The sequence below is a fragment of the Trichoplusia ni genome, chromosome 5 (genome assembly GCF_003590095.1).
Source record: "Trichoplusia ni isolate ovarian cell line Hi5 chromosome 5, tn1, whole genome shotgun sequence".
Classification (NCBI taxonomy): Eukaryota; Metazoa; Arthropoda; class Insecta; order Lepidoptera; family Noctuidae; genus Trichoplusia; species Trichoplusia ni.
Window position 1 is genome coordinate 16380543 of NC_039482.1, and position 144179 is coordinate 16524721.

The following is a 144179-nucleotide window of genomic DNA, read 5'->3' on the forward strand; positions in this document are numbered from 1 at the left end:
CAATTTGATCTTGGCCTTGGCCTCGGCAATGACCGACTGGTACGTAACGCCGCGCTCCGCAGCCCCGGGCTGCAGCGTCAGCGTCACGGCCTCGGAACGCGGGGCACGCACCGCCGGTCCTTTGCGACCGCCTTTGGCAGTCCGTCGCGCAGGCTGCGCAGCCGCCTTTGCCGTAGGGCCTGGGGCGCGCGCTGCTGCGGAGTCCGCCTTTGCGGCTTTGCGGGCCTTCTTGCGGCCCACGACTGTCGCCCAGCTCTCACCCTTAGAGCCGGCCGTCGTGGGCTTAGCACTTGGCGGGGCTCCCTCGCCGGGCTTTTTGACGCCCCCAGTGGGCTTCCCCTGGCGAGGCGCAGGCCTCGGCGGCTCCTCCGTCCTCCGTCTTGCGTCGGCCGCTAGGGGCGGACGGAGGGTTTCCGGGGGGAGGCGCCGAGACACCGCCTCTATGCGGGCATTGACCATGCTCCCGCACTGGAGCATGCAGAGCCGGACTATGCGCTCGACCTCGTCGTCGGAACGAGCGCTTGCCGGTCTCGGTGCGGGAGACGGGGCCACCACCGGTGCGGCGACAGTGGGCGGCGTGCGTCGCTGTTGCTGCTCGCTCAGCGCAGCGACTTGCCGCCGGAGGTCCTCCAGGTCGGCACGGAGGCGGCCGTTCTCCTCCTGCAACTTCGCGACCTCGTCTGAGGCCGTCCTGTTGAGGAGGACACCAACCGCCTCCTTAATGTCCGCGGCAGCCTCCTTCAGACCGCGGGTGAACGTGCCCTTCAGGCTGCCGGACTTCGTGGCAACCTTCAGGACCAAGTCCACCCCGTCCAAGGCCAGCTGGCTCAGGGCCGCCGCGGATGGCTCGCCCCCTTCGGCCGTGAGAGCAGCGCGTCGCTCACGCGCGCGCTCTGCCATCGCCGACACTTCGTCGGCCGCGACGGCTTTGCGCTGCTCCCTTCTGGCGGCGTTGAGCGCCGCCTTCGAGCTCCCCAGCGAAGCACCGCTCTCGCCGCCAGGGTCCTCCGTGGTGACCCCCACGTCGCTCTCCGCTTCGCTGGCCGCCTGGGCACTGGAACGCACAAACCTGCCCTGTGCGTCCCTCCGCGGCCGCGAAGCACTCGCTCCCCTCGATGTCTGCCGACCTCTCCTCCCGGTCGGCAGCTTCGGAGCTGGCAGGCCGTCCTCATCTGAGGACTGACCCGCCGAACCACCTCCCATCGAAGCACGGTCGCGCGGACGTTTCCTAACGGAAGACGATCCGCGCGGCCGCTCCTCGGCGTATTCTGTGCTGCCAGTAATATTATCAGCGACAGGGGCCTGGTCGCCTACCCCTGCGCGTCCGTCGGTAACCAATTTCACACTCGCAGGCCCGGGTACCTGCGAGCGCCGGGCGTCAGCCGGATCGCACGACACAACAAAACTTTCTGTGTCCGACATCATTATTTACGAATGGGTGGTACGCACATCGCTTCCCCAAGGCGATGCGGCCGCTCTTTTGGGAGGTTATTTGATCCTCCTGAGGCCCGCGGATGCCTCTGGTGCAGGATATACCGCCCGCTGCTCGGTGTCTACAAAATATTTTTTTTGGATTTTCTGTTTTTTTTTTTTTTTTTTTTTTTTTTTTAATTATAAATTCTAAAACTAACCTAACCTAACCTATGTACATCCGTGGCTCAATACCTCGCCACGGATGCGTCAGACCGCGGGCAGAGGAGTAGCCCACGGTCTTACCCGCCTCGGTCACCGCGATCCATACGCCGCGGCGACCCCTAGACCACGGGCCGGAGCGACGGCCCGCGGTCTACCCCACCTCACTCCCTAGTCATGCACTCTGCAGCTGCAGAGCGCAGCCAGGGAGCCTTCGGGAGCGACTCCTCCGCTCCGGCAGAAATTCGCCACGCACAACAATTGCCCCAAGTCGCGAGACGATTGTTATGCGTGCCCAGGGTGCACCGGCCCAACGACTGCTCTTCCCCCCGGACGTATCCGTAAGGGACCAGCAGCCGCCAGGCACACGAGGAGGTTTTCTGCCCTGCACCCCAACCTAACCTAACCTTTTTTTTTTTTTTTTTTTTTTTAGGCGGGGGAATCCTCATGGACACCCGCCCCCCCGGGGGGGAGGGCGGGTAGTGTCAGACTCTTACTGACTAAACCTAACCGCCGGGTGACGTCAGCCGCGTTTTATGCCGGCACGTGGAGCTGCTTTGCATTTCAACACAGTGCCGGCCGCGGGGATCCGCCGGCCGTTGAGTAGGGCCGGCGGCTCGCTTTCGCGTTTGTTTGTGGAGACCGACGTGTAAAGAGCGTCGGCCTCCTCGCCTCATACTGGGGTCGCACCCGTCACACCGAAATGCGACCCCCCGTCGCGGGTCTGTTTTGACGGGCGATATGCACCCCCGTGCCTATCGCCCAGACCCTAGTTAGGGCGGCAAGTTGCGCTCATGCGCAGCTCGTCGCCGCCCCACACGACGTCGGCGTATGGCGGGCGCGCTGGGATCTTCCTCCCGAGCGCGCTCCGCCGCCTCCTTCGCTGACATAACAGTCTCTGCGAAGGAGGCCAGTGCGTTCCACGCTGCACGACTGCTGATGGCAGATGCGACAACAGCCGGCAGCGCGGAAAGATCGTCAAGTCCAAGGGCCGTCAGGAGTTCGGAGCGTGGCTCGGCGAACGCCGGACATGCGGCCAGAGTGTGGAGTGCGGTGTCATCAACGTCACCGCACTCATGGCACGCAGTCGACTCCTCCCTCCTGACGACGCGACATAGGTAGTGGCCAAAAGACCCATGGCCTGTAAGAATCTGCGTGAGGCGGTAGGTCAACGCACCGTACCGCCTCTCCGCCCACGGTTGTAGATGTGGGCGGATTGCTTCGCATATAGCCCGCCCCGCCGTCGGCCTCGAGAGCCGGAGCTCCCAATTTCGATATGTGACGAGGCGGGCTTGTCTCAGCCATGTGAGTCTTTGCCCTGGCGAGGGGTCGACGCCCCGGGACCGGAGCTCGGTGATGCGGGTGTAAAGGTCCGCAAGCACCTTTGCTTCCAAGTCCCAAGGCGGAGTCCCCGCCAGGGCAGTCGCGGCTTCGTGCCCGACAGTGCGGTACGCACGGACGATCCTGATGGCGACAGCACGCTGCGCGCCAAGCAGGACCGCCCGACTGTCGGGCATCAGCGACTTGGCCCAAATGGGTGCGCCGTACAGGGCCATCGAACGGATGACACCTGCATAGAGTCGGCGACACCCTACGTCGGGGCCCCCGACGTTCGGCAGTAACCTTCCGAGAGCAGTGGCGGCAGCCCGGAGTCTAGGCGCCAGCCTTCTGAAGTGCTCCCGGAAGTTGAGCCGCCCGTCGAGGACCAAACCGAGGTATTTCATGGTGCCTGACAGCGGGATACGAACACCCTCCACTGTCAGGCACGCGTCAAGTCCGGTGGTTCGGCTCCGGGGGCCGTGCAGCAAAAGCGCTTCGGTCTTCCCCAGAGCCACGTCAAGTCCTAGCATCCGGATGCGACCCACGACGAGTTGTACGCCGCAGGTGGCACGCCGGATGCATTCTGCGGGGGTTGAGCCCCGCGCCAAAACCAAGGTATCGTCCGCGTAGCAAACGACCCGCGTACAGGGCAGGAGAGCGCCCCGAAGGGTCCAGTCGTACCCGATGTTCCACAAGAGGGGCCCCAAGACAGACCCCTGTGGAACACCGCGTCCCGTCTCCCACCTCTGCGGGCCGCTTGGCCCCGCGAACGATATTCCTCTCCCGGAGAGGTAGTCCGCCGCGACGTTCTGAAGATAGAGCGGCACCCCGTGGTATCGGAGCGCCGACTCTATGCACTGATGCGGCAGCGAATTGAAGGCGTTGGCGATGTCTAGCGAGACCGCTACCGCCACGCCCCCTCGCGCCACCGCATCCGTGGCGAACTCCTGAACTACCTTCAAGGCGTCCAACGTGGACCGCCTCGCCCTGAAGCCATATTGGCATTCCGACAAACTCGGCCCTGTCCTATCCAGATGCCGGACGATGCGGGCAGCGATGACGCGCTCAAAGAGCTTGCCCGCCTCGTCCAGCAGGACAATCGGTCTGTATCCAGACGCCGAGTCTGCCGGTCGTCCCTCTTTACGAAGAAGGACGAGCCGCCCAGTCTTCCATACTTCCGGGAATCTACCCTCCTCCAAACAGGAGTTGAGCAGACCCCGGAATCGACTTTCGAGGGGCCCCAGTGCCAGCGCTAGTGCGCGCGCCGGCACTCCGTCGGGGCCCGGGGCGGTCTTCTTCGGGCGAAGGCGGCTTATGGACGCCTCCAGTTCCCCCTCCGAGATCACCTCCAGTGGCTCCGGCGCCTGAGGCGGGTCCACCACTGGAGGGAGGATGTCAGTCCGGGTAGGGAACAAGGACGAAACGACGACGTGGAGCAGCTGGGCCTCCATGGTCTCCGTGATCGGGGGCCCGGCGGCGAGGAGCTTGTTCCGCGCCATGAGGTACGGGCGCCCCCACGGATCCCTATTCAGGTCTTCCAGCATCTCCTGCCTAGCTCCCTCCTTGGCCTGTAGTATAGCCAGGCGGAGATTGCTCCTCGTCGTACGGTAGGCCTCGTACAGCGAGGCCTCCCTCGTCTCGTCCCTGTCCGGTCTTCGGGCGTGCCTGGAGCGGTAGCGGGTATGGGCCCGCTTTGCCCCCAAGCACGCCTCTCGGAGAGCTGCGATCTCGGGCGACCACCAGTAAACTGACCGGCGGTTCGGCCGCCTGCGGACGCGAGGCATCGCGGTGTCGCACACTAAAGTTATGGTGCGACGGAAGCGCTCTGCCTCGTCGTCGATTGAGCGGCCTGAGACCGCCGGCGTGGACCAGTCGGCCACAATGGCCGCCTCGATCAGCAGCTCTCTGTCCATTCTTTGTAGGGCCCATCGTGGGCTTCCCGAGTCCGGTGTAAAGCGCCGGATCCCGGGTCCCCCAGGAGTGGAGACGCTGAACCGAATGTATCGGTGATCCGATAGCGTCTCCACCTCCTCGACGCGCCAATCGCGAACGCGCTCCGCAATAGACGGAGCGCAGAACGACACGTCGACGATGGACCCTCCGTTCTGCCGTACGCAGGTGTAGACCCTGCCCCTATTCAGCAGGGCAAGGTCCAATCCAAGGGCCCACTCCTCCAAAAGTTCCCCGCGCCGGTCGGTTGCCGGTTCCCCCCACGCCGTGCTCTTAGCGTTGAGGTCACCGAGCAAGATGACCGGGCGAGGCGACAGCGTCCGAACAAGGGCCTCGAGCTCGGCCAAAAACGACTCGAACTCAGCCAGACCCCTGTTCGGCGAGAAGTAGGCCCCCACGACTGCGTACGGCCCCCAAACAACGACGACATATCCCGAACCCCTGCGGATGGTGTGCAGGGGCCGGGAGTCCGCGCCCAAGGCGCTTATGATGGCGACGGAGCCGTCGAGGTCCCCCGCCCAATTGGGGCGAGAGGCAACATAATATGGCTCCGCCGCCACTGCGATATCGATGCCCCACTGCGCCAGCGACTGGAGAAACAGATCCTGTGCGCCGGCGCAGTGGTTCAGGTTTCCCTGGAGGAGGAAGTGTGGACGGACGTTATCCATTACTGGTCGTCCATCCGTTCCTCCTCACAGGGTTGCGCCCGTGATGTTGTTGTGGCCGCATTGGGCACTTTCCCCAATGCGGCCATTTGCTTCTTAATTAGTGCCGGGGGAGCACATCCCCGGCTGCCCATCTGGTGGGCGGCACCGCGACCGAGCTCGGCGCATATCGCGCACCTGGCCGGCTCTTTGCACACCGCTGCCTTGTGCCCGGGCATCGCGCAGCGGTAACATAACCCGCTGCGGTCCGCAGGGCACATGCACACCGGCCTTGTGTGGCCGAGTGCTAGGCAGCGGTAGCACTTTAGTGGTCGTGCCTCCAGCTGCACGACCGTCGCCGAGCTCCATCCCACCAGGAACTTCTGTGTCCTGGTGGTTACGAGCCGCGGTACCGCCTCCAGTGGGCATTTCAGCACCGCACTGAATTTCTGACCGGGGCTAGGCCTCAGGTCTCCCACTTTGAAACGATCAGGCGCGCACTGACTTTGACGCGCGGCGACGTCGAGGATCTCCTCTCTGGTGACGGAGTCATCCAGGTTTGACACCCGGAGCTCCGCACACCTGACGGGTCTGGTGACCCGGACGTCACCGCCGTAGATGGCCTCTAGTTTTTTGGCCATCTCGTCAGCCGCCTCCTGACCGACATTCTTCGGGAGCTGAAGCACCCGAGCCCCGGTCTGCGCCTTCCTTATGCGGATGGGGTCCACCGCCATGTCGACCCCCATTGCATTAAGGTCGACCCCAGCCCTCGCCTTGGTTAGCACCGTGGCGTAGGTGAGGCCTTCCTTTTCCGCCTCTGGCGTTATGGTTAACACCACAGCGGCAGTGCGGGCAAGGCGTCTCTGTCGCTGCGCCCGCTTGCGACGCTGCCTTCCCGAGACGGCCTTCGGTCCCCCCTTCTTCTTTTGAGGAGGGGCTCTCGCCCTCCTCTCGGGCTGTGCCTTGGGGCGCTCCGGCGCCTTCGGCTTCGGCCCTTTCTTCTTCTTCGAGACTGTGGTCCACCCGTCGACCACAGTCTCTGAAGTGCTCGCAACCGGCGCCTCTTCCGGCGCCGGTACCAGAGCTGGCGCCGGTTGCGCGACCGTCTTAGCCTTCCCCTTCGCCGTTTTTGGATCCGGCGTTGGGGTCGGCTTTGGCGCCAGTCTCGGCGCCGGTTTCGGCACCGGTGTCGGCGCCGACCTTGGTGCTGTCTTCGGCGCCGGCTTTGGGGCCGGGGCCGCCCTCAGCACCTGGCTGTAGGCGGGCTTGGGACCACGGCCCGACGCCTCCGCCTCTGCGCGTCTCCTATCCGCCGCTAGAGGCGGACGTAGGATCGGCTCTGGCGGGAGTCTGTTGTTGATTCCCGCCAGTTTGGCGTCCATCATGGTCCCTACGGACACCATGATGGCACGCTGCATCGCCTCAAAGTCGAGGGCTGCCGGGGCTGTCTGCCTCTGGACCGACTTCATTTGGTCCCGCAGCTCTTCGACTTCCTTACTGAGGCGAGCGTTCTCCGCCATCAGTTTCTGTGCGGTGGGACCTGTCAGGGCGCGAACTCCGCCCTGAATCTCCTCCACCGCATCCTTCAGCCGCTTTATCAGGCAGCCCTTTATATTCTTGGAGGTGCGCGCCACCTCCAAGATCGCCATCAGGCTGCCCTCAATTTTGGCCTTGGCAGATGAGGGGTCGAGCGGCTGCAGTCCGGAACTCATCAGGTCCCGGACCGCCGCCCTGGCATCCCTCCTCTGCCGTTCCTCCTCCGCCTTGTCTTCGAGCGTATCGGACGACTGCGCCGACTCCGCGGCGAGCCTCCGATACGCCTCTCGTTGCCTGTGCAGGCCGACATATCGCCCGTGGGTGACGTTACCGCGGGACCGTGTTGACGAGGCAATGGACGCCTCGCTCTCACAGTCTGAAGCGGCGTACGCCCCCACAGACATTCTGTCCTCCGAAGCATCCCGCCTGGGACGCTTTCGGTCGGACCTGCCCGCGGAGCTGTCGCGTGAGTTACACGACGGCTCCTTCTCCTTCTCCTGGTGCGAGGCGATGCGCTCAAGCACCACCTGAGGCGACCTCGCCACCAAATCGTCAGCAAGACTCTGTCGTACCGTCGACCGAGTCTTTCTCCCTTCTTCGACCTCCTTAACGTTCTTCGGATTTTTAAATGTAGATTCCATTGGATTCCCACGAGTATGGGGGATTGGGTCGTCGTCCCCGGCCAGTGCCCCCTGTAGCCGGGGAAGGTCTAAGAGTAACCCTCCGAGGTGCGACATGTGCCCCGTCGGGGGTCAACGCTAGGGACTGGTTTCCCACCAGCCATTCATCCCCTCGCCGCGTTGTCCAATAGCTTGGGATTGGGGGTTTTTTATAGAGGTTTTCCGTCCTCGCGGTCCAACCGGTTAAGGTAAGACCCCCGTTCCTGCGTAAGTCCACCCCTGACCTCGCTGCAGGTTTACGGTCTGGCCGACGGTGGTCTTCACAAGACCGCGTCCGGAGGCAGTGTAAGTGCACACCGGACCCGTCGCCCATCTCCGACTCCCCGCCCGTCGCCGCTACCCGGAATAAGCCCAGGACGCCGACGGGCTGCGACATCCAGCAAGCTGTGAACACTCACTGGACTCGCCCTACACCGCGCCCGCTGCCGCTACTCGGAGTACGTCCGAGACGCCAGCGAACGCCCACCACGCGAAGGCCGGGACAAAACCGACCCCCGCCAGTCTCTCCCACAGGCTGTGGGAAGACTTCCCCGCCCGCCGCCGCTACCCGGAATGAGTCCAGGACGCCGGCGGGCTGCGGAGTCCAGCAAGCAGTTGACACTCACTGGACCCGCCCTCCTTCCGAACTTCGGCCAACAAACAATGGCCGAAGTCGTCCCGCTCCAGCTCTTCAAACCACTCCTCGCTTGAGGAGGGTGAGAGCGAGCGTGTCCGGCCAGCAGTTGACACTGGCCGGACTGGCAGAAATTCGCCACGCACAACAATTGCCCCAACTCGCGAGACGATTATTGTGCGTACCCAGGGTGCACCGGCCCAACGACTGCTCTTCCCCCCGGACGTATCCGTAAGGGACCAGCAGCCGCCAGGCACACGAGGAGGTTTTCTGCCCTGCACCCCAACCTAACCTAACCTAACCTAACCTTACCTTTTTTTTTTTTTTTTTTTTTTTCGGGGGGAAATCCTCATGGACTTCCTCCGCCAGGGGAGAGGCGGAGGGGTGTGCCGGACTCTTACCGGCTAAAACCCCCCGGTGTGTCTCCTCGCACGTGGGCACGCGGGGCCGCGGGAGTCCAAATTCCTCCGCAGCCCCGCACTAGTGCTGGCCCGGTCAGTCCGGGCCTCGCCTCGTGCACGGGGTAGTGAGGTGTTTGCCTACCCCGTGCACCGCCTCAGAGGCGCGCGCCGACACTCGCTCGCGCCTCCGCCTCGGGTCCATGGAATAGGGGGCGGGGGGCTTCCCCGAGTCCCGCGCCCCTGAACCCATTCATGGGGGCTGGAAGAGGGCGTTGTCCGCCCTCCTCCTACGCCCGGTGCGCTTTCTGCGGCCGGGGAAGGGAGTCGAGATCTCCCTCTCCCGCTCCACAGCTTCCTTCTGCGACATCACGTCCTCGCAGAAGGACACCACCGCGTCCCACGACTCTGCGCTACCGACCATCTTCCGCACTACGGCCGGCAGCGACAGATCGCCTCCTACTTCGTTTGTGAGGACACGGCGCTGCTCCTCCCAAGCCGCACACTCGGCGAGAGTGTGTTGCGCCGTGTCCTCCCCGCAATGGACGCAGTGGTGGCACCGAGCGTCCGGCTCCCTGTTTATGCGAACCTAACCTTACCTAACCTAACCTAGCGTGACCTAACCTAGCGTGACCTAACCTAGCGTGACCTAACCTAGCGTGACCTAACCTAGCGTGACCTAACCTAGCGTGACCTAATCTGGTGTGACCTAAGTCGACTTTTAGAGCTTCACTGAGCTACGCAAGTTTACAATACCCTCGAGAAACGTAAATATTAAAACTCACGGATCACCTTGATATCGACTATTCTGAGCTATGCTATGCTAGAAACTACGGAAAACGTTAAAACAACGCGATTTCCGCGATATCGACTTTTGGAGTTTCGCCGAGCTACGCCGACCTAAGTCGTACTACGAAACCCCCGAGAAACGAGGAATAACAAAACTCACGGATCACCGCGATATTGACTATTCCGAGCTATGCTATGCTAAAAACTACGGAAAACGTTAAAACAACGCGATTTCCGCGATATCGACTTTTGGAGTTTCGCCGAGCTACGCCGACCTAAGTCTTGCTACGCGTTTCGAGAAACGATAAAAAACAAAACTCACGGATCACCGCGGAATCGACTATTCCGATCTATGCTATGCTAGAAACTACGGAAAACGTTAAAACAACGCGATTTCCGCGATATCGACTTTTGGAGTTTCGCCGAGCTACGCCGACCTAAGTCTTGCTACGAAACCCTCGAGAAACGAGAAATAACAAAACTCACGGATCACCGCGATATCGACTATTCCGAGCTATTCTATGCTAGAAACTACGGAAAACGTTAAAACAACGCGATTTCCGCGATATCGACTTTTGGAGTTTCGCCGAGCTACGCCGACCTAAGTCTTGCTACGAAACCCTCGAGAAACGAGAAATAACAAAACTCACGGATCACCGCGATATCGACTATTCCGAGCTATGCTATGGTAGAAACTACGGAAAACGTTAAAACAACTCGATTTCCGCGATATCGACTTTTGGAGTTTCGCCGAGCTACGCCGACCTAAGTCGTACTACGAAACCCCCGAGAAACGAGAAATAACAAAACTCACGGATCACCGCGATATCGACTATTCTGAGCTATGCTATGCTAGAAACTAAGGAAAACGTTAAACCAACGCGATTTCCGCGATATCGACTTTTGGAGTTTCGCCGAGCTACGCTGACCTAAGTCTTGCTACGAAACCCTCGAGAAACGAGAAATAACAAAACTCACGGATCACCGCGATATCGACTATTCCGAGCTATTCTATGCTAGAAACTACGGAAAACGTTACAACCACGCGATTTCCGAGATATCGACTTTTGGAGTTTCACCGAGCTACGCCGACCTAACTTTCCTACGCACCTCGAGAAACGAAAAATAACAAAACTCACGGATCACCTTGATATCGACTATTCTGAGCTATGCTATGCTAGAAACTACGGAAAACGTTAAAACAACGCGATTTCCGCGATATCGACTTTTGGAGTTTCGCCGAGCTACGCCGACCTAAGTCGTACTACGAAACCCCCGAGAAACGAGGAATAACAAAACTCACGGATCACCGCGATATTGACTATTCCGAGCTATGCTATGCTAAAAACTACGGAAAACGTTAAAACAACGCGATTTCCGCGATATCGACTTTTGGAGTTTCGCCGAGCTACGCCGACCTAAGTCTTGCTACGCGTTTCGAGAAACGATAAAAAACAAAACTCACGGATCACCGCGGAATCGACTATTCCGATCTATGCTATGCTAGAAACTACGGAAAACGTTAAAACAACGCGATTTCCGCGATATCGACTTTTGGAGTTTCACCGAGCTACGCCGACCTAAGTCTTGCTACGAAACCCTCGAGAAACGAGGAATAACAAAACTCACGGATCACCGCGATATCGACTATTCCGAGCTATACTATGGTAGAAACTACGGAAAACGTTAAAACAACGCGATTTCCGCGATATCGACTTTTGGAGTTTCGCCGAGCTACGCCGACCTGAGTCGTACTACAAAACCCCCGAGAAACGAGAAATAACAAAACTCACGGATCACCGCGATATCGACTATTCTGAGCTATGCTATGCTAGAAACTACGGAAAACGTTAAAACAACGCGATTTCCGCGATATCGACTTTTGGAGTTTCGCCGAGCTACGCCGACCTAAGTCTTGCTACGCGTTTCGAGAAACGATAAAAAACAAAACTCACGGATCACCGCGGAATCGACTATTCCGATCTATGCTATGCTAGAAACTACGGAAAACGTTAAAACAACGCGATTTCCGCGATACCGCCTTTTGGAGTTTCACCGACTAAGTCGTGCTACGCGCCTCGAGAAACGAAAAATAACAAAACTCACGGATCACCTTGATATCGACTATTCTGAGCTATGCTATGCTAGAAACTACGGAAAACGTTAAAACAACGCGATTTCCGCGATATCGACTTTTGGAGTTTCGCCGAGCTACGCCGACCTAAGTCTTGCTACGCGCCTCGAGAAACGATAAAAAACAAAACTCACGGATCACCGCGGAATCGACTATTCCGATCTATGCTATGTTAGAAACTACGGAAAACGTTAAAACAACGCGATTTCCGCGATACCGCCTTTTGGAGTTTCACCGACTAAGTCGTGCTACGCGCCTCGAGAAACGAAAAATAACAAAACTCACGGATCACCTTGATATCGACTATTCTGAGCTATGCTATGTTAGCAACTACGGAAAACGTTAAAACAACGCGATTTCCGCGATATCGACTTTTGGAGTTTCGCCGAGCTACGCCGACCTTAGTCTTGCTACGCGCCTCGAAAAACGAGAAATAACAAAACTCACGGATCACCTTGATATCGACTATTCTGAGCTATGCTATGCTAGAAACTACGGAAAACGTTAAAACAACGCGATTTCCGCGATATCGACTTTTGGACTTTCGCCGAGCTACGCCGACCAAAGTCTTGCTACGCGCCTCGAGAAATGAAAAATACTAAAACTCACGGATCACCTTGATATCGACTATTTTGAGCTATGCTATGCTAGAAATTACGGAAAACGTTAAAACAACGCGATTTCCGCGATATCGACTTTTGGAGTTTCGCCGCCCTACGCCGACCTTAGTAGTGCTACGCACCTCGAGAAACGAAAAATAACAAAACTCATGGATCACCTTGATATCGACTATTTTGAGCTATGCTATGCTAGAAACTACGGAAAACGTTAAAACAACGCGATTTCCACGATATCGACTTTTGGAGTTTCACCGAGCTACGCCGACCTTAGTCTTGCTACGCGCCTCGAAAAACAAAAAATAACGAAACTCACGGATCACCTTGATATCGACTATTTTGAGCTATGCTATGCTAGAAACTACGGAAAACGTTAAAACAACGCGATTTCCGCGATTTCGACTTCTGGAGTTTCACCGAGCTACGCCGACCTTAGTAGTGCTACGCACCTCGAGATACGAAAAATAACAAAACTCACGGATCACCTTGATATGGACTATTCTGAGCTATGCTATGCTAGAAACTACGGAAAACGTTAAAACAACGCGATTTCCGGGATATCGACTTTTGGAGTTTCGCCGAGCTACGCCGACCTAAATCGTTCTACTTGCCTAGGGAAACGAAAAATAACAAAACTCACGGATCACCTTGATATCGACTATTCCGAGCTTTGCTATGCTAGAAACTACGGAAAACGTTAAAACATCGCGATTTCCGCGATATCGACTTTTGGAGTTTCACCGACTAAGTCGTGCTACGCGCCTCGAGAAACGAAAAATAACAAAACTCACGGATCACCTTGATATCGACTATTCCAAGCTATGCTATGCTAGAAACTAATACATTTTAAAAGTTCTCGGGAATACTATTAGTGTATGACAGTTATTATTACAAGTATAATAAATACCCGTTAGATCATAATCGCAATATAATAATCTTGGTCGCTGCTCCAGCTCGTGGTGGTCGTGTGCCCGTGGTACTGTGTAATGTGCGTGCATTGGAAATCCGTTGTAATGGCTGCTTGTCCGGACCGTCGCCGTAGAGTTCAGTACGGAGTCCCGTAGAAGTTCTAAAATAGCCAATTGATTATTCAACAAACATAGACTCATTTAAAAAATGATTCTAAAAGATCTCTGAAAAAGTGTGTCTTAAGCGGGAACTTAAACGTTTAGCGTTAAATGTAGTGTTTAATCGTGTATATCTCCGGGCACGAAGCAACGGATCGTGTTTCCTTTAAGAAGCGACAAGGAATTGTGACAGGAACGGTCTTACTCTCTTAACGCAAATCTTCAATAGCCATGCCGCTATCTTCCCCGGCCATGGAGGTTGTTTTACCAATAATGAACTACTAATGTATCACCGATCTGTTTCTTTACTTTGCTCACGTTCCATAAGCAAAGTGAAGACGTGAGAGATACAAGAAAACATAATTGTGGTACTTAGAAGTAACGAGATGTTCTAGACATAGATATACAAATAATACAGATTCATTATTATTTTATTATGTTTTTTTAAGAGTTTCTTTGACTGGTCTTATCATCAAGTCAGTTACCATATCATATCATATCAATTTAGACGATTTTTGGTAGTTTCACTCCCTCTCCAAATCAAAATGTTCGTAAATTACACTCAGATGTGAATATCTAACAAAATCAAGGTAGTTTAAAAAGGGACTAGTTGTAAGAAGCTACCTACTGTTGAACACCACGTCTACGAACACGTTCGGCACTCACAGTTAATTTAACTAATTGCACAATTCATTATACCGACTGCCTATTGGAAGAATTATACTTCCTTACCTGGTGACTACCGCATACTGCCCCCGAACAAGCTTACATTTAGCTTAAGTTAACTACCCTCCTCCAGCTATCTTAAATTAATATTAATTGAGGGTAGTTAAGGAATGCCAGAATATTAATAAAATTTCCTTAATTTTAATATTATAGAATACACCTTAACGAAGGAAAACATAAACTGGAGTGCCACAATAGTATTCAAGTTATGTAGATCATTGAAAACAATATTACAGTTCGGTTCTTCAACTTCAAAATACATTTTATTTAAATAGTTTTTGTCTACGTAATTATAGGTCAACGGAATCATAGCGCGATCAAAGGGAATATAAAACGTAAAAGTTTACACGATACCTCGATAGATGGCGTTGGCATCGATTTAGATCGCGCTATGGTTTCGTTACACGGGATATTATAAATGTCGGAGAATTAATTTTTTTGTTGTGAGCAGCAAGCACTGTGGTTTACTATATTATACGCGCTTAATATTGGTGAACGAACGCGAAGGTGAACGCCGTAGCACAGAGGGCGCCACCGTATCAGTGTCAGTGAGTGTATGGTGAAAAAAAAACCGTGAGTACTTTCAAAAATAGTAATTTGGACTTGTAATAGTTTTTAAGAAAAAGTGGTTGGGACGGGGAACCTATGCCCGATTTGGTATAGAAATTGAACTCAAAAAGACTTGTAAAATTTTCGGGAATTTAAGTTTGTGTTCGGATCAAGTGCGAGAAGAATATAACTACTTAGTGGACATTAAGTTTAGCGTATTAGTTTGTGTTATTTGTGCTGTAGTATTAGATTTATTGTTGTGTTTTTTGTCTTATTTGTGTTTGTTTCTACGTCTAATATTGTATTTATAAAATGGATTCGTTAGTGGATATCCAAGAAGACGTAAAAGTCAAAATTAATAAGGCTATGATTAACTTTAAAAAATGCCCAAAAGATCTACTTACTGTATCGTACATTGAAACACGCTTAGAGAGTTTAGAACAACTATGGCAACTTTTCTATAATACACATGTTAAAATAATAAGCGAAGTAAAAAAAACGGAATTATACAGCTCCAATTATCATAAAGATTGTGTTTACGATGAAGTAGAGGAATTATATGTGCAATTCAAAAGTACTCTGAAAGAGATTCTAAGAAAAAATAAATGTGTATCTACTAATGATAGTAGCCCGGGTCTTAGTAGTAGTTGTAAAGAAGAAAATAATTTTCGGTTGCCGGAGGTTAAAATACCAATGTTTTCTGGTAAATATCAGGAGTGGTTGACCTTTAGAGATTTGTTTTTGGGGTTAATTCATAAAAATAATAAATTGAATGATGCACAGAAATTATATTATTTGAAAGGGTATTTAACTGGGGAGGCGGAACTCTTATTAAGGAATGTACAGGTGACCGCAGATAATTATAGTACTAGTTGGACAAAACTAGAGTCCATGTACAATAATAAAAGATTTTTGGCAAACGGGATAGTTAAAACTTTATTTAATCAAAAGGCCATAATTGAAGAGTCCGCAACGGATATTAAAAAGCTTCTGAGTACCACAACTGATTGTTTAGAATCCATAAAAAATTTAGATATAGATCTTGCCTCAACTTTGATTATACATATTATCACGGAGAAGCTTGATAAGGTAACTAGAAGGGCATGGGAGTTGAAGGTAGCATCTGATCCTAAGGACAACCTTCCTACTTTCGAGGAACTGAAAGAATTCCTCGTTAACCGTTTTAGGGCTTTAGAGAATTTAGGAACGAAAGAAGATAGGGTCCCAAAAACTACAGGGGTATTACACGTAGTTAACGATAAAAAGGTATCTTGTGCCTTTTGTGCAGGTGAACACAAAATAAGTTCATGTCCAAAATTTATTAAGGAAAGTACGGAATCTCGGAGGAACTTTGTTCTAAAGAACAGATTATGTTTTATCTGCCTGCTTAGCAACCACTCTGTTAGGTATTGTAAAAACACTCTCAGGTGCCAGGTGTGCAAAAGACGCCACCATTCATTGTTACACCAACAAGGTGTTGTAGGGTCGGAAATTGGTGAAGGTGGTAGTGCTGCTCGCGCGGAAACCTCATCGGGAATTTACGAGGGAAATAAGGACGCTTGTAAAGCGAAAGAATCGGGAACACAGGTAGTCTCATGTCTCGCGACAGGAAACAGTAAAACTGTCTTATTAGCAACAGCTTTAGTAAAGGCTGAGTCGAGGAATGGGACTTATTATACGGCAAGGGCGTTATTGGATCAGGGATCACAGGGTTCTTTTGTTACGGAATCTCTGGTTCAATATCTAGGTTTAAAGAAAAAGCCATCAAGGCACACTGTGTCAGGTGTAGGGGGTGAAAGCTTAACGTCTAAGTATACGGTTGATATTAATTTGAGGTCAAGAATAGACCCACATTTCCAAATAAAGGTAAATGTTTACGTCTTGAAGTCAGTCACTGCCCTTCTCCCAGGTACGAAAGTAGCTAGGATAGAGTGGGTAGACTTGACCGATAATGAATTGGCTGACCCTGAATACCACAGACCCAATAAAATTGACATTTTATTGGGTGCTGAGGTTTACAGTCAAATTATCCAGGAGGGAATTAAAAGAAATCTAAATGGAAATTTATTAGCGCAAGATACCACCTTTGGGTGGATATTATCGGGAGCTTGTGCAGTCGATCCTGAGTCTTTTTTTCATTCACACATTACCGTGATGCACTCCAGTGTCCAGGATGATGAATTGTTGAGGAAATTCTGGGAATTAGAGGAACCATCTGGAACAAAAAGGATGCTCACGGAGGAAGAAACCAAATGTGAAGAACTATTCAAGACAACGACGACAAGGAATAAGGACGGCAGATATGTCGTAAAGTTGCCGGTACGGGATACAAACCTGGTCGATCAAGGCGTTGAATCCAAGGGGATCGCTGAAAAAAGACTGAAAGGGTTAGAAGTAAGGTTAGCGAGAAATGATAAATTAAAGGTTGAGTACGCTAAGGTGATACAAGAATATTTAAGTCTCAATCACATGGTAGAAGTATCAGATAGGGATAGTATAAGGGGAGTTTACTTACCTCATCACGCTGTAGTCCGTGAGGATAGAGAAACAACAAAGGTGCGTGTTGTATTTGATGCTTCCTGTAAGTACAATAACGGGCGGTCACTGAACGATGATTTAATGGTTGGCCCAGCTTTGCAAGACGATCTTCGTCATATCATTATGCGCTGGAGAGTACATCGAATTTGTATAGTGGCTGATATAGTGAAAATGTACCGACAAGTTTTAGTTAATAGGCAAGATACTCCATTACAACGAATACTTTGGCGGGATGATCCTGAAAAGGAAATAAAGGCTTATGAATTGATAACGGTTACCTTCGGTACAGCCTCGGCACCATACTTAGCTGTGAAGGCTCTTCAACAGCTTGCAGCTGATGAATGCGGGGACAATTTAGATCTGGCCAAAATAATAGTAAGCGATTTCTATATGGATGATTTAATGTCAGGAGCTGAAACTGAAGAAGATGCATTTAAAATTTATACGGATATAACCAAAATTCTAGGTAAAGGCGGATTTGAATTACAAAAATGGAAAAGCAATTGTCAAGGATTATTAAATAAAATTAGAGATGGAAATGATGAAGCGTTACAGATTAAAACAGATGAATTAACAAAAATCTTAGGACTTACCTGGAATGCGCGCGACGATTGCTTCCAATACTCCCTGGAGCTTAAGCCAATAGCTGGACCTGCAACAAAAAGAAAAATTATTGCGGATATTACACGATTGTTTGATCCACTGGGGTGGTTAGCACCAAGCATAATAGTAGCAAAAACATTAATTCAAAAATTGTGGTTAGCAGGGCTGCAGTGGGATGAAGAAGTTCCAAAGAATTTATTAAAAGAATGGGTTACTTACCGTGAAAACTTAGCTTCTTTAGTTGATATAAAAGTGCCACGTTGGTTGAACACGAAAAAGCAAGTAAAACGAGAATTATACGGGTTTTCAGATGCTTCTAAGTTAGCATACGCGGCGGTCGTATACCTTAGAGTAGTTGATGATATGGGTTAACACGTGTGGTCACAATAAGGACAAAATTGTCCACCATAAAAAGACCTACATCAAGGGTGTGTGTATTACCTATAGCCAATTAATAGTAAGATTTATTTAAGTAGTTTTAAGGATTTTAAAATAAGGTAATAATGTAACGGTTTAGTGTGTAGTTGTATTTAGTATTAAGAAACAAAATTGTTAGTTTTATTTTTTTAAGATTGTACTATACCTGTATGAGAATGTAATAGATAAGCGAGGCAGATGAAGGACATTCGCCATAATGTCCTTGGTGGGCGGAATGTCTACGTAATTATAGGTCAACGGAATCATAGCGCGATCAAAGGGAATATAAAACGTAAAAGTTTACACGATACCTCGATAGATGGCGTTGGCATCGATTTAGATCGCGCTATGGTTTCGTTACACGGGATATTATAAATGTCGGAGAATTAATTTTTTTGTTGTGAGCAGCAAGCACTGTGGTTTCTATATTATACGCGCTTAATATTAGTTTCCAAGTGTTTTAATTATCCACCCTCTCCTAGTCGACCTTCGTTCAGTATTAGTTTTACTGTTTTGTCGTAGCAATTTGGGTATCAAGAAAAGCAAGCGATACATCTATACCTACTTATATTCAATCAGTAGAGAGGTCCATTATGTACATTGAATACATAATATATTATTCAAAATTAATATTAGGGGATGATTAGTGATCGTTACTGATGCCAAAAATGCAAACTGGTTTTTGTTCTGTCTGTATGTGTTAAAAACTGCTGAACGGATTTTAACCAAACTTGGTACTTGTAGTCCACATTCCAGGGCACGTTACAGGCTACATAGCATCACGCTAAGACACACAGGAGCTGAGCAGTGACGATAAATTTGAAGCAAGACAAATAAAAATGCGCTTTCGATTTCTTATTCTCGCATATGTTGGTCATACACTAAAAGTATGTTCTACAAAGTTGATGGTCTCCAAAAGATCTACAAACACCTCCTGATCCTCCTGATCCTCCTGATCCTCCTGATCCTCCTGATCCTCCCAGCAAACTTTGTTTTGACCTAAAATGAGTTGGATGGTTTTTTTTTATTTGCCTTTTATCGCCGACTGTTGTTATGCTGTTGCGATACGTAGTTCGCCGAGTCAGCTAGTTTTGAATAATAAGGTATAGTGATTGCCATGCAATTTAGTTTGTCCAGTTCCAACGAATTGTTTTAATAAAAATAAACAAGTATGTACACACACCGCAATTAAGAGGGTGATACCCACCAACCCACACACGCACCAACTTATTGACTTATACGGTCATTACTAATAAGATTTCGAATTCGATTTAACGGGCTAATAAGAGTATTTTAGTAGTCGAATACCCATTTAACATATTTATTTTTAATTTTTCACCATCTTAAAACAATCATTACAGGTAAGTATCACCTAAAGCGACAGCACCATTATACATAATATTATATCTTTACAACAATTTAACATATTATGAATCTATAACTTAATCTATTATTCTTTGTCATTAGTTAAAAAGTATTATTTACACAAACAATACTTTTTAAGAATAGAACAAGATGATAACAATCAATCTGAATAAAATGAAAAAAGAAACTGTAACAATACTAATCAACTTAATAAATGTTAACTAACCACTAATTGTGGTAGACCCTCTGACATTCTGAGTTAGCGCAGGCTAGTCGTACAAATCTCTTGTCCCAACACATCCAGGCTGAATCAAACTTCTTGTTAATAAAATCTTGATGTTATCCATTTAGTAAGAAAGCGTACTATAAAATTAGTGATTATATAAATGATAAGCGCGCGTGGACTTAGTATTATCTCTGTACATGTGGTCTCCCTGGCGGTCTACTAGATCATTATCTTATTTTCCTTGTTATCTACTATTAGTTTAGCCACAGCTCTATTCATAGAAGCTATGACATGCCTTGACATTCCTGTTAAGGATTTGATTAGGACTATGTACATATTTAGATTATGTAAAATTATCATTAAATTATTATTGTTTTCCTTTTTTTTGTGAAATATGCTTTGTATATGTATCAACAGTGTAAACCTCAGCAAAACTTACTTCATTGTAACATTTTTTTATTTTATTTCTTCTCTGGAGGTCAGTTTTTATAGAAAATCATTAACATTTTGCTATTTGATACTTGTTTTGCTAATTTACGCTGTTTTTGCAGACATTCATTTTTATGTAAAATGCTACTGTAAAATTTTATTTTGAAAAGAGTAACTTATGGAGTGTCTTGCCGGTTCTTCTCCATAAGAATGACACTTTGGAACCGTGCAACTAGAGTCAGTAATATAACGTTTTAAAAGTGCCTGAGGTACGGCCTATTTGAAATAAAAACTTTTTGATTTTGATTTTTGATTTTGATTTAGTAATGTATGTAGACAAGAGGAAAAACTTTGTTTTAACGATTTCTAACGATTTAGGGTCAAAGTAAGTTATGTTTTGTGAAAGGAGCTAATTAGTTGTCTAGTACTCGTAATACAAGGCTTGCGTACTTAGAGACTAGATGGCGTTGTGTGAAAGTTGTTGAATGTTAACTAGGTATATTATTAACGAGTAATTTATGTTTATGACTATACATGTTAAAGATATGCGTATAATTAGTTCCGTTGAACTATCGAGAAAGAAACGTCTCAGATCCCATTGTAGATATATTGGGAATAGATAACCTAAACCAGTACGAAAATAGTAAATTAACGCCTGATGAAGACATCATAGCAATTAATCAGTTTTCTGATACTACTTATAACTTAAATGAATAAGTGATAAGGGAAGTGAAAATATGATATGAAAGTGGAACATGGATCATCGCTCTTTTGTCTGCAAGAGTTTTTCTTGAAATGAGTTTCAGCATTAAAGGGCACCGAGACAATCAAACATAGTTTTCAGACCGAATTATCAGATTTGTAGCACAGAACGAGAAATTATTGAACCCGAATGCGGACATAATATTTTCACTTCTTTTTAGTTGTTACCTATATTGCTGGTTTAGTATATTTACATATTTTAGTATATTTATAATATATTTACAGCAAAGTAAAGTCAACCCACCTCACTCGTGTTTCGTATTAAAAAGTCATATTTTATCTTATACACACACGCTACCACAATCCTAAAAAATCAATGGCACATTAAATTTCAAGATCTTTGCAGTCGTTTGGGCGATAGGGCGTGAAAAAGTACGGACAAGTTCCTTAAACATGACCCTCCTTCTGACGCAGTTGGATACGAGAATATTAAAAGACAGAAACATAGAGAAGTTTACTTTTTGTAATATTTTACTAATGTAGTTTAATGTTGGTGTTACAAAACAATAAGACGTCTTTATATTCTCCCAGTAGCGCTCCCACCACCTCCTAACCACGTGGTTAGAAGTTATGATTTATATCTGCCCTGTTTTTCCACATTTTCCATTGTATCTTCGCTCCTATTAGTCGCAGCGTGATGGTTTATAGCCTAAAGCCTTCCTCGATGAATGGTCTATTCAACACAAAAAGAATTTTTCAATTTGGACCAGTAGTTCCTGAGATTAGCGCGTTCAAACAAACAAACAAACAAACTCTACAGCTTTATATATTAGTATAGAGTATAGATTAGTATAGAGTATAGATTTCTGGAGATTTCACGTTTTAGGGCTCCAGCAGCAGTTGCTGTTTGTTGCTGTCGACGCATGTCGCGTCCCACACCAAAGGCCGACCCAGTTTCCAAGGCAGCAATGACAATTGCTATATACTGTGTGTATGATCTATAAACTGTTTAATGGATTATCCAATGCATTGTTTCTTACTAGCTGTTGCCCTCGAGTTTGTTTGCATGGATTTAAAGATATGAAGAATGTTAAGGTTCCATAAACCCTACTCTGCAATTCAGCTTTGTTAAGCCCTGGTCTAAAATGTCTCATTTTAGACCAGGGCAATAATTCCACTATTTACAATGAAAAAATGGAAATTGGATGAAATTTTATGACGTCTGAGACGTGATCCGAGACGTCAGTGTCTTTTCAATCCAATTTCCACTCATTCGTAGGCAATTGTAAATAGTGGAATTAGGGACCTGCTAAAATGATTCTTCGTTACGGGAAGACAGAAGTTAGGAAGTCTGACCACCACACTTACTATGGGATGGGGTACTGTTATAAATTATTATACAGCAATTTATTTAATTTTACTTTGGTAAACTAAAATTATATTTTGTAGTTTTAAATGATAATCCGAGTATCCGTAGAGTACATTATATTTAATGACTGACATTGTACGATGAAGGTACAGGCATAACAACAAACAACAGTAAATTACAGTTAGACTAGCACACTAGGAGGCGGGAGGCGCGGCGGCGGCGGGCGCGCCGGCGGGCACGCGCTGCACGTCGGCGGCGCGCAGGCGCGGGTGCGACGCGCGGTTCAGCACGCCGCAGGTGTTGGTGGAGGCGCGCACGCGCGCGTAGCCCTCGTCCGCCCAGCCCGCCGTCCACGAGTTCTTCAGGATGAAGTACGTCTCGCCGCGGTGCACCGTCCACCCTACCGCCAGAACTGCGTGGTTCGCCTTATTCTTTCGACTGCAACAAGATACAACAAACATTATAAAATCTTTCCGGAATTCACTTTTATGTTTACAACTATTTTATTTTTACTGACCAGCGACCGTCGTGGTAATAACCTCCTTTTTTGATACCAATAAAGGAGTCCGTTTCACCGTCGATAAGAACGACTGTGGGTCCGTACTTCTTGATGGCGAGCTGCACAGAACAGACATGTATTAATGTGGGTGAGTGAGTCACACTTACAGTCGTATACAGCAGTCGATGGCTTCGGTACTGTACCTTTATAGCGATAATGTGTTTGGTGACGTTGACGTGTCCGCTGATGCGCGTGACGGGCGGCACGCTGTCCGCGCGACACGACAGCTCCTGCCACATGGTACACCACACAATGAGACCGGGATACGCTTTACGGTTCCTTATGTGTACTTTACTTGTTTATCCTATCCAAATTATTAGTGTAAAAATATAAGATCCTTGCCTTTTTTTAAAGAAGTTGGTAAACAAGAGGAAAATATGTACACCTTATCTCATACAACACATGTTCAAGTTCCAAAACAACATGGTGGTATGCCTATTTTCCTATTGACAATAATAAACATTTTATTTATTATACATTAAAACGACAATGGCGGACATAATGCCGAGACCTGTCTGCCTTCTCTAGCAGTCAATCAAAGCGGATGCAGAGATATCAACAAGTAGATGCATAAAATAAAATTTCCTACTATGTACCTTGGATTATAGACCCACAGGTATTAATAAAGATTACGAGCTACATACTTTTCCTTGGTACGGAGTATATTCATCGAGCGCAGGTAATCCTCTATCTTTTATGTAGTTGTAAGCGTAACTTGGCCACGTGGGCTTGCACCCGTGGCCGCCCCACCTGCAAAACAACGAGCGGGTGAGTATAGTCAGACGCGAGGGTGATCAGACGCAAGCTGCAAGGATACTGACGGCATGGAGCAGTCGACGAGTGCCTGCTCACTGAGCGGCACGAGGCGGCCCGTCTCCACGAATAGCGCGCCCTCCACCGCGCCCGTCGTAGCGAACGCCCAGCACGACGCACATAACAGCTGGTCTGTACAAATTAACATGTTAATTAGATGGAGCTACTTTAACTCACAGCATAGGTTAGGTTTGAGACTTACTGCGCACAGGTGTGACGGCTCCGCGCTCCCGCCAGTCGAACTTGCGCGGCAGGCGGCCGCGCAGTGCCTCCAGCTCGGAGGGCGGGTGCGGGAAGGGCTCGCCGGGCTCCGAGTCCGGCACCTGCTCCACGCCCAGCATCACGCGCCGCTCCGCCACCAGCCTGTCTGATAGGAAGTTGATGCCCAGTTCGAAGCTGGCACCCTGCCGGTTTGCGGCTGCCGTATATCGAGTGCTTTGCATCAATACATTTTTACGTACTGCTTCCTCTGTGTCGTCTGCGTAAACTCGCTCGAATTTCTTTTTATACCTGAAAATATTTAGAACAAGTATTAATTTAATTAATACGTACACAAATAGCAAGGATTTTTGCTTTTTGCATTTTTCGGTGGATTTCGGACTGACACTGATACTCACTGATCAATCTCAATGTCGTGGCGTGGGTCACGACTCATCATGGTGAACTCACGAAGCGGCTCTACGATATCCATGCGGTCGGTAACTTCGACATGTTCACAAGCATCAGCTAAAATAACAAAATGGTGTCAGATTCTGTGCATTATTCCAATGTATTGTAGTTAACACGATATCTACAAAACCGCCTTCCCTTTTTTTATTACTATAAGAGGCACATACCGACATTCAGATTGAACATAGCAGAGTTGTGGTGTTTTATTTGAACCTCATCAAAATGGTGCACGTAAGTGTCGCAGTCTGCGCCCAGCACGGAGCTGTCGACTCTGACGGCGTACCTGTAAGTGAGACCGAGGTCAGGCGACAGTGAGGTGAGGCGGCGCCACGCGCGGAGAGTTGCGGCGCTTACCGGAGCGGGATGGTGGTGAAGTTGTCGGACGCGCGCCTCACGAGCAGCTCGTGGCGGAAGGTGAGCGCCTCCCCGCGCGCGCCGCCCAGCTCCCCGCTGTGGCCCGACAGCGTGTGCCGCCAGCGCTCCGTGCGCTGCTCGCCGCGCTGCACGTAGCCTGCAAAACGCAAGCCTTCACTCCTCACACTCTAATGACTTACCGACGTGGCTATTGCTGCTGCTACTTACCGGCAAAGGTAAAGGCCTGCAGGTCAGGCAAAGCAGGCAGCGCGCGCTCTGCCAATGTCATCCGGCGCGGTGACATCACCATGCAGCGTCGTATGTCTGTCTCGCCCGTGCGGTCCACACTGATCTGCATCAGAGCTTATTAAGTAAGAGTTTAATTAACACTACATGTTTAGGATGAAATGACCGTGACTTACCTGCACGCTTTGTACGCGTCCGTCACGCTTCATCATGCGGTAGGTGGAGGTGGAGCCGCCGTGGAAGTCGACACGAGAGGCACCGCTGGCCGCGTCCCACCTGCAACAGACCGAGAGATGAAATGCTTGCCGAAATCGCAGCAAAAATTTATAGCTCATCATCATTTCTGTTATCGACTGTGTCTGACTGATTATATATTATCTGCAAGCCTACAAAGCAATGTAGTCGGTACATGACCGAGAAATGGTCGCAAATATGTTTTTTTATTCTATCACACTATATTTCGAAACCATATTAATAATGATGTCTCTATTTCTAAGGCACGTGGTAATTGAAAGATATACCATATAGTGTATGGCTCGGTGTAGTCGGCGCGCGGTACAGTGAGCCGACCGCGCAGCAGCAGCGAGCGCTCGAAGCGCGGCGGCGGCGGCGGCGGCGGCGGTGGCGCGCCCTGCTCGCCCTCGCCCGGCTCCGTCTTCCGTCGTCTACATATGAGGCGCTTGCGTTCGGCAGACGTTTGCGGATCCGGTGCTACTTCCACTGACTCTTCTACCTGAGGCACTTCTGCACTAGGAGCTTTCTGAGGAACACCGGTCTGGGCCGCTTCGAGTTCCTCCACAGTATAGTCTTCGGTACTGACAACTCCTACAGGGTCAATTACTATGGGTGGAAGGCTGGGGTCTTTTGGCTCCTGTGCTAGGAATTGTTCTACTAACAGGCGAGAGTCTTCTGCAATGTCCAAAAATAATAATGTTTTTTGAGATCGTGTACGTCAACAATATTTATTTACATAAACGAGATTTAAATAATATGAACTTACCGACGGGTGGAAACTTGGGCGCATTTCTAGCATGTCTCTCGTCTGTTTTGACGCGACGAGATGGGGCACGTGTCGGCGCCGGCGGGGGTGGCGTCTCATTGATCGACGGTTCTGCTGAGAAAAAGGGGGGCGCGGAGGGCGCATAGGGTGCGGTTGTTGCTTGAGCATACTGTGGTGGTGGATTGTAGGCCGGAGCTGGTCCATAGGCACCTTGCGCTTCTGCGGCTTTGACAGGAACGGTGGCGGGCGCGCTGTAGCTGTTGTAGCTGACCGTGTGCGGCGGCTGCGGGCTCAGCGGGCACTCTGCAGCACACAACAGGTTTAAGTTGCGGGTAGCGAGTGTATGGTCGGTGTGGCGAGCTGTGTTGGTACTCACGGGCGGGCTCAGCGGGCGCGGCGAAGGGCACGGGCACCGGAACCGGCACTACCAGCACCGGCAGAGAGCGCCCTCCTTCGGATTCTGTCCAACAACGACAACTCAAGTTATACGTACTGAATACTAATGATACGTTGCTTTAATTCAAATAAATTATTTGTGTTTGTATTGGTGTCCGCGAGTTGCCGACTCACTACTATTTTTATGTTTGTGTAAGAACATTTTCTAGCTAGTTTCATTTTGTATCACTAGGCTGTATAAATATTTTATTCTTATTTTGATTAGTAAGGTGAACTCACGCAGTGGTAGCTGTAGTGGGATGGGCGGGGGAAACCAGCCCCCCCAGGCGCCGACGTTGCCGGTGCCGGCAGCTGGCGCTGCGCCACCGCCCGCAGCTCCTGCGGCACTGCGCGTGTAGTCTGCAAACACATCAAGGGAAATCAGAAAATATAAATCTGTTTCATGCCTGATTAAATTCATAAAGGTCAGTTAATTATTTTTCCGTTAACGGACATCGGGTTAGGCCATTATGGTCACACTAGTTATATACGTGGCCGAGACTAAACACAAGTGCAGTGAAGTCAAGGTCCTCACCAGCGACGAGGTGCTGCCAGCGCGCGGCGTCCTCGCCGGCGCCGGCATCGCCCGCGCCTCCCGCCGCCGCGCTGTACGCTGTGGGACAACGCACATAATCTTATCGTCAACATTATGATTTTTCTTCAAAGACATTCAAAATGTTTGTATTTCTAGTAAGCTTAAAACAGGCGCTTAAGTAACGTTAGCTTACAGAACCATTTATTCATTGTCACAATTTTATTTATTTTTTATCTACCGACGCAAAAAGAGGGGTATCTTTACTCGTGGTAAGTTGTCTGTTTGTGACATATTAGTTCCCGACGGATTGTGATGTCAATTTAGTTCGTTCTGTACTGAAGATGAATTGTGTTCGAATGTTTTAGATAAAAGTCGGTTGAGCCGAGTATTCTTAGCTCCGTTTGTAAATATACCTGCATAGTGCATGGAGAATGGTATTGACAGATTTGTCAACAGACGAGCCAGACAAGTACCAATTGACTTGTTATAGAGGATGTCGTTGTGAAATGGATTTGACATATTCCTCCGCGACACAAACAGTTTTCATGTGGAAATAGTATTCACAAAAAAAACTAAACGCTTCACTTTTATAATTGATTTGTTTAATATAGATATACAAATAAATTGTACATTGTGCTATAGACTATAAATAAATATCGAATACTACACGTTATTAGAGTTCTAAGTGTAAAGAAACGACATCCGGAGTACGCCACGCGTCGGTAAAGCAGTTTGGTTGCTGTCACAGAGAACATTGTAATGTGCTGCTGCTGTTTTATTACCGAACCTGAGACTACTATGAGGTGTTTTACAATACTGTGACAAAAGCAGATCTACGATGGATTATTTTAAAAGGATAATAAAACGGAATTGGTGATGGGATATTAATCTTTAAATGTCCTTTCTATAAGCTTTCAGGTAAGATGAGTAGTTTATAAATGTTATTTTTAGTGTAGCGTATAAATGTGCGTGTGATTACTGGAATAAAGTGTTGGTTCTGCGAGCAACGCAAACTGTTTGTTTCAATTTAACTGTTCCTAATGAGAAAAGAACTTGTGTATTATTGTTACGAGCTGTTATTTAATTTCATCTCCCTGTTACGTGTAATCTAACCGGAGGAACCCCATCTAGTTTGGGTTCAGTTAAAGTGTGATGGCGATTTTTAAAATCGAACATGGGTCTTATGCGGAAGATAAAAGTTAGCCATAATAACTCCGCAATAAAAAGACACCCCTTTTAAATTACGGTTGATGTTACCTATCAACAAGTACTAGGATTCCAGAAAAGCGAGCCAGTTAACAGTATTGTTTCGAGACTACGTATTCTTATTATTTTTTCTTTAAAAAACTGACTGAACAATTATGAAGATTAGGGATTGTAGAGTAGCCTAAATTATAAAGTTTTGGTCAATTGTGTAATTGTAATTGTCAAGTGTAAATTTTATTAAATTAAGTAGGAATTATTAAAATAATTAATCATAACAACCAGGTAAGCTAAAAAAGTTGCTGATGAATGCTGTGTAGCGGCCGGGTATTGACCTCATCCATAGATAAAAGTGACCCCTCGCCTTATGCATGCCAAATGTTATTTCTACAGTCGTTATTATTAATTGTTAATTTTAACCTTCTGAAACCAAAACTCGGGCCCTGAGTACACGTACGTTATTAATTATATTGTTTTTAAAGCATAATTTTTTGTTGTTGAAATAACTAGTATTATTGTTATATCATGTTTTAATTTAATACCAACCAACGTAACTAGAATTAAAAGAATTGTCTCTGAAATTAATAGATTTTGTCATAATATTATAATGTAAAATCAATTAATTTGTTTATATACAATTCTGCAGAAGGAACAATATAGTGCTAATTACTCAAACAAATGTTTTCCACTAGATCTGCATATGGAGCCATTATTACAACAGTTTCATTTTCCGTCCGAAAGACTTTTTTCATTTACTTGAACGGGCTAATCTCAAGAACTGCCGTTTTCTTTCAGTGTCAAAAAGTTGACTTATTGAGAACAGCTAAACAAATACGTACGTATACCATCAAGCTTATGTCAGTAGGAGAAGAGCAGCAATACATGCGTGACCTGCCACAACGTTTAGACGAGACAGTTATTTACGAGGGAATTGTTCCTCTTCAAAATTACAAAGTCTTCAACAGCAATTATCTACCTTTTTATGGTTAAATCACTACAACCATTTTTATTTAAAAAGAATGTTCTCAAACCTTGTCTATTTTCGAAGGCTTTTTATGAACGTTATGATACTTATCCCATCCATCCTTATCAAAATAAATCAGTTAATTCTTAAAAGCATCAAATTTTGGACTTTTACTACTTCTACTTTATTTCAGTGAATATCTAAATGGAAAATAGGTCAGTCATTGATTCAGACACATCAATCAGTGATTAAACATATTTCGCGGCGCCGTAGCGATGCCGGTTGGTGACTTTACTGAAATTAGTATTTATCTTCACAATAAGTCTTGACCGATTTGTAAAAACCTCACCTCATGTCTTCATAAACGCGCGGATAAAGTCGCGCGCAGTAGCTAATGCACTATCTAGATTCATGAGCTTTCAGCTCAGCGAGAAACCGGTTAGTAGGTCAAATTGAATTCGTAAAGTTCGGTACAAACAAAATTATAACTAAGGACCTAAATAAAAGTTAGTAATAAAAGCTTTGCCCAGCAGTGGGGCTGCACAGGTTAAACATATTATACAATAGACAAGTCATTAGCATGGTATGGCTTTGATGATGTTACACTATTGCTGCCTCTGTAATGGTGTCATTACTTAAATCATAATTGAAAAGCGACATTGTGATCCACCAATGCTTGTTTTGAGTACGAGTGTCTTCAAGCATTAATGAATTTCGGTGAATCCCCCGCAACACAAGTTTTGTCCTCAGTTAGTCATTACGTAGTGCTTTCTTTTTAAAGACAAGCTAAAAAAAGTGGTCTACATACATACATACTGTCACAATGTGTTGATAAAGTGGTAGGAGTATGTATAAGTTTATCACAACAGCTATGTTTGTTTGTGCAAGTCAAGTAGGGTTAAAGTTTCGTGGCAAAATAATATACATAAATAATTACGGTATAATTAGATTGGATTACATTCATATTTTTTTTGAATGAATGGATTATGGTTCGTACATACTCATAAATAACAATTATTATTGAAAATAACTATTTGATATACATAGAGCGCTATTTTCGCCAACAAACTGTTTTACAGGTTGGCGATAGTTTATTTGGATAAATAAGTAAATAAATTTAATAATATTTATAAAACATGGGAGCTTAAATGAAGCGGGTTGCTTATAAATTAATTATATAATCGTAAATTCGAATATTCCCTCATTATTAAAATTTACAGTCATCTCAGATAGATGGCGCATCGATACTGCTTTTCTACACTAATATTATAAAGAGGAAAACTTTGTTTGTTTGATTGTAATGAATAGGCTCATAAACTACTGGACCGATTTTAAAAATTCTTTCACCATTCGAAAGCTACATTATCCACGAGTAATAAATTGGCTATATTTAATTTTTAACAAAAAGAGGGTTTTGTAAGATATTAGGGTTTTTTGGACACAAGGTGTAAAAAATCAACCGAAAAAGTTACTTATTTTGCGTACCCTGCCTAAACTATTAAAGATAGAACCATAAAATGTTCTAAGTAATTGTAGATCTTATAAATATCTACAAAAAAGTCCGCAACACACTATAATGTATTTTTTTATTATATATAATCTCATAAATGTTATCTATACTCTATACTAATACATAAAGCTGAAGAGTTTGTTTGTTTGAATGCGCTAATCTCAGGAACTACTGGTCCAAATTGAAAAAAAAAATTGTGTTGAATAGACCATTCATCGAGGAAGGCTTTAGGCTATAAACCATCACGCTGCGACTAATAGGAGCGAAGATACAATGGAAAATGTGGAAAAAATAGGGCGGGTATAAAATATAACTTATCTCTTCTAACAACGCGGACGAAGTCGCGGGCAACAGCTAGTATTGAATAAAGTTTTTTATATAAGTTGCCTAATTTAAGTAGTAGTTGTTTTATTTTTAAGTGTTTTAAGTTGTTTTATGTTATTGAGATATCTTATTTATTTGTTTAAAAGAATAGTAAAGTTTAATGTAGCTTGTTTAAATAATTTTATTTTAAAACAAAGATACTCTACATTTTTTGTTTGATCTGATCATATTATGTTTCTTTTGTTTCTGATGGTCTCTGTATTGATTATGATTATAAACTTAGTTATTTGCATTTTTACAGATTTTATCTAAATAATATTTGTAGGCAAAACATAGCGAACAAATAATACCTTTATTATTTGTGCGCTACGATTCTGAATTTTCGTAATAGTTTGTTGTACTTATTAAATTAAAGTCAGGTAACAATTTGTCAATGACTAGTATGCTGGAGTTAGATGATACACAAGGCCTTATTTTTTAATAATGAATTGCACATTTTTTGTATGTCCTCACCGGCGACGCAGAGCGCCAGCACGACTGCCCACACTGTCATGGCGCGCGTGTCTCGCGCGGGCCCACTGCTGCGTCCGTCACGACACGTCACTCGGTATCACTGTCACTGCACTCGCGCGCTGCCTCTCGTGACGCGTGCGCGCCGCTCCCTGACTCTCTCAGACTAGCGCCGGCCGCCGCGCGGAGCCCCATCTTCATCTCAATGTCTGTACGCTTGTCCCCTCCACCAGCGAACGCTCGAACTATTCTATACTTGTCACTTTAACAAACTTGTTACTATAAGTTCGTTTTCCTAATAATTAAGTCGTTGATACATACGTGATTTTTTTATCAAATGCACATTTGTTCTAAATACGGTACGGTATCTGGTCCTTCGATTTAATTTTGATACGTAGGGGTGGGTATAATATGTATACTTTAAGGTAAAAAGCAGCTATGTTTACTTTTAAAAAAACTGGTTGGCAAAGATATGCCATTATTTTAATCTGTATAAGATAAAATTAAATAATAGGTTAGGAAATGGTTTCGGTGACCGCCAGATACTGTGTACGCACACAAGTGCGAGCCGCACGCACACAGAGGCGCCGGCTGCCGTGAGCGGAAGGTCACGGCCGCCGTCGGCCCTCGGCCCATGGGCTTGTCAATTATACATATCTATTAGATCAGGTGATTAAGACAGTTTTGGGACGAAAACCTTAACTAAATAATAACTGAGATATGATATAATTAAGGTTCGGTATTTTCGTTTGTACAGTTCTTTGTTATAATTAGAAATTTTATCACCATTCTATCTCATGTCTTGGAATTAAATGACTCTGTAGAATTAAAAATTAAATAATGAGAGTTGGTGGCACGAGAGATTTCTTCCTTTTTTTATTAAAATAAAGCAATATGTGATGGGTGACAGGTTATAAATACTCGAACAGGTTACTTACGCAGTATAATAAATGTTAAGTGTTTAATATACTTACAGTAATGCAAGAGCAGGTATCTGTTCTTAGGGTTTACGAAATTCGTCCATCATTAGACATCAACGCGTCAATGCACCTTTTCATTGAATGATAACAGCTACCAAAATAACTTAAAGCGCCAAACGTGCGTGTTGAGCAAGCAGCCCGCGCGGCCGCGGCGCGCGCGAGTTGCGACACGATCACTTTAACTCATACATTTAGTGTTAACTATTTTTTGTGATTGATTAAAATACTCGAAGATTTTAATGACATTAAACACTTATAAGGGGAACTGGATCACGACTTTGCACTTACCGTAAACACCGTCTTCAAGTCAGGAGCACTGCTAAGTTTCCTTTAAGTGTTTGCACAATCTGACTATATCTATATACAATTAAATGATTATTACAGATTAGCCTCCGCCTCCTAGTCTTAATGAGTTTATGAATTGAATAGATTGCATTACTCTGAATTTTTGTTTATTATATATCTCTAGATATGATTGGAAAATGTCATGACCCAAGACACACACTAGTTGGATGATGACCTCTAAGCCGCCTGTAATAATTTATTTGTCTAGTTCCGTGTTCACTTTAGCCTTTGCAAAACCTACCAACACTCTTATAAGGCAACAACTACATACACGCAGGATTCACACAGACATTCGCAATGTGAAGGATCGGACGAACGGCTGAATCCATGCCTTAATAACCTTAATAACCACCATCCCTTTTTTGAGTCACAACGTACCTTTATACTTAAGGTCAAACTGTTGGTCAGTGGTTAATCAATAACAGTCAAAAAATGGATATAACTAAAATAAATGTAATCAGATACAGCCAAAGACCTCAAAATCGAAGTAAAATTAAACTAAGGCAAGAAACCTAGTAGACATAGTAAATGTATTGTGTCTAGAAATCGACAATGGAATAAATTGAAATGTCATATTGAATGAACTCTGTTTAAGAATAAATAGCTGGTCTTACGTCATTTACGGAAATGTGTCAACAGTAAGTATGATCGACCGCTACGCTTAGACACGATTAATAATTTTGGGGTAACACACTAAGACTGAAATGTCTAAAATTACAGACTGCTGTCAACCGTTATTTCAGAAGTACCACTTTCTTATCAAATTCATCTGTTTACATTCTAGAGGAAGCTTTCTTTGTCCGACAGTGGTTTCCCTTTAATCTGAGAATATAATTGTAATTCATCATCATCATCAGTGGCCTCTACCGTTTATGGCCGATGATGAAAACAGCAGCACTATTAGTTTTCTGATTGTAGCACTTGCGCTGTTGGCTAACAAGTCCTAGGTATACGGAAGTGACAACGCCTGTCACAATATCTGCAGACAAATTGTGTTCCCGATGACATTGGACGTCGTCGTTTGTTGGTGACGAAGGTCGCGCTTTTTCGATAGCAACTGCAGCGAAATGTGTCTCGGCCCACTGGCATTACGAGAAATCGCCACTTTTACCTTTTGGCCACTTCTGGTTAGTCATCGGTATGAAGCGCTACCTGAGTCGGCCAACAGGGTTTACTATTAAACAATTAGAGATAAATCACTTTACGAACGAGCTTAAATTCTTGATCTTCAGTGTCTCGTCCGTCCTTCTCATTTCTTGTCCAGGGACAAGAATAAATAACAAAAATATGTTTCATTACAAGTCATTGCTACTCGTATTCAATATGTAAACAAGCGTTAAATGTGTAGTAGCGGCGCTGTATTAGAACAGAAAGCCATTATTTGGAGGACATCAATAAATAACAGGTGTAATTGGTTTGAAACTATCATTATGTCGAATGGAGGCAGCGAACACCTCGTCATTGGTGTATGTGCGATCGATGAGGGCTCGAGCGTGGACCACGTTAGCGGCGGCAGCGAGGCCGCGGCCCGCGCCCCCGCACCCCCGCGTTCTGCGCCCTTGTGACCCTCGCTTCCCACGTCACCACACATTGTGCACAGGTGCACTGGTCGAGCGACCTCGCGCCATCGCGCCGACATACTTTGTTAATTTTATATTGTTTTCCATATTTCAAAATGGACCCGCTACCGCCTGATATGTTGTACTACATAGTAGTGGTCTGCTGTCGGACACCATGCCGGGAGTGTGAGGCTCGCATACGGTGGGTGTCGCGGCGGCCGCATGCGATGTACACGCCTCACGGGCGGCAACACGTGTACGCCACCGTCCATCGATTGCCGATAGCCGAGGTCACCGCCGCCGCCCCCGGCACACAGACGGCGATCATACTCAGCGTGCACTCGCGCCGTTAGTCACATACGCGACAAAATATCACTTTATATGTAGGTACTCCTATCCACTAAATTGACTTGCAGGGTTTACAATATCAGTGCTAAAAGTAACAAGTAATAAAAAAAGGCTCGCGCGGTCCGGCTGAACCGTTTTGAAGACGATGGAAGAGCTGCAGGAGCCGACGTTGCTGCAGAGCGTGCGTGCGCATCGCAGCGAGGTAACGTGCGTGGACGCGTTCGGCGCGCGGCTGGTGACGGGGGGCGGGGACCGCGCGCTGCGGCTGTGGTGCTGGCTGAGCGGCAGCGGCTGGGACGAGGTGGCCCGCGCCGCGTCCGCCCACCGCTACGGCGTGACGGCGGCGCGCTGGGCCGGCGGCGGCGCGCTGCTGGCCTCGGGCGGCGTGGACGGCGCCGTGCGCGTGTGGTGCGGCCGGGCGCTGGCGGCGCGCCGCCTGCTGGCCGCGCCGGGCGCCGCCGCCGTGCGCGCGCTCTGCTGGCCCGGCCACGCGCGCCTGCTGGCAGGACACGACGACGGGGCGCTGTGCGTCTGGCATGTCCAGCACGGACAATTAATCGCTCGCTTACACGCGCATGAGGGTGCTCTGCACGCCGTAGCTGCGCCGGCTTGCGGACTTTTACTAATGACGGCATGTACGCATGGCGTACTTAAGGTGTTCGACCTCGCAGGTAATCGATTTAGTGTGTCAGCATCATATATACATTCATTCATATATCTTTAAAGCTACTGTACTATATTACATGCTTGGATGGCGCAGAAGTTTGTAGAAGTGGGACTGGCGGCTTATTGTCTCCGGCGCCGCTGACGTGGATCGACAACGCGCACGACCTGGGCGCGCTGTGCGCGGACGCCACGGAGGACGGGCGGCTGGTGGCTACGGGCGGGCAGGACGCGGCGGTGCGCGTGTGGCGCGCGGGCCGCGGGCTGGCGGAGTGCGGCGCGCCGCTCGAGGGGCACTCGGCCGCGGTCACGGCGCTGCGCTGGGGCGGCGGCGCTGCGCTGCTGGCCTCCGCCTCGCTGGACCGCACGGCCCGCCTGTGGGCACCGCTGGCGCGCGCCTGCTTGCACGTCGTGCACGCTCACTCGCGCTACCTTACCTGCGTACTGCTTTCACACGACCTACGCTACATGGTTACCGGTCAGTGCAGTAAATAATAAATATGATGAAACTACGTAGTTTGTGGCGGGAACTTGATTTACCAAACTAATCGTTGGTTTTGTCCTCTGATAGGCTCTAATGACAAAACTGTACGGATGTGGTCTCTGGGCTCGCTGAATATAGATGACGACCTTGAAATTCCGTGTGCTGCGCTAACTCACTTTGCTCTTGGTGATCTGGAGGTTGGCTACAGATAGTATTTCTAATCGATGAATGTTATTATTATTAAAATTTTTGTGCAAGTAAGCTGCTAGTGTGGCTGTTCTGCAGGGGATCGGGCCAGTGGAAGAAGACGACGCACTGGAGGACGTTAACGAACTAGTGCCACCAGCGGGGGAGGAGGAGGGAGAGGAGGGGGAGGCGGAGGGCAGCGGCTCGCGGTGCGTCTGGCGCTCCGCCGTGCACACCGGGGCCATCAACTGCGTTGCCACGCACGAAGATCTTGTAGCTACTGCTTCTAGGTTTGTGCTTCCTAATCTACGAGAGTATTATTGAATGTTCCTATACGTACATATGTATATCAGCTAGACTTGTGATGAGTGCGTGTGCAGTGACGGCACGGCGCGCTTGTTCCGCTGGAGCGCAGACGCGGCGGAACTGGTGTCGCTGCACGAGCTGCGCTCGCACCAGTACCCCTGCATGGCGGCACACTTCGGTGTGGGCGGCGCGCTGCTACTCACCGCCGGCCTGGATGCGCGCGCCTGTCTCTGGGACGTTGAGGTGATGCCGGTGCTCTTCCATATTTTGGTCGTTAAATCACAAATTTGAACAACCAAGCCCAGTACACAATTGACATCTCTCGCTGATATCGCTCAAGACAAAATCTCGTCTATTGACGAAGTTTTCTGTTCGTTTACCACAAGTCATCGTGTGAGTCGTATGCTTGGTGATCAGATGGGCGTGCAGCTACGATCGCTTAGCGCTCCGGCGGGCGGCGGCGAGGCGGGTGAGGCGGGCGGCGGCGGGGTGCGAGACGCGCGCGTGTCTTCGCAGGCACCGCCGCTGCTGCTGCTGGCCTCTGATGACGGTGTCACGCTTGTCTGGAGCCTGGCCACCCAAGATCCGAGACCCCTACAGTAAGCATTCTGTTTTTGTGCATGTTTACCGTTTTGATCGATCATTAATATTGACGAGGGGTCAGCGAAGCATGTCGTCTTGAGTTACTAGGTGTCCTAGCACATCATACAGCCATATGGATGGATATGGAAAAGGATCGGATGTGGTTTAATTATTTATGATAATCGGCTGTTCATTAGCGGTTTTTTAAATACATATCGAGTATTATCGTGTGTGGCTAGCGTGTTCGCGGGACACTCGGAGGGCGTGACGTGCTGCGCGTGGTCCCCGGACGGGCGCGTGGCGGCGAGCGGCGCGGCCAGCGGCGAGATGCGCCTGAGCGCGCCGCCGCCCGCGCCGCGCCTGCTGCACCACGAGCCCGTCGCGCACGACCTCGGTACGCACGCGGCACGACACACACACACACACACTCTACGCACGCATACTAACTCAGAAATCGCGTCGCAGGCGTACAGAGCTGCGACTTCGCGCCTGCGCAGAGCGCGCTCGATATGCCCGACGAGACGTATTTACTCGCTACCGCTGGCTGCGACTCGCTCATTAAATTATGGCTCATTGAGTGCAAAGAGGTAATATTCAATATTAAGTATCATTTTACATGAATCGCAAAATGAACAACGACGTAGTCCAGGAACAGCACCCGTCCGAATAGCACCGGCGCGAATAGCACCGAGCCTAGTCCACGAACAGCACCTATCAATATTTTTGGCAGGTGCTATTCGTGGATACAAATTTATTTTATTATTTGTGTCCACGAACAGCACCTACGGCTCGGCAGCCTAGTGCTGGGATGCATTTGTTTAACAGGACGTTATTAAATGAAAAATATCGATAAAATCACTAGAACGTTTATTAAGAACTCGGTCTAGGCGACATTTAAATATAAGAAAAAACAATAAAAAGTCTTATGATAATAATTACTAATCTTACAAAATTATAAATCTGTAACACTTTCTTAATTTTTAATGTATCACAATCAGTCTATTCACATCAAAGGTGATGAGAGTAGCGATACTGTGTAACGTGCAAAGACACGTGACACAGTATCGCTACTCTACAATTCTTATAGGGTGCAGCTTGTCGTACCCTTGCGCATTGCGAGCAAGCAATTTTCGACCGAGTCCACCCATCGGACGCCATACATTGGACCTTTGGCTGATAGTGCGTTAAAGAAAGTGTTACAGATTTATAATTTTGTAAGATTAGTAATTATTATCATAAGACTTTTTATTGTTTTTTCTTATATTTAAATGTCGCCTAGACCGAGTTCTTAATAAACGTTCTAGTGATTTTATCGATATTTTTCATTTAATAACGTCCTGTTAAACAAATGCATCCCAGCACTAGGCTGCCGAGCCGTAGGTGCTGTTCGTGGACACAAATAATAAAATAAATTTGTATCCACGAATAGCACCTGCCAAAAATATTGATAGGTGCTGTTCGTGGACTAGGCTCGGTGCTATTCGCGCCGGTGCTATTCGGACGGGTGCTGTTCCTGGACTACGTCTGAACAACAAGTTAGTGGTGTGGGTGTGTTTCAAATGAAAGCTATATAAAATACCAGTCCAAAAACATATTCTACATTCCATTTATTTATATTTCTAATAGAAAATTACAAGTTCCCAAGATTCGCATCTATAATTTGAGACTTGAGATTAAGAGCAAATTAAAAAAAAAAAATACAGTTTTTCTATAGTTTCTTTTTTCTTAAAGTAAACTTAATTCAGCCTTTCTGTAAGTTTTTTGTCCCACAAACACGAATTTCAGCTTTCGTAACCATATCGCCTTAAAATATTTCCATGCGAATCAACTCAGTACCTTTACATAGTAACAAAATGTGGTTGCGGTGGGTTTAGGCAGAGCAAGAGGAGCAAGGGGCGCGAGTGCGACTGGTGAACTCTGTGGCGGCGCACGGCGGGGGCGCATCGTGTGTGCGCTGGGGAGGGAATTCAGAAGGGGGCGCACTGCTGTGTAGCGCGGGCGCAGACCGGTGGGCGCGCGTGTGGCTGGCCAGCGGCGGCGGCGCTGAGCTGCGCCTGCTGGCGGCCGTGCCGGCGGCGGGCGCGGGCGGCGCGCTGGCCGTGGCGCTGCTGGCCACGCCGCCGCTGCTGCTGGTGGGCTCGCTGGCGGGCGAGCTGGCCGCCTGGCAGCTGCCGCCCGAGCCCGACCTAGCAGACGACTTCTCCGATGACGAGGAAGCCACTGCGCCCTCATTTTGGAGTCACGTGGGCGTGGGCCGTTGGCTCCGGGAGAATATTACCCGAGCGCCAGGTACCTAACTGTAAAGTCATACTATCGGAGGGAGGTGTAAGTCTGTCTGGTTGAATTTCCTTGCTTGTTCATCACCCTAGATAACTGTTTCTTTTTTAAGTTCTTTATAAAGTATAGTGTTTATATTTAATAAGTAGTATTTTAATCAGTCTATTACTGATGTGCATAAATACGCAATCATTTAAATAACTTCATTGTCGTTGACGGGTATAATAACAATGATCCATCAAAGAAAACACAAACGACGTAGCTCCAAACATCTAGTCACGTTATCAAGCGCAAATGTTTGTCACTCATCCTAAGTAAACACAAAGCAATCTATTTAAAATTGCATCCACCTCTAAGTGCGTGTACAGTAAGATGAGAGCTGTTCCCGCGACAGGGTCCCGCATGAGCCGCGCCGCCGAGGCGGAGCTGCTGCAGCGCGCGCTCGACTCGCGCGTCACGGGCGCGCGTCTGCTCACCGACGACATTGACGACTTGCTGCTTCATTTTGGATATGGTATGCTACTAACACACCTACATATCACGAATACACATTTCGAATTTACTCATTAGGGTCCTTTTGCCGAGAGATACAATCCGCTGCCTTAACAAATTCAAGTGCTCAGCCTAACTAAATTCCCTACAATAGCTGTTTCTTGCTATCGTTATTATGGCTGTTATAATTATACCTACTTAGTATTAAATTCTGAATAATGCAACAGTTTCTTTGTGAATACTCAGGGCCGGAGTTGAATGAGGAGGAAGTGGCAGAGAGCAAGAGTGTCGCGGAGCGCGAGGAGGTGCGCGCGCAGCTCCGCGACGAGCTGCAGTGGCTGCGCCGGCCGCCGCCCGCGCCGCCGCTGGTCAGCCGCTCTCACCACACTCAAATCTCACTCTCATTCTATATTTCGTTGACATACAATGTGTCTAAACAGGCCTACATCTTATTTTGAATATCATTTTTGTAGACAGAAAATACAAATTTTATTCGGGAACAATAGATTCACCTACAGAAAAAAACAAAATTGTGTTTGATAGGATAACAAATATCATAATCTATATTTAGGCATGTTTGTAGGATGCTATGAAGTTGTCCTATAGACAGTACTGGTAAGTTGTCATGCACGTGGCCGCAGGAGCGCGCGGCGCCGCACTGGCTGCTGTGCCCGGTGTCGCACCGGCTGCTGCGCGAGCCGGCGCGCGCGGCGGACGGCTACACGTACGAGCGCGCCACGGCGCTGGACTGCTTCCTGGCGGAGGGCGCCGTGTCGCCCGTGTCCGGCCGCCGCCTCTGCAACGCGCGCCTGCTGCCCAACTACGCCGTGCGCGCTCAGCTGCGCCTCTACCTGCTGCAGGCGTCCGCCTGACCCTACTCACCTACTACACAAGCTCAAGCATCCCGCTACCATAATATGTCATCAAATCAATGTATTTACATGTGAATTATCATTATTCAGTAACTTACTTTTGTCTATATTATTGAAAGTTTTAAAGATATACACAACCTTTAAGATTAAATCGCAAATATGAAACTATACAGAGAAGTTTTCACATCAATATGTTTACCCTGGTGTACTCATTTCCTTTTTCTTTGGGTTCCGTACCCAAGGGGTAACCATTATTATTTAAGGGTAGACTATTACTGAGTGTCCGCTATCTGTCCGTCCGTACGAAACCAAGCTGTACCTCATGAACCGTGAAGGATAGAAAGTTTAAAATTCCACAGATGGTTTAAAATCTTACGCGTATTTATCAAGATTGCCCGACTAGTTTCGGACCCAACCGGAGTCCTAAATAATAATCTGATGCGGCGGGGTCGCGAGTATGTTTTTCTGCTGCTGCTATATAATCACATACTGAAAATAAAGTCTGATGATTGGCAACGACTTATAGCATTGTTAGTGGTTCACAAATAACTTTGATGATGGGTACCCACATATTTGTTTGTCACCCAACCAATTTGTTATCTTTAGCATTTAGCAGCAAAACGCCTTAAAACTGAGTACGCGCAGGATAAGAAGGCAATTCATACCGAGTCATAATGGCTCAGTATATTTGACGCCCTGGTCAGTTGTCAAAATCAACCCCTAATGCATACATCTCCTTGTACAGATTCGTGCAGTCAATGGGTCAAAAAAGAATTCGAAAATATTATACATTTAAGTATTATAAGCGCCTATTTCACAATCACTGACTAGCCACAAGTACCTGGCAAATAAATTGAAAAATTTCACATTCTTCGTATGAAATAATCTCTCAAGTATTTTAACGGGACCTTATTTGGGGGTGGTGAAATAGAGTCTAAATAAAAAAAAACCGCCATCTTGCCGCCATGTTTTGAAAGTCTTACTAGTAGTCGATCATTAAATTCATATTTTTCTTGATCCAACCACTACTTTTTGCGAGTAATAGCGGGCCTGATGCACTTTTTGCATCCACAGCATCCTCTGGACTCCCTAGCTTCCAAACATGTAAGATCTTATAAGTGTTGGGGGTTCTCAACCTATTAATAATAATAGTGAGGGTATGAATATTCAGATCAGGTAGGACAGGAAAGGAGAGACCGACAGCAGGTATGGGGTTTCCGCACTCGAGAGCGACGAGGTGCCACTTTATCACTTATCTAACTTGCCTGCGACCAGGTAGGAGATACATTTTCCTTAGGTGAAGTTTTGTGTCAAAAAATAGCAATTATCCTTAACCGCCCAACTGTTAAACTCTTTTTTGAAGCCAAATTTGCTGACACGTAAAATACTGTATTGGACGGTGAAAAGATTTTCCCAGGCGCTTAGTGAGTCCTCTCTTTCAGCAAGGCGAGTACATCCAGTTAACTGTTGTACTGTAAAGAAGGACAGGTCCAGACGTTGTAGTGCTTACTTGCGTATCCGGGTCTGCGTGAGCACTCAGGGCTGTATGGCCCTTTCCAATATGCACACTCAGACCCCGCTTACTTTAAACCGTGCGTGAGAGCAAAAAGGATAGCGCTCCAGTACATTTAAAGAAGGCTTACTTGCACTTTCTTCCACACCATTGCTAACATTAGGTATAGTTACCGGCACGGATCTTGAGCGCTGACCTTCACCGCAGCTGAGCTGACCTTGCGCAGAAGTGATTTTTTGGGTCCCTTTTGCGGTATGAAGTGAGGCGCGGGGTGGATAAAGAGCAGTGATTGGCACGCAGCGCATCGCGTCATAGCCGTCACTCGTGATTGGTTGAAATTCGTTCTTTGCTACAGTTAAGTGCACCTCAAGACGACGAGAACGCACATATGACTGGCGTTTTATTTTATGATGCGCACAGCGATCCACACTTCTCATCAAAAAAATCGAAACACCTCGCAGTTTATGACTTGATAAGGATTATCAGAAAAATGTGTATATTTAGGAATAAATGTAAACTGTCATTTAATAATGAATAGTATGAGCTTTTTAAATCCTAATGTTAATGTTCTAAATTCAAATTAAGTCTTCATAGGTTTCGTATTTTGTATGAAGGAATTGGGTAAAACAACACGCGTAAATGAAAAAAAAATTAAGAAACGTTTATTTAATAACTTGTATTCCCTCCGCGAGCTCTTATTACTGCTTCCATACGGTTCTTCTTCGATTGGATGAGAGTCACGATCACATGTTGTGGTATATTATCCCATTCCTCTTGGATTGCATTTTGCAGCTGGCTAAGTGTTTCTGGGGCTGGATCTCTTGCTTGAATTCGTCTCTTTAATTCATCCCATAGATGTTCAATGGGATTCATGTCCGGGCTTCTTGCTGGCCATACCATAATGGAGATACCGACTGCGGTAAGATAATCTCGTACGACGCCCGCGGTGTGAGCTCTAGCATTGTCGTGCATGAATATGAAGTCGTTGCCAATAAAATGTGCATAGGGCATCACATGAGGTTCAAGACACTGTTCGATGTACCGATGAGAGTTTAGTGCAGGCAGCCGTGGCCCAGACACAAAGGCAAGTCCTGTCTTACCGTCGGCGCTGATTCCTCCCCAAACCGTCACGAACTGCCTCCATAGCTGACCTTTTCTTCAATGCAGCATTGTGCAAAGCGTTCTCCATCTCTTCTGTAGACTTTGTTCCTTCCGTCGTTACCATACAGCATAATTGTACACTCATCAGAAAACAGTACTTTGCTCCACTGAAGGTATGACCAAGTTAGGTGCTCGCGTGCAAAGTTAAGGCGCGCTCTTCGATGGTCTGCAGTTAATTTCGGCCCATTCGCTGGCTTATGCGATGCCAATCCGCGATCCTTCAAGCATCTTCTTATTGTAGAGTCACTTACAGCTACTCTTCGCACAACGCGAAGCTGCTGCTGCAGTTGAAAAGCGTTAAGGCGTCGATTTCGTAAAGAAGTTGTTACAAGAAATCGATCATCTCGTTCAGAAGTGACCCGATTCCTGCCAGATCCTGAACGGCGCGTGAACGAACCAGTCTCCCGATAGCGTTTGTAGACTTTATGAACAGATGATAAGCTTAGATGCAAGCTTGCAGCCACAACACGCTGACTAAGTCCAGAATCCAGCAATGCCACCACTTGGGCGGCTTCTGCGGGCGAAGTATCCATATGTTTTAGAAAAAAAAGTTTTTTCAGACGTCCCAAACAACCCCAATTTCACAGTAAATGAAATAAGAAACAAAAAGTGTAAAGACAAGCGCTAATTTTTAGTTTTTAAACGAGAAACGTACTCCAACCCTAAATACACATTTGTCTCAAAATAGTGATTAATTTCATTTATAGGATAAACAAATGAAATTCTAATTTCGAATTTTGATTTTTTTCTTCTTACTGTAATGACCAAACTGCCAGCTACACAATAATGTTATTTTTTCATGGAATTAATTCTCTTTTGTAAAAAATTAGGACAAAAACAATAAAAAGGAAAGTGTTTCGATTTTTTTGATGAGAAGTGTATATTTTACTTGAAAACTAAACTATTTTACTTTAGTTTTTATATTACATAGTAATAACAGGCGTCCGGGGATCAGCTGGCGCGGTCCGCCCGACGCTACTCGTTCCTGACACTACCAGTAATATACCTCAGAGTAGAGTTGATTTGATAGTGATGATACTGTATGACTTTAGAATATATACCATTTAGTTATTCATGTGGGACATCAAATTACATTGTAAGAAAAGATTGAAAAGATAATTTTGTTTTTATACACATACTAGCTCTCCCAGCAAATGGTGTTTTGCCATACAATCGGGTTCTAGGGAATGAAAAAAGGGGGTATGGAAAATAGATGTTGTCCGATTCTAAGACCTACCGAATTGGAGCTGAGTCGTTTCGGAGGAGTTCAATTACGTACACCCTGACACCAAAATTTTATACATTATCTCAGGCAAGTAAGCTCTTATTGCCAGTAGGCAAGTGTAAACATACGAAGAGAATGGTCCGCGTCAGCAAAATTTACGCAAAATCAATTCAATTATTTGGGTGTTAATAATACGAAGAAAGAAATCAAAAGAATAAAAAATAAAGCTATTCCGATTTTACTTTGACACAATCCGGTAAATATTAGTTACCACTTGAAGAGCCCGAGTGGAGGCGGTAAGGCCCGCAGTAACACAACTGACAATGTTTCAACGATTTCATCTTTATTTTGTATTACTTACATTTATATATTTACAAGTGAGGCAGTAACAGTGTCAACAAACCAAACTTATTCAACTCGGGACCACTGTTCGACATGCATTCAGTTAAAGAAACAATCACGGTGCGGGGCGCGCGGCCCCCGGCGCTGCCTCCCGCACAGCTCTCAGCTCTCAGCGCGGCGCCGTGCCGTACTCACTATATAATACAACGCTAGACATTCGAGAGGAGCGCGCCGGGGACCGCTCGCTTAACAACGACACATTATAATACTTCGGTCAATTCACAGACGATACAATTCCGTTGCAGTTTGTACTGTTAAACAAATGTCCGAGTGCCGGCGTTCTGCGGACCACAGCGGTTAAAACGATTTCGATGTTACTATGAGTAGTCACGCAGAGCTACGGTCCGGCTTGACGCGTGCCTATGCCCACGCGGCATGAACCACGCGGCGCGACTCACGCGGTGCGACTCACGCGCCGTACTCATGCCGCCTGGCTCATATGGAGACACACATAACATGCCGCATCGCAACATTCGCGCGGAGATTAATTAATGTTACTATAAATACAATTAATAGTAATCATTTATAATAATATGTACAATTTTACAAATGTGAAGGACAGCCGAGCGGAGCTGCGCTCTGGGTGCAGCTTCGCTCACCTCGTCAGCCTATGTACATAGTTTTGTTTCCCATAATATAAATTTTAGTAGGTAGGTACCGATACGAATAATTTCGCAATTAAATTTATGTTCTCACATCGTTCATATCACAACGCGTACGACAGACCGTTCGATTATCTAAGTAATACATTTGAAATTTATACAATACATTTAACTTAACCACTATGCATCGGATGCGTAGTGTTGGACGTGAGGTGACACACACACTCGCTCACTCGCGCACTCACACTCGCGCGCGCGGCACTGTCTGTACACTCCGGCGAAGCGCTGGGCTCACACCTCGCTCCGCTATTTGCCGTCATCTTCGTCGTGACACATCAACCTGTGGATGAAAAAATGCAAAGTTACTGGGATAGTTACGCTTACGTCAACTGAGAAATAATTTTCTATGTTGGCTGGCTGTTTTTAGTAGAAAAAGTGTAAACAGGACAAACAGAATGATCATCAACTCAATTCATCAGCTTCAAAGACCTTTTAAATTCTATAAAGTGTAGATACTTACGGAAAGAGTAGTGCGGCCACGAGAAGCAGCAGTAGCCTGAGCAGCGCGGGTGCACAGAGCGGCAGCAGCGCGGGCGCGGCGCCTAGCGCACAGAGCGGCAACAGCGCGGCCGGCGGCGTGCCGCCCGCGCGCCCCGCCGCGTTCCCGTGCTGCATGGCCGCTGGCTGTTCACCTGCATTTGTTACATTTACCACTTTTAAAACGGGAAAGGTCAAACTAAATGAAAGCATGTAACTTTAACCTTTTTTATTATAGCGTTTCTATAAAATAAATGTGCTTTGCTGGAGCCAACTTTAATATTTTTTTTTACATTATGCATCAACATTTGTAACAACTATAAATTCGACAGAAAGAAATGATTTTGTCGGATTCCAAACCGGGATACTGACCGCTGAGCACGTGCAGCATGACGGAGGCGGAGTCAAGATTGGAGGGCGAGCAAGAATAGTTGCCGGAGTCCTCGCGCCGCGGACTGTAGATGATGAGGTTGCCCACCTGCAACACAACGACTCGGTCACACACACGCGCTCACACAGGCGGGGGCGCAGGGCGGGGGCGCGGGGGCGGGTCATACCGTGGTGTCGGGCGCGACGCGCTCCATGCGGATCTCGACGAGGCTCTTGTCGTAGTTGAGCACGCGCTCGTCGTTGTGGTACCAGAAGATGTAGGCGGGCTCCTCCAGCGCCTGCGTGATCACGCACTTCAGGCTCACCGTCGTGCCCGCTTTCACGTACAGGTCCGACTCGCCCACAATCTCGATCTTTGGCACTGCAATGACAGCAAATTCGATTGTTATTACCCGTTTAGCAAATACCAGCAAAGTTCCATGTAACCAGTAAGGTGTGAGGAGTGACCTACCTACTACGTTGAGCTGCACGAAGTGGCTCATCTTGGGCTCGGTGCCCACCTGACACTCGTAGACGCCGGCGTCGCGCGCCTGCACGTACTTCACCTGTAACCAACAACCAGCCTTCTCAACTTACATTTCGCAGTTCTTTATTAGAATCCTAGTGCCTGGTTCACAAACAAAGTGTGTTCATGCACGAAGTCAAAGCTTACATCAAGCAGTTGTGGATGACACAAATATTTGTCTAAATTTTTTATTGAATCCGTATCAGTACAATCGCAGCCCTGGGACAATCCCACCACGAACTATACAAACGAACAAACACGAAAAATATATAATATATACAGGTTGTCCGGAGAAGTAGTGACGACCCCTTGTCAAGTGATAACGCATGACCCGCGGAACACGCATGAGGGTGGTTCGGGTATCTCTACATATATAAGTGTAAGAAAGGTTTAACTTTATTTTTATGCCTTTGACAGATAATTATGATGTACTTCAGCTGCAGCTATTGAAGTAGGAAAGGCTGAAGATCAGCACTTTGAGAGCACAATATATGATGAGAGTGTAGCTCATTTTGCTACTACCGTTAGTTCTAGTAAGCCCAACTTTTTGACATACAATGAATTTCCCGATTTTATCATTTTTAACTGACAAAAATCTCCAAAATTAAAAAATGATAGAAATTGCAGCACCAGTATATATGATGATGTTTATTAGCGATGGCAGACCTGCAGGGTCCAGGTGTCGGTGGCCTCGACGAGGAAGGCTTGGAAGCGCTCGTCCGCGATGAAGGTGAAGCGGTCCACGGTGAGGATGTGCGCGTCGCGGCGTCGGATCCACGACACCGACTTGTTGCTGAGCTGCCGCACCTGCAACGTGTTACACCGCGCGTGAGAGTGTGACGTCACCGTCAGCTGGCAGGGCAACAGCTTGAGTAGTCACCTTGCAGGGCAAGTAGGCGTGCGTGCCGAGCTGCGTGGTGATGTTGTTGGGCGCGGAGGGGTCGAAGTAGGGCCCCGTGTACAGCCCCACGTAGCGCTTGTGCAGCCGAGGGCCCGCGCCCGCCTCGCCGCACGACAGCACTGCAACAAAACAACGATGGTTAACAACTAGTCGGACGATGACATTCAGTGCGAGTGAGAAGTGTACTATACACTAATTTACATCACACATGTTTTTTTTATAGACCAACCAAAGTTTCAACTATGCTGACACATACCAGGGCGGGTGACGCGGCGGCAGCGGGGCGGAAGTTGCGGACGAGGGCGGGCGGGATCGGAGGTCGTATTCCGGAATAAATTTAGTTTTTATCGACGCTACCCGTCTGCACCGGATATTGAGGATGGAAATGAAATCCCAAATCATCCCACCTCGTCGTGTTCCGGCGCCGCGCCCGCCCTGGCCGGCCGAGCCTGGGACTCCGAACACTATACACTGTTTTTCAAATAGTAATATTTCGAAAAAATAAAATGCAATGAGAAGATAATATGCAAATGCATATAGCATGTATGTTATTATCCCCGTTTTTAACAGTCTTAGTCTATATACTTCAACATCTGTTGTAAAGAATAAATATAATATTTTATAATGTTCAGGTAGTGCTTGCCTTCTGACGCTTTCTTAGTGTAAGTGCTACGCCTTTGCTACGCACTTCTGTTCGCTACGGCGCGTGGCGATATGACGTAATTTATTGGTCGGTTATGTAAATTACCCTAAAACCTGTTCTTTCGGCTGCTCAGCATTTTGTATAAATTCTCTCCAATTATGTTAATTAATTACTTTTGATGATAATTAATTAGGATGATTCTCAGTCGTTTTCATTTCCTCAATATGGTAAATAAATATTTTTGCCCAATAGGCATAACATCTGTAATTCGAAATTGTCATATTCCTTAGTCACTCAGCCAGTGAAGATGACTGAGGAGTTAACGATAATAGCTTTGAGGGTGTCACGGGGTATTTATGTTCACTAGAAAGTATATTGGGAATAGTGCAGTGTTACATACAGTAGCCGGCAAGAGGCAAGCATCGCGCGGGCGCTGGGCGCTGCCGGCTCGCTCATGTGGCAAGCGGGGGCGGGGTCGTGGGGGGGGGCGGTCCGGGGTTTAATTACAGCTGCAATCAGAATCGCAATCTGTCGTCGAAGCAGCGCGGCGCGACACATTGACAGGCGGCCGGCGGCGCAGGGACGCGGCTGCACATGCGGACCTCACGAGCTCTATTTATTACAGCCCCGCAGCGCCCCACATGTCACCTTCTACTAGTTAAACTAGGAATTCTTGAGCCGTCCGTTTTACGAGAACTAGTCACTGGCATGCTCTGTTCATTGGAGCAATAGCCTCCAATATATGTCGCTGTGGTAGCAATAAATAGGGGTGCTGTCAAATGTACCTACTTTCACATTCCTAAAATGAGTAGCATATTAAGATGAAAAAAAATAATTAGATACAGTATTTAAACGAAAACCCCAAGTATGCAGTTTGAAGATGCAAGAAGATGCAGATGCAAGCCCAGGCCGTGCGATGACACGCTCACGTCTTTTTTCAATAAGTGCATGAAAATCCTTATACATAGTACCTGCTATATGTTGTACACGTACCATAATGTATTATATACCATATAGCTGTATTACTCTTCTGTTTTGTAATTAGAAAGTGAAAATGTGTTAGGCGGAATGCCAGCGTGAGTTTTTCAGTATCGCTTGAATTATTTAGAATAGAATAGAAAAGAATAGAATAGAATAGAATTTATTTCAACATAAGTGTTACAATGTAAACCATAACTAAAAACTAAGTATTTCTAACTAGACCGACAGAGATTACATACAGTTTAAATACAAGGATCATTAATAGACGCTTTTTATTGATTTCTAGACAATCTAGGCACTTGAAAAACCGATGTTCAAACTACATTTATAATGATTAAAAAATAAGGCCAAGCAAATAACATAACAATGGCGTATAATAATAAATTGGCGGTATACAGATTTCCCTCCTTGCTGCCTGTAAAAATACAACATTGGCCATTTTCTTATTCGCGATTGCAAACTAGTTTGTTATACAAACAGTTATGTTGATATTTATCGCTTGAGAAGCGGTTGAGTTATGAGTTGCGGCATGCAACTTAACATAATGTTCCACTCGCGAGTAATATTACCATAGCAGTTTAACGCGGGGGTTCTCACAGTTACTGACTCAAACACTTCCCGAATTCTTAGTCGGTGTTTGTAGGGATGTAGCCAGGCGATACGTATATATTTATGGACTATTTTCTGTGTGAGGAATAAGTGTAGTGTATCAGGTGAGCCTTCTGCCTTCTGTGTGGCAGCGCGGGTGCGCTCGCATGCCGCGGCCACATTCAGACTGTTGCGTCGTGTAGTAACAGAATGTTCCCTTTAATTTGCAACACACAACATCGCACTAAATCACTCGGCGGCTCGAGAGCGATATTAAATTCATAGCGTGGCGTTCCGACATTATAACAAAACAAATATACAGCTGGCCGTAATATTATAATGGGTTTTTATTTCATCACCACCTCGCAGTTGCGAAACGCAAACAAACGCTAAAACAAATGTCCGAAGCTTTACAGGAGCCTTATTCTTACACCTGTGAGGTCGATTCCGAATGACTATCAAACAATTTGAATAAATCTACTGCTTTATTGTGGCAGCCATTAACTGAAAGCTAACTAATAGCTAAGTAGCTATAATGTAAAAGAATCCTTGATTATTATGAGACAAAACAAGCCTTAAAAATTCTCTTGTCAAGTGGCCGAGTAATACGTGTGAAGTATAATAATAGACCGCGCGCCAATGAATAATGTACTACGGGAGCACATTGAATATGATGAGGTGACATGTTCCGGCTCGCTCCGCTCATTAGCCGCTATGCGAGGAGCTGAGCGGTGCGGAGCGGCGGCGGTGTGTGGCGCCCGCGATGAATGCCTTAAGCCCACTGCGCCAGTTTTTGCGCCGCGTGGAGACGTTAAATATTTAATGCCTGGTTGAGAGGCTCTCGCCGGAAATGAATCGCGTATTTTAATACGACGACTGCTATTTTAGCGGCGGTGTAAGCTCGTGACGTCAGAATTAATATAGACTAGTGTATGAGGCAGGCGAGGGAGGCGGACGTGGAGTGAATACCTTTTGATGGCGCGTATCACGTGAGCGATGGTGAGTGCGTACAGTCGTGACGGGGCTTTGCACACATCAGCATGTAATTGTTACGCACTAACTAAGAGACACTGTAATGTCATGTGATTCTCACGTATAAAAAACTCATTTACTAACTAAGGTGAGATTCCTACTTATACTTAACATGTGAAAACAATACAGTTTCCACCTGGTTTTTTCCGCTTCTTGACTTTAACTCCGTCCATACTTTGTTACCTAATCCGTGTTGTGCAATAATACCCCACAAATAATTTCTTGCAGAGTACATAAGTCGTTTGAATGATGTTCGGTGGGCGAGTCGCAAATAATACAAATAGTTTACGAGCGCTTAAGTGAGTGTTACGGCGCTCTAAGCGCTCGAGGGAGTAATAAAGGAAATTATTCACCGGTGAGCGGCGAGTAATTAAATAGAAATTAGGCAAACAGCCACCGCCCGAGACGCCGCTCTCTATGTAAAGCGGCGCTGCACCAGATATACACACAGTCAGGTCTGTAGTGGTGTCGGCTGCGCATTCCGAGTGCACGACACCCGCACAACACCCGCGACATTCATTCAGAAAGATTTATGAGTAGGACATAGCGAGATATTTTTTTGAATTGTGTAGGAATCGAAGTTTAAATATTAAAATGATATTGGCACCGGATTTACTCAGAGCAACGGCTCCAAACGTTATTTCAGAACATTGGGCACTGTAAGTACACTAAACAGACTACAATGTCAAGAGGTTTTGCTATTTTCCCACGTTTTTGTTGGTGGTTGGTTCGTGCTTGTTTGTCGTTCGCGTTGGACTTTTGCAACTCAATTTTGAGGCACTTCTCGATAGCTAGATGGCCGAAATTTTCAGGGTAGCTTGAAACCCGATGAAAATATTGTAAGTTGCATTTTCATCGGGTTCCAAAAGGGCTGAACCGACTTTGAGAAAAAAAAATGAATTGACATTTAAAACGTGGGTATTTAGATTACTTAATCTTTTAATTTTGTTTCATTAAGTTTTGAGATTTGAGACTCGAACGGTCTTTATAAAACAGTCGTCACACAAACACTGGTTACAGTGCTTAGGGCACACTATGCGTACACTCAGTCCACAAATTATATCTGCACATCTCCACGCAACAGTTACTTTGCAGGCGCACTGCAGAGCTCACCAACCAATTGATTTACAATTACTACTGCTGTTGCAACCTGGTCGTGAGACAAAGGGTGTAGGGAGAAGGGGGGTCCATCTGTGGGAGTGAGAAATGTGGCAACGACTAAGATCGTGATGATACACCTTAATGACGGCAATCATTAATATTTATTAAGTAGAAGCTGATGCAATCACACGTCAATAGAACTGGGTCGCAGCGAGATCTACTTTATAAATATAAAAGGCGCCATAAAGTCAGGAACATCTTATGTTTCACGAAATAAGGATTACTATTTTCCCTCCTTGGGTTGTAAAATAGCTACAGTGTAAATTGGACGACAGGCGCGAGTGTCGCCAGCTCTCGTATGAGGTGGAGCGTCACTGTAGCTGATAATATACTACTGCTAATTATTTGGATTCTTGCAATAATTCATTGCCCAAAATACTGAATAAAACTTGTTAAATATAATATATTCTTATTCAGAAACAAGATTATAAATGGAAGTAGAGTGATATTATTATAATTCAAATGAGATTACATAAAGTAGTTTTAAATCAAACGGGTCTCGGTTAGGACCGTCACGTGGAGAGAACGTCGCTACGCAACGTCACCGCCTCTTACCGAAGCGCTACGGAATTTGTTTCTATTAGTTTTGGTGGCGTTTTAGTCGTAGCATTAATTCAAACAGTGTTATGTGGGAGTTTTTAATTGGAAAGCTGGAGTAAAATTAAATTCCTTTAAGCCCGCGGCGCGGCTGTGCGCAGCGCGTAGAAACTGCTACAGTAAGTACTGTCGGTAGACACCCGTATAATATAATCCATGTCAGTTAGAAATCTGCATAATTAATATAATCTATGTCAAATAATAATTAGATCAACTACTTGACAAGAACCAAGAGATTTTTAAATGAAGTGACTTTAATTGTTTTGAATTACGATTAAGCTGCTGCGAACAGCTACCTGTTTTTTAGTTTTGAGCATTCATAAAAGACACGCGCACTGCAATTGCGGTCACTGCGCGCCGCGTGCGAGTAGCTTGTAGCCTGACCGTCTAGCGCAAAATCTTTTTACTTAAATTAAAACTAGTGTCAAATGGTCACTTTAATAGAAGATCGTCCAACAACGTAATGATTATGATAGATTACTCGTACAATATCTTGTGATCGTTAACGTTCTACCTCAGAACAAATGCAGGTCAGTTGAATGGATCCCGGTGACGTCATCGGTACAATTAGCACGCGCTGCTCGGGAGGTGAGGATAAAAAGACGCCCCAAGTATTACGGCCGGTGATTTAGCAAAATGTATAGTTCATTAAGGCCCTTTCATTACGAAAGAACTTGGTTAACAAGTGGAAGCAGGGTACGTATTAAAGTCAAGTTAATGCCATTTTATGTTATTGCCGTTGTACAAGTAGGAACACCCCTTTACATTGAAATTATTAGCAATTTTCCTGTTCGTCCCATTGAAGGAAACGATTAAAAACCTTTCCTTATAGTTATAGTTTACCTCGCGACTATTATAAAGTTAGGATGTTTTTGCCCCACTTTATACCACACGACTCCACCCAAAACAATTTTGGACAGTGTCCAGGTGTCCTGCGTTGTCATCACTTGTAAATGTTTTCCGTGAGGTAGTAAGTCAGTAGTGCGCCGTGTGTCACATGAACAGCCGGCGCGCGGCGCGTTCAACTTGTGTGTGTGATAGTCGTGTGAGGAGTTTCCACTTTGAACCGCTTGAAATTAAATATGCTGCTGTTTTCAGTAACCATTCTAATTCTTTACAATTTCATAAGTTTGCTCGCTCAAAATTTACAAATGATGAACGCCTGATATAATATGTAGTTTTATTAGGGCATTTTTTTTTTGTCTTCATGGAACGTACAACAAATTGCTGTTTATCACCTGCCGCGTTCGTGCCGCTGACTACAGTGGCGTTGTGCACACTAGCGCCGGTGGAGAGCGCGGCCGCGCCGGGAACTACACGCTATGGACAAAGGTTGCCCTAATCGCTGGACAAACAACGGCGCGCTTTAAAGCCGCGTTAAAACGTAACGCCGACTTAATCTAAGCCGAAGTGAGTTGTCGCGGCCAGCGGCCAGCGGACTTCACACGAAACTCGAACTAAACGTCAGTGAGAACCAAACTACGATAGTTACAATGCAAATATTTATTTTTTAACTAACAATTTTGCTGTTTTAATATAACAACTTTAAATATTGAATGACAGTCTAGCTAGAACAATAATGGTGAAAATTTAAGGAGGAGGGTGTTTTAAATTGCGAGGCGAGGCGGACCTTTATTTTTACATAATATTGTGATCGAGGCCAACGGGGCGACGTTCACACAAGTGACTTAAACAACATCGTTAATAGTTATGGAATGGCTCTGCCGAAGCTTTTACGACTTCTTTCAAACAAATTCAACTAGAAATAACGATAAGTCAGCCTCATTAGCCGAGCTCCGAGCGCGGCGGAGCGGTGCGAGCGCGAGGTGTAGCGCGCGGTGTTGTGGACGAACAAAAGTATGTACTAAAATGATCATAACCATACAAAGTGCGGCAGGGAATGCCTCAAAGTGTAACAACTACATAAGTTTAGGTACAAGCGCAGCGCGGCCACAGTGTGAAGGCTGGCCGTGAAGCAGCACTTTACTGAATATCTAAAGGTTTAAAGCGATAATTTATGAAAGCCAGCTCCGCCGCGAGATTCTGCTGCTCTTACATATTTTTCAACGGAACCTATTCAATGTGGCTGAGGCCGGCAGGGGGGGGGGGAACAGAGAGCGGGACGTGGTGGGGTGGAGGGGGGGGGGGGCTACGTCAGCGGAGTCTCCAACAGACGTATGACGAATGACGAGCAGTTTTATTGTGGACTCAACGCTCGCGTGTGCTTACCTCAGCTAGTTCACAACTTTATAATCAATTTACTGGATTTATATATTTTCTTATTATTTGTGGAAGCAATGGTATGCCATTTTTATCATACTGACGGACACTAGGGCGTGTGTTCACATTTGACGACGGTGTGATTTCACTTAACCAGTGTGGATAAAGCTGGAGCACTGAACTTCTTTCTCGTTAACTTGTTATGCTTATACAAACAATATAAATCCTAACGGGTTGCGAATGAAATATTGGGCGCAGGTTTTACGTAAAAGGGTGATTAGTTTAGTTAATCGTCTGTCAGATGGTATCTAGGGTGCAATTAAGCTGGTGATGTTTGTATCGGGCGCTCGGGCGAACTAAAACATTTCTGATATTATTCCCTCAGGTGCAAGCTAGAAACGATTTGCATCAAAAATGTAACTTAAAACTACGACAGTATTCAGTGTTTAGCAGTTGTAGATAGTAGCTCATGTAACGATATGGTCCAATGTGTGGTGTCATTTATTTATGATATGTATACACGTCGTTCTAACTGATGTACATTCTTGTCATGATGTTCCTCTTTCTCGTTATATATGACGGCGCGTCAGCCCGCTCTGATCATAATATGTACGTTCACTTATGATGCTACTACGTCCTATGTGAGTCCATACAGTTCACATACATTGTAGAAGAGAAACACTAAATCGTGTATTAAATCACCTGACTTTTTATGCTTTCAAAAAAAATAGATACGTCCACAAGAAGAGAGATCTCGGGCGGTTCGGGCGGCGGACACTCGCGCACAAGTTTGACAAGGAGCGCTCGCCACGGGAACCAGCTCATAATGTTAATATTAAATAATGTTGACTCAGAAATAGCTCGTTACTGCGATATTAGCTTAGTTCGACGTTGTTCCGTTGCTCGGCGACAGATCATTTTCAAACTTGTTGAAATGTAGGTACAGTTGCAAATTATAGTTCACGTTCCGTTTCTATTTCAAATTTAATCCCCTTTTATCGTTAAGTCGTATTTGTATTTGAAAGATCAACGCTCTGACAATGTTAGACGTTCTGTTACTTTAGGTTTTGTATGATTTGTAAATCACTTTGCACAATGAACAGTTTCATTTTGTTCCGTAACAAACGGAGGAAAAGTCACGAGTGACATCAAACGGTTCGCACAGATGTGAGTATTTTGTTATGATGAGCATAATGATGATGCTGACGTATCATGGTGACAGCGTGTTGTGTGTTGTAGTGAGACGTATTGCAGATTACAGCGCAGTGTTGATGTGTGTTGACATCGCTCGTACATCAGACAACACGCCGCTGAGCGAGCGCGCTTGGGGCTCATCTTGTAATGGCGGTAATAAAAATAAAATAAAATACCGATGCTCGATTGAACGCCGCTCTGTCGGTAACGATAAGGATCGCCCTGATAGTCCTGATAGAATTATATTCGATGCCCCACTTAAATTCATGTTTTGTTTGTCAAGAAAAATTATAAAGAACATATTTGTGTGATGGATCGCTCGACAGATATTGAGTAGTCATAAAAATAGTATCCATGACAAATGAGTACAAATTGAAATAGGCTATTTTACACTGACTCGTAGGACACAAGGTTTTACACGATATGCTGGTCGACTCGTGCACTATCAAATTGTAATGTGTTTGCTTGTAGCCGAAATAAGTAGGCGGAAGATAATGATCGCAGCTGCTGTGTATAGAAACAACATAGCATGAGTGTGTATTTGTATGTATTAAGCATTCAGTGTTATCAGGTTGAGCGAGCTTAAATACAACTTTGTATGATTTTCGTTTGTTTAAATGAACAAGATAATCCCGTAAGGTCACTAGGCACCTGTGTTCGCTAAATATGCTAACAGCGGGCGGGCGAGGGGTGAAGTGGGGGGGGGGCAGTAACCCTGCGAGGGCGGTGTGCCGGCTGCCGGGTATACCACGCAGAGTTTCCTTCAGAAGGTTGATTTCCTTGTACTTATGATTTTATTAAAATTCCAGCTCTCTTAACTCGGAACTTGGTCTCCATCCGACATTGTCGAAGCTTGCTTTAAGATACCACAATCTAATCAGCACTCTGTACTGGTACACCGTGTTCATTCGCGTACCATGTGGGCCTTCTGTCGGTCTCGACAGTCGGATGAACCGCAACATTTTCCGAGATTCGCGTCACGCACCAACGCGGATTCATTTCACGAGCGAGCCTTTTTATAATTTAATCTTATACCTTGTTACAGTCAAAATGATAAAAGGGCGAGTATTCAGGAGTGCGGCTCTCTGCGTGAGCGGTGACGCGGCGGTAACAGCGCCCAAATTGTAGGCCGGTTGTGCAACTCGCGTCCGAGTTAATTCCATTCGCCAAATTGCTCAGTAAATAACGAGTCTGACGGACACATAATAGTTTTCCAATTTGTTCGTCGCTCTTATAATTTCATTGCTTTTTGATGGCGACGCTTTGTGACTAACGAACCGGTGCTTGATGTTTATTTTATTCGCTGCGCGCTGTCTGCTGAACACGCGGCGCCTGCGACCGGTCTGACGTCTCACGGCAGCAATCATCTTTAATACTGTATTGCATCTAATAGCCTTTATTTAAAGATTTAAGCCTTATCTTCAAATGTAAGGCTGATTTCAGGTTTCCAGGTTAAGATTCGCTCAATACCTATTTAAGATATAATTGTTAATGCTATGCCACTTGTTTCCTCGACTCCATGCGTGTATGTGTCGCGGGTTCCGTCCCCGGCGCGGCTGAGTGCGTACTCTCATTACTACGCGGTAATTACATTATGTTAACACTGATGTCTTTGCGTGCGAGGCCTCGTTACCAGCTACCTCCACACTCTACGCCAAGACAGAGAAAACATTATCACGATATCATATATTTAGTTCAGTAGTTGCGCTTTGATCATGTATTAATATTGTTTGAACAGACAGAACGCAATATAATTAGGTAAGATTTACACTTAATGAGGTTATCCTTCCAGTAATAATACCCACGCTTTATTATTTCATTAAACCACCAAGTAAACATGTCGAGAGCATGTGTGACCGTATTTGTACTTCACTGGTCACTGCCGGGCTATACTGGGGTCAGCTGGGGACTTTAACAGCATCAGTCACATACAACTACGGGATACACTTATCAACCGAAGCTAAATATTAAAAACTACAAAACTTGTTTTCTGAGCTTTACACCATATGGAAGTTAAAAAAAAATGAAATCCGTCGTGTTTTGCGATCTTAGATTTGTTATTTGACACATAAATCTAGTCAAGCTCATTTAATTGATAGCCACATAACACATTGAGGTAATTACGAAAAAAAATCAATTCGCAAACTGTTTTGTAGTGCAGGTAATTTGAATAATAAATAAATGAATTACGTGACGGCGGCCATCTTGGACCAATTTTAATTAAGTTTAGTTAAGAATTTAGTCGATTTATTCACCTCTCAAATAAATACAAAACGAAATTTAAATCGGTTCACTGTTAGAGAGCTACGAAAGCACAGACAGCTATAACACAAACAGACATGTTATAGCGTCGGGAGTAAAATGACCGCAGCAAAACAAAGACATAGAGAAATGTTGATGTTCACTTCAAAGACAACAAACAATTAACAAATATTTTGGTGGCGGCTGCAAGCGGTGCGAATAAACTAGGGCTACAGGAGGTCATTAAGAACAGTGGCATGAGTGATGACGTCACACGTGTGTAGGTAATTTACTCAAAGAAATTCTTCACAAGTTGAAAGGAATCAAAAAGTTTAGAGCATAGCTTTTAGCGGGGGTTACTTTTCTTACTACTACGCAGCTACTACGATACATGCGCTACGAGCGCTACGACCGCTACGTGAGAATATGCAACGTGACTGCAAAATTACATCGTTGCAGAAGCAAAAGTAAACTTTTGTAGTAATGTAGGGTGTAATTAAATCAACATTAAAAAAGGGTGTGATTAAGAGAGTACTGACACAAGTAATGTGTGATTTTTGTAACGAATATAAAGACTATTTTTTGTAGGATTGTGCTATTGCTGATATTTGTTAGAGACATATGAAATAGTAATATTAGAATTACAATACTGAAGTGTTTGAGAATGTAACCTTCAAGATTACTTTACCACATAGTACACTGTGCAACGAAAAGATGAGTCTGCCTTTAATTAGGAAGTTATTATTGCATTCTCCAAATATTATTTTAATAATGATATTATATTTTTAAATTGCGCCTTAACTTTGCGCTACATTGGTGACATTAATTTGACACAATACTTGTAATGGCATAAAAATCATAAATACAGGTGGTATGTACAGGTAAGTCAAAGCTGCATTTTTGAAGTGCCATGCTGTATTTTGTAGGAGTTCCGAGCTTGGAGACTTCGTGGTGCGGCGCGAAGCGGTTGATCTCGCGTAAACTCGAGGGAAAGTGATCTTGTTATTTTGTATTGTATCTATTTACACGGAAGGGTCGGCCACACGGCTGTACGGCATGCGTAGTGCGAGACGCGGCGAAGGCTAATTCTGTGGTGCCTCGCTATTTACTGTAATGAGGTCGGAGCGAATGCAAATAACGAGAGCGAGCATGTGTGTGTGTTTATACTCACTCAAGGACATATGTGTGTCTTGTAACCGGTAAGGAACGCGTCTAATACGCGCTTTTTAATGAGTTTTAGTTTTATTAGGGATGGAGATATCTGTTAAATGACGAGCATCCGTCAAATCAGCGTAAGAAAAGCTTATTCAGACTAATTATTAATGGAAACTACGTCGTGAAACGTCAAACCCGTTTTTTTCTGTGGAATATAAATAAATATCAACCAATATCAAAAGACATTCATCTGCCTGCACGAAATCTGACGGAGTTGTGAAACGAGCAATATTCTAACTCCACTGATTGTTGATTGCATTACGCAGTGCACATGATAGCTTTACCAATATTCAATACTAAGCCAGAATTGTATGAAAAACAGGTAAATAAAGCACAACTCAAATCGAAATCGAACTGCAAGACTTGAGTTGTTGAGTTTAACTATCGGTATCTGAGCAACTCCCTGAAGACATTGCATCTTCTGACTCTGATGTCCTCTAAGTAAAATGTACACGCCCGAGTATTCGTGGAATGTTCAAACCTTTGACTTTGACATAGTATTAGGGGCCGCCTTTTTGAAATCAGATAAAAGCTATTGGGCTAAAAAGCCAAAAGGCTAAAAGCCCGACTCTTACGTACCGAGACATGTACGAGGTGTTTTCAACGTCACACGCTCGTAGAGCACAGCACTACTGCTGAGAGCAATACTCATGATGCGTTTGGAACAACATCAGGCCCCGCGATGTGTCCTGCGCGTGCTTTCTAGATGAACTATAAACATTAGCTCGCCACAGTGACGGTGCGCCACATCCATTGTTTTCTTAATTCTCACGTACGGGCGGGTAAGAGCAGGGAGCGACGGGGCGAGGGGTGGGGGGAGGGAGGATGTGCAAGGCTTACGTCGCGAGCCTTTGTTCTTGTTTTTATTTAATTACTGCCGCCGGCTAAACGAGAGTAATTCGATTACACAACAAAGCAAAAAGGAATTGAATCGGCAATACAGCGGAGCTTCGCATGCGCCGGCAAGCGGACAGCTGCGGGGGCCAGCAGTCTCGTGGTGGAGAAATAATATGGAGGCTTGTGGGTCACAGCGGCGGGGCGCGGCGGTCGCGTGTCGAGTACCGCCACTAGCATCACCCACTGTATAAATAGCTAGGGAGCGCGTTAATGAACGAATTTAAAGTTAATTAAGTAAAACGCACGTAAAACTTAAAATCTTGTAAGATGAAAAGGAACAAAGACAAAAACACTTAACTCTACCAGTTTAAACGCTTTCATCAAATGTTTGCAGTTTAATTCGACTTTTAATAATTAATTGATTCCAGTCATATAATTAACCTAAGCAAATTCTTTAAATGACTATCTAACCTAGATCGGGGGCTTCCATGGTCATCGTAGCGGTACGTAGAGCTCGTTACTAGCTACGCTACGCAGTGTCGCTGATTAGTGCGTTCGCGGGACCACTTGCTACGCCAATTGAATTGTCATCGACTCCTGAATATTCCAGGAGTTACGATCAGAACAACGTCCAAATTATATTGTATGCGACTAAGCGCCTACACTGATTAGTCGCTATCTGGCAGCAACACTGGCAGGCGGTGATGAAACGGGCCTTTAATACAACATTAACGCCAAGTACTTATGGTTGCTTTAGTTTTTTTAGGTTGTGGGAAAACACATTGCATTGTGATAAGCTTTCATAAAAAGTATTAGAAGAAGTTAAACACTCAACGTCGTATTTCGAGAGTGAACAGCACTACTTGCAAAATAATGAATTAAGCTCGAGCTGACTTGAATTGCTGAATTACATCTCTGCTACGGTTAAGCACACTGGATAAATTGTGTAGTGGCGATATAATCTCAACTATACGGTTATAATATTAAGGTTGATTATTAGTCTGCATGGCGTGTTTGAGTCGTGTTTATTGTGAAAATATGGTAAGTGGGTGCGATAGCGGCTGCGTCGCGTTACCGCTGCGGATCGTAAACTGCCCGCCCATTGTGCCTATGACTTGTACGGTCAGCGACTATATATTGTCTACTTACAGCGGCACACAGAAACATCAACGTTATATCAAAGACGGAGCGCTCAATTTCGACTGCGGTAGGTGTTTAGAACGTGAAACAGATTTTGATGTTCTAAAGTATAAGTAGGTGCGCAGCTAAGCGAAGTGTGGCGAGTGACCTGACGCGAAGAACTAGAGTTTCGAGATCACTTGTTAGTTGAGCGCCGGCGAGTGGCCGCGGTCTGACTGCGCTGCGAGGACCAGCCGCGAGCGAACCTTACAGTTTCAAGACAAGAATACTTCATCCCTGCGCTATATATATAATATATCCCTCTTTACATAGAAAATTCATTTCTCATGGACGGTAGTGATCAGTACAGACATTCGATTTTATTCACCCCTAATAAACCCCTTCAGTCAGCTAATCCAACGGTAAGATATTCATTGAATATAACAGACAGCAGTAAACAGGAACTGAACATAAAAAGTTCGTAAACACAAACAAGTCTCGCTGTCGGTGTGTCCGTCACCCCTGCGTTACGCTGTCATCAAGTTATTGACAGATGATGCTAATGTAAATTGATCCAAAGAGGAAACTCCCGAGTCTGTAAACCTTCGCATGCGAACAGTAAGTATGTGCTGTAACATGTTATGACGGCTCGTTGGGTTTTCTTTATTTCAGCGTCTTTGTATCACTAACTCAAAGACACACAGACTTACCACGAGCTCTCATGGCTCATACAACATACAAAGTAATGCTTGCAGGATTGAAGCCGCTACAAGTCACGCAGTAGATTAGCTGATGATTTAGTGTGATGATCATTACATGGCTATCAGTACAAAGCAGTGACTTCTATTATATCGAAAAAATATTTCTGAAGTAAGAACAAGTGCGGAGCGGGCAGGAGGCCAATAGTTTTCACGACAACATGATACCTAAAGAAATCCATTAATCACTATTGTGAACGGGCACGGATTAAACTGATTTCGGTAGTTCACTGAGTTGCTATGTCAAACAGTGGTCGTCGGTATCTGTACACGATTAACATTAGAATGGGCTTAGCCTAAGCACGCTTCTGCCTTACTAAACTAACTGAAACTTACAACTAAACGTCCTCATGTTACATGCATGTGGCTCGGAAATAATTTATTTCCGTAACATGATTGTGACTTTGTAGGAAAACAAAACATGTCATGCATTGCATTAAAATGTTTCAGTTTGTTAAAGGTTTTTGCGCGGATGATGAATGCGACGTGCGATCTCCACTTTGTAACGTCAGCACTCCAGCCAAGAGGTCTTCATCGCTAAGCTGAGAACTGCTTCGTCATCTGTTAATGCTCTGTAAAGAGCAAAAACAAAATTAAGTGAACTTTTCCTCGTTCTCAATCCGCTTTTGTGTCGTCGTTTGGCCGGTGCTCGCCCACTCGACACGTCTGAATACACACTTAAGGAACAGAAAGGAAAACAGCGAGCGCCTGTTGTATTGTTCCGCGGCCGAGGATGTCTGCCGGTCGCGCGACGTGTGCCGAGTGACCCGCGCACCTGTCGTGATCTGTTCTGATATTGTACGTACTTGTTCTGTGACAACACTGGGTCGGCTAGCTTCACAATAACATCTCTTACTTCTATGAATTCGGGCTGGGATTAGTAAGATTGTTTTACAATTGCTCAACACAATTATAATGAAAGTTGATCTTCCACAAATATTTACTTGATGCTTCCGTTGAATATCTTAGCCCTTCCGGGAAATATAAATGTAAATACATAAATATATAAATGTTGAGATCGCTGTTATATCCAAGCAAAGGTTCAGATCTATTACAAGAATAACTTCTTACAGAATTTTCAATGTGCCGAGTAGGAGTTACAATGCACAGACGCAGCCATATTCACATGTCAAGTGTAAGGTCACCCGCGCCGCTATCTAGCCGCGTATGCATATACATAGTAGAAAAGAAACACAATGTCGGGTCGTCGAGAGCTCGTGATTAATTAGAACAATGCGGGCCCCGTGGGCAGGGCCGAGGCAGGGCCGGGGCCGAGCCGGGGGCGCGCGGCCCGCGAACAAAGCCCGCTCCCGCCGGAACCAGCCGCTCTTCCCGCCGCCGCGCACACAAAAACCGCTCACTTTTATTCAGTAATTATCTAAAATAGGCAACAGCCCAAATGTAAGTTCTATTGTAGAAGTGTGAGTCCGCGCGCCGCCTGCTGCTGCCGTCGCCACCTTACGATCTGGACGCTTGACAAGCTGTCACTGCTTGACACTGGGCAGGGCGTATTTGTGTTGGAGGAGAGTGAGAGTGGAGAGCCTCACTTTTGTGAGAGATCAACGTAGTTTGATCAGTTATTTATTTGTCAATTATTAAAATAACATTTCTTATGTAGGTAGAAGAAACTAGTCACTGATAGCACAAGTTTAGACTGTGCGTTAATCGGTCAGTTAGTAATAGTAATACCGGAAATAATATTTTGTAGATTATATGTATGGGTATGAGCAACGGAATTTAATGAGAGTGTTAAGAGAAAATCATTGACAAAATTGTTTTAAAACATTTTATAGGACTATTATTTAACATAGTCTTGGTAATCCTAGATCGGATTAGACTAATTTAGATTGGTAAAAGAAGAGGCAGGGGATCAAGTTTTAGTGAATGTTATTTATAGAAGATTAAATAGTTAAAGACAAAATTATTTCAAACAATAGGATTATGTAACGAAGTTTGGGGCTGCGAGAGATTCGAGCTCGAACTTTAAAATAGTTAAAACATATAAAAATAAATGTGGATCTGAAATTGGGATGAGGAGAATTTTTATTTCCAGTGTCCGTCTTAGGTACAAAATAAAAAAAGATAGACCTTGTAGAGTTAGCAAGAGGGAATAGCAGTGGACTGGCCATGTGGACTGGCCATGTGGAGACCAAGAATCGGCAAACGCAGTATTAGATCCAGCCCGATGGACCGATGATCTAAAAAGGTGGCTGGCTTGGACTGGATGCAGAAGTCTTTTATTTATCAAGATTTATTAAGTACACGCAATAGTAATAAAACTTAAAATGCAAGATATAGGTTCACGGTTTAAATTGTTTCGAAGTTGTTTCTAATTAATGTAACATATATATCGTATATACTCTGGGGAAGTATTGCGGCACTGGGGATCAGCATAGCCAACAATGGGTTATTCAAATAAAGATCTAATCGTTTATTCCTAGTGGAATCATCAATAGGGAACAGAAAAGGAAAGAGAGTGTGTCCATAAAACATAATCGATGTAATAATTAACGCTCTTAACATCACCAACGCTAAATAAGTCAAAATAATTTATTGTGTCAGCGCAGCAACACAACACAGCTTTTGATTGATAAAACCGGTTTTGTGTGTTCATAAACACTAGAGTTTTAGACATAACAGTTGACGGAGTTTTCTTGACGGCAGATGTTTGAGTCATCGTCATCATCATCTCAGCCTATTGCCGTCCACTGCTGAACGTAGGCCTCCCCCACAGAGCGCCAACCATCCCAGATGTTTGAGTAATTGTATTTTATTGATTGATTGATTCATCCGTGAAAGCTGATAACAAATGAGCTGTTCGACTTCGTTTGTGATCTCTATAATTGAAATTTTAAGAATAATCACAGTATTATTAATGCGATACGGTTCGTATCATTAAACCCACTCGCACACAATACTTTTGTCACATGAAAACTGTTTATTGTCAAGAATTTTGATAATTTATTTGGATATTCCATACATACACTTATTACGTAGGTACTTGTTGTATATTTACGTTTTAGTATAATCTATATCAACAAACGACGATTAAGAATAACTTACGAGACAAAATCGATTACTCCAACTTGCTTTAATAGAGTAAACGTACTACATGCGAGGCGTAGACAAGGGGCTACGGCTCGCTACAGGGTGCTACGAGGAGCTACGACAGAAAGAAGCTACGCGGGGCTAATCGCTGCAACGTTACGATGCGATGCTACAAAAAAATAATATACAATGTATTTTAAATGTATGTATATCTTGAGTACAGAATTAGGCTACGAACGGCTGACGACTTTATTGTTGGACTGTTTAGATGAAATTAATTAATTGACAACAACATTGGAACTTTGACATAAGTGGAGCTATTAGTATACTGGCTTTATGAGACAATATAAGGTTGTTTTAGAATTATCGTTTGTTTCCTGATGACAATTATTCAATAAATTAGCGGCAGGGCTTTAAGATTTGCAAGCGCGGCACTAGTGTCGCCGTGTTCGGTCCCGGCTGGCTGCGTGCGGCGCGTCGCGTGTCGGCGGCGCGTTAGGGCAGGCTTCCGGCCGCAGTCGGCGCTGATTGATCGCCGCGATTAGACGCTCATTCACGTCTACTTTGCACCGCTGCCGCAGCCCGCACGACGCACGACGCAAGCCTTAAGTGAGCGCTAGATCCGAGCTAACATTTAAATTCGTAACAGGTTTTTAACCTATCTATTATATATCTATTATAAATCAAAAATATCTTGCTAAAATAAAATCCAATAAAATGATTAATTAAAATGGTTGTTCGTGAACGATCCGTACCGAACAATAACAAAAGCAGTGCGCGTCACGGCGAGCAGCGAACAGCGCGCGCCCGCCGATAAGTATCTTCCAAATCACAATGTAATTGTTATTGGATATTAATACGAGGACGTTAATGTGTAATGCTTTTTGTGAGTTTTATTTGTACAAGAGAATAAAAGCCTTTATTTATTATTGATGAGAGCTTTAATGTGTCATGTTATATTTTTATTGTTTCTGTCGATAGCATTGTGAGTGCCTACAATTTATTTGAAGTTTATTAAGTGTTCACTTGATTTTAAGCATATTAATAGGCAAACGATATTGGCAGGCCATGTGCTATATCTTACTTTTAAGTCAGTCCATGTATATGAATGTTCCCACTCTACCATGTCATCTCCATAAAACTAAGCGAAACCATGAACACACATGCAATAGTAACTCGACGACAGGGTCGTTCAAACAAGCAGAGCACAAGTAAACCGCTGCGGGGAACAATGTCCGAAGTTAAGTGAACTAATATCAATCGCTGGCGGTCGACTGCGACCATGTGGCCGTGAGGTCGTGTGGCTGTGCAGCTGTGCAGCTGTGTAATGAGTAAGTGCGGCTACAATAAGTGGAGACTGACAACTGCTGTCGTGGTCTCAAATTTCGTAAAAGAGTCACCACTGATATAGTCATACAAATTTAAAAAATGAGAACCCTGGCTAAATCTACAAAAATAACCTAAATTTTTCCGAACGTATTCGTTTTTTTGCGATTAACATTTTATAATAATGAACTGCTTGTTAAAACTGATTATTCCCCTGAACACAGAGCATCCATTTGTGTAGTCATTGCACGTTATCGCATAACGCTATTGTGTCAGTAATTACCAAATTCTAATTACAATTTTACTCATCAGCAATTAGGGTGAAACGTTAATAGCAGGCGATTCCACAGCCTGAACATGTGCAATTGCACATCGGCGGTGCGGCTTCAATAGCTGGTGACGTCATAACAGTGTCGTTAGCATACGGGATGTCCGAAACCTGCGCGGCGCGGCTCGGCACGGGGCCGGCGCGGACACACACAATCATCACTAATTGCTGTTGATTTGGATGCTTTCAATAATTGCTAATGGTTTCACAGCGACGCACAGATTTGTAATAATTCAATGAAACGGTTTTTCGAGTTACTTCAAAGGCACGGAGCGGCGCCGTCTTGCGACAGATTCCATGCATTTTAAACTGGGGATTGTTTGCAATGCTAATTGGAAATGTTATACATTTCGAACTAATTATGGTTCGCTTATTTAGATTAACGAGTTATTTGCTAATAGCAGAATGTTGACTTTTATTAGAATTGTATTAAGTGAGTTCTATGTGATTATACTACGAGCTTTTTATGTATCTTCCTTTAAGTTACATTTTCATTACTCTTCAAAGTATTACGTATAGATATTGCTTATTGTAACAAGAATATTGTAATGATAAAAATAAAGTAAACTGATATGTGACGTATAAATGTGTTGTGTGCGTGCGTGTGCGAAACTACTGAATAATAGAGCGCCAGTGGCAGCACTGAGACGCCGGGTTTATCGAGGCCGGCCATCGAGACGGGAATGTCAAACCAATAATATTCTTATACAGATCCTAAATATTCGGTTTTGTTAGTAGGTCTTGCTGGAAACACTACATTTTGTTTCATGAATGGTATTTGTATTACGTACGATACATGAAGGATGAAAACAAATTTTCATCGTCTGGTTGAACTGTCATTTTTAAGACTTTTGCAGTCGAGACCACGTACTCTTCTATAATGAAACATAATCTAAGATTCATCGGTAGCCCGGCTTTGACGAGACCGTCTTGTGCATGGCGACATACACTACCATCATCTCAATCAGGGCGGAGGAATATATTACTAGGACTGGCTTTAAAGGATACAATCCGTGTAAAATTATATACTCACATAGCATGATACGTTGGTGTAAATCTTATCTCAAATACATTATTGATAGGAAACTTAAACATAGGCTTAACTTGTGTGATAATTTTCGTTGCTTATGACATAATATTTGCGTAGGAACGTCTACAACAAGCTTTTCTAATAATATTGGTTGTTGTTGAGATCGCCCGCGATATATGTACGTCACCCGTTCTATAAACTATTCAGCGATTAAACTTATGTTGATACACTAATAGTTAAGTATATTTATTTATAAAAGATTTTAATGCAATAAATACATTTGCAGCATTCGATTTACTTCTTCGTGATAATATATACTGCTGCTCATATAAAAATATAAAATTTCACAATGGTAGGTTTGTGTAGTAAAAGATATATATTATTTTCACAATATTGTTAAAATAACGCTATTCAAACACAAAAATGACAGTGTTTTTAGAGATCTCTAACGCTAGAGGTTCCCGTAAACAACAAACAAAATGCTCAAATGTTAAAATTGTGGGAGTACCTCTCTATTATACTATAAATTCGACCCTGGGCAGGGGGGTGGGCAGGAGGGGGGGCGGCGAGTGGCGGAAACTCACGTAATAATACAAATTAATACGTTGGAAGCTCGCCTTGTGACGACGAAGGCATATTCGATTATTTTTAGAATTACATTTGTTGTTCTCCGAGTTCACGTTATGTGTGTGCTCATCGGTTTACCTTAGCAATTGGAGGTATTTGTATTCACGATATATTTGTGAAAAACATTAAAATCTATTTTGTATTATCTAAGAGATTATAACCGATATAGTGTGCCTCTAGGGCGCCAAGCAGTTAATATTTTACTGAATTGACACAATCGCAGTCACACACACAACACGTAGGCCGCTACCGTGACGTCACAAACTGATCGTGTCAAATATCACCGAGTTATACTCGTGTGTGTTATAAACACCACAACACGCATGCCACTCACTTGACTATGTAAGTAATTATAACTATGATAATGATGAACACTGATCATTTGCTACAACCGTGGTGTTCATATGAAACTGAGCTACACGCGATAGTTGTACGCGATGCATGTTACAGAGATCGGGAAATTCTTTTCACAATGCAATGTATCTCTTATCTCTTCATCACCTAATGCTTGACTAGTATACAAAGCAGCAGTAATCTAATTTTTCGGTTCAAAATTGATAAAGCCTGTGTAAGCTACAGCAATTATTTCCTAATTGAAGGGATATAAGTAATTTACATTGGGTTCGTAGAGAATGGTATTTCTCGAGTTAGGTCTAGTTGGAGTGCCTCGGTTAGTGCGGCAGTAAATTCGGAGACGCCGAGGAGCTTGTAGTGCAGTGCTTACATTACACTCTGGAGATATCTGCCCCACATCGGGGCCACTATTTAGGCACATGACACTAGACAGCGCGCGGCGCGGCAGGTGCGCGCGGTGACGTAACGCCCTCGTAAATAACCGGCGACAGTGTTAATGCGCTCCCGGCGAAACTACTCAGTTTGATTTGTTAATAGTAGTACGTTAGCGCACTGAGTGACTCGCTCCATTGTTTCCGAAGCTCATTATTTCAGTTTGTTTGCCGCGCTCTGAGATATACTGATCGTTTACTCACTACACTCGTAAAGTGCTTCTCTTATTACTACCATTTGCGTCTCTCCTTGTAATTAGCGCAGTTTTTCAGTGAGAGCTCCAAATTGTTAAAATTTACTTTTGCAAGTTAATTATGTCGTTAAAGTAAACGTTTCGGAACTCCGACCTGGCTGCAGACGGGCTTCACAAAAACTCCGCACAAAACTTCAGAGCGATGCAGTTCCGACTTGGTATTTGTCTACCGCAGCGCTCTAGGTACGCCAGCAAATTGTAACTTTTCATTTTATTCCCATTAAAACTTGTTTATGAATCGTATGACAAGTTGACGAATAAAGAGCAAGTTCTCAACGAGTGCGCGGTAACTGTTCACAGTTCCGAATTGATGTCCCGACGAACATTTAAATATTCATTAAAACTAGTGTCGTGTTCGGCGGCGCGCTCGAGTGTTTGTCGCGGGCGGCGAACTCGGCGAACATGCACGAGCGATGCCGAGCAGAGCCGAGCGGCGCCGAGCGGCGGCGGGCGCAGCCGAGCGCGCTCGAGAGCCCGCGAACACCCTCGTCGAGTGTTTACACTACTCCACTTAACGAAACATCCATTAGCTGCTGTAACAAGTTACGCAAACTCGATCCAGCCTCGATAACTATTCGTTTGTGTTTACAATACACTGCCGCATTTACATACGGATTTGTATCAGTGTTATATCAGCTCACATACTTAAAGCCTACTCGACGCTGTTTATGAAATCAGGACTTGTATGACGTAACGTATAATATCAAAAAATAATTTTCTCAATATACGTATTGTAACGGTCAGCTAGAGACACAAAGGAGAGAGATTACTGGTGAATTGCGCCATTTCTTTTGATAACGTACCATAAATGTGGTAATACGCGGCCTTTAGGGCGGAGCGCACGGCCCGCGCCGGCCTACATATTGTATTATTCGCCGACTAATATACGTACTTGTGGGACGTTCTTATTAAGCTCCGTCCGAGCACACAACACAAATATCAAATACGCAGCCGCTCGTGAGCTCTGCTGCTGTCGCACACGACCTTATGTAATACTTTGTATTGAGTGAGGTATGCAAGTAAAAATAAAGAGATGTGACTGACCTTTGATGAGATGCGCGGCGAGCACGAGCGCGGCGGTGAAGACGTGCAGGCGCCACGCGCACGCGCACATCCTGCGCGCCACCACGCACTCTGCGCACAACACACACACGTTACAAGCGGTACACAACAGACACCGGAACACAGTATACAAACATAGTGTTTGCTTATATTCAATGAGCTTGTTAATTGGAGGAATTATTAAACTTTTAAACTTATTCAAGGTTACAAAGGCATCGCACATTAAGTATCTCACGCATGACATATTTCCTCTTAAATTAATTTAGAATAGTCGAAAATTCTTTTTGTTTACATTTTTTAAGATGAGTCTTATTATCTTTAGAGTGTTCTACACTGAAATTGTAATGACTCAACACTGTTGTTAGAAGACCCCGCTGTATGTCACTAGGATGCATTATATACCTAGGCATCCGTAACTACATATAACAAGAAATTATAAAAAATATTATATTAAAAAAATTAACTACAGATTAAGCAACGGTTGGAAAGGCCATGTATAATTTGCTTGGTGACCATGTTGTTGTACATTTGTATTTCTTTCGTCCATTGCAAGGAACAAATTTAAAAATCGAGATGGCTGAAGCAATCCATCTTTGTTTTTGTCGAACTAGTCAGTAGCATTTCAAGCTCCATCAGCTAACGTATTGTGACGTCATCGTTGTCGCGGCGAGGATACTGTCACCGCCGCGATGTCACTGTGAGCACGGCACCTACCGGGCTGAGTGAAGGGATCGAAACGACAATACTGTCGTCTGACATGTGCCCTAGACCAGTACTCTAGCGGTCAACGTAACACAACTATTGGGAGACAAGAAGGAAATATAAATAATCTCTTCCGAAACATTGTCGTGAAATGCATTACATTACTGTCGGTAATGTTGAATTGAACTTAAACCAAAACCGAAAAGTAGCCAAAATTAAATATGTGCACTCAGTAGCTCGGACCTCGACAAAAAGTGAAAATCGCTTAAATTAAATTAGTTGGAGCGCGCGAACATCCCGGACAGGCGAGTCGGGCCGAGCACTTGTGCGGCGCGATGCTGACGTAAGCTTATATTGCTGGCTCTGCGGAAACAACAGCCAACATAAAAAGTTTCGATGGAGTTGCTCGCCAGTTTAGACACCAATGAAACATTTATACGAATAGTTGGCAGAAATCTTTTCTATTTTAATAAACAGTGAGAGTTACATTACCGGCTGCACAGGCGCAGCGCTAAAGGGACTTTTTTCGCAGCGCGCAGTCAGCATACAAGTGGCTTTCAAACACTCGACACGCCAAGCTATCATAAAAATGCCGCCAGACATAACGTTTAATAATTGTTATTTTTGCCAATACAATGAAACTCGTACCTGTTAATGGGTAATTATAGAATTGTTGTAATCTTACTAAAGTTTCGTATTGTATTCTCACTAATTGTGTTAACATTGTATTGAAAACTTATTGTAATATTTCTATGTAAGATTTTCCGTCACAGTATTATTATTTACATTATACTTTATAACAATAATGGGCCGGTTGACTTTCGCTGGCTAATTAATATGATTTGTATTTTAAAAACTGTGAAACAGATCGTGAATAGTTTATTCTTAATTAACACACGAAAATCTAAAATTGAGTATGAGATTCAGAAAATTTATAATCGGTATGTCGATGTGTTTCCTACCCAATCAATACATTACTGAAAGGTATTAATTACAGGACTCTCATTCATAATATGTCTGTAATTCATTGAAAGGCTGTAAAATGAATGTGATGATAATTATAATGTGCGGCGAGTATGTGTTAACGTCACAACAAGTCGTGTTGACTTGAGTCCATATGTGTTTATGACTGTTCTAGTAATTATGACACCTTTATGATTGTCAACTGTTTAGTACCGGGTGTGTTCATGTTTATACTGTAATATGAATGTACATACATTGCCATCGCTATCTTCAATAGAATGCAAAAAAAAAATGTAATTTCTTTTTTTATTACGTGTATTTCGTATTCTTTGAAGTAATCAAGTAAATCAAATTGTTTATAAATTCAAGCGGACTCCAACTAATTAAGTAGTTTAGCAGTTTCAAGGACGAACGTAAATGAGCTAATACGTTTCCGGTAGATAATCATTAATGTAGGCGGAGCCTTTGATTGCGTGATCAGCGTAGTTCTAAAATATGCTTCAAATGTTACACTCAATAAATAGGAAGTAAAGATTAATTTGTTTTATTTTAAATCTAGTAAAAACCCCTCATTAGTATCTACTCACACTTGTCGTCATGATTTTATTGTTCCGCGCCGGGAGTCAGGACTACCTTATATCGTACTGTGAATTCAACATAAAGTACTTGGACGTCGTTCCCAGAATGTAATACTCAGACAGTCAATAAACCAAGAGAATGGGATCGCGACATACAGGGGCGGCGGCGGCTAGATAAGCAGTAATACCTTACAACAATAGTCTGGGCCCAGATAAACTGGAGAATGCAAATATTGTCTCGTGTAATCTGAGTGGGTACCCCCTCCCCTAGTTACCTAGCCCCCCCCCCCCCGCGCTAGTCTCCACACGGCCCGGTATCTAACGCGCGCGATATGCGCCGTATCGCGGTATCTGCGAGGTATCGGCCGCCCGCGGTGCCTTCGCGAATATTTTACCACCCGCTGTTGCCACACAATGAGCGACTCAGAAAAGCTAACCTGTGCAATGTTTCTGATCCCAGCTGTAGAGGTAACCAGGTACAGGTGAGATATAATGATCCAGTGTACTTTAAAGATTTAGAAAGGTATTGTCCATTAGGTACCGTGATTTTTTAACAATATTTGTAAATACTGGAAAAAGGCAGAATTATCTTTCATAATTGAAAATCTGTTCGTGGATGTGAAGCTTTTGCATATTGTTTGCGTTGTGGTTGAATATTTCGCATATCGTCGGTTCGTGGTAGTGCACGCGCCCCATGTTTGTGAACCGTTCGGGATAACGATGCCGACGTGAAAATACACCCGAATTTCTTTTAAAAATAAAGGCTTTTTGATATATACCCGTGGACAGCGACTGTGGCTCGTGAACTAACAGGCTACGTACTGGCTGTAGAGAATACATGCATTACTGGCGCAACGTACACAAAAAGCAGTACGAAGCCAGAATAAGCAAGCAACAAAGTAGAACAATGTTTGAGAGGCGCGACCCGCCGCCGCCGCTGATGAATGTAGGTTCACACGGCGCGCGAGAGACCACCTATGTAGAGGTGAGTCGTGTTAATATTAACCCAGAATATTACGCTCTAGTACTGAAGATATCAACGCGGCCTTTGGTATATGAGAAAGCATAACAGGAGTAAGTGAACAGTGTAACGATCTCCATAGATAACAGTTACACGCGGCTAGAGCTGCAGACGTGACGCAGTACACGAGTAGGGAATTATATTGATGGCCGCCGTAACTCATGCTTTGCAGTTAGGGTTTGTATTACAAGGGGTTTGACCACCGGACCAATATCTATTGCGGAATTAATTGTGCGGTTCGTAATGTGGCACGGGCAAAAAACTAATGCATAGCACTTTTGTGAGCAACGTGACATAGTTTGAAGGGCCATTAAGGCCGTAAAGGCCGGCCTTAGCGGAGGTGTCCCGCACGTCGCACGTGCAGCGCTCGTAAAGCACGACGCAGGGCCTCCGACTCCTCCAGCCTATAGTTACCTACTTACAGATGAAGTTGTCTGACGACCGCGCCATGTGACTACATCCCTAATTACTACTTCGTCATTCTGATTTTATGACCAAACGTGACATCTGTTTTGTAGCTAGAACAATATCTAAGTAATAGACTCGTAGGAGTCTTAGGTTATTTGTACGTTCTAGACTAGTTACAAATGCGAGATAATTTTATTTGCTTATCAAAGAAACAAACACGTCCTTTGGCGGACTGATTGTTTAAGGTATGCCCCATCAGGCAATTATGTGATGGTAGAGAGAACAATAGATAGGTGGAAATCTTAACAAAGACGTATCCAAAAATATACATATAAACACCGAAAAATTGTTGTGAGGTGCGTAGGCCGATAGTGCCCAGACTGGCGCTAATCTGCACCGGATCAGAAGGACTTTTCTCTCGACACGTGGACGGTGATCCCCGAGAGAAGGTACATTCAACTAATCTCGCTGCAAAACTATTGTACATTTTTGTGTTTGTTAACTATAAAAAAATATGATTATCGAAAACAAGCGCGTTATTGTGGGGCAGAGACGATTAAGTTTAGTTTAAACACATCTTATTAGTAATGAGTATGCAATAACAAAATTAAAATTTTATTAAAATGCACGAGTTGGCATTATCCGATTGAGGGAGTTCTCTTTTTTGAATGAAAATTAAGGCTAAGCTCTCCAGAAAATAAGCTGGAATTTTGTATTAAGAAAACCTTGTTAGTGAAATAGCTGAGGTAATCTGCGTTGCCATGGCGACGGATACCGAGAATATCATTACTGTGCTGCTTCCTAACAATTTACGGACGTTCTAGCTCAGCAGACGTCTCGGATGAAAACAGAACTTGATATGAGTTAAATGCAAATGGTTTTTTTTATGTCGAGCTGCACCCACGATTAACAAAAATATGCAAAATGTTTTATAATTATTTATTCGAGTGCACTTCATTACACTTTCACCAACATTTCCAAAATATAGCTAACGCAAATACGAGAGCGAGGATTTTGATGTGAAACATCTATATAACCTGTACTTCTGAATGAAAAATAAAATGAATGATAAACTTGTTGAAATCTTATGTTTCATATAAGTAAAATAAATAATAGTTTTTAGAAATACCTGGAAAATCCACCCCTCTTCCCTGATATTAATTAATTCACACAAGGCGGTATGTGATTTGAACTCAGGAATTCTGGTTCAGTGGAATTAATAATAATATTGACATAATGCTATTATATCAAGCTATAATATTGCTACATGATTGCTATAATATTCGAAAATTTTTGATGTTTCACATGTATTTCCGAAACTCAAAAATAAAACAAAAAGATTACAGAGCTTTAGGGTGTCCGTTTATTGTAATACATGCGATTAATGTTTATCGACGTATATGTAGTAGACATTACATGCATGTGCAGTGCACGGCGCACGCGGCGTGTCGCGGCGTGTCGCGGCGGGTCGCGGCGGGTCGCGGCGCAATCAGGTGGTTAACGCGCAGTTACGCGCTAATGGCGGCCGCCGGAGCCTCATAAATATCGTCCACCTCTCTGGATTACGGCCACATTAACATATTGTCAATATCCCGCACACTCATTATGAACACATGATAATCTAATTGGTACAGCGCGTTCATTTTTATGTGCGAATCCTGCGTGAATATATTGTTAATGGGGATTCCACGGATATTGATTTGAAATTAAAAATAACACTTTTTTCACATATCTTCAGAAAATAAGAAGATGATGAAACTTATATGTAACAAAGTTAAAAAACGCTGTTGAAGAATATGCAAAATATTAAACAATATTATATGATTGTTTAATTATTGTTTTGAGCAAAAACTGAACCAAGACAATGTTTATGCACACAGACCTTTGTGTGTTACATAACGAACTTACTAATAGTAACTTATTTCAAGTCACGCACTGTGTTTTTCAAACACAGAAGTTAATTTTATTAGAAACGCGCACGATGCCACACGCGCGCGTTGCATGTTCGAATGTTCAAAATTAAATAACATTACGCTTTGCTTATTATTCTGCTTTTAATATTGTCTAAGACGTAGACGAAGTGGTCATATATAAATCTACAGTTAATTGAAACTCGTAGCTTTACTTTTTACTAAGATTAACGACATGTGTTACGAAAGAGGTCGCTTAAATCCATCGCTTTACATAACAAGACATTTATCTTCTAAATATACGAACATGTTTATTAATGGTGGGCCTTCTGTGATCCCTGCCCTGCGGCGGGCTGCGTATTGTCGCGAGTGGCCGCCTTGGTCTAGCCGCCATAACTTGCTCTTCGGGAGAACAAAGCAAATTGTATCGCTAACTCAGTTTTTCTGATCCGCATTCTAATAACGACAAAATTATGATGTTTTACAAAAGTTGCTGAAAAAGGGCGTGGAGAGCGATTTTTTTTTAAATTTTGTCTTGGTTTAGGGTTACATACTTGTAATTATTATGCGTGGTATTTTTCTAAATAAAAAATTAAAAAGTAGACGATTAAATGTTGTGATACGCGAGTTAAACCACGTCGCGGAGATGATGTGCAGACATCATGAGCACGAGCCGTCAAGTCGCGTCGTAAATCACAATGGGACGCGAGCGCAACACGTGCGTTACAAAAAAAAACCTTTTTAACCTTGGTTTTATTTCACATACCAACAATATTGATTTACATTTCGTGGGGTATCAGTTGTTGAAAACTTACAACGAGCTTGCTACTTATCCTCTAACGTCAAGAAATCGTAAAGAAAATCGGAAACCCAACTACAATACAAAAACGTTGAAGTTTGGAGAGCTCACATCATTCAGGCTTCTGGATCAAGAAGCAAGTCTTGGGAAGAAATTAACGATTCCCGACAATACCGTGGCGCGGGGAAATTTAATATTTATCTTGTGTGTGCCGTATATTGATTCAAGCTGAGTAATGGTGTGTCTAGTGCTTAGAGTAGGTGACTGACTGAGCTGAGACTACTCAAACATTGTGTTATTATAGCAATCTGCGTTCGTTAAAAGAAATATAGTGTTTTGTCATTTACGGAGCGCGCTCATTCGGCCAGGGCTGTCACTAACGGAGGTGGTATAAAACCTATTTAGATATCTACCCCAGCAGTTTGCAGTTTTTAGTCAAAATCTAAGCAAAAAACTATTTCAAAGAGTTTTTTTTTCAAAAGCTATGAATTTTAAAGTTCTCTCGCATAAATATACAAGACGTAGCTATCTGCTAATAAATTTCGAAACATTTTAGCATTTTGATTAAATTTTTAGGAGAAAATTGCATTTTACTAATTGTATGCATTTCGTCGTCTTTGACCGCCCCTCCCCCCTCCATACCCTTCCCGCACCCCTCCCTCCTCCGCCGGTGTAACGCCATATTAATCTGGCACGTGATGCACGACACACAGCTGCAGATGTAAAAACTCCTTGCTACGGACTCGACTCTCATTCATTATAATGTTTATGAACTTCTTCATCTTAGTGTATCCAAACACGGGGCACTTGAAACTTTACTGTGTCGGGGTTACGACTTCAGGTGTCCTTAAATTATAACTTCTTATAAATTAACGTTAACACTGATTCATAGTATCAAATAGAGTCAGCTTTATTGAACATTTTCTCATCTTTATATGGACAAGATTACATTTGCGTATGCATATTATTCAGGAAGACTGGAAACCATGATCTTAGAACGATTAAACGATTCTACAATGAATGGGTTAAGAAAAAAGTAATTATGGTATACATTTTGCAGTTGTATCTAATGCTGTAAGCAGCACTCACCGTCATTTGTTACCGAACAACATTGTTACCTCGTTACAGGCAACTACATTGACATTATTGCTGCATTGACTAATTGTTCAGCACTAATAGAACCAGCACCGAATCAAGAGCAAAACGTGATGTATCGTTTTGTGAGTTACGGTTAATACAATGTATTAGTGCAATGAAATGTTTTGTATAGTAAGGTATTGTTACCCGTGATTTATTTTGAAATAAATGTCTGTAGGTGCCTTTCTGGAATCCAAAATTGATATGTTGTAGGAAAACCGTAACAAATTAGTATTGAACATTCTCCTGCAACCGTAACCGTATATAAATGTTGTCCTCTCTTCAGAAGTCATGAAGCATTTATGAGTAAAATTCAAAATGCAGTAAGACTAGTGTCGCCTTGACCGGCGGCGGCGGCGCGCTGGAGCGCCCTCGTGCAGCACGAGTGGCTGCTCGCGTCGCGCCGCCTCAGCGCGATGACGTCACCGCGCACCCTAGACCCTCGCCCCTCCCGCACCCCGCATGTCAACCCCCGCCCCCGGGCCTCTCGATACCGATTAACTGATATCACAAGTTTTTGTCACAGCAGCGCTTTTTATTTCTGTCATATTTGAAGAATGATGTTGTGTCAACTATCAAGAAGTTTATACTTAGACACTTAGTTGATTTCGATAAGGAATAATGATATTTCGTTCATGATTTTCGAATTTATAAAGGTTTTATTATTTTATTATTTTTTTCCCTGTGTATAGACACACAACTTTTAAAGCTATACTCTCATAAAACATTTAGAAACTTTTTAAGCTCAATTTTGTAATTAAGGTTAAAATCATGATAAACAACAAAACAGAATACTGTGTAGATTACGCAAATTGTTTGAAAACCCTTGTCCTGTACAATTACAGAGCTCATTCGTTCCGAAACCACTTTCCCAGATAACTTAATGTAAATTCGTACAAAACAAGTTAGAACTAAGCAGATAACAAATGTAAATCCCTGACGGCAACATAATACAATTTGTTTGAACATATAAAGCTATCAGCCAAATAAACAGACATCACTTATTAAAGCAAAACACTTGGTCACGGAGTAAACTCAATAACTGTCACTCGAAGGGCGACCGGCGCCACTATACAGCGAGGTCAACAAAAGGTCCACTAAACTAAAACGGGAAAACGAAATTCAATTGTTCTTGTTTTAGGACATGTACTTACACTGGAATCGACGTCAAGAATACGCAATTTTATCCGTCCTATTTTCATCACTTTAGCTAAACATTAGGACTCGTTAGCCACGTATATACCAGCCTATCATTGCAGCTTTTTACCATAAAAAATAAAATCAAACCGATAAAGTTAAACGTATTAAAAACATAATTGCACTTTTCTGCCCTTCAAGAGGAAGCAAACTTAGTAACTTACATAAGCTTCGTCACGTTGAGTTGTATTTCTGTACGTCGCTGCGAGGTGGTGGGTCCCGCCTACGCTGGTGGACATTAACTCCGGGCGAGGATACGAGAGCCCACATTAACTATGTACAGCAAACAGGTGTGAACAGCGAACAGCTTTGTGCTGCGAGCGGCGCACCGGTAAGCACACGGTACACGTCACCGCGCGGTATCGACACTGTACAGGACATGCATTTAGATAGCACTTTAGTAAGAGCTTGCCTATGACAAGGTAGCCGGTTACGAGCAACTATTTTGATGTTGCCTTCTTCAAGAAACCACTTTTAATAAAAAAAAAAGAATTTCCTTCGAAGTTTATTCCCTGTTTCGTAGAGCTTTCATTTCATAGAGATAGAATTCGTCAGCCCTAAAATATGTGTCCTAAGCAAGGATCGGACCCGCATCACTGCTGGCTCGAGCTCCTATCACTAGGTCTTGAAATTAGTGTTCCCACCTAAACGTGAATACGTAACCTTGCCCCAGTAAACGAGGAGATCGATGTTAATTCCTAATCAATATCAACTTTTGTTCTATCGCAGTACCAGTCCTTGTTACATATAAATCATTTGTTGACAAGAAAACTTACGTCATGCATTACAATAGGCAGTCGCGTGTCATCGCCACGCACGTAATTATATGATAAGTCATTTGTATAATAAATCAGTATTGTGACTGAAGTTGATTAGTACCAACATTACCGGAATAACTACAGTAGCAATACAGCCACAGTAATGCCAACATCAGGCTAACAATGATTGTTTTGTACGTCATGACGTCACAGTCACGCAACTGTTTCTAATCCAAACAAGTATTGAAGTTCATTACAATGTCACGGGTTATGTGAATGTGAGTCTAGCACAGTTACTGTGAAGGGTATGTGAAATAGCAGTAATATTACTGTATATAATATTATAAACGCGAAAATATGTGAGTGGGTTTGTGTGTATGTTGCACAAACGGCTAGACCTATTCCGAGTGGGCGAAGCCGCGAGTGACATCTCATAGTGAAATAAAAAAAATATTCATCTTATTTGGAAAGGTTTGCATTTATTTATAAAGGCCCCTTAAAGAATGATGAAGCAAAAGGCTAAAATTTCAATTTTGATTGACCTTGATTACTATTGGTAGGAGATCAGTACGAAAAGTTCTACGGCCTCCTGCCCCGCAGAGACTATAGCCGCGGAACACCGAGCGCTCCCGCGATGACACTTGTGGCGAGCGCTTCGCTTTCGACCTGGACATCCAGAGAGCGCGCACTGCGGAGTGCGCCATATCTCGACATCCAAACAATAGCTTGTTTTACATGCCCCTCTGTTAAGTTGATTTATTCGTTGAATAGTTTGTTCAAAATTAGTTATGGATCGAGCTTTGTTTACCTTGGGCTTACTAAAACAAAGGTAATTTGGGAAGCCTGAACAACGAGCTCGATAGCTCAAACCTCACTTTACAGAGTTTATTGGTTCTGGCGAGAGGAAAAGTTTACCGAATAATCATTAGCATTTAACCGCATCAGGTATTTTCGATTATAATAACTGCTAATAAGTTAAAACTACTTTTATTTCAATTTGTTTAGCTGGTATTGGTTTACATAATAGTGAAACTACTAAAATAGATTTTACTATCACTAAATTTCTTGAGAGCAAGACAGCGTATATGTAATACAATAATCGTAACAGTCGATACAATGTCGGCAGCGGCATTGCTTTGAGGTCTGAAGTAACAGAGAGATGACATACCGCGATACACGCCGGGCAGTCTCAGCGAGCAGGCCGAGCTGCCGCCCTAGTTGTATAGGAGTCGTGACACAGTACCAACTACCAACAACAGGAACGAAAATATTATAATCTATGGTAACTACGTTCCGCATTATTTCTACAGAAGTATAATAATTTAATAGGTTACAATGTACTAAAATAGATATCTACCGGACCATTGACATAAACATACAATAAGGATATTTCGGTTCACATCGGTGACCTGATTCCCGACGCGCATTTCTCTTGTTCCCAATAAACTTTACAACTTGTCTTCAGCTCCATAAAAATAGTCGCAAGACCCTTATAATCGCGTTACGATGTTGTCATCAAAAATAACTTAGCGAGATTATATAGTACTCAGAAGGCTGCGGTTCAAACGTTGGATTAATATCGCGGTTTTCGCCATTTGCTGTAACTGGCTTTCCATTCCATCACAAACCCCGGCTAAGCTACATCTGGCAAAAACATTGATGTATCGCATAGTTTTGTATTTCTTTTCATTTGTGTGCCGTTTGTTCCACGCGCGCTCTTACTAAGGAATCTGAACTAACGGCTCTCAGAGAAATGTGTTGATATTTTTCGCTAGGATGTGTCGTGGAGCGGAACACTCGGAACGTTCGAGTCATTTAATATACACTATACGAACATATGTTACAATGGGACGCATTTGGAGGCGCCGCAGTACAGACAGACACAGAAGTCCCGATACTAATGACTCTCATAAAATGTTGTACACTTTTGTCACGAGTTTACATCAGTTTTGGTAAACACACGGCTCTACGACTATCAGCGACGTTTTCGTATTGTTTCTTGTTCATGATATATTTAACTACTTTTTAAGTTATTTCAAGTTGACCTATGACCTTAATAGATAGTTGGCTCCGACTGAGTGCGGAAGGCGGTGGACCCCCTGTTGTGCCTATGTCCAACAGGATGTGGATCCTGTCTCCAGGATTCGGACTCACATACTAAGTCTTTTACTCTATTTTCCTGTAGTGTGGCGGGGGCAGCAGGGGAGCGGAGGTCCCGGCTAGGGTTGTCGCTCTGCGTGATGTAGGGTTGCGTCTCGGCACAATCATGCCTCCTTACAAAAAAATAATTGCGCAATATTTCAGTGGAAGGCGCTATTTCGCGGTTCATTACAGTAATGGAAGAATAAAGTGCAAGCGGCGAGCGTGGCGAGGCGGGCGCTGGCGACACGTACGAGCTTATATAATGTATCATTTTCAGTACCGACAATAGTTTTTTTTTATTAATACATTTAAGAAAACATTTTAAAGTCTTTGCATAAAACGTCCTACACGTCAATGATAAAAATGCAATTACTAATTCGATAAAACATGGGTGGAACACATATTAAGGTACAACAATTTGGCAAATGATCATGTGAACATTGTAACAATGTCGAGATTGGTTGAGTGTTTACGAGCACAATAACAGCACATTGAATCTGCGGCAGGTCGCGGCGCGGGCTCGTCGCGCGGTAATACGACGAGAGTTATGGAGGTCGCTTTTACGGCCACACACAAATACCATGGAATTGTATAACGCAGCCCATCTGCTACATCCGCGGAATAGTAAGCGACGGCCATTGCGCACTATACTTGTCTTACTGTTGCGGTTTACCTCAAGGACAAGCCTTCATTGCATCATTATCATTTTCTTGTCTTATTGGTATAAGTGGTGTACACTTAAAGGATTAATGAAAGTCGGTTCGGTGCTACAGGAGTCAGATGTTAACTGTTTTTGATAAGACATTTTTAATTATTTGTTGACAACTTGTTTTGGAATACAAATATTACACGGAGCATGAAAATAGTCGGCAATTGTAAAACCAATTTGCGGGGAACGGACCGCACGACCCCAGATAGAATGCTAAGCTCGGGGCGACTGACCAATCGGCTTTCCGGATAAAGGCTAGTTCCATATTTCGTGCCGGTTCCTGCCCGCGCTCCACTACTGCGTTTTTCTTTCGATAAAATCGTTCAGTTGACTTTTGGACAACTAAAATCCGAGTCCGTGGAGCCTAAAAATAACAGAGTTATTTCATTCTGACATTTTTGTGACAGCGGCTATGTTCAGACTGTATCTATGGAGGACGAAATTGGAAATTGGCGAAACTCGAAAAGTTGGAATTCTTTGAAACGATACGTCAACTGTACGCAACATTCGCAATAGATGATAAGTCTGAAGCGAAAAATGTTCTGATTGGCAAAATCTATTGAAGTGCAAATGCATTACAAAAATGTGTCTGTTTTAAACATTAATAAATGTTAAGTTATTATCTTTTAGGCAGCTAACGTCGCCGCTGGTTGTTCCGTATTAAGTGTTGCTCACGCAGCTAACGCCATTTATATTCGGCAGCAGGTGGATCACGCCCAAACTAACACGTTTAACATGCTATAGGTACATGATAAAGCGCAGCTTTTCATATTTTTAGCGAGGCACGTTTTTTCCCTCAACAAAGAGGGTGAGGGCTGAAGGCGATTCTTATCCCGGCTCACATGTGTACTTATTGTATTAAACGCGGCGAATGTGTGTTGTTAGTGATACACGGTGTTTTCGGAAGGATGAGGCGCTCTAGGTAAACCAGGGACTTATGCGGTGCCGCCGCCAGAGCCGCTTCACAAGGCATGACCAGTGATCTGTAACTTAATGCGGAAATTGGAAATAGAAACGAGAACTCTATATTTAGCGCGAAATAACAAATTACAGTCCAAAATAAATTATAAGAACTCAACATAATTATCTAATCCAATTTATATTCAACGAGATTTTTATGAGTTCAGTTGTTAAAGAAATGTTATCCTATACATTTATAATGGGCTACTAAAATATCACGTAGCTTCAATAAATTTAAGCCAGCGATATCGTGGATACAAAATATTGAATCTGTCGGTTGGTAATATCAAGGGCTTTCGTTCGTTCATTCACGACTGTTTGATAACGCGGAATTAGCTATTGATGTAGTGAACGAAGAGAGTGAACAAAAGAGATACAGGTCTATTGATTCGCGGCTCCCGGGGCACCACTAAACTCAGATATTGCGTTCAGAAACAACAGAGTTAAGCCGAGTCCAGGACACAGGTACGACTCCAGCACTTATTGTAATGCTCACTTCTATTGTGTGCACGCCGAACAGAATAAACTGCTTGATTTTACTGAGTCAGTGCTTTATAAACTATTTTATGATTTTTGGTATTCGAGGAAATTATTCTAGTGTGACTCTTAATGTAATCTAGTTTCTTTAAAAATAGAATGTGGTGAAAAAAATATTCTCGCATTTGGAGCACCGACCTCAAGTCACTATTAGCTCGGCCGTGCAGTATTTCTTTCACAAAGTAATCAGGCATTGAGTATGAGCGGTGGTCTCGAGCGCGGGCAGCTCGCCGCCTTACACCAATAACGTGGGGTTTACTTATCCGGCGCGACACTCGCATCGACATTTATTATTTCTGCTTTACCATAACACAAGTGACGGGCTGGGTGAGGACAAACATGGCGAGTTTTAACCGCGGCTCCAACCATAGCGAACCTTCCACACTGACGTTCATATGATGTATGTACGTCCTTTGTTTACAAAATAAACTAGTCGTGCGTTCACAAGCCACATGCTTTATAACTGTTTTGATGACAATGTCATGAAGGTTTTATAATATCCTCATAGGTTTGTTCGCTTTCTATCAATTCGATAACTTAACTTTGTACATCGAACACGGAGGGAATCCTAATTAAATTTTGATTCATCACTTGTTGAGGGCTCGGCGGGCTTCAGTTAATTTAGTGTGTGTGGGGTAAAGCGCGGCCCAATTAGAGAGCATTACACTCATCCGGCCGAACTAAGTCGGAGTTAAGTAACGCGACACGTGAGCACTCATGTAGTGTAGTAGTGCGGCAGTAGACCTCAGGGCCACAGACTTGCGTGGAGGACAATTAAATAAATGGTTCTGAAGCCCTCATGCGAGCCATGTTGTGCAGTCTATAAAATGCTAAGCAGATTATGCAACGTTCATAATACAAGCTCTTATTAAATTACTCTCCCGAGGCTTTCATAAAATGTTAAGAAACTTGTGTGTGCTTGAGGCATAATTATAATTCATTCAGTACACAACAGATTTCATTCTGTACGTTTTAAACTCGGAAATTAAGAATTAAATAAACTTTTTAGTATTCTTTGTATGTACTTTTATCGCAGAAACTTAAACGAAAAACGAAAATAGTAATCATACTAATTAATCCAAATTTAAATTAAACTACTTTTACGGATTTCATGGCGCTTTAATTTTAGATTTTAGTTCTCGACGTTTCCCGTTAAACTAGAAGATATCACCTATTTGGGAGCCAATAATAAATAAACTCAAGGCCGGTCTGGTCAAGAGCAGCGCTGCAAGACATCAAGACACAGTGAGCTCATACTGCGTAGGTCCGACCAAAAATAATTAGTTAAAAAATATGAAGGTAGAACGAGAAACATCTCCTGTCAAGACGAACGCCATCTCAGTTTGCCCGTGGCCATGATACCTGCAAAGGTGTCGAAACGTCGAGAACTAAATTCTTAAATTAAACCGCGATAAAATCCGTAAAAATAGTTTTATTTCAATGTTTAACATTTGCGTAAACCTAAGAAACCACTATATCATCCAAAATTGTTGAAATGAGTCCTTTTCCTTAGTCACTTCAACAATTTTTTTTATCGAGAATCACTAACACGGACTTTTTTAAAAAGTGCAATCGAGTACGTCCGATGAACACGCGCGTCGCAACAAACTCGTGTAAACAAATGTGAGTGTCGCACGTTTCCGATACTGTGTAATAGTATTCCACAATCGTGCGGAAGTAGTAAAGGGTGATGCGCGCCAATTTGTGCGGCCAACTGTGCGTGTGTGTCGTGAGGGGGCGAGGGGGCGAGGGGGCTAGGGGCGAGCGGACACCACGCAGGCGAGCGCGGCAGGACCGCGCGGGCTGACCGGGACTGCAGGTATGCAAAGAGTATTTGCTATAACAACTCACGTAAAGAACTACAGAGGTAAAGACGCTTGTAGAACGTTGGGGCCAAATACAGCCGTGATCCTTCACGTTATTTTACGTTCTTATTTTGTTACGTATGTATGAAACTAATGCTGTGACTATTGAATAAATTAAAACACTTATATCTATTTAATAGAAGGTTTTATATAGTGGCATTTGAGACCGGATGGAAAAGTCATCCTCTCATATTTATTTAATGCTATATCAATGTTTAGCATGTGAATTGTTGTGTGGCCACATCTATTTTAATTTCATAAAAAACGTTTTCATCCAATTATTTCTTCATTTTTTTCGAATCGCCTTTCCTTTTTGTTTTTTATTGTAAAGTAACAGATAATTATTCCACAATAACAACTTAACATAAATTAAGCTTTCATTCACTTTTGTTGTTTGTTTGTTTACTTCTCCTGTGCTTGTGTAGTGTGAGCATCGTAAATAGATCCTTTGAAGTGCCGCGGTCAGGTGACGTCACATGTCGCCAGGTGTCGGGTCCCGCGCTGTACCTGCCTCATGTTTATATTAACTGCTCACTGAACACTTCTAACGACACTCTTTAGCTAATAAATATTAATAACTGCAAGAAAGCCTACTAACCGCAACTAAACCGCACCCTCTCTCTCTAGGTTAATAAATTATCGGTTTCTCTAATACAGAAATAATAGTCACATTCAGGGTATTAGTAACCCAACAATTATAGTGTCAATGTAAACAGAAACTCCTCAAACAACGTAATATTATAAAAGAACTCGTATTTCCGACAACATAATAACATAAACGTGAACGAGCCAGACAATTTGAAAGTTTGCCACTTTCCTGCGGAGTTCTAAAAAGTCCGTGTAACAGGAAACACAGCGGGGCGCGACTATTCGCGGCGCTGTCAAATAACACGACATACATTGTTAATTATTCGCGGCACGCGCGATGGACGCACATTATAACTTGTCGATGTAAACGACCGCTGAATAAATTATGCATGCCGCCGTGTGATACAGTGCGCTGGTCTGCTGAAAAAACCTTCAAAATGAGATACTTCTTATGAATCTTTATAACATCTTTAGCATAAAGTAAGTTATTAATTCTTCTACAAAACGGTTTCTTAATAAAAACATCAAATACAGCGATAACTACCCTAAATTACTCAATTTGTACGTTGACATTTTCACGTTTACGTTATTAAATGTAATTTGTTTGAAAGTACTTTTAAATTAAAGATATGAGTCGAGTTCAGATATTTAAGTTTGTGTAGTGTTGTGCGTTGCGGGATTTAATCAGTGATGTTCTTAATGTAGGCGATGCTTAGTGGAGTTTTATGAATAGTGCGTTTATGGTAATGCGTGGAGGGGTGTACTGTCAGGAGGATACACGCACGGCCCCGGCTAATTAGTTATGTAGCGGCATACCAGCGCCTTGTAGCGCGGGAGTCGAGGGCACAATCACTGCTCGTGTTTGCACTACACGGACATACCTCGACAATGCTACACCATTACTGGAAGCTATCGAACTGTTACAATTTACTTATTATTTTCAAATGATACTTGATAGCTTGATTGTAAATCTTATTAAAAGAGTTTTATGGTGATGTTCCAAAATCAGATTACTAGGTTATACACATTCAAATTATCTGCTCTTCGTAATGCGTATACTTCCTATTTTAAAATCAAAGCATTCGTTAGAAATCTTAAATGATTTCGAGGGCTTCTTATAAATTTCTTATAAAAATATTTTAATAATCTTTGTGTAAAATTATGATAAAAAAGAACAAAGATCTTAATTAAAATACTTGATAGAACAAGCTGCTAATAAATTGAACAGTTGGAATATCTATGAAATAAATTGTTCGGCGAGGCGCGCACTGAACTTAATTAATTTGATTTGGGCTCTAGTGGCGGCTATTGTTGATGTTTGGACATGTTATTGTTGTTAATGTTTTATTTAGAGCCTTGTTAAATGTAGCATGCTCTACTTATTTAATAAATCGAATACAGTTACGAAGCGAATCTAGTGAGTTTTGTTAGGTTTTATAACGAAGTATCATGAAGTATAAATGGTTAACATGTGTGTTTAACTTTTGATTTTTGATTTTGAATATTTTAGAAGTAATTTTACACACGTCTCATAAATAATTAGGAGCAGCCCGCAGGCCCGCCCGCTAAAAATCAAAGATCATCCCATGAATAAAATCGATATTTAAACTGTCTTATGTGATAATCCTGGTTATTAAAACCTGTGTACCGATAACGTCGTTTCTTAAAAAACCGTTAAATGGTTTTTTGGTGAAGGAGAAACATACATACAAACTTTCGCGTTTATTATAGTAGTAGGATAACACAAAGCTGGTGTCAGTAAACCGAACTGTAATAAAACATGTAACAATATATCAAGAGCTGTAATATAACTGATCCATAGAACATTATGAAAGCGATAAAAATAATCTCGTGTAAGATCATTAAGGATAAAGGATTGTTCCTTTATCGTGTGAGCCCTTTGAGTCGCCCCTGCGCCGCTAGGTGGCGACAGCCAACAATGGCGCTGAAGCGGTGCTGGCAATAAATACGCAACTTCCGAGACAATTAACTGACAATAGCAGAGTGACGGCCCTCACACACGAACCAACTTCCTCTTACACTATATTACGGTGGCTGTCGATACATTTGTATGGTGAACAGATAAGTCGAGGGAAGTTCCCCTACATTGTCATAGTACAGGAGTCAGTGTGCACTGTCGACAACTTATTCGCTGTCTGACCCTCGTCGCTCCATGGCTTCGGTCAAAAACGAGTCCCAAGTTATGATGAGTTGTCTGCTCTCATGTACGAAACTAATTTCAGAAAGATAATGCAAGCAGAGATTGGTGAAGGAGAGCTGAAGACCGATCTCAGTGGCGTACCGTGGAGAGGCCTATGTCCAGCAGTGGACTATAGCAATACATGGGGCACATTATGTGATATAATATTTGGAAATATCTAGATACTGTTACCTACGTATTTGTTGTAAATATATACGATCATAAATTAAGGTATGTGCTGTTCTTTTTTAGAAAACGTAGTACACATAAACATGCTAACAATTTACAACAGAACTTTTCAAACTCCACCAGATTAGATCAAAAACTGAAAACGACCACTAAATTAGTGTCATTACAGAAACACGATTGCAAATCGCGAAACAATTTTATTACGGCCACAAAATGAATTACAATTTGCAATACCCAGAATTATGGCAGTAATCTGACTATTGGAAGTTCTTGTAATAGTGCTGGCGTGGAGGGTGGTGGGTAAGCCGGCAATAACAATAGCCGGTAAACAATAAACAAATGCAAAAGCGCTCGACGTCGCGAGACTTTTTCCCCGAAGTTATAAAGTCACGACCTATTGGCTCGTGCCGTTTAATCGACACTTAGTAAGCACTCTTATAATTAAGTGTTAAACATTATTACTTAATAGAGTAGACTGAGGTTTTCAGAAGTTGTTCGGGTATTATAAACTGTTGCTGTTGTGCATGGAAGTACTGCATTTCCATACGGTGCAAACCTACGTGTTTGTTTTTTCTTTGTTACATAATATTATTATATAAAGAGATTTAAGCCTCTAATTAAGAATCACTTTTTTTTTTGTCAAAAGTTAGAAGACATCATCGTTATGGTTATAAATGCTTTGTTATAAAAACGAACATAGTATCTTTTTTGTTTACGCCGACAATATTCAGATGACATACCACACAAGGCCTCTTACTTAGTTTCAGCGGTATCAATTACGTTCGATTTGAGTGTAAGATGACCTACACATCGGGTCTAATCAATTTATCCGGTTGCCATGGAAACCATCAATTAATTGAGGCTCGCTTACCGGGAATAATACCTATTTACTTAGGATACGAGACCAAAACTAGTTGTCTGCGGATTACCCAACATCAAGCTACTATATAATATGTTATTTATTATAAGAGGTCCCCAATGTATTCTTATTGTTTGTAAAAGTCTTTTGATGTTGTTTTGGCTTTGAACTTGATTGGTCCCCTCTCTCGTGCATTTAGTTAAAGCAACTCGGTTTACTGTCAAAGCAGAAACAAGTATGTTAGTGCGCGGGTCCCGGGCACGCGGCGCGCGGCGTGGCTCTCGCCGATACTCGCTTACCTTACATATTAGGGTCACAAGTGCTCTCGTACCTGAGCCCTTAAGCTCCACGCGCTTCTTGTAAGGTCAGCATTAGAAGTTGGTTTATACAATCACATTTTCTCAATCAGATTCAATGATTTGCTTTTGTGCTATTATGTACCGAAATGGATGATTCGCAAACCAATGTATTTAAAAAAATCAATTCTGCAACAGTATTCGCTACACAAAAAATTTCTAAACGCACCAATTGGCTTAACCTTGATGTATATTTTCATTACAGTTTAATATAGCAGTAACAGAAATATAAATACTGCGACAAAGTCCTAAATTTAATGTTATTCAATTCTTACACGTCACAAAAAAAAAACTTTGTACAATGGATTTTGTTAGTTGACTTCTGTTGCTAACTGTATGAGGACAGCTTGTGTGTGCCCCAGACGCCCCAGTATCCCTACATCGTAAGCCAGTAGATAGGGTTGACCATAACCGCACCATAAATCTCCTACTGATTGGCGATTAATTTTTAATAAACAAGTCATGAATATGAAGTACATCGAGGAGAGAGGGAGGGGGGAGGTAATAGGGGATGATATCCGGATGTCAGATAATCAGATAATGAATATTGTATGATCACTATTTGATGTACGAGTAGAGTCCTCGGTGAAACGTAACGAGATAAATATCAGGAGCTCTCATATGCCTAAGATATAATGTGCATACTATTATAACAGTATTGTACCATTTTATGATATATCTGAATGAAATTCCATATTAACAAAAATATTATTTTATTTTTAACAACTTAGTTCGTTAGAGCAATAAAATATGACAAGCTTTTATTGGCTGTTATTAAATATGTAACGTCTTCAGCGGTAAAGTTTACACGAATTAGGAAAGGTCAAGCTAACTATATAGATAGTATTATGACCTCGCTGGGAGCTGAGCAACAGATACAAGCTGTTATAACTTTACACAGTTCAGTGACCACTGCCCCGTTCAGAATACATTTTTATATCTTTACATATTTATAGATAACTTGGCTGACTTACTTATGTGATTTAAACTGGCTTGTGAACGTGCTCTCGAGTCTTGTAAACTGTGTAGTTATTTTACACATACAATTTGTCAACATTGAGGAGACTCAATTAATTTTGGGTAAAAGGAAAGTAATAGCTTTACTTCCTACGACACATGTAACATCGTTTCGTAAAGAACACCAAATCAATAGTTAATACTAATAATTTGATGATGAATGATAACATAAAGTAAATCCAATTAATCAAGAAAATTAATGAAGTTATTTCAAGTATGATCTTCGATAGCACCGCCTCGACCAGCAGGCCGTCACGTGCTCCACAAACGTCACTCAGACACATTTGTGTGACATTTCTATTTCAGCGACCCCAAGTCACATGAAACCTATTTATAATGAAGAACAATGTGGCGTATGTACAACTTATAATTAATAATGAATACTTAGCGGACTCCACATTTAACTCGCGGTCGGTCAGAAGCTCGCAGGAGAATACCGCGAGCCGCACGCTGCTCAACTATTTAGTGTATATTGGAAGTATACAATAATATTATGTACGATAAAATGTATCCTAAAAATTGATTATTGTGAAATAAACGCATATGCTTTGTTCTGAAATATATACAAGTAAAATAATATAAATTGAACATACATTTAGAACAATAGCACATTCATAAAAGAAAATGTAGTCCACGAAACAAATCAATTTTGCCCACTGTTCAATCCAGTTACAGTCATTACTTATTCAAAGCTTTCCAAAATACGTTGGATACAGTCTGTGGCCTGCCATTAGTATCCATGACGGTATAAAGTCAAATATTATACACATTTATTATTTTAAGTTATCACGATTCAACTTGTATAAATCGATGGATTAGGGTTGCCATTAAATGGGCAACACCTGTCGAATGAATGAGGTTTCATAACCCCGGTTGGCATGTTTCAAAGTGCGGTGTAAATTAAAGTGTTGAACAATTTTCGTGTAACTGTTTAAATGTGCACACGTGACGCCAGTGATCCAGTGTGACATAATGCACTCATTAGAGGTCACGCGAGGCGCGGCGCGTGCCGTGTCGCCACACTCGGTGGAGTCGTGTCCTCTCCGCCATCGCGCCACGCGAACAAAACAGCCATTTATATTTTAATCAACAATGCAAAGCTTTTTACTAAAGTGGGCCTTCACACCGCGCCGCCGTGCACCGGCCGCGGGACGGCTCATACGAATGTCGGATCGCTTGCCTCGGATATATTTCACTGTCTGCCTCACACGACTCTAGTTTTTGTTGAACATTATATTCATTTAGGTTCAGTTAGAAAGCGCTATAAGAAGTTCGTGAGATTGTAATATTAATGGTACTTCGTTATGTTTTTGCTTTACAGTCTTGTTCACCTACTTTTATTGAAATTAATCACGCTTTTTACTTGATGTACTGTAATATTATAATCAGGGAACATTGAATAGCTTAATTTAGGCTAACGTGGTCCGAAGCTATAGAACTTATCAAGACTGAGGTTAGGCTTAAAACCACGGTTGCTTTAGTACAATAATTCATTGTTTTAGTGTGGTTATAAAAACCAGAGGCATGTTGTCGAGTGGCCCGGTATCGGAGCACGTCGCCGCGTCGCAGATACCCTACTGTAATGAGTGCGAGTGACTCGCGACGAGTATTTCGGGCACAATGACACTCCACGCGGCGTCCTCCGACCTCTCAGCTCCCTCCTCCATTCATAAATTGAGGAAAAATAACTAATAAAGGAATTTACTGCGAAATACCGTTCAATTAAGCAACAGGAACTTCTTTTGTGATAGTTTCGCTTCGATAATAATTTCTCGTAATAATCCATATCTCTTAATTAAATATAATTAACTGTAAATTAAGGTAAACATCAGTCAAAAGTCAGAAGCAACAATTAGCTTGCTTCATGAGTCGTAACTGGTGAAGTTTAAATATTTCTGCTCACACGAGGGAAGTGATGATGTCGGCGACGCGCTGTGCCCCGCGGACCGCGCCCGTTCTAATATTAATGAGAGTTTGTAATGAACACACAACAATAAAGATTAGCTCCCACTTCGAAACAAGCTCGAATGTCTGCCGGCGATATCAATTATTAGGTTATTCACGCTCCAACTACTTGAAGGATTAAATATAATAATGCGACTTCACTAATCTCGCAGACATTTCGATTAACTTTCATATTATTTTAGACTTGGCTCTTCAGATTTACGATTTAGGTTTTAAAGTACACAAATTCCTTAAATTTAAAATCTTAATAGGTTTTAGTCCTTAAAGGCAGCCCACACAAGCCTCACCGAAGCAGTATTACAAATAATTGTAATTAATGGAAGTGAAGATGATTTCAGCAGACAAATTTTTATTCATTTACTTTTTCTTTTTTAGAATCTACGATGTAAGTTCAACTGGTCCAAATATGATAAAACGACTGTTTGTCCGGAACGGCACTTAATAACTGTTACACCGAGTCATTTGTACTTGTCTTAAAGTTGAATAATTTTAAAACAAGCTCGGGCGAGATAACGACGTCTCGGCGTGTAACACCCCCCCCACCTACCCTACCCCCGCACCTAGTATCGGTTCACCCCTACACTCCATCGTGTACAAGCCGATCAAGTGCACCCTAATTATTTGCAGAAGCCACCTGGCACGCTTCTTAATTTTGACAGTTGAGAGGTTGACACTCTTTGTCAAAGTTGTGAAGGAGGGCACTCATCACCCGGCCCTCCCGCGAACAAAGTGCCGAGACGTGACTCGCGCAAGCCGACGAACCGATAATATTATTCGAACGATCTTATACATTTAAAATGCGTAGTCGACCTGCTGTTGTGTGTACAACGGAATGAGCTGAGAACATGAGGTGGTTGTCACCTGAACCTACGGGAGTCGCGCGTCTAGTGTCAGTCCACACTGACACTAGGCGGCCGAAGGATGCGTTCTTGTAATTTGTCTTCTTGTTTCTTTACTTGAATACAAGAAAAAACTACCGACAAAAACTTAATCACATTCCGAAGTATTAAATAGATTTTCACAATATTCATGAAATTACTTAAATGATTGCCATATTTAGCAGGTTCATAAAAAGTGAAAAACTGCTTTTCATAATACGTAAAAGAAAATCTAGCTAGTGAAACATGTTCATGTTAAACAAAAAGGCTTAATAACACTCGTGCGCCTTATTTAATGAGATATCGCAGTGGAGTGCGTTTTGTCGAGCTTTCAAACATAATGGCTCTTTCGGTGAAAATCTCTCAATTGGCGGCAGGTTAATTGTGCGCCGCATACTTTGCTGACGATAATAAGGTACTTCAAACAAAGTGCAATTACGAACACTTTACTTAGCTAGATTTTTTTTTTATTTCTTTAGCCATTTTGTAGAAACTTTTTTAGATAATGTACACAATTGCCAAAGATGAAGCCAATTTCTCGAGCTATATGTTGAGCGTGTGGGAGTCACTCACCGAGTGTACTCACTCATCATTTAGATTTTCTCTCACATCAATATCAGATAAACGTGAGTATAAAGACGCTAAACGCCTCCAGAATAATAAAAAGGTATCCGAGGCTCGCAAATGGGAATAGTCGGCTCGTCTAGATAGATGAATCTTTTACTTTGCCTATAAACGGATTCCCCGCCGATGAAACTGCCGAGAAATGAATAAAAATAATAAGAGTCGAGGACCGAGTAAATAATCAACTTATAAATGGTTTCATATCGTTATCGATGGCTTTTACATTGCAATATCGATTTGACTAAAATGTTTGGAACAGAGCAAAATTCAGAAATAGACAAATTCGATGTAATAATACTTGTACATAGTTTCAAATTCTAGTTTGGAATGGTCGAAATGTTCGAAACGGACAAATTTGGACAGTGTTAATACAGATACAGCTGCACATATAAAGTTTGTTGAATGTTGGCATCAGTTGTGGAGTTGTCGCGTCCAAGTTGCTGCGAGCAGGCGCGACGCTAAGTTGTGGACGTCTTGTGCGGGGCCGGCTGCGCTGTGCTCAGTGCAGGGAGTAGCGACGCGGAAGCGGCGAGCGCGACACGACGACCGGCAGCCCGGCAGACAACTTTGCCAGTTTGCCATGTTTTGGGGACACTCGTATCCGCATTGTTTCAATTATAATTTTAAGATAATGCGCTCCAGCACTCAAGTCACAGAGATATGTTACAGTAAGACTGTTAGAACTAATGTGGGTGCTGCAGCAATCCCAAATTTAATGAATCTGATAGCATGAGCGTGTAATACACGGGACCGTACTTAGCGGCGTGTTGTGTAGCGCGCGTCACGGAGCTTAGTGTCGCACAAGTGGATCACAACGCATTCATTACACGACCTGCTCCACAACACTGGGGTGAAGCACTCGAATCAAACCAAATACAAATAGTTAACAATGTTCGGAAACTATAACTATATACTAATCGCTAAAAGATCTTTTTATTCAGAAGCATCATTAAAGTTGTCTGGATAAAAGTATTTTAAGGATTCAACATGAAAATAAATGCAGTTAGTGTTATTTAGACCTTACTTAACGAGAGTGTTTTTCCGCTAATAGAATGTCTCCTTTGGATATTCCAGTCGCCGGGCAGTAGGCAGTACTCTCAAATGCGCTAAGATGGAAATAACTCCAGCAAGAAAACAGATTTCCTTTAAAATAACGGTTTCTCATTTACTCGTCTCGGCATAATTGTAAAACTAGTTAAAGAAGAATTGTTCTCGTTTCGTTAAGCACTTTGTACTTAAATATGCAACACGAAATTGTTTTTGTTTGAAGCGCGGCGTGTAACAAGGGATTAATAAGTTTAAGAATGTAAATACATGATTTTAAAGTTAAATTCTATTTTAGTTCCACTGCGTTGTGGCAGCTAGCTAACAATGGAATAATGAGTTTCAATGCTGAAGGAGCGAATCTAAATGAACGGAGAAGGAAAAACAACACCCCTATACCTAAACACACCTACACTCGTACGAACATCATGATGTGTATTTTTGCTAATACACGCCGGGTTTTATTGTTTTATGGCATTAAATGACCTGACTACCACATTTATTAAAAATTAATAGATTATGCGAACAGCTTGTGCGACGGTGTAACGAATAATAGGTACCTGTGACCATCATAAATAAGTTCCATTTAGAATAATATACTGCACTTGTATTGCTCTCAACCAATTTAAGTTCAACTAGTATGAGATTTTATAAAATTTGCTGTAAATTAGTGACAGACATTTGCATTAGTATTTGGTACTGGGCAGCTTTTGTGGCAATAAATGGTTCGCGGTTATCTGTTCGAACGACTATTCTGGTTCGAGAATTACTTCTTGTGGCTCTTTTTAATGTTTGTATGCTATTTTGTGCTTGTTATTTATTAGAGAAATATGCTTAGTACGTGTATCGACAGCGTAAACCTGCGATGATTGGGGTATCATCTTTACCATTTAGCTTTTTGAAACTAATTTTGCTATTTCACGCTGTTTTTTGGATACATAAATCAAAATCAAAATTCATTTATTCAAATTAGGCTACTAAGTATCACTTTTTGAAGGTCAGCACCATTTACATTGGACAGCACCCAGTTTCGCCCCCTTCACCGCTTCCTAAGTGCTTTTGCTGTGAGAGAAGAAACGGCGCAACAAACTCCCCAGCAGCACGCTGTCATTCCGTTTACAAGATATATTATAATTGTACAGAACAATAACAAAATAAGTGTGTAGGTGTCATGCCAAACAAACAAAAATTTGAGGTAATAAGTAAGTTTGAGTAAATAATAATGTATCCTGTTTTTATTTATTTAAAAGGGATTTTTGTACGTGATGTACGTGTATGGTGCTGGACCCCGCTCTCTGCTCAGCCCCTTATATAACACACACACTACCACAGAGCCGATTTTAATAGTAGCCTAATATAATATAATAGTAGACCGATTAAATCGGAGTATCGGACCCATTGAGAACCAAACAATCAGTTATTTACGAGCATTTCATTACTTAATCTGTTAACTAAACAACCGCCCAAATATTATATCGACTACACGAATAACGCTAGGAATTTATTGGATGGTTTGTAACAAGAAATAATTTATTACACCTAAAAAAAATATCGCCCTTAACATTTTAATAAAATATTCAGTAATTCTAAATGTCTATTAATGTCGATACATAGATTGATAAATAATAGAAAAGTGTAGTATAGTTGACTGTTCAGATGTTTTCGGTCGTCAAGGGATCGGAATCCGGGACAAGGCCAGGCTAGATAACGGCTGAAGACGATGAAACAGGTCACATCAAGCACGAGCCACTATGTAATCATCAATAAACCAATCTGTACAAACGAAAACTAGAACTCGACACCAAATCGCAGTATCACGTATCCATCGCTACATCAGAACGATTAATGTCCAATAAAGTGGCAGTTTGCCGGCAGTGGACGATCCATCACGGCGGCGCATCGCCGTCGCCGCTCATATTGGAGCTGCGCGGGTAACATTAACCGCAAATGTATTTTCATATGCGAACCGAGTTGATGAGCTGTGAACATAGTTTGCGTCAAACTTCACTTTGTAAAGAGCTCTCCTTCGTGATATAGTTTGTGTCGTTTGCATTAGACGTATGGCTCACGGCCCCCTCATATCACATAACACTTACAATATTCAGAGCTAGACTCTGTCTGACTTGTAAGTTTGTTTTAGAAAATTGAGACGAAACGTAACGTTATCTGGCAATTTTGAGTTAAATATTTTTGAGTCATAGATATTTTGGCATTTTGTATTACTTTATGAGAGTTCACAACAATTTTTAACAGAAAAACAAGTTTCTAGTTACTTAATAAAAAATATTCACGCCAACTAAGAAACAATATTCTTATGTTAAACACAAACTTATAATTAAAGTATTGTTAATACTCACGTTATGAGTCTCAGTTGCTTACAGTCGCACATTCACAATTAGTACACACACGCACTAAAACAACGTATTTAATCGCTTGGTCTATAATGTTAGGAATCCCACGTTTCTATGAGTTCTCCACGAGACCTAGCCAACATGTACTCGTCCCTGTGGGCCTACAACTAATACATATTTACACCCAAACGATAGTATTAACACGAATATAGTTTGTATAATAATTTCCATTAAACAATTATTAACGCTACCAGTGCGGAGGGGAACCATTCAGTTTCCAAATTCTAGATGTTAATGTAATTTGTAATATTGAATAATTCAGAGGTCGGCGGCGCGCTGGCGAGTGACGCGCTCGTTAAACACTGACGGACGACTCGCTCCCTAATACCATTTCATTATTTTAATTGGTTTCTTTATGCCACAGTTATCACTGAGTCCTGATTTATCGGATTACCATAAATCAGTCACAGGCCGAGCTCTATGATCTCATTCATACATTTGTAATACTCGTGTTGAACTCTCACTAGTTTAGTTGTTTGTTTCCATTACCTTGTCAGTCTAGCTGTCACAATACACGTTGCTGTAAGAAATAATAGTAAAAATGTTGACTAAACATGTAAATCTCTTTGGTATTGTAGTATTTTCTGTTTCCTTTGTAGCGTAGTAACCACGTTAATAGTAGTAATAGGACAGCGTTTCTAATTTGTGATATGCACAGACAAGCATAGAGAAAGAAAATTCAATAAAACGATTCGACGCAACAGCCGCGTGTTATCTGATGCGCTACACACCGAGCCCCGTCGCGCACAGCTTATCTCTCCGTAATGGACTCCGACACACTCACCCACTAGCTAAGAAGATTTATTTGAACACAGTTAAGCAACCTCGAAGCAAACGTCACATATAAATTACTGTTTACAAAGTCCTGTCACACCTATCTTAGTTCTATGGAAGCGTCAGCTAAATTTGTTGATGATAAAAGCTCGGTTCGACGAAACCATAATTCTGTGTAAGATAAATCGCGGTCAGCGGCTGCGGCAGATGGCGGTACTGAGGCGAAACTACAGCGATAGAGTTTGGTGACGTCAAATAAAGCGATTGCTTTCGTTAAGCTCATCACACTGAAACATAAATAATCCGATCGAGGAGGGAGATATGAGCGATGGTGATTTAACGAAGGGCGGGGCTAGACTAGGAGCACGCCGAGATGGAAGCCAAGACAACAAACATAACTTTATCCGCGTCTCGGTGCGGCGTTAAACCGCGTCATAAAATAGTGAAGCTTTATATAACGGCTCGGGATTGGCTTATCTGTTCCCCGGGGAGCGCCCTGATCGCGGCGCCACTCGACAGCCCGCGCTGCGACGCCCGCGCTTCTACTGCACACACTGGTTATCATGAGGTGAATATGGCGAGGAATCTACACGCCAACACATTACTGACGATACTCGATAGTACCACACAAGTATCACGATAATAAACGGTCGAGACTAAGGAATCTATTAAATTCACGACAACGACTAAAGTGATACCTTATATTATTACGACTTGTAGCACACTTTAATATTTATAATTATGTTAATGTAGAGTGTTATTTTAAACACGTCATTTTAATAACAAAGTTCGAAATGTCTTCGATGTCACTAACTGACACAGCCAGAGCTCACATATATTACACACACTTAACTTTAAAACTTGGCTACTGTCACTTCTGATTACTAAACTTTTTAAATATAAAATAGTTTGGCTGGGGGGGTTAAAGTCACATGTAACACGGTACAAATATTTATGTTAAGTAATTCAGTAAGCACCTAATCAAGTCAAATATTTTTATGAAAAAAACTTAAGTCAAAACGACTAGAAGGTCCAAAAATGACGAATGTACTTAAAATATTTCGTTCATAAAAAGCAAACGTATTTTATGTTAAAATACGTGTCATTTAAATACAGTTTGTTTCAGATAGCTTTCATACATTTCACCATTCTAAACTAATTCCAAAGTTAATTGATCTAAGTAAGAGCAGCCAGCTCGCTAGTCACTCTTATTACGGCATAACTTACTCAAATTATAAACTTTAATGTTACACACTTTCAAGTCCTGATATTAGTATTCATATAAATGCGCTTGTGTGTGTCGCGTGTCGCTCTCAAACAAAAGTGCTTAGCGACGATTAGAGTCGGCGTCTGAAGTCCCTAATTATGAACTCGTAATATTCTTTGTCTATTATAATCTGAGATTACGGCGAGTTCGGAGCGCGGAGCTTTTCCTTTCATAATTTATCCAACAACAATCTATTCATTAAACAATTCCCTGAATGGTCGTCAGCGCGGCTCTATTAACCGCTTATTCAAATTATTATCTAATTAATTGTCGTTCGGCTACGGTTCACCTATACTTTACAAATAAGTTTACTTTGGACGTTTTTGTTTGATTTCATTCGCCTTACACTACTTTTCTAACACTTACATAATTTCGTTTTAAGTTATTTTTTCTAGTTAATTGTTTAATTACGACATATTAACTATACTATACTATACATATTTACTATACCAGTAGGAATTAATATCGAGAAGAATGAATTCGGCATCTATAACGAACTGTATGAATAGATTTAGAGTAACTTTGATATTATGTCTGAAAATAGATAAGAGCATAAAATAAGTCAGAGTTGGTACTGTAGCAGGAGATCGAGATCCGAGATTACACTGATAATGTGATCATGTAGAGTCTGCGCTGAAGATTGTCAGAGTGTATGTTAGTATTGTTGCACTGGCGCCGGAGCCCGTGGCCGGGTGTCAGCTGGCCCGGGAGTCACGGGCTGCGCATTACGCCGGCCATTCCACTCCGCGTATTAGTTTATCGCGGCCCCTCGAAAGGGCTAATCCCATTGAACCCTCGGTAAAGCGATTCCGGCGTCTTGCCTCAAACGTCCCTGAATGGCCGCAACCAGCAATAAGGTAGCAACTATTCCCGGGTCGTACTCCAGCTATTCAAACTCTACCATTCAGACGTTGGATTAAAAAGGGAATCCTCTTTGCTCAGTTTGCGGCGCCTTCGACTGCTTATTTAATATTTTTTAGTTCCGCGTCTTCAAAGCCCCGCCGGGCGTTACCGGAGCGGACTCGCTCGGCGCCTGTTGTTAATAAAACGGTTTTTCTCAGCGACATTCTATTCAAAGTTTCTTTTAATAACATGAATCTTTGTCCGCGCGAGCGATCGCTCCGTCATTATTTAAACAAATACGAGGCTGAAGGTTTGGCTATGACGAGGCGTCTGCTGGTTTATATGAGTAATTACGACGCTAATCAAATAGAGTGGCTTCTCCCGGAGATTGAATGTTTTATTCAGAGGCCGGCGTTATCTGTGCCGAGTGCTCGCTGGCTAATGTTCGCTTTAAACCGCTCGTAAAGTTTAACGCCATGCAGCGCTGTGGCGATAGCACGGCGCGACAAGACGCGACATGACGCGATACGTCACGTCACGGCGCGACGAGACCTCGGCACGGATGCGGCGCGACATCTGCGCGGCACCTGCCGGTACGTGCCGCACCGCAACGCGTGTTGCCGTGCGATGCTAATTTGCCAACGTCAACAAAGTGTTGGTGGTTTTGTTTAATTTATTTGTCTTTGCGAGAGCTTTATGAATAAAATGACAATCATTAAAAGTTTAAAGCAGAACTATGGAATATTACAATTAAAACTTATAAAGTTTTCAGTTTTCAACTATGCATAAAGTTTAAATGTTCCGGAGTAGAGTCCGGCGGTACCTACGGAGCGGCTGTCGCAGGCTCCGGCGGCCGCGACCCGCGCTGCGATGCAAGATAACTCGCGTAAGTCGCAGATGACAGATACAGGCCTAGCGTCGTTTTGTGCGACAATCCTCGTCACCACTTGAACCGTTTCACTCGCTCAGATCGAGCGGCAGATTACAAAACTTTGTCAACTCGCTCACAAGTCGAGGCGGTCGACTGTGCATTTAATACGCGCAACAACACTGAAACTTACTGGAGGTACAGAAATACGTTGCGACAAATCGCATCCGATTCAGAGCGTGCGGTGTCGCGCCATCATCGCGCCACAGTCGCGGAAGCGGGCGTCCACACAGAACACTCACTGCGGTCACAGGGCACGAGCACGCGCGAGTCGGCGGGGGGCGCGGGGCAGCGGGGGGCGCATCGCGCAACACACGTGCGGCGGACGCGGGCGGCCCGGGACACTGCCGGCGCCGCGGCAGCGCGCGCACCCCGCGCCCCCCGCGCCCCCGCGCCCCCGGCCCGCGCCCCCGCGCCCGCCCGCTGCGCGCGCACCGCCCAACGATCGCCGAGCGCGCCCGAGCGCCGACGATTTTTACATCTGCACTGTTGTGACATTGAAATTCAATTTTCGATTGAGCGGCCTTCGACGTGGCGGCGCGAGCCTCGAATGAGTTCCGGAATCGTGTTCCGGTTTCGTATTTGAATAACGAGAATCGGAATTTTTGTCGGGGGCACGAAAATTACTCGATTCGACGAGGGTTTCCTTTGTTGAGCTCAGATAATTATTTTGGAAATTTATTGATATGCCACCGACTCCACGATAACGATTATTGATAAATGGACAAACAGGATTTAATACAATATCACACTCAAAGTCTACGAATTGTAAGCCTTATAATTATACCTCGAGTGTAGAAGTTACAGGAGACACACTACTGTGGAGAGCTAGTAAAATAAAACGATCGTACGAACAGTACAAAACTTCCGAAGATTTCAATATACTGTCTTTATTTTACTAAAGTTTGATACACGAGATGAAGGAGGCCGTCGGCGGTTCCGCTACATGCGCGAAAAAAGTTGCAGCATGTCGTATCAGCGTAGCGGCGACGTAGCAGCGTAGCGGCGTGCGGACGCGCGCTAATCCGTAGCGCGTAGCTCTGCGGTACTTTACAAATGGCTACGCTTCGGAATTTAATTTCGCGCATTTCTTTTACGCTATTGGATATTGTAAGGATTTGCGGCTTCCATATATCCGCTGACGACGCAGCCACACGTAATGTTTTCGTGCAGTTTGAAAGTTCGAGTAATGCGAGTTGTAGGACCGCCCTGGGGGGGGGGGGGACGTCGGTTCTCGAGTGCTTTTCAATTCAACTCTATTGTTACGTAATTGCGGGTACAATGAAAACCATATATTTCAGTTCTCTGTTATTTTACTTTTCACCCGAACATCTCGATAAATATAAACGCGATGTACTATATGGCCGGCTCGTTACTTTAACTTCTATTAATAGACAGTAGTTATTTAAGGCTCTTCATTAATTAAATTGATGATAACATATTTAAAAAAACAGACTTCTCATTGTACAGTATTTTCTTCTCTCTTTATGTTAATTGAAATGTTTCGGGAATACGCTTTTATTATTTAGTATCACAAGATGGAGTATTGAATCAGTGAAGAAAAATGTTTCAAGAAGTTTATCATTTATTAATAACTCGCAATGTTTTATCAACGACGACGACTGGAATGAAAGGTTTGATGTCAGTTTTAGGTACTTTTGTTATGAGAACGAATTAGAAACTGTTCTGTCTAGAGCAATACGAAAACTAGATGGCGCTAGGTTTATTGAACTCTAGTCTTGATAACAGTTTAAGTGAACAAATGTTCTTTATTCATATTTATTTTTATTACTTTATGTCACAAATCACTCCGTTTACACTGTAATACATTATATTGCGATGTACATCAATATCTATAGCAGTTCGTATTTTTTTGTTTTTGCTGACATTGTAAAAAAAGCGAAATTTAAGTAAGTAACTGTGAGTAAAAATCCAGCTGTGAGTTAATCAATCTCGATTTGTTAACTTGAGCGGCTGAACTCATAAACAGCTGAAGTTTGTTTGTTGTTTTTTGTCGTCACATCAATGTAATTATCTGGAGTCGTACCGACCGTCATTATTACGTTCACATAGTTGTTCAAGTTTAATATAATTCATGCGGCTCCGGGTCGCGGTCTCTTTGTCCGTGAGGTTGGCTCCACTCGCCTCAACTTTTCTAACTTCGTGGACATTAAGAAGAGTTCTACAATGTGCAGTAATCTTTGAGAAACTGTATAGTTTTTTAAAGTGAACTATTCTTGCTATGTTAAGTATGAATTATAATGTATCAAATAAATGTTAATATATTTAACACGGATAGGTAAACTAGTGTTATGATTGAATGCAACCTTAGTATTGGACAGTCTTTTAGCGATTACACTTCGGTGGTCTATTGTACTGAAAAATATTTCATGATATTCAAACCGTCTTATCTTCTGACAAATGTATAATTTTTCGATCTGTAGAAATTTGCAAGAACTGTAAAAGTGTTTACGCAGTTCTGGGTTTTCCACATTAAATTTTCAATATGATTTGCGATTTACCAATTTTGTTCAACATTTGGTTTGGTTTTCCTATTATAAAACGTATCGTAGAGTCGGTACATATTTAGATTCGACCGCAATATTTTATTGATATTCACTTTGTCTGAGCATGATAAATGGCTGGTTATTGATAAAGCGTGAGCTGGCTGAATTGAATGTTCAATTAATCTAGATAGATATGATAATTAGAGTCATATTGTTACTATGGACATTCGCTCCATAAAGTGATAACAATTTATTTTTTACAAATGTAATACATATTCAGCTAATAAATAAAATAATTTGTGTGAGCGACACGAGCGTCTTCACTGACTGTGACTGGACTGCAACTTCCCAACTTCCGTTTCCACAATTAGCAGGAAGTGTAATAAAAGTTACTTAATTAAAAAAAGATTTATTAATTACTTAATTGAACACAGAGATATAATATTGTCAGAGTTATGGGGCGACATCAGTTACCCCAACAATAACACTAACTTATTTAAACTTTGGCAAATTCTATTAAAAACTTAGCTGAAGTCCGAAGCGAATTCCTTTCGGCTTAAATAAATTTCGAAAGGGAATAAAATAAACATGGGCCCGTCCGTCACGTAGGATTATCGCCGCCAGCGCCAGCGCCCGCGCCGGAGATTAGCGGAGGAGCCCCGCCTGCCGCGGGCCCCGCGCCCCGCGACCCGCGGCGCCTCCCCCGGGACGGACTCGTGGAATACTTTAAAAAACAATCCGACTACAATTGGAACTTTGAACAAGTTCGAGCTCCGAGGAAATCAAGACTTGCCAACTTTTTGTTTTATTGGTCAATTTGTTTCGGAAATATTAAACGTTGTTCTATCCGTCGTTCATTACGGCGTGTCTCCGACGGTTTTATTGCCGCCGTCTGATTACAATAAGACTTGTTCTCTTTTGTTTAACAACACGCGCGCTGTCTCTCGCTCTCTTGCCGCATTTAGCCAAACTTTCTGATGTATTTTAACCTGAATTGGAATTGCACTTCAAGTTAAATTGTCACAACAACTCACATACTGAAACTTTGTACACGTTTAAGGTTCTGCAAGCGAGTAATTGGAAGTTATTTCAGAGGCGAGTGATACGGATTGTGGGGAGCCTCCATATTAAAACAATTCACTTCGCTAATAACAATCTGGTGTAGATATATTATAGCGAGAGCGACTCCGCAGCGCTGCGGTGTTACCGCCTCGTTTCAATTAGAACAGCAAACTTAAGGGTTTGTATAAATAATTAGCAGCACCTTGGTGCAAGTCGTTCTATTCAGTGCGCTTCCATTGTCGCATAACAAATGCGCGGTGCATCGGTACGAGCTGAAAATGTTAATTGGTAGACTTAATTTAATATTATCCGGCGATTGTTAGACGTCGGGGGCACAAAGCCTGCAGGCCCCTCGGAGCAAATACTACCGCCGTGTGAATTAGTTAACGGTGAAGCAATTACTTAAAGATGGCCGCAACTTAGATTACCAGGACGCCGCGGCTGCTGTGTGCAGGCCAAGTGCAGAGAGGGCGGAGAGCGACAAGCTCCCAACTATCGTGATGGGCTTGGACTCACGACCGTTGCCAAATTATAAGCACGAAGTTTACGGATTAACCCAATGACTTGCTATCGTAACAAGTTTACCGCGTCCCGAGTTGAGTACCGCGCTACATCTTTGCTCTGCCAGTCGTAGATAGTAATGCAGTCTAAAACTAATTTAAAAGTGCTAATTTTAATGTAACTATATCAGGTGCGAAAATGCGATTAATTAAGAATTACTTTTAACTCATTCGGACGAATATGAGGATACATCGAAAATAAACCTCTGAGTCGGGTTATTGATCCCTGCGAATGTAATAATAAAATACAGATTAAAATCCAATTTCCATTTTCGAGCGAGATAGCTCAGTCTATGAATATTCATGGGGTTTATTGAAATAAGTCACTGAAATAACTTTAGGTAGCGCTACCCTACACAACGTATTTAAAGTATTCTAAACATGGAGCGATGCGCCGAGCCGGGGCCCGGGGCTAGCGAACTCGCGCTGCACTCAACTGCACCGAATGTAATGTGATCACTGATTCCTGGTATCGTAGGAATTAGTAAAATTTGAGATGCACACATCAGAAATAATGTGAAAGAAAAGGTGATCACAGAATCATAATTATAAAGCAAAATCTTAGGCACTACAGATTGGAAAGATCTAGTGTAGCCACAAAAAGGAGCAAAATTCCTCTCAATTCCCTTCATCACAACCATGATGGATTTATTTCCCACTCTGTAACAGGTAGCTTGGAAACAAAACTTAAATATAGAACCTTTTTTAAAAGAAATGTGCGGAGTATGATTTATGTTAGTTACGTGTCAGGCTGCACACCGCACACGCTCACAATACGATCATTAGCTAGTTGACGCTGAGCCGCACTTCTTACCCCCCCCCCCCCGACCCCCATCGCCCCGCTATATTACCATTTAATAGGTTATTATTGGCACCTGTTCGTGTATCGAAGGATATTTACAACGTGTGCCAGTCCATTGTTGGCTGCGGCCGAACTGCTAATGAGCGCCGTCCCATTGTTCCGGCGCACTCGGGTTGCTCTCTGTGTTTATTGCTACGTGGTTGAGAACTAGCTGCCAGTGGCGCTGGTGAGGTGATATTGTGAGAAATTGTTATTGTTTGATTTATTAACGTTGAGCTTAGAAGCTAATTGCGGGAAATATCTGATGTAAAAGTATGCGCCCGCGCATGGGGCCTGCTCACAATGATTAATTTACGCTTCTAGTAGTCTAGGTTATAATTGTAAGTAAGTGCTTACTTATTTATTTTTCAGCGGTTCATTGATAAACTACTAAACGTTTCTCATTTTGTAAAAGCAAAACTACTCTTCAGCTATAACAGGCCCGAGATTTTATCTATCTATATAAAGTGCTTTAGGGTAGATTGTCTTGTTTGAATTAATTTCGTTTTGAAAATAATATTACCAAAATTCGCTACACTAACTAATTTCGTGTAATGATGAATGTTTGCTCCTGTTGATGGGCAGACTACTCTCTCTGTATTGTAGTACATTTCGACAGTTCCCAGTATCGCATCTAATAAAAGATTAATTTGTAGATCTTCATAAAACTTGTAATAAAGTCGGCGAGGTCTTCTCGATCAGAGGAATCAGTCTGGCAACATCTGCCGATGTATTTAATATCAGATTGTTAGGAGAGTCTTTAGTTTCCAAATAATAGGAAACTTTTCCTTACCTTTTGTGTAGGTGTCCATTGTTCGCGGCTATAATCATGGATCATTTGTATTACACTCCCAGCTCCTGACTCCAGAGACTTTGCCGATCAAATTGTTTTCAAGATTTTGTAAACGGATCTCAAATTGAAAGAAATATAAATTAATTTTTCTCGAAACATGAATCTCCAGCTTTGTTGTGGTACACAAATGGATGATCAGTTTACTGCGAGACTAATTTGTGAGACATAACCCTGTCAGTAGTAGCTGATAAGCGATGCGTAGTGGGTGGCCGGTCATAATGTTGTCTCCGTCATATCTGTACATTGGATAATAAACTCAGTGAGAACAATAAAACATTTCGGTAGAGCGAGTGCTGTCTAGTTAAAACCGTCGGCCCGTAATCGCGATGAAACTTTAGTAACAAGTTTCGTTCAAGACTTTATTACATTTGTTTGAGAATGGCTCAGTGTTTAGATTGAAGCCTGAGCTTATAAATAAATGGCGGACTTTGTTATGGAATTAATCGTAGAGATTAATTTGCGGGCAGTGTTGTTAGCGAGACTGATGAATTACAACTGTTGTTGTCTTGACGGTAATGAGGCTTTCTTGTTTATTTCGAGTAGATTAGGTTCGGTCAGGCGAGCTCAGTATTGAAATACTAGTATTAATTACTGACATCAAATCTGAAGAACGAAAAGAAAATCCACTGAGGATTTATGAGTGATGAGGGACTACGTACAAAATGCTTTGTGGAGAGAATCTAATAAGGCGCCCTGCCAGTTAAAATAGACCCCTATACATAACCTGCGATATCAGTTGCAGAATTCCTTAACATGGTTCTGTATGTTCGGTTTTCGTTGCAATATTAGCGAGCTGCCCCGGCCAGCCGCGCCGAGCCGCGCCGAGCCCCGGCTAGAGGGCTGCTACCCCCGGTATTTAAACACCCGTGTTGTATTTATAACGCCCCCTCAATGAAACTTACCAGTCTCTTATATCGGATACTCCATAAACTTGGACCGTTTGCAGTGAACGAGATTTGTCTGAAGTTACTATTTAAACCGTGAGAATGGTCAGTATTGATAAAATGATAAAATACCTAGCGTCGCAATTTTATTTTCATTTCCATATTTAACGTTCAGTGTACGTTATGGTTCGTTTTCTCCAAAATCAGCGCTCGGAATGCGAATATAATAAAAGCAGTTGTTTGTATGTCGCATAAATCTCAAAGTTTGCGGTGATTACGCCTCGCCGGACCTGTGCGTCGCGCGGCCGGTGCCGGCGTGCAGCTAGCTCGGGACTTTGTCTAGTTTTATTCATCACTTCTTTATCAAAACACTTTACTTTCATATGGGATTAGTATTTATTTCTAGTATTTCTGCTAACAGTCCTTAGAAGATAAGCAAGCAGTGTGTGTCTTCGACACCATCTGGTGCAGACGTAACGAGCCGGACTGAATGGAGATATAAAGCGGTCACGTGGTCCCTGATTATCCCATACATTACATTGACATTTATATTCTTTGGCGTTCGTAAATTACATCGAGCGGAGGAGGGCGGTCCTCCCGCGGGGCTCGTAGCCCATGATTACACTGTTATTTTTAAGTAGATGAAAGCACACTCTTAACACCTTCGCAGCCGTGTTGTGTTACTACACTCTGCTCAGGTTCATACAACTAATCTAGATTGATACACGTCACGTCTCAGGAATGCGAGTCCTGTTCGATGGAATTTCTGTAAAAATGAACGGATTTACTTCGAGTTCAAAGTATCAAATCTCTCAGTCAGATTATACGGTTTTGTGGGGCTTAGTTAATTAAGCTTGTTGTTAATTTATGTGGTTTCAAATAACAAGCAACATGTTAAAGATTGTTTATACTTACTATAATATACTGTTTTGTGAATAATAGATTTAGTTTACTGTAAATACTAGAGAAGTATAGTTATAGATATACCTGGTAAAGCGGAGTATTGGAAGCAGAGTCTGTCGTCAACTCGTAAACTATGGAACGCTTGTAGAGTCGTGCGCGGCTCGGCGACGTTAAAATTGAATCTAATCGGAGGCCGGATTGCATTCCGAGCGGCGCCGGACCGCGCCGGACCGCGCCGGCCGCAAGCCGGACACGCGACCCGAGCGCCGACCAAACCTACGTCTGACCAATTACGCGATCAAAAACTGTTTAAGCACGGTATTACCAGACCAAGCCCAGCTCTGTCGTGAAGCTTCAATTATACTGGACATTGGCAAAGTTTAACGGTACTGAAAGCAATTGAAACACATACAATACTTGTGCAAGTTTTCCAGACAAGCACTAAATATAATTATAATTGAATATATTAATAAAAGTTTCGGTAACTTTTCTAAATGCGTTTTCCCCACTTTTTCTTGTCTCCTTAATGAATCATCAGCAGTAATTAAGTCTATACAGTTTCCAGTACATTGGCTCATCAGTGAAGAATGTTCTCATCTCACATGAACTCGTTACAACATTCACCCGCGCGAACAGTCAGCTTCACTTAATAATCCGTCGCCGCTGCACTCCTTCATATTTAATTTATTTTATTTTCGGATCACTGCTGAGCGAATTACTTACGCGTTTGAGATATAATAGCGAAAGTTTTCGGAAAATAAATAAACAAGTTTAGATAGATCGCTTCAAGTGAAATAAAAAATGTTCAAGAGTATTTTATATGAATGTATGTGAGTGTATTGAGTGTAGGATTACTTGTTTATGATGAACGGCTAGCTTCGTGTGGGTGTAGTGAAGCGAAAGTAATATTGAATGGTATTCAAGGAACTTTTAAATATATGAATTATTTTTGATTTTGTAATTTTCTCTTCTCAAGTAAGGTTTTTTTTAACAAAAAATAAACAATACTTTGCAAGTCTTAAACAATCTGAAGTATAACTTGCTTGCTGTTAATTAAGGATACTATCTGGTAATTATGAATTATTACAAAATGTCTTGCCTCACTATAAATGCCTAAGGCATTTTTACTCCCTAAAGAATATAATTCTCAAAAGGAATCACCGAAAATAATCGTTTGCATAATGGAATCCTGCTCTGTCCATACATGATATACGTCACGACTCCCCCGGGAGCGGGTCAGCAGTATTACAGGCTGATCCACGGCGAGGGGAGATCTCTGATTAAACGTCGCGACCTATTAAATTATATTGTTATGACAACATAACGGGCTGAGTACGTATTATGTACATACATAACTATCTAGACTGTTTGGTCAGAAAGTTATATGAAGTACTAATATCTACAAGGTTTTTTCTTATTACCGTTTTATAGTTCCGAATTCACCGAACATGTATTATTATTATTTGTATCTCTTTACAGTCATGGGATCCCTTCATGAAACGAGACCCAGTAGTTTTTTAAGGCGTACACGGGGACACAGGTCCAACATGTTGAGGCCTTGTTGAGAACTTTAGTCTAAAATTTGATGGGACATCTAACAAGGGTCATCCACCCCTACTCTATAAAAAATCAAACATAGTCACTATAGTCAGCCCAAGGTAGCTACAAAACTATTGGAATTTGTGGAGATTACGCTCATTTGGGCTAGTGGTATTATTATGTTCATTGTTATCTATCCTTTTATATACTATAGAAACACTGTGGCACCTGCCGTCACCAAACACCTATAATTATTATTAGGTTTGTATCTGGACAGACAGTTACTTAATAAGATAAAATAAGGTATAAAGGAGCGCAGTTGAACAGCACCCCACGTATAGATGTAACTGCAGACTAGAAGTGAGATTACATCTGAGTAAATGAAAGCTGAATGCATCGCGATACAGGGGACAATGCGAAGCCATATTGTGAACATGGAAAACAATTAATAATTAAAAATACTAAAAAAGAAACAATAATATATATCTCTACATTGTAAGACTGTATTTTGTTTAAGATGTTAAAAGGAAATTGTTTGTTCTACAGATCTAGTTTAAATACGCTCTCTACTGCGACTAAGGCGTTGCCTGTGTACCACGTTTAAATGTGTTGACGGACTGTTATTCAATCAGGCCGAATAACAGTGAATGAAATCTGTACATACGACAAGTAACATTCTGAAACAAAGCACAGACGTCATTTAAACCTTGTAATCTGAGTTGAAGTAATTCAATTTCTACTAAGGAATTGTATTGTAATAGCGTCGGTCGAGACTTGCGAAAGTTAATACACGAAAACCCGTAGGACCTTATTGCTGAAATAACAAGTATCTGTTCATAGTAAATAGTTATGAACATTGTAGTATTCCGATATACTGTTAACAGTTGAGCAGAGGAACAAATATTACCTCTTAAAGTGAGACTGTATAGGAGAGACACCGCTAGGTGTGTGTAGAGCGCGGTCTCGCTTTTGCTTCAGGGTTTGAAGGTAGGCCCCTAGATATTTGACCCCAATCTCAGTAGAGGAGTCCCCGCTCACCGGCGACGTGTGCCTGATCCAATCAATACTGCATCACGTTTTCTCTCAGATGACGTCATTAATGCAACTCGATCCCACAACATTATTGCGGCCACAATAACTCTTATACTAAAGTAATAACGACCAATTTCCCGCGCCCCAATTACTAGATACGTTTGCACGGTCTCAGGGGAATGGAGTGTTATCTATAGGGTAACTCGCCCAATTTCAGCAACGAGGGCGAACTCGAATCAGTAGGAGTTTTATGTTGCTCCGCCATCACCGTGCGATTTTATTCCTATAGAATATATTTTTTGTATCATTTCATGGCTACAAAAGAAGAAAAGAAGAATCATAGAATTAAAAAGTAATGGTGACATACTGATTTAAAACCTACTTCCCGATCCTAAATATTTTATCTGTAAGCCATAAATCGAGATAAATGAAAGATGAGAAGGCGGGCCTTTGCCCTGCAGTAGCACTTGCTGATAATGAGATTTGCTACATGAATACCTAAGTACGTACTATCTGACACATCCCTAGGTAAGTTATTTCTTACACTAGACAATGCGACTTCAATTGAAAGCTGCTCGTTTGATAGATAAAAGATTAAAGTAATCTCTTTCGTCTCTATCGAACGCTGAGTTTAAATCAAAAGGAGTAAGTTACAGGTGCGCTCAGACTCGCAGACGGATTGCGAACGCTAAGTTTTAAGAATATGGATAGCTAAGTGTACCTGCATAGGGGAAGTTGTGGCAGCTCGCTGTAGCTCTGTCGATTTGATGGCTGACGAAGTTTACTGCACTAGTTGCTACTTAACCGAACTTGCTAATTAATGCTCAAAATATTAATGACGTCTAAATATAGATTTCACAAACTAGTAGGTATTAGACTATTCCCTGACTAGTTTCAGGCACATAATGTAGTCGTTATATCTATTATATGCAATCCAAACGCCAATATATACTATTTATATAGAAAAAGACTAAGAAAAACAATTTTTTATCGAACTTTATTCGACAATCATCGTCATTAGATTACAGTTCCAACCGTGTGGAAACACAAAGGCACAAGATTTGAGTTGTACTGAGTGAGAGACTCGTCCCCTCGTGACATGAGCCTCAGCACTGGAGCACGCGCCTGCCGACCCCCGCGAGGTGCTAGCGTGATACTCGGATGTTTTATACACTTGTATTTGTTAACGGTTCTCTGGACTATTAATTGAAATGGATGAAATTGGTCATGATACTATAATGAGAGTAGGGTATCATAAGAGTAACAGATTATGCTAGTATTAAATGTTGGTTTAATAAAAGCATGTTTTTTCGATATTTACGCATTATGAATATTGACAGATATTTTTATTCTATATGTATTGGCAGCCATGAAGTTAGGCGAGATACTACCAGAACATTATATCTCAATCCTCAAGTATTGAGCAACACAAATAATATAGCCGTACAAAAACAAAACATTTCCTTTCCCCTCGCACATAAACATAATGATATATTATCTCATTCTCCGGCTCTGTATTAAATACGTCGGTAATGCAATCCTTGACAGGTTGTTTCTTTTATTCATCTCACGTATGATAACGGCGTATCAATTCATCGCCGCGTATACGACGTGCGGTACGTACACTCAGCTACAGAAATCTATGAACAAACGCCGATTTACTAACCGATATAAATGTTCAGCATCTTTACTCTGAAAGACTGATGAACACTAATTCGTTCATCAGTCTTTCAAGTGTTGTAGTATTTTTTTTGTTTCTAGCATCGGTATTGGTTATGTGAAAAAGCTTCATAAATCTATCAGCGTTAATTAAGTTTTGTTTCCGACTGTACCTATATACGTGTGTGTATGTTTACATCTGGAGATTATTTCAAGGGTTGCGTCCCTCTCTGTGACGAGCTAATTTGAAAGTTGCTGCGAGCGAGGAGCGCACCCTCGGGTCATATCGATACTGATGGGGACATGGTTGGGATTTGTTTTTAATGTTAGTGTCAACACTCCACGCAATAAATAATAATAAAAAGTAAAACCTCTTTTAGAACTTAGTAACCTATTTTATCAAACGTTTTATTCAAGAGCTTTACACGAAGCTATTCGTCTAAGGCTTCGCCCTATTAATTATTCCCGTTCCGCCCTTATTCAAATAGTTGTTATTAAAAGTTCCTTTTCCTTGACGCGCTATTCATTAAGTTTAGATTTATCGGCAGCTAGCGCCCGCGCGCGGCTCCGCTCGGAAGCAATTTACCAGTGGACGCGGTCCAAATTGCCGCAGCCATACGTTTTTTACTACCCGATGCTCCACTAACGGTAAGTTTCACGATTTCTATAAAACCTTTTGAATGTTGCAAACCTCATTTAAATGGAGCTTAAACTGCTCTCTTATTTATGAACGTTTTCCTGATTTTATGTTGACATTCGTTTAATTGACCGGAAAGTGGATTATTTAAGTGAATTTTCAGTAACACAAAATTTATGATATGCTTGCATACAAGTAAAAAATCTTATAGAAGAATTAGAAGACGAAAAATATTTCAGAATACAAAACACTTGACCATGCCATTACAATTTATTACATTTTATTTTAACATTCTTAGTATGATAGAAGAAAAATGTAAAGGCAGATTTCTCTGAACATAATTTTGCGTCAAAGGGCGTCGGAACTTTTTCAAAGGGGTGTCTTAATATTATTAATTTACAACTAGGCGTATTAATTGTTTCATCTTGCCGCGCTCCGGTACGCACGCGCTATTCCAATATTCTTCCTTTGTCTGAGTCTTGTGTTTACAACTAGCGCTAGGTACTTCGTGGCCTACTCAGCGAGGTTTAAGGCACAAAGTATTATTTGATTTGAAGTACATAAGTCTGTTCGCATAACTAACAAAGAGATTAGATACAGGGTGCACAATTTGAGACGAAGCAGGTGTAGTGAATATTTTTCATTTACAGAATTTGAATTACTCTTATGCCTAACCCGTATTACAGGGTCCAATTTGCACTCAAGAATCGTGTATATTTTATGTATAGTAAAACCAGTTCCGCAGCATTCATTGTTCCTTAATAAACGGTTCTCTACATCTCCTGCCTAGTCTCGCGCAGGTTACGGCACATTTTTAATTACTTCAACGTCAACTCCACCTTGCGTGTGTGTTTATTGTGATCGCTAGAAGTATAAAAAAAACCAGCAGGGCATGGCTGTACGCGACGTCGCTTCGACGAGCCAGTAAAGCACCCCCTATTTAATAAACTTTGTTTATATTAATCAAGCCGGAGGGGTGCGGGGTGCGGTGCGGGGCGCGGGGGGGGGGTGTCTCGAGGGTGCTGCACGTTAAATTGAGTTGTCTCCCGCGATGCATTGCACACCTTACGTGTTGGGAACATACGGATGCTAGGGAAGGACAAAAAGTGTTTCTCCTGCTCATGTTAAGCAGAGTATGCAGTTATATTTTTCAAAGATGGTGCAAACTATTTTTATTAATGTTTACTAATTAAAAATTATATGTTCGTCGCTTCATTCTTCAGATACAGTTTACCAGGTAGTCCCTTTGACCTACAAGGCAGGATTCGCACGTTGAGAGTATCGATTTTTAATCGATTACCCACTTTTTTTTTTTTTTTTTTTGCTTTGTCTTTGTGACAGTAACGGTTGAGCGGTCAACTCATTCCTTTTTTCTGCGAGGCAGCGAACGCACGTAATTTTGATACAAGTTCAAAATTATTTCTATTTTTCCTTTCGTGTAGTAATATAACGCCAATATGCCTAAAAGGAAACGTGAGGCGAAGATTGAGCATTATCAACGCAAAATCAGGAAACTCCAAGCAAAAGAAGATAAACGTAGACGAATTATTTATACTTCGTCAGACGAATCGGATAAATCAGGTTAGTACATACCTACCAGTATTATAATAATCAGTTTTTATCAGTGCTGAAATAAAAACTTACTTTGCTCAATAATTACGCCTGGAGGTTGGCCGTGTGTCATCACGAAGGCAAATCAACCCCTAGAGGTTAGCCGTGTGCTAACACGTGGGAGTCGCCTAGGTTGTAATCCTAAACCCTAGAGGTTAACTGTGTGTTAGCACGAGGGTAATCAATGTAACGGTTAAGGACAGTCTAAATCACCAAAATGCCTATTCAGGTTTTTTGGTACTGCCTAGAGGTGGATTGAGTATCTTCACATAGGCAATCCGTAAAATTTACCATATCAGTCGTCAATTTTAGTATCTAAAATAACAATACATATATACTGTTCCTTAACCTAAGATATTTTTATCTGCTAACAGATAACGAAAATATGCTCGAAACTGTAGTGGACCCGCAAGTAACGTCTGATGTAACAATATCTAACCTGGAAGAGAGCAATCAAGGTGAAGGTAGCGAAGAGCAGGCACCTGAGCTGGACCCAGATACTCTAACCGCTCTAGGCGAAACAACCGAAGAGACACCGACGTTAGGTCCAAAAATCCATGATAAACTGTCAAGCCTCTGGTTGCCTATCCTTAGGAAAGGCATAAATAAGGAGACAAAGGAAAAGCTCCTTAAAAAGTACCCAATTCCAGAAAACTGTACCTTACTACAGGCACCGAAACTAAACCCAGAAATATCGGCCGCAGTAACTGAAGCCGCACGATCTCGGGATAAAGAAGCGGTGCAACAGCAACTAGGACGGGGTATAGTTGCTCTTAATAAAGGCTTGGAACTCCTCTTAGACGATGGCAATGATCGGCTACAAGCTGTAAAATTCCTAAGTAACAGCTGCCGTTTACTCTGCGATCTACATCACCAAGAAACCGAAGCAAGAAAACGGTTTATTACACCCAGTCTTGACAAATCTTTTCTAAATATTATGCAAGACGTAGACCGCGATGAACTGCTATACGGCAATAAGCTTTCGGACAAAATAAAAGCTACCAAAGTTATTGAGAAGCACGGTTTGCAAATAAAAAAGCCTACTCCTCAACCTAAGACACCGTCAACATTGCCATTCACAAATTTGCCACATTCATACCAATCTTCACGCCCACGCCATCAGGGAAACTGGACGGGCCCTCCTCGTTTCCCTCCAAACAGGGGGGGGAGGGGAGGGCAAAGGAAGCTGACTGCACCCACAAACCGGAGAACTCAACTAAGCAGCTCCTCACACCAGAAACCACCGGCGCAGCCCAAGAAGCCACGTGCAGTGGATCAGCAATAGAGGTACATGCCGGTAGAATTCAGTATTTTTATAACTGTTGGTTAAAAATTACCAAAAATCCTGAAATACTTAAGTGGGTATCAGAAGGTTATTCCATACCTTTCTGCAACACAGTGACACAAGTGTCTACCCCTCGTAATTTCATTACAAATAATGAGAAAGTAGAAATGTCACGTTCTATAAGCGATCTGTTAAGACTTGGTGCTATATCACCATGCTCGAGATCTAAAAACGATTTCATATCCAGTATTTTCTTAGCTCCTAAACCTAATGGAACAAAACGATTCATACTTAACCTCAAAAAGTTAAACTTTTTCATTTCCTCTCCTCATTTTAAAATGGAAGATCATAGAACAGCGGCTAGATTGGTGCCAAAAGGTGGCTTTATGGCAAATATTGATTTAAAAGAGGCCTATTTTTTATTGTCAATATCAATAAAACATCGCAAATATTTACGCTTTATATTTGAAGGGCATTGTTTTGAGTTTAACGCTATGCCTTACGGTTTATCTGCAGCCCCTAGAGTCTTCACTAAATTAATGAAAGAAGTAGTAAACTATTTACGAAGTAAAGGACACAGATCTGTAATATATTTAGATGACATATTATGTATAGGAGATACCTACTCAGAGTGTAAAAATAATGTTACGAAAACTATCAAATTATTGAATTGCCTAGGGTTTGTCATAAATTATGAAAAAAGTAATTTAGAACCGCGACAAAATTGTAAATTTCTAGGCTTTATATATAACACCATTAATATGTCATTAAGCTTACCGGCGATGAAACGAATTACTATCGAAAAATTAGTTAAAAAATTTAGTTCCCTACCGAAATGTTCCATCAGAGAATTATCACAATTCATTGGAGTGCTTACTGCAGCATGTCCAGCAGTAAAATACGGTTGGTTGTATACAAAAACCCTCGAACGAGAAAAATATTTAGCACTTCAAAGACATGGAGATTTTGAAGCTATAACAAAATTATCCAATAACGTTTTACCTGACTTACGTTGGTGGGAACAAAATATAATGTCAAGTTGTAATGTCCTAAGACAGGATAACAATTATGCCTTAGAAATATATACCGATGCTTCCCGAACTGGCTGGGGAGCTTTTTGTAATGGGAAACGCGCGAATGGCGGGTGGAAAGATGATGAACTATCTTTTCATATTAATCATTTAGAATTATTGGCAGTGTTCTTAAGTTTAAAATGCTTCGCTAGTGAACATTGTAACTGCTCCATATTATTACGAGTTGACAATACAACTGCCTTATGCTATATTAACCGTATGGGAGGAATTCGGTTCTCTCATTTGCATCAATTGGCTAAAGATATTTGGCGTTGGTGCGAGAAGCGAAACATTTTCCTTTTTGCATCTTACATAAACACACATGAAAACGTGGAAGCTGATGCAGAATCACGAAGAATTAACCTAGATACAGAGTGGGAACTCTCTGATTGGGCTTTCCAAAAAATAGTTCACACTCTGGGGGAACCAGAAATTGATCTTTTCGCATCTCGTACTAACGCAAAATCCTCTCAATACATATCGTGGAAACCAGATCCTGATGCAATCACAGTCGACGCTTTCACAGTTAATTGGCATCCCTACTTCTTTTATGCATTCCCACCGTTTGCACTAATCCTAAAATGTTTGCGAAAAATAATAAATGAGAATGCTACCGGCATTCTAGTTTTTCCCTATTGGCTCGGTCAGACATGGTTTCCATTGCTTAGACGTATGGTCATCTCAGATATTATTGTTTTTGAACCTGAAAAAGATATTTTACGTTCAAATTTCAGATCCCATCACCGACTTCATCGCAGCCTTTCCCTGGGGGCCGCGGTGCTCTCAGGGAAGCATTTAGAAGATTAAATACACCCGAAGTAGCTCTGGATCTGATGTTAGCATCTATTTCCCACAATACCATGAAACAATATTCATCGACGTACAAATTATGGTGGTCTTTCTGTGAGAAATCTTTAATTGATAGTTTCGAAGCCCCAATATCATCAGTAATAGTTTTTTTAGTTAAATTATTTAATGAAGGTGCATCCTATGGAAGTCTTAATAGTCATCGATCAGCCCTATCATTACTCCTCGGGAATAACATAGGTTCTGACGAGCGTATCAAACGCCTTTTAAAAGGCATGTATAAACAAAAGCCATCCCGACCCAAGTATACCACTACTTGGGACCCCAAAACGGTATTAGACTATATCTCCAATTGGTATCCGAATAATGAAATTAATTTAATCCAGCTAACAAAAAAACTATCAATATTATTGGCCTTATGCACTTCGCAAAGAGTACAAACATTATCTCTTATTAAAATCTCTAACATTAGTAAGACTCCTACAGGTATAAAAATCCTAATATCAGACATTATAAAAACCTCCGCAGCCAATCGAGAACCACCGGTACTCTGGCTACCTTACTTTTTAGACAATCCATGCATAATATGCCCAGCAAAAACCCTAGAAGATTATCTTTCAGTTACAGCCGGGTTGCGAACTGACGATAGCGATAACCTATTTCTAAGCCACAAAAAACCTTTCAAAACAGTTTCTTCCCAAACCATAAGCAGGTTCTTGCAGAGAGCGGCATTGACGTTACCATATTTAGTGCTCATAGCACACGTCACGCCTCCACCTCAGCAGCGTCCTCTGCAGGAGTCTGCATTGACACCATAAGGAGGACAGCTGGCTGGTCTAGCTCGTCTTCGACATTTGCTAGATTTTATAACCGTCCAGTGATCGACTTAGGGACGTACGCAAGATCGGTCTTTGCTATTGATTAAAAAATAATATATTAATTCACGCTAATTATTAATTACTGATGAAAACGTTGCATTTTGATTATTCATAAGATATAAAAGTTTTTGTTTACAAATAAAAGTTTTTTATATTTATGTTTTTTAATGTTTTACTAACATATCTCTAAACATCTACCTGGTAAACTGTATCTTCGAATGAAGCGACTCATATAATAATGATCGAACTTCACTTCCAGAAGTTCGTTTGATCTTATATTATAGAGTGACACAAAACACATTTTAATAAATTATAATTATTGCCAAAAAGCGTGCAACAAAAACTAATAACTGTAGGTAAAAAATATGTTCTTCTTTGCAATCTTCTGCTGTATCACCTGCGTGTTTGCTGCCCGCTCTACCCAACCGTATGTCGCCGGCGGGGTGCATTCTCGGCTCGCGACGAACTGGCTCACAAATATATCAGTGTAATTGCGAGCCCCCGAGCCGACCGCGGCTGCGTCACTCACACGAGCCGGGGTCATAGTACAGATACACACTAATATTTAGGCGAATTAAAAACTAAAATATATAAAACATCAGATTGGAAAGACAGAATTAGCATTGACATACCTACAACGTGGCAATGCAGCCGGCCTCCGGGCACGTTTCTCAACTTTGGAAGGATGAAGATGTCTTTTTTGACGCTCTGTAAATTACGTTTATTTTGTATCCATATTAAATTAAATATACTTTTAAAAATGTAAATGTAAAAAATATAGAACTTTTGGAAAAATATTAAAAAATTCATCCACAGAATGAACGAGAGATTATTTTTGTCGAACGATTTGCCACTGTCCCGTTCAGTGGTTCAACTGCATTTAAATCCTGTGAACCGATGAGCGGCCATTGTGTTGCCGAGTTTCAATTCTCTGCCGACGTTCATGAATGATCGCAGTTTTGTTTAACTTTATTTTATGGACCAGCTTTGAGACAAATTCTCTTGACACAATAAAACGTAATTTTGATTTAAAAAATGAAATACTCGGAATAGTATAGCAGGCTTTATTTAAAATGTGCACTAAATAAAACTGAAAGGTGCTTTTTCTTATCGAATCTATCTGGTCACTTTTTCCATAATATAATTATTAGATACTAGGCACCAAACAAAAAAAAGAAACGTGATGATTTCAAAAAATTAGTTGCTAACGCATTGAAAATAAAAAAATAGGAATGTTTCGAATTTGAAGCACGCTGAGCGCTCCTGGGAACAGAATACCGCGAGTGTTGGAGTCCTGATTCCGGGATCGGAATTGGAATAATCCTTATTATTCAAATAGAAATTCACGTGCAGCGCAAAGTTTGAGTGAAGTGCCGGGATCGGGGGATGGGAGCAAACTTTACCTGAAATGTAAATTAATATTAACGAGTAACATCCTAGTACTTAGCCATATTAATTATATCGTACTACTAATATTATTTTGTTATTACAAAACTTGAGTTGCAGTACTAAGAAATGAAAATTCCCTGTTAAGTGACACATCTGAAACTCCATTTACTTGAAAAATAAAACATCTCCATAACACTTTTGTAAACAATCAGAATAAAGTTATTTCGAATCGAAGTTACTGACAATACAAGTCGGAACAAAACCGAGGCGATCCGTCTAAAAAGTGGCCGCAAGTTGAGCGTTGTGGCTGGGAGTGAGCCGCAGCGGACCGGCCCGGAGCGGGGCGGATCGTGCCGGAGCGGGGCGGAACAGGCAGTGGATGCCCTCGATGCCACAACTCGAATAAAAAACGTAGGAACGAGATGAGAGGGAGCGAACGATGTAGACGGTGTGTCACACAACACAACTGTCACGAGTAACTACTAGTAGCGCACTGCTGACCTGTGGTTACATCCACACGCCTTGTGTGGCCAGGTCATCATTACGCACAGATATTCTACTTCTCCGATACAAGCCGTTTCAGAAAATGGAACAGTATCATATCGGTATTGGGTCAACGTAGAGAAAGGAGATTTTTCACCTGAACAAACAGAATAGTGTGCCTAACAAACAGTTATACAGAGATGTTCTAAAGTTGTATAACAACTACAGGCGCCTTCTCGCGGAACTGGTGCGGTTCTGTTTCGGCTTTATATTTTGAGCTGAATTTAATACAGTTCTATATTCAGTAATAAAATTGTACTATGGAACAAAATCAAAATTGATAGTTCTCGATATAGTGAACGTAGTTTATACTCGAGCCAGTGCACGAATTGGCGCTAGTTTTCGGTTTCAGACTAACAATTCAATCTCAATCAGTTGAACATCGGATCTTCTAAGCTTATTTAATCTAATTTGTCACTTTGAAAAGCATAATGCTCGGCCATTCGGAAGGCACGTTAAATTGTGGGTCTCGGCTGTTATTCTTACATCTTTGGCAGTCGTTACAGGTAGTCAGAACCTTGAAAAGTCTGACAACCAGTCTAACCAAGGGGTATAGTGTCGCCCAGGTAAATGGGTTGAGGAGGTCAGATAGGCAGTCGCTCCTTGTAAAACACTGTTACTTAGCTGAAACCGGTTAGAATGGTAGCCGACCCCAACATAGTTGGGAAAAGGCTAGGATGATCAAAACATAATGCTCCAAGTACTAATATTGCCGGAGCTCGGTGTCCCTGTGAGCTACCCGTCCAGTCCGTGCCTCCCCGGAATATATCTCGCGATGAGTTATGATGCGGTTCACGGCTCGCTACAGGCGACCGCGCCCCATCCACTGCACTACTTATCAGATCTGGCAAACTGTCAAGGTCACACACTGCTTCTGGATAACAATATTTTGAAGGTTATTCGGTTTGTAAGAAACTTGTATCTAAACGTCTTAATAAGTTTAAAAAGTATGTAACAAAGCTTAGATTATTGGGATCAGTGGATGCTGTTCTGGATCTCTTAATTATGTTAAGGAAGTCTACTGAAAGAGTTTCTGTGTACTTCTTGAAATTAATTGAACTAAATCCGAAAATTTAGTTAAAAGCTAGATTTGGCTGCATATGCACGTGTTATTATGTAGGTTTCCTATTACAATTTTAGTTTTATACATTTATATATTTATTATCAATCTAAGTGTCCCAATGCAGGGTATAGGCGTCCCTTCTCTCCTACCATCCATCCCAGTCTTTTGCCAAAAGAGGTCAGACTTGAGCGTATACTCACTTTTAAGCTATTGTTTATTTAAAAAATGTCTTAATAGGGTGAATTTCAACAGGTCCAAAAAAATCTTCATTTCCGTGGATTTTTTATTCTTCAACTTTAGAACAATAAAAAATAGTGTTTTCTCAAGTTTTCGATCAGATATGCAGTTTTGCTTAATATCTAGCAGATAGCTTAAAAAACTAACGAGATATACAAGATTGAAAATTCCGTGCCACGGCGATGAAACATGCATGCACGGCAATGAAACAGGCGTCCATGGCAATGAAATGTTATTATAGTGTACAAGAATATTTAAATGATAAAGTTAATCATTGAAACAAAAATAAATACTATTAATTTATACGCAATAATAATAGAATATAATGTGTAAAAATCCAGTCACACATGATATTATTTTTATAATATAACTATAAATAGATACATTCCTATCTAGTGGCGAAACAAACATAAGTCACGGAAATGAAACACGTGGCCACGGCAATGAAAGGAAACTGTTTTACAAGGCACGGCGATGATATTTTTTTCATTCCCGTGTATTTTTTTTCATTGCCATAGCAAATTTTGTCCACGGAAACCACGGAAATGAGAGCACGGCGATGAAAATCAAGGGGTATAATTCAATTTACTAAAAAACTGGTAATAATTCACAGTAATGAACACTTTACAAATAAGCTAAATATAAATGGCATTGTATTAAATGCTCAATCGAGATTAAAAACTTATTGAAATAGAAGTTAGACCTATCCACGGCGATGAAAGAAAAAATGTCCAGTACCGAAAAAATTGAATACTTTTAATTATAGCTCGAAAACGCAGGCACGTACACACGTCGTTCCTTGTCTAGCCTTTCGACGTTACTTATATGCAACGTTTAACGCAAAACGGGAGCGACGCAAAACGTTAGAATATGCAATATTCTCAAATATGTTTAGGACATGGCGATGAAAGGTAGTTCTGGGACAAATGGTTTTTTATTAACCATACGTTGTATTGTGTAAATATTTGAATAAATGTATTCCGAGTCAATACTCTAACTATTCATGAACCAAATAAAACTAAGTTTTAATATAAATAACGATACATTTTTGATCAATGATGACTCTAATACATCAAGGTGAGTCGTGGACAAACACGGCGATGAAAGATTATGTGGTTTAACTTTTTTTTTGGAAAACCTATTAATTATATTAATAAAATATTTAGTGCTACAGATAGATTTTTATGTCATCTACCTAAAAAAAATGTTAGAACATTATAACAATGCTTTTTAGTACCGATTTCATCGATGCCACGCAATTTTTGGGTCCGGGAAATTCACCCAATAATGAATAGTGTTAGCAAGTGCCTTTTAGTATGAAAGCTTGACATGAAGTTGTATATTGTAAGATTCCTTCAACAAAGTTATGAAACACGTGTGTGTTATGAGATAATCGTTCAGAAATAAAACAGAATGTTAAAGTTTTAATTTGGTATTTATCTAAGACTGTGATGGTTTACTTGAGGTAATCGTATTTACTCGAATACATTAAAGATACATTAACTGAATAAAGTATCAAATGATAAGAGAAAATTCCATCTGGTTTTATTGAAAATCAAACAAACTTATTTACATTCTTAGTACACTCATGTTTGTACTACAATAATAGTTAGAGACGCAAAGGCTTTCGAAAATATTCGAGTGTCTGAAGTTGTCTTTTTTTGTATTTTGCTTCAAAATACGTTTTGAATAAGCAAACGAAATTAATAAAGTGGTTCTACTCGTAAGGGTTTTAGTAAATATGTTTTTATTAATTTCTTTATTCTTGAATGTTTGAACCTATAGTCTATTCAGGCTCAAGATTGAATGATTCCGAGAATAAGGTGCCATTTAAATTTAATATTTAATAATATCTTTATTAGGTGCAAATTATAAGTGAGAGCTTCTATACCGGGTCAACTAGTTAATACAAACTAAGAGTCCACGTAACAACAGACAGAGTGACCCAGTTGTATATTTATAGAGACACCAGTTTTTCTTCCATTGCGGCTTCGGTAGGGAAAATAATGCATCGCTGCGAACTCAAGTGAATAACTTAGTTCAGTGTATTGCGAAGTAAATGAATAGTGGGACATTATTCAGGTCATGTCCCGTACCGGCTCGCTGTATGGAATAACATGGATTTATAATTGTTGCTGGCAGATAGACATCGCAGAGAAGGCTTTGCAGGGCGTGTGTCAGTTTAGGTATGGTTTTGTGATACTGGTGTAGAAAAATAAATATTGAGGCTCATCGGACTTCAGGTAACACTAGTTCTTTTTGGGAAGTTTTTGAGGTAGAGTTACTGAGCGAGCACGGTGAGACTTGCTTGATCTCAGATGAGAAGGTCCTTATATGTTACAGCTTTGATAAAACAATGACACACATATATAGCGTAACCCTAAGATCTTGAAAGCGTCGAGCGATCAGACGCTCGTGTGTTCAGTACATACATGAGCTGAAGTAATACGCAGGATATCGTTGACACCTCGTTCCTATCTTAAGGTTTCCAGGAACCGTTACAGCGTCCCTATATTGCGATCATCTCAGCAATAGACAGTTCGGTATAACAAGCGCAATCAAGCAGTTAATCCGTTCCCGATTGAGACCCGCGACCTGTCGGCATCAGCGGGATTAGCTAGTCGCCCAGTGTAACATGACCCGCGAACGCCTTCACCATCAATCGTACTACAGCTCAAAGTAAATACACACAATTATACCCAACTCCCATTATTCCTTGAACCGTGAAACTGTTTAAGGCTAGTGGTTTTAGCGGTCAGGATACGGTGGCCGAGTCAGAGGCGTGGGATTACTCGGTTTAGGTAGGTAGGAATCGGTGCAATTATCGTACATGCTCGTATTGCTAATGTTCGGACGAGTTGGGTGATAACGGTGAGCGCAATGCAATAAATTTTGAGTTTTATGTGCGAACTTATAGAGTCTGGATTGAAATGACCTTAGATAATTATTTCGTTGAAGCATGATTACACATTCTCAGAGGCGTTGCATTGATTATTGGAAAAAGTCATGTTACAGGCTTTGAAATGCAGGCTTTGCAGGATACCAAATAAAACTATTTTATAAAACGATTCAAGTGTAGAAGTTACCACGATAAGCAAAGTTCTGTAAAGAAAATTCTTAGAAATCAGATTTATTCAGCCAAAGCGACACACCGTTTGTTTCTGTTTGGTGCACAAAATAAGAAAAAACTAAGTCTTTTAAAAAAGCCTTTGGCAGTGAGTGTGCAGTTCCGTATATAATTGTTTAATATTCGCGGAGCGGACACGCGCGCCGCGTTGTGTGCTCAGATAATTACTTCTGCGTTTGCGTTTTACTACTCATTTTGTTAAAAACGTGTATGAATACGCTGCGAATTTATATACTCAGGGTTTATAATGTTTAATTTCCTGTCTTTTTTGCCATCGAGTACGAACACGAACGTCTTACATGTGTATGTGTTACTGAGACGCGAGTCACTCGCTGGGACATTAATCAAAGCAATCTGGGAGCTGGCCCGATCAAGTCAATCCCCACACAATTAATCCGCGCTAAACACTACATATTATACAAATTAACACGAGCCCCCGGGACTTGGCTCATCATCCATTATCGCCAACATCTTTGGGGATAAAAAGAAAAATACATTAACATAATGTGGGTAGTTTATCATTTTTTATGAGCGCTCGCGACGGTCCGCGTACGGAGTCGAGTCTTTTAAAGAAAATCCGGGAATGCCGGGACACAGCGTACGCCGTGTTACGGACTGTTGTGAGTTCCGTACGATGTCGCGACGCTCGAATATTTTAAATTTACCTCTAACTTCGCCCTGAACACTAGAATGTTACATAAATCTTTTAACATTTTGCTGGAATATAAATTCTTAAGATCCGAAGCGAGTTCGGCTTTCTCTCCTCGTTTCATACTTCGGTTTGAGGCAGAATAAGTGATATAATAACTTTAATAAAAGTATCAGAGTGTGAGCGAAAAGTATATTATAGAAAGAAACCTTTTCACAAAATATGAACACGGCCTAATGATATAGAGAAAAAAACTGTTTTCGATCGTCGCAAACTAGGTCAAGATTTCGGACCTAGAAAAAATAGCCGCGGACTTGGCGTTTTATGAACGTCACAAAATATTTGTCGGCCGGACATAAACGGCTATAAGGGCAATAAGGTCCTCGCTCGTAAACCTATGGACCCCTAACGCTGGCGAGTACAGTCGGACCCACCTGCGGACTGTCCTTAAAGAATTAAATTAGAGATGTGACCTTTTAATTAGTCCATGGCGATTCGTTGGCGCGCGTAAAAGAAAATAATTAACCTCTTTGCATTGAGTTTACGAGCCCTCTCTAATTAGCTAATGCTGTACGTTGTCTTATAAATAATGCACGTTTAAATTGGGAGACAATTTAATTGTGAATGCCAATTTGCTTAAATTCCAAACGACTCTTCGTTATTGCAAACTTTTGCATTCGTTAGTTTTCTTCGCTCATTTGCGGTGTGAGTTAGTGGCATCGATTTGATTCTGTGGTCTAAAACAAACTTTCGCTCGGAGCTCGACGAAGTCATTTTCGAGTCATTCTATTTATAGATTGCCTATTTCATACGAATGTTGGGTATTTGGAAGCTTTTTATTTCATTTCGTGAAAGGTAAAACACTAGGTTTGTTAAAGATGGAATTTTGTTGGATCGCTATCGTGCAAAGGGTGAAAGCCCAACCATAACTGTTCCCTTTATGCGAGTTTTACGACTCCCACAAAACGGCAAACAGCTAACACACTTTGTTTTCTTTTATTATGTAACGAGCTAAAGAAATTGTTACCGACTCATTTATCTGCACGAACAATTTAATGAATTCATTATATCGATTGGTCACGGCAAGAGATTAAATGGTATGATAAAAATACACTTGCAATATTTAACTCACTATCAATTTTAGAGTTAGTCTAAAATTATGATCATTCTAACATGGTTCATGCAAATTTCGACTTCATCTGCCGTCTTTTCTCTATCATTAACATCTTATTCTAAAAAATCCCAAAATATAGTATTTGTTTTGGTCCGGCGCGGCGCGGTCGCATGCGGGCCGGTCTCCGGGGCCGGCCTGAGCGATCCCTACCGTTACGTAACCGATGTGCCGCATTGCCGAAAATTACAATACTCCCGGCGTACATCCGATTACATCAATTTAATCCAAGTGATTAGTGATCGTGTTGCCGCTGACTGTACAAAGCTGAACATGCCACACAACTTTAATTCAGAATGGAACATTTAATTTAATATTATTCTGGTTCGTATGTCATTGTGAACACTCTCTGCGGGCGTGTTTCCCTGGTTTCCGTTCAAACCTTACTTTGTATTCAAAATCTAAAGCTATAAAGTTTCCTATTTATCGTAAAACTCGTCCCGTGGGCGCCGTAAAAGACGACTAAGGGATTCTGTTTAGAGAATGGGTCATATCTTCAGATGCTACTAACAACATTGCTGGGATTACGAATCTATTGATGGTGGTCGGGATCGCGACCTTGCAGGAGACGGGCACATTAATCAGGGACAATTAAATTGTCAGCAGTGTATCGTTAAGACAGATAACAAACAATATATAATTACAATTGAACGAAATTTCGAATGTGATAAAAAAATCGAAACGAATACATTGGTAATCCTAGTTTATGTTAAGACTATGAATGTCGAGTACCTACCCTTAGGAAGGGGGCGTATAATAGCAGAGTAAAACAGTGCGACCCTGAGGCCCGCAGGTGCCCTGTGCTGGTGGCTGTCCTCCCCGGCGACCGATACATTATAACCGAGCCCCGTCTTACCCCCCCCCCCCTAATTAAACGGGAATACATAATTACTTTTTCCGGCGCACAATAAAACAAAGGTCAGTCGTGAATGTTAATACTCCGCCGGTACGATCATGTTAGAGCTGTGAATGTGTCGCGCGACCAACATTTACATAGTTTTTGTTCTGTGTCATATAATTTATGTCGCTCGTTAATTGTTTTGATAAAGGTATGTTTTATTTGTTAAACGAGGTTTTAGGTCTCGCCTTATGGATAAATGAATATGTTGATTTTTCAAGTGTACATCCATATATTATTCTATTCATTTCATGAGAGCCTAACAAAGTGCAAGGTTATGAAATATCTAAAAAATACTGTCTAGCTAACACGGCTAATGAGATACAACATGGTGATAGACGGACGGACTGACAACGGATTCTCAGTAATAAAAATCTATTTTTACCCTTTGGGTTCAAATCTCTAAAAACGCAGAACCTACCGTTGATGTTGTCATCAAGTGAACCACAGAAGGAAAAAAAAATGAACCACCTCCAAGTCCGCGCTCATGTCAGTCTCCCATCAGTTCACACTGATTACCATATTCTATACTAAACATTTATTGAAAATCATCAAATGATAATGTATGAGCATAATAGAAAATCCCATTGTGATTTTGTTAACAGAGGTGAGATAACTGTATTCTAAGAAGTGTCGGTTCCTGAGGCCCTGTTGCAGTTTAAGATGCGAGAAGCTGTAATTTTAGGCGTAGAGTCTCCTTGGGCTGTACATCAAGGGGAGATATCAATGTCTGAAACCTCAGTTTAACGCTTAGTCTTCCAAATCCAATACACGTATATGAACTGTTATAATGTTGAGTTTTACCACGTGACGCGTGAATCCTAAGTCTCTAACCAATCACTAATGATATAAGTATGAGCTGAGCAACACCCGCTCGGACCGACCAGTCGATGTACAAAGCCGCACTATTAATTATCTCGCGACTCGAATTAATTGCGATCCCGGGTTATTGTTGTTGTAAGTCCTACTGTACCTGGAGGTTGGAGGTTGGACGCTGGTGCGGCATCCGCGGTTTGCTCACGGGGCTACTGTTACCACGCAAATAAATCTGTTGCAATTGTGGAAGGGAGATGCCACTCTATAAAGCGTAGGTTAGCGTCTCATTTCTACACAAACAGGTTTACTTTAAGAGATGTCGGTAGAATAGAGCTATCTCGTAGTGTTGAATAGTGATTAGCAGTATTGAAAAGATACCGTTTTTTAATGATATTGCCAAAATACCTCAAATAGGTTCACATGTTCTTTCTTTAATAAGATTGAATCTCTGCTGCTCTCTCTCACCGGCTGCCTCCCACAGCAATTTTACAGAAACAAATAAGTATGGATCATAATAAAAACGAATTTTGTGTTCTGGTAATTTAATACATACAAAGGGCCATAAAGAGCGATCGTCAAACAAATAGAGCGATCACCGTCCCACATTAACATTCACGAACAAACACATGTAAATGACGTCATTATCAAAGCTCTGCTTATTTGTCGAAGTTTTTACAAGTTCTGCGACGAATAACATTAATTAACAAATATTCTAATGGAAGCGTGTGAGCCGAGTGCCGCGCTCGTCAGCCACCACACAGCTTCAAGGCAGAAGTAAATATCTAGATATATCAGTATCTAGATAACTGCACCTACCTATATACTATGTACTTAAAAAAATATGTTATCTATTCAAATTGACAGCTTAACTTGTCAAAAACAAAAAAATTACACGAAAAACAAGTGACAAATATAATATAATATGTGGCTGTAATAATGTCTGTCTTTTAAATTAAAGAATAATCGAGTTTTGTCACATCGCTGAATTTAGTAAAATTAGCTGTTGCCCGCGACTTCGTACGCGTGGTTAGAAGATAATAATATAAGTAATGATTTATATCTGCCCTGTTTTGTCCACATTTTCCATTTTATCTTCGCTCCTATTAGTCGCTGCGTGATGGTTTATAGCCTAAAACGTTCCTCGATGAACGGTCTATTGAAAAAAAAATTTTTTCAATTTGAACCAGTAGTTCCTGAGATTAGCGCGTCCAAACAAACAAACTCTTCAGCTTTATATATTAGTATAGATGTGTTGACAAACCTTCACATCACTAGTTGAACAGATTCTAAGAGATCTTTTTCTTCAAATTACAAAGTGAACCTTCTGCACTCGTTTACATGTGAACGTTTGTTTTAAATAGCTTAATGTGTGTGTTATTAAACCACGCGACGACGTTTTTACAGTATTGTTTCAGTTTAGAGCAATTATTTCATTCTGCGTTAGTCGTCGGTTATAAATAACAACGTTTTTACTCGTTTTGAAACGACTTCTGACTACTAAGGACTGTAATTTATTAGTGATCATTTAGTTTGGGATCATAGTCGCATTTAATTTATTAAATTACGTCTCAAAGACAAACCAAAGTAATCGTATTTGTAACTATGTTGGAAACTATAAGTAACAAGCACTTTCAAAACTAGATTATGAAGTCTGGAATGTCTGGCTTCCAATTTGTGTGACATTCATAAGGTTTATAAATAACGACACAATATCATTACAACGTAATGAAATTGACATACGACATTGTGATGAACATTACTACGTACTTGAACCTACATGTCCCAAAATAAGTTCTTAGTAAACGTATAACAACACTTGAGCAACTCGTTTGATCTCGTACAATCGGAGGCAACTTGTATCACTCATACATTGCTAAATATGAGCGGGTCGCCTACAAGACGGTATAAATAGGCGTCGTCAGCGTCGCGAGTTACTTTATCATTAAAACTCGGCCGGATTCGGAAATAGCTGCAGGAGCCGGCACGAGCCGAACAAAGTAAATATTTAAGCAACGTTTTAACTGTCCTCCATAATTCTTGCCGTTAATTTTACTCGCTCAGGTAAAGAACTTAAATTGTAGTACGTGCTAACTTCATTATCTTGGTCCGTAGTCCGCGGGGATATTATTTTACTCAGTTTTTTTATTGCCGTCCAAACTCCGCCGGGTAATGTCCGAATTATATCTACTTTGTTTTGTTCCAAATAGTACCTTGCTTTGTTCTGATCGTTGTTTAAAATATATTGAGTGTTAAAGGAAACATAATTACAACGAATTAAATGAAGAAACAATACTTATTTTGAGAATACTATTTTTTTTGTTAACGCGGTACTTCATATACCACTCATATTATGTAAATGATAATAGGGTATAAATATACCTATTAGTATTCATATCGAAACTACTGAAGTACTCATAGCCCCACAAACTAGTGGGAACTGCCGTAAAGCGGGAACCAATACAACATGTCTATAACTACCTTAATAATCATAACTCAAACCAAAGACTACCTATAACGTTTCATGCTAATGACGTCATTTGAATCGATGACGTCACGAATAATATCGTCGTAAATATCTGAGTATCGCTATCGTGGCTATCTGGAGCAACACTTAGTGCTTACTGTTGCTGACTAGGTCTAGACAGACAGACACCTATTGATAGGCCGGCCTTGAGGTCGAAGTGATTTTATTTTATTTTTCGATCCTACTTTGTTTTGCCAAGAGGCAGAAGCCGATATACTTATTATCGTGAAGGTAAATACATCTCTCCACGTGATACAATATGAGGTTGTTTGATCGATTGAAAACATATCCCGAATGTTTACAATTAGTATGATAATTTACATTCAGATAAAGTATTAAGTATCCAAAATGAATTATTGAAATAACATAGCTCGGCGAACACACATAAATATTCGATGAGATCAAGTTAAATTGCAAAGTTATTACAAAATTGAATAATGAGCCCATCAAACGATGTTAACATTCCATGCCTGTTAAATTCGCTGATGAAATTATTTCACTATTAAATGTCGGACAAAGAAAATGAGAGTGTACCAGTGTCGCGTGACGTCACTCGTGTCGTCGCAATACACCTGTCTGTAACAAAATAAAACATCTATTAAAAGCTTTTCGCCTTTAAAAGGTAATTCAATCATGATTGGCACTAACTTGGAAACTTCCTGTTAATCTCGGCATGTGACTTACTCAACACGAATAGAAAAACTTTGGCGAATCTGTCCTCACAAAATATCGTATTATTTCACTAACAAGCTAAGTTTGTTTCTGGAAGGTTCGGCTCCAGTCGCCAGCGAGTGATCCTGATCAGCTGCCTTTACATTTCGTCTGATAACATCTTTAATAAGATTTATTGGTTTATTAGTTTGTTACTTATCTGATCCGTATTAACGTTAGGACATGGTTTATTACAATCACTTTTTTTTTATTTCTCTTGACATTGTCTTAAGCCTTTATAACAAAGGGCTGAACTTTAAATCCATTAGTAAAAATCGCGTGTCTCTACACCAAATAAGTAAGTGAACACATTGATCGGTATGTATAAACTAAAAGCAGACAAAACATAGGTACTCTTGAATAATTTTATTGTAAATGGCAATTGATTAAATATTTATAAAGCTCACACTTCAGACGAATGAATAAATCCGAATGAATGAATTCTCAGAGTATTTCTCTCGTGTACTTGACTGGTTACGTTATAGTTCATTCATAATCGTTCAGTATAGTGCTGTACGTTATCCGAATTTATCCGCCGCCGAGATCCGAACAGTATGTACCACCGCCGCCGCAGCGCTCACCCGCGGATATTTTTGCATTCAACTACATTTAAAGTACTATAAATCTCTAGAGATTGTTTGTATATTGCACGTAATATATTTATGAAGCCTGGATATATTGTCATGAATCTAAAGCAGTCGCTACCAGAGTAAAATGATGGTTGTTTGATTTGTTTACTACACTTATGTTTGTAAGAGTTTCACATACAAAAATATTTATGTGATTGACGTGTATCTTTGGATTTTACTTCAATTACCTATAGTTTTCTTTACATACGAAACAATATTAGTTCAAACACTTCACAATTAAGTTACAATCAGGTAACTAGTAAACTTGAATAGTTAATTTCTACTTTACAGTACAATGATGCTGTAAACTCAGATTTCAATACTAAGATCCAATTCCAAGGTATTTAATTACGTCATGTTATGCTGTTATACACAGTCCGCGGCGCGGCGTCTGCGATCGATCTGTCCACAAACCCACCGTTATTAATACACATTACTACCCGGCACCTCACTACCGCTACAGTCCTCGTAATTGCCACATTGACAGCTCGGATAGCTCCGCAATGGGCTGAACTCTAACGTCCGATGAAACTCCGGTTATACTGAAATACAATACAAGCTAACATTGGCATTCATGGAAACGAACGGATACGAATTATGATAGGATTCGAGGAAATAATAACAAGATGCTATTTAATTAAACTTGGTTTATTAAGTTGTCAGTACGTCGGCTCGCTAACTTTATTCCTGTTGTTTTAAACGGCAAGCTTTTTCCCACGACTTTGTTCGAGTTTGGCGGAAGCTTAAGATATCAGACTTTCTTTCGTAATTTTAGGCTCAGCTGTTGCATGTTGCTAGTTCACAATTGTCAAAAAATATAAAGTGTCCTTAAAATTAAATATGCTTTCTATTTGTGACAAAACTCGTCATCACCGTAAAAATAACTTGACATTCGAAGTTGTTTTTGGCAGCTATTAAATTTCATAATGAAAGCATGTGACAAGTGACAGACAAATAAACGTAAATGAGTATAATACGATGCGACGAGTGACGTCACTAAATTGGGTGTTGAGTGATGAAAGTGGAAAGTACGTAAGTGAATAAACTGTCGTGGTTTTACAATGAAACAATGTGTAATGATAGTGTTATGATTGAACCATGTCAGTATAAAGTTATGTAGGGCGTCATTTCTTTGAAATGCCCGTGGGACGCATAATTATGTTTTTTTTTTCGGTCTACTAACAGTTGTTACTGTGTTATGAGCATTTGTTTACATCACATAGGTCTTCATTTATTTATAACACGATATTTTTATATAAAAATGTTTATTCAAAATCATTTGATGTTTTCCTTAATGTTACATAACCTCTCAATGTTCGTTTTGAAAAAATAACAGTAAATGGAAGGTCATTGACTTGAGTATTTTTGTTGGCTCAAACAATATTATTGATCTCCACAGATAAAAACATATACTCAGTGCTGTCTGATTGTGTTGTAAACAGTAATAAATTGGCTCGGTATAATAACGGTGCGAGTACAGCGGCTGACGAGCGGGGGTCGCGCGGGCCCCTCCTGTTGATTCCTGCGCAAGATTTATGAATACGGAGGGGTTAACAAGACGTGTTGCGGAATACACACCTACTGTGATTACCTTGTTATTTATACAGTCGTGATGGCTCACAAACTGCCATGACTATAGCGAGTCGAGGGTCCATGTAAATCAAACTAGTATAAATGTTAGAAAGAAAAATAGTTTCTTTTAAACGGAATTTACATTCAATCATTCAATTACAAAATGAACTTCTATGATTATGTGTAAGTTCTGTCAAACTTGAATGGTTTTAAATTAATCAAAATTTATTTTGAAGACTAAACCAATGTCAATCAATCGTTCTAATGTCTGATTTCTGAACTCATTATTGAACACATTTTAAAGTTGGCGGGGATTAGTCCCTGGGGTCACGAGACCTCGCGCCGCAGACCTTGACCTTGTGTTCGTCCCGGCGGTGATTGATGGCCCACACATGTCCCGGGCTAATGAACTCCGCCACACGCCGGAGATAATGATACCTAACACAAGTGTTCGCCGCTTTAGGAAGATGTTTTTTATTTACGAATATTATATAATGCATGCCATCTAAAGAGGTAGGTATAGAAGCCTCTTGTAGACTCATTTTACACTACTGTGTAACTAGTTGAAATTAGTCAAGTTATTATTGTAAGCCAAAGCTTCCTTGTAATTTAAAAACAAGAGCAGCTAGAACGACTGCTAAAAGCGTACAGCTAAAAGAGAACATCAACGGAAACTAGTTCCAAGAGCCATATTTATCATCACAGGCCATCTGAAAAGCACAAGCAAATAATAAACACAGCATCTGTAGTTATCAGCTTACAGATAAAACTGTGTGATAGGAGCGAGAGGAGCCGCGGCGCGTCGCTGGCAGCCTGCCACCGCCCGCCGCCGCCGCCGCCGCCGCCGCCGAGCTACACCAATCTTGTGCTCCACACGTTACTGTACAGGGTATTGTCGGGTAACAAACGATACAAAAAGATATCTGTAAAAAAGTCGTCCATCAGACAGGTTTTCTCAAAGATATTGGATAAGTATTTTTTATTTAATCACATCATTGAAAAGTTAGGAAGATTAAAAGTTCTTAAGGTGATAAAATGCATGGTAGTAGGGGATTAATAACATCACTAAGACTTGCTAGTAAAAAAAGAGATAAAAAAATTACATATCCAATGTTTTTTCCATATCCAATAATAATGGTTAACGAGCTTGTTCATTTACTGGTTTATGGTTTAGGATAGGTTAGTTATGTCATATGATTCTTGATACTTGCTACGCCAACAGAAATATCTTTGTTTTCATTATTTTAACAGTACTAAATTATACATCTACAAAACTAAATACATATCAGTTTCGTATTCCTCGTTGGCAGTACTATAACATAGATGATTATGTTGAAGCAGTCATTATGCAAATGTTTTCTACAGTAGGTAATAATTGTAGGTCAATTAAAAGCCCCGAGTTCCAACTGTTAGACCGAGCCAGTTGCGAGTGTCTCTGTAGTTGTGTGTCCGACTGTACCTGAACTAGATCTATTGTGTGCTACTTCAATCAATATTTCGATGAAATTGAATTTGTGTATTGTTTAGCTGATTAGTCTCTAAGTTGTCTCTAAGTCAAATGCCATGCACAAGATCTAAATGAGTTCATTTGTCTTTCAATGTTATGATGGGTACATTAAGATGGGTCTTTGTCTATTTCGCTCAATATAAATTTCAAGTGGACCAGGTTTGTAATTTCAAAAATATAAACCATCATTGTTTACGTGGCAACACAATCTCTGTCTTTGGGCATCTGACGAATTATATGATTTGCAATAAGATACGGTCGAGCAATAACCGTCAAACCGGGTAATACGAACTGAGAATAATAAGAAACACATTATTGCATATTTTTCCTTTTAGATGTTGGAGCGGGGAACAAACTGTACGGCGTGTTAACTGGCCGTATCGTAAAAACAAACGAAGTGCGCACGAATCAAGCGCCGCGTATCAACTCGCACAATGATTATTGTCGTGTTTACACGCTCGCAAGCTGTGCTCGCCTCCTCCTACATCTTAATACCATACTCAGTACCTGTGGCGTTACGTATATCTAACTCTAGCGTTGCGCTCGTTGCCTCCTATTATTTAATTCCCTATTTTAGAGGCTTTCAGTGATTGTATGGTTTCCTACAGATGAAAATACCTTTGGTAATTAGTGGGAGTTTTTAAATTTCATCATTGTCTATTAGATAGCATTTCTTATTAAAGTTAATAAACATCTATGATAACGTTACCATAATTTGATTATTTATTTGACAGGTTTCATTAGTTTCACTTTAAAAAAACATATTTGTTACTTACTTACCGCTTAAATTTCCATAGATTGTTTTAAAAATCTGACCTAAATTCGCTTTAAAAATGTCTTGTTTTAAGGAGATTTTTTTTGTGATTGTATCAGCATCTTATAGTGAGCATAAGACCTGCCTACCCCCTGAGTAGTGAGTGTGAAGTGTTGCGGCTCACGGGTGGACAATAAAGCGAGTGTCGCAATGCGGGCGACGCCGCGGGACAACCACAGCGACGATTTATACAGTAGACACGCGGCTAATTGGGACAGATTGCTTTTATATTATCACATTGTTTTACCCCGGAAAATATTGCCTACAGCGAATATACTGGACTATATTATGGACAGTTTTGTTAAGTAAAATAAATTGATCTCAATATATAGAAGGATTATGCTAATAGCAATAAAAATACTCAACGTTAAAATAAAAATTCCAGTGTTGGTTCTCGCCATTAGTCTCCGTCGTAGAGGTTTGTAAGAGAGTTCATAAGTTAATTTTTAAGTTGTGGAACTTTGTGAACAACCGATGCAAGACGCCGGAGACTACTTTAGCTGAACTAACTGAATTAATAGAACCTCGTGTGTGCTCTGTAAACTTACCTCACTTCTCTATCCTACGAATTATCACTATTGTGTATGACATGATATTTAAGATGCCTAACAACTGCGCAACTTCTAAAAACTAATTTCTATTTACGACTTTCTTTTGATCTATTTGAAGGAGGACAAATACTTTATCTAGAAGTGGTGATTATCTCTTCAATAGAAATGTTTTATAAAGCTCTAGCCTAAAGGTACAAACGTGACCTTTAGACAAAGCAAAAAGAGTCGTGTCACCGCGAGTGGCCGGCATCCATTGCCCGCTGGCGCTGACAGCACCCTCCTCGCCGTCAGCGCCAGCCGGCAGTGTGCATCGTTTATTACACGTCACTGTCATCTGCTGTCATCCACATAATTATGTTACTCAAACCAGTGACGGAAAAAAGGTGTTCGCAATTTCCTCATAAACCCTTCATCTGGTTCTGACAAATGAGCTATTATTTTATCCTCGCAGTAAATATATGTGAAAATTTCGCAGCCGTACTCTTTATTTAATTTATATTCGGAGTTTAACTGGAGGCAGCGCGGCATCGAACGGACCACTCCAACGTAAATTATTTGGAAGATTATTATACAAAAGATTTAATTGTGGTCTTTTGTTGTTAACGGACTCTTTAATTGGACATGTAACAACAATAGTAGGAATTTATTCATGTTCACTTTTAACGATTCACCAAAGTAGCTGTTGATTAACTCAGAAAATATCTCTTTTTATTCAGAGACTTGCACAAAGTTATCGGTGTCTCGCATGCCTGTATTGTAGAAACTCTTTTGTCGTAAAGCCGCTGCAGCGCTAGATGTTATCGCCGCTAAGTCGTGTCGATGGTCACCGCTCGCGCGCCGCCCGCGTCCCGCCCGCGCCCTGCCCGCGTCCCGCCCCCGTCCCGCCGGACGCAGACCGCGCGCTTCACATTTTTATAGCTTCAACTAGCCTTTATTGTGATCGCCACCACGATTTCAGAGGTTTGCGGTGTAAGCCGGCTATTTTACACTAATGTTTGTTTGAACTTAATACATTTTTAAAATCTGAAGTCAAATATATTTACAAATAAGTATTCTAAAACATTATTCAGAATTTTTATTTGTCTTGCGAAATAGAAAACTAGTCTAAACAAAAAATGAATAGTATAATAATATTTTATGTTCTTGCTAACAAGATTATATTAAAAGTTGACGAGTTAGGTGAAGTTTGAAAGACAAATAAAGGAGTAGGTAGAGTCTAGACATGGCCGCGCTCTGTGGACGATGGCAGTTGTAGCAAAACACCAATAACATAACTCAGAGCGATGGCTCCGAGCGTCGTCGCCCACCAATAGAGCGCAGGTGATCTAACTGGCTTGTTGACAATCATTGAACCCGAATGTTACGTCACAATGGACGCCATGTTATTTTTCTGAAAGATTATAAAACTAATATTCACTATTCTTAAGAAATAGCTCTAGTACCAATAAAATAATATTAAAGCCTGACTAGATAATAAGGTATTTTTACCGACTGAGCGGTAAAAATACCTTTCAATCTTGTGTCAAATCCTTAATATAAAATTAATATTATGAATGCGAAAGTATGTTCTTGTGTTTGCATGTGCGTGTGTATGTTCACTGTTGTCTATTTTATAATCAACCACATTGATTGATTCTCTTATCAAGTTTGAAAAGACAACCCAATCGTTATAAAACAAAAGATATTTTATTTGTTAAATATGTTGCCAAGGTAGTATTACAGTACATTTAAATAGTCTCTGTTAGTCATAACAACATGATAAACGAGTTTCCTCCATTGCTTGATCATTAACTACTTTGTGAAGCAAAACTTCTGAAGAATACAATCGTTTAAAACATCAGAGTTAAACAAGTCCGGGCATTTGTTGGGCGAAGCCGCGCCGCGAGCCGCGAGTCCGACTAGCGCCGAGAAATCATGTTACGTAGCAAAGTAATATAATGTTCTGTAATTTAAATCAAATCAAAGTACATACATAAGGAGTAGGAGTGGCTAAAAACCAGCCCCGGCACAGCATTATCAGAACTTTTGCTACTAATTGTACTAGCTCTCGTTTTCGTGAAATTGTAATTTTAGACACAAAAAATCTGTTTGTATTTTATTTTATGTTTTAACATGCTAATAGAAAAAAATCCGTGAACTGTTATGGTTTATGAGTTACAGCCTGTTGATACTACGGACGGACTTCAGACAGATGTCAGACAAACATCTGACAGACGTTAGTGCGGGCCTCAGTAATAGGGGTCCGTTTCTACCCTTTGAGTACGGAATCCGACTAAAGCAGTTGTCTGCCAACAAAACATTTGAATAACGTGCAATAATAATCCCCTTTGATTATATCTAGTCTTACATCCCAATATGTATGAGTAAGAATTTCCTTCATAATGTCTGATCATAGCAATAAGTACTGCGCAATTAGTTATCAGCTTCACGTAATTAGTTAGAGTTCCTCGGAACACAAGTATTTATTTGTGTAGGGACGCTAAAAATAGCACTCTCCCTCCCGACAAGAGGGAATACAACGCCTTAGGGATTACGAAGAACGGGTAGACATCGATATCTGTACACTGATATTACACTAACTGCACTAATATTAAAATGAAAGAATGTGCGTGTGTTTGTCTGTTATTTGGTGTAGCTAACATCTTGTATAACATATAGGCTTATATCTTATTTAGAAAATTTAAACCTTTATGCAGCCATAACCGACATCTAAGCGGGCAAAGCCGCGGGCAACTGCCAGTATTATTACAAAGTAGATGATAGCTAAAGTATTGTGAAACTGAATACTGACAGAGAGAGACTTCTAAAAGCCGTCACGTAATATTATAAACTAGAGTCTCTCCGTACTGTATAGGTATGTTTTTAGAAGTCGTTGACAAAAGAGCATCGGCTTGTGTATCAAAGAGACTGCGATTGTGGACCGTACCATGCAAACCGATATCCCAAGCTAACACAAAGGAATCCGATTTCTTCCTGGCAACGACGACATCTCTAAAATACACCTACATTGCTCGTTTACTGAAGAAAATTCAACAAGCTTTACAGGAAAAGCCAGCATTGTATCTAATACAGAAACCACGAACAAGATTCCGTTTATTCACAGGCCCCACCTTCAGCGCTCAGTCGACAGAAGTAGAATTATTTTGATTGTAGGGATCTTAATTAAACGTCAAATCAACGTGTTGTTGAGGAAAATTCAGGATCTAAATTAGGTGAAAGGGGAAATATCAATATCATGGGATCGAACCTCCTTAATGACACATCGGCAAGTGGAGCTGGAGTAAAAAATGTGGCATTAGGGACACGGGACAAGCCTTTAAACGAGAATTTGGCGTTTACTTTGGGTTAAAAGAAAGAAATCGGCACACTCATCCGACCTGGGACGGAATTTATAGGCACAGGTAGAACACGTTCCGAGGCTTTTTGGTTTCAGGCTATCAGTAAAAAGGTTAGTTTGATGTTTATCGTTTTTTTTAAAGATTCTTTAAATACTTCATTTATTCTATTACTGTTATTTCGATTTTCTTTCGCCTTTTCAGCGGAAAATGCTGTAATGAGAATGGTACTGGATGTAGTATAGGGCACCAACCTTGTACCTCAAGTAGGTAAATTCTAGACTTTAAGCTCAAGCTCCGAAATAAAAACATCAATTATTTTTTTCTTGAATGAACATTATTTTAACTTTTAACAGTAAAAATGTATTTTCGCATCTAAATGTATAGATCGGAGTGAAGACGTAAAAGTTTTTTCCCCTTTCCCTCGGGGTCTATTGTTTACCTCTCAGAGCGGTTATTAACGAGTATTATAATCATTCAAAGTCTCAAACTCTGCCCTTTCACTTCCTACCTTCGCAACCTTTCTTAAAGAAAACAAACCGCAACTGTGCCGGTATTAGAAACGAGAATTATTTACATTCATTATAAATAGAACTTAATGAGACTTACGGCCGCTTTCTATATTCGATCCCGAATCTAAGATTCCGATCAATCCAGATTTTTTTCAATCCCTCGATTGAACTTGAATCTGCATTTCTTTAATCGATCTCGTCTCGAAATCCATCGAAAAAAAACGGATAGATCGCCCTGCTAAACGTTTTGTTTTACGCATGTGCAGAAAAAGTACTTCATGATTATTAATGAGTAAAAAGGTGTTTTTTTTCTTAAAGCTTATCTATTTTATGTATAATCACTAGAAATTCCACAAAATACAAAAATAAAAGATTGGGAAGTCGTAGCGGTAAATACTATAATTCTACCTGAAGATTAGAAAAAGCATAAACGACAATAAACGTTTATTGATGAGCAACGGAACGTCAGTCAATCGAAAAGTTGTCAGTCAGTTTGACATTAACATAATATATTTTAAAATTGCAAGTTTATTTGTTGTTTGTTTTTCCGATGTCTCAGTTATAGAATAGAATACAGCGGTAATATTCGAGCGCGTTCGGAATAAGTTGACGCGCCATCTGTATAAGAAACTGTATAGGGTGTATCCGTTCTACCTACTCATGGATCCCACTCTATTCTGGGCATGGTTGGCAATAATCAACTGTATATGAGACGGGAGTTTGCACTGGTCGTCTACTTGGTGAAGGTGCTTCGTGCAGTGGAGAATCACCCGGAAGTATTGCAGCGCTTGAGTGTGTGTACCGGACCGCTACGTGTGGTGGCGGCGAAGCCCGCACCTACAGCTGGTTCCTACAGCAAGAACAAATTTGCTCGCCAAGCACCTGTTACAAGAGCTCTACACACCACCAACTTCTTCAAAATCAGACTGACGTGTTTATGTGTTTTTAATAATGTAATGTGTTGCAATTTTTGTTTAGTTTAAGTTCTTTGCTGTCGCATTAGGGTAAACCCTGTAATGATACTTCATGGTTTTAAATAAATAAATCAAAACGAAAATATTATAATCGTTATCTATTGATTCCAGTATTACAGATATTGGTAAAAGTGTACTTAGTACACAAAAACTATAATACCGAGAGGAAAAAAGTTTAAGCGTCAGCTTATGCTTAGCAATCCAAAAGAATTACTGAGCGCTGGCCTTCAGCTTAAATCCTTGACCCCCGTTTACTAGTAAAGTACAGAAAAAAAACAGCCACTCGATACATCATAATCACAATTACAAATTTTAAGGACAGAGTTTGTTCTACTTCGCTGTCACTACTATCCCAGTCCGATAGCTGAGCTAATACTTCACGATCGCTATCACTATCACTTGAAAATATTTCCATTTTAACAGATTTCTCAGTACAATCCGTAAAAAATTGGGGATCGCAATTATAGATCAAAAACGTAAAAAATCGATTTGTCAAAACCAGAGATCGGTTATAGAAAACGCATAACTGTCACTTTCGTACAAATACCTATCTAAAATCTCGATCCGCCCTCCCAAAGATAGATTGAAGAAAAAG

The 144179-nt window shown here is 42.0% G+C and overlaps 8 protein-coding genes across 8 annotated transcripts in view; 4 read left to right on the forward strand and 4 right to left on the reverse strand.

Moving 5' to 3' along the window:
- LOC113494072 overlaps positions 1-1422 on the reverse strand; it is a 45654-nt gene extending 44232 nt beyond the window's left edge. The window contains exon 1 of the mRNA XM_026872210.1: positions 1-1422. This exon is cut by the window's left edge and continues 663 nt beyond it. Within this exon, the coding sequence (XP_026728011.1) occupies positions 1-1422 (1422 nt within the window).
- A 3617-nt stretch (positions 1423-5039) lies between these two features.
- Positions 5040-7723, reverse strand: LOC113494074 (the record flags this gene model as incomplete). The annotated part of the gene is made up of 2 exons (XM_026872212.1): positions 5639-7723; positions 5040-5537 (listed from the first exon to the last, which is right to left on the reverse strand). Coding segments are annotated over exons 1-2 (2583 nt in total), but the record flags the coding sequence as incomplete, so codon positions are not given.
- A 9086-nt stretch (positions 7724-16809) lies between these two features.
- On the forward strand, positions 16810-18168 carry LOC113494078. The gene has a single exon (XM_026872225.1). The coding sequence runs from the start codon at positions 16810-16812 to the stop codon at positions 18166-18168; it is 1359 nt and encodes a 452-aa protein (XP_026728026.1).
- Positions 18169-22498: 4330 nt separating this feature from the next.
- LOC113494079 lies at positions 22499-33542 on the reverse strand. The gene is made up of 17 exons (XM_026872226.1): positions 31430-33542; positions 26916-26993; positions 26621-26740; positions 26322-26405; positions 25946-26248; positions 25467-25854; positions 25122-25221; positions 24928-25051; positions 24700-24856; positions 24513-24628; positions 24294-24402; positions 23879-24186; positions 23685-23808; positions 23508-23613; positions 23007-23093; positions 22822-22922; positions 22499-22742 (listed from the first exon to the last, which is right to left on the reverse strand). Exons 1-17 carry the CDS (start codon positions 31467-31469, stop codon positions 22499-22501), a joined length of 2589 nt encoding a protein of 862 aa, XP_026728027.1. The 5' UTR covers positions 31470-33542.
- A 1219-nt stretch (positions 33543-34761) lies between these two features.
- LOC113494080 (WD repeat, SAM and U-box domain-containing protein 1-like) lies at positions 34762-40690 on the forward strand. Its single transcript, XM_026872227.1, has 12 exons — positions 34762-35329; positions 35419-35799; positions 35893-36002; positions 36091-36281; positions 36372-36540; positions 36715-36896; positions 37119-37273; positions 37345-37466; positions 38754-39168; positions 39551-39670; positions 39895-40016; positions 40269-40690. The coding sequence occupies exons 1-12, from the start codon at positions 34804-34806 to the stop codon at positions 40518-40520; spliced, it is 2745 nt and encodes a 914-aa protein (XP_026728028.1). The 5' UTR covers positions 34762-34803; the 3' UTR covers positions 40521-40690.
- LOC113493756 lies at positions 39031-40280 on the forward strand. Its single transcript, XM_026871761.1, has 2 exons — positions 39031-39670; positions 39895-40280. The coding sequence occupies exons 1-2, from the start codon at positions 39529-39531 to the stop codon at positions 40104-40106; spliced, it is 354 nt and encodes a 117-aa protein (XP_026727562.1). The 5' UTR covers positions 39031-39528; the 3' UTR covers positions 40107-40280.
- A 4051-nt stretch (positions 40691-44741) lies between the features above and the next one.
- LOC113493757 (lachesin-like) lies at positions 44742-102756 on the reverse strand. The gene is made up of 9 exons (XM_026871762.1): positions 102565-102756; positions 70785-70874; positions 47736-47875; positions 47522-47662; positions 46802-46895; positions 46518-46711; positions 46333-46438; positions 45944-46115; positions 44742-45763 (listed from the first exon to the last, which is right to left on the reverse strand). Exons 1-9 carry the CDS (start codon positions 102596-102598, stop codon positions 45730-45732), a joined length of 1005 nt encoding a protein of 334 aa, XP_026727563.1. The 5' UTR covers positions 102599-102756; the 3' UTR covers positions 44742-45729.
- A 13144-nt stretch (positions 102757-115900) lies between these two features.
- LOC113493758 lies at positions 115901-119696 on the forward strand. Its single transcript, XM_026871763.1, has 3 exons — positions 115901-116489; positions 116894-117806; positions 119612-119696. The coding sequence occupies exons 1-2, from the start codon at positions 116366-116368 to the stop codon at positions 117802-117804; spliced, it is 1035 nt and encodes a 344-aa protein (XP_026727564.1). The 5' UTR covers positions 115901-116365; the 3' UTR covers positions 117805-117806; positions 119612-119696.
- Positions 119697-144179: the final 24483 nt, after the last annotated feature.

What these genes read in the sequence shown, in the direction of transcription:
- LOC113494078 (XM_026872225.1), top strand. Translation starts at nt 16,810, where the DNA reads ATGCACTCCAGTGTCCAGGATGATGAATTGTTGAGGAAATTCTGGGAA.
- LOC113494079 (XM_026872226.1), bottom strand. Translation starts at nt 31,469, where the DNA reads ATGACAGTGTGGGCAGTCGTGCTGGCGCTCTGCGTCGCCG. An exon ending in GCTGGCGCTCTGCGTCGCCG is followed by an intron (nt 26,994 to 31,429) that starts GTGAGGACATAC and finishes GTTGTCCCACAG; the next exon opens with CGTACAGCGCGGCGGCGGGA. An exon ending in TATGTTCAATCTGAATGTCG is followed by an intron (nt 24,403 to 24,512) that starts GTATGTGCCTCT and finishes TTGTTATTTTAG; the next exon opens with CTGATGCTTGTGAACATGTC.
- LOC113494080 (XM_026872227.1), top strand. Translation starts at nt 34,804, where the DNA reads ATGGAAGAGCTGCAGGAGCCGACGTTGCTGCAGAGCGTGCGTGCGCAT. An exon ending in CTTGTAGCTACTGCTTCTAG is followed by an intron (nt 36,282 to 36,371) that starts GTTTGTGCTTCC and finishes GTGCGTGTGCAG; the next exon opens with TGACGGCACGGCGCGCTTGT. An exon ending in CAAGATCCGAGACCCCTACA is followed by an intron (nt 36,897 to 37,118) that starts GTAAGCATTCTG and finishes GTGTGTGGCTAG; the next exon opens with CGTGTTCGCGGGACACTCGG.
- LOC113493756 (XM_026871761.1), top strand. Translation starts at nt 39,529, where the DNA reads ATGAGAGCTGTTCCCGCGACAGGGTCCCGCATGAGCCGCGCCGCCGAG. An exon ending in GCTGCTTCATTTTGGATATG is followed by an intron (nt 39,671 to 39,894) that starts GTATGCTACTAA and finishes GTGAATACTCAG; the next exon opens with GGCCGGAGTTGAATGAGGAG.
- LOC113493757 (XM_026871762.1), bottom strand. Translation starts at nt 102,598, where the DNA reads ATGCGATTTGTCGCAACGTATTTCTGTACCTCCA. An exon ending in CGCCGCGCATCTCATCAAAG is followed by an intron (nt 47,876 to 70,784) that starts GTCAGTCACATC and finishes GTTTTGTTGCAG; the next exon opens with TGCTGTCGTGCGGCGAGGCG. An exon ending in CGTGCAGCTCAACGTAGTAG is followed by an intron (nt 46,712 to 46,801) that starts GTAGGTCACTCC and finishes CTGTCATTGCAG; the next exon opens with TGCCAAAGATCGAGATTGTG.
- LOC113493758 (XM_026871763.1), top strand. Translation starts at nt 116,366, where the DNA reads ATGCCTAAAAGGAAACGTGAGGCGAAGATTGAGCATTATCAACGCAAA. An exon ending in AGACGAATCGGATAAATCAG is followed by an intron (nt 116,490 to 116,893) that starts GTTAGTACATAC and finishes ATCTGCTAACAG; the next exon opens with ATAACGAAAATATGCTCGAA.